At 51.6% G+C, this 111,911-nt stretch overlaps 1 protein-coding gene across 2 annotated transcripts; it reads left to right on the top strand.

The window, feature by feature from the left end:
* The first annotated feature begins 2,507 nt into the window (after positions 1-2,507).
* On the top strand, positions 2,508-95,253 carry Pde2a (phosphodiesterase 2A). Of its 2 annotated transcripts, none has more exons than XM_051149070.1 (31): positions 2,508-2,809; positions 33,440-33,509; positions 63,322-63,411; positions 66,300-66,388; positions 77,329-77,438; positions 78,294-78,349; positions 83,845-83,904; positions 84,421-84,565; positions 84,812-84,864; positions 85,067-85,141; positions 85,231-85,272; positions 85,909-85,977; positions 86,173-86,303; positions 86,970-87,081; positions 87,524-87,563; positions 87,665-87,728; positions 88,080-88,152; positions 88,277-88,454; positions 88,672-88,784; positions 89,590-89,667; positions 90,173-90,295; positions 90,945-91,015; positions 91,270-91,392; positions 91,700-91,787; positions 91,958-92,005; positions 92,951-93,025; positions 93,158-93,257; positions 93,523-93,635; positions 94,073-94,111; positions 94,268-94,374; positions 94,611-95,253. In XM_051149070.1, the coding sequence occupies exons 1-31, from the start codon at positions 2,739-2,741 to the stop codon at positions 94,819-94,821; spliced, it is 2,817 nt and encodes a 938-aa protein (XP_051005027.1). In that variant the 5' UTR covers positions 2,508-2,738; the 3' UTR covers positions 94,822-95,253. The 2 variants fall into 2 exon arrangements, with proteins under 2 accessions (XP_051005027.1, XP_051005028.1); XM_051149071.1 differs by lacking the exon at positions 2,508-2,809 and adding an exon at positions 43,448-43,509 and having other exon boundaries at positions 33,348-33,509.
* The last annotated feature ends 16,658 nt before the right edge of the window (positions 95,254-111,911 follow it).

The following is a 111,911-nucleotide window of genomic DNA, read 5'->3' on the forward strand; positions in this document are numbered from 1 at the left end:
ATCCATATTGTAGAGGCAAAGATAGGACGCGCCTGGGAGGGAGACAGAGGAGGGGCCGTCTGGAAGGTAGGAGGGAAACAGCGGCTCAGGAGGAGGCATGGTCTGTCTCTGAGAAGTCCTGGTCTTGGGCAAAGAGAAGATAGCTGGCATCGGGCATCCTGTAGTCCTGAGGAGGATAGGAGCAGCTGCCTGGAGGCCGATCCCAGAAAGACACCCTCCCATCACTTTCGGCAGCCACCCTGATTCCCACGAGCATCCTTCCTCCTCCCACGTGCTTCTACCTCGACCCAATTAGGAAAAACAAAAAACAAAAAAACGCTGTCAGCTGACCCTCGTGTGGAGGGTGGGGGTGGGGGGCTTACAACGCAGCAGGCTTGGCTCAGCACCCTGGAGAGCGGCGGTGTGTGGGGTCTTGGGTGGGCGGAGTCTTCAGCTAGCAGGAAGATCTAAGAGTTTGAGGGGAAAAGGTGAGATGAGGAGGAGAGCCTTGGATTGTTCCGAACCCTCACCCATTTCTGCACTTTCCCCATCCGGATACTGTCCTGCTGTAGGCCCTGGCTGGCATGCAGGACTATTACATTGTGGGTTCCATCCATCAATGTCTTCCTCTATGGGATAGGCAACTGTTTACTGGGAAAATTTTAAGAGTTGTCACTCCAAATTTTACAACCCCTCACCTTTGGAATCTGTGACCTTGTCTTTCATGTGAGAAGATGGAATTGGAGTTTAAAGAGGTGAAAGACTTCCTTAGGCACGTGGCAGAGCTGGGATTTGAATCCCATCTGAGTCGGAACCCGTTGTTCCGGATCCTGGCCTTGTTCCTACAGGACCCTGCTGCTGGGGAACTGTAAGGTGTGGGCTGGCATTCGGGTGAAGGGGAGAGCACCTCACTTGCGGTCCCAGGAGATTTCTCAACAGGAAACCACTACTACTGTTTCCAAGTGGGAGAGCAGAAAGGGGTCTGGAGGTGCCCACATTTGAACTCTTCTGGCCCAGTTTCACTGGCAAGCTCCTCAGGTTTGTGAGCAGGTTCTGGGTGCAACGGGGAGCTGTGAGAGACCAGCCATGGTCTAGGGCCTTGAGGAACATCTGTCCAGTTGACAGGCCTGGAGCAGGGAGGTTCCAGAAGTGTCAGGCTAAGTAGAAAGACAGCAGTTGTGAGCTGGCTCGGCTGGCTTTGAACCATCCTGGCCCTTGATCCAGCTGAGTGAGAAGCACTTTGTTCCAGAGCTTTTAGTGATTTTCAGGTCCACCATTGGGGCCCCAAAGGGGAAATAAAAAGTTCCTACAAATCTTCCCTGACATGTCAGTCTGAGGCTGTGGGCCTACCGTCTATACTCTGCCTGGATAGGCTGCCTGCATAAGCTGGCCTGTTCCTGTTCACCCACGCCCTTCAGCTTGAGTCAGGTTTCCATGAAGTCTCAGGGGCTTCTCTGCCCAGAGCCTAGTGGTGGGTGGTGAAGGGGGAGAGGTCTAGCACTCTCCCCATGACTTGAAGAGATAGGGTCACTGGTGAGACTCACTGCAGCATCTCCTTGGGTTAGCTCTCCCTTCTGCCTTTAAATACACAATTTAGAACCTCCTCTGGAAGTCTTGCCAGCTTCCCGTTTGGGTCAGGGTGGGCACAGGGACAAAAACCAGTTTGAGTCATAGCTGATGGGGCTGACCGATGGTAGATGTTTATAAATGGCTGGATAAATCAATGGTGGAGTCAGAATTCTTATTTTCTTACCCCAATGGCCTCCTACCCACCCCTATACCAGCTGCGTAGTGTGGGACTTCTCTCCCACACACAACAGATACTCTGCTGAGACAAGTGCCTACCTGTCCCTTTGCTAAATGCTCCCATTCTATTGGGTTAAAGCTTTGTCCTGAGGGAGTCCTCCCTGGGGACAGGAGAGAGAGAGAGAGGATGCAGTAGGTCTCCCCCATGCCTAGAGCCCGTGGCCACCGAAGTTGGGGGAGGGGCAGGCTGTAGCCTGGACACCCACAACTCCCAGTACTTCAAGCATCATCTCCCACAGTGGTCACCAAAAGTAGGCTCTGTGACAAGGCTGAGTCTGCTGTGTGACAGCTCACACTGGTATGCGCCCTAGGACGTGACACAAAGACAGTGAGGGTACCCAGAAGGGATGACAGCTAGTGCTGCATGAGGTTTTGTCATCCCAGATTCAGAGGACAGTGGCTTTTCCTCACCCTGTGGGACTCTGTGGTGGGGCCTCAGAGAGTCTGGGTTATAATCTCCTGTCCCTGGACCCCATCCCCCACCCCCCAGCCTCAACCCTGCTCTCACAGCTTTGTTTTTTTTTCTCTTGTGTGTTTCTGTGTGCCTTTCTGGTCTCTGTATTTCCATCCTAATCTCTCTGTGTGTGTCTGTGTATCTCTCAGTCTCTCCCTCGGTGTGTCTTTTCCCTCCTCCCTCCTCCTCTCCCTCTCTGTCTGGGCCTCTCTTGTTCCTCCTCCACGATCCCTCCCCTCCCTGTTCTGCATTATCAGACTTGCTCTAGCCTCCTCCCAGAGCCAGCCTAGCGGCAGAGACAGCGGCAGCCTGAGAGGCAGGCAGAGCAGCCCAGGCAGCAGAACTGGATCGGGTGCTGAGTACAGGCAGCCAAGAACCAGCCATTGCTCTTGGTTCCTGCACCTGCTCGGAGTGCCCCAAGCCAGAACTCTGGGCAGGAGGGGGTGGACAGGGCGAGGTGCCACCTTAGTCTGGCTGGGGAGGCAGATGATGAGGAGTGATGGGGCAGGCATGCGGCCACTCCATCCTCTGCAGGAGCCAGCAGTACCCGGCAGCGCGACCGGCTGAGCCGTGAGTACTAGCAAGGGGGTTTGGGGACTGGATAAGCAGCCGTGAGAGGCACCACAGATGGGGTTGGGGGAAGTCTCTTTAGGAACTGTGGTTGATAGGGAGCTCAGCCACGTGGGAGGATCGATCCTGCTGGGGACCTGGCTGCAGGATCACAACCTGGTCAGGGGTCTCTGTGTAGGGGAGGGATGTCTGGCATCCACTCAGGAGGTGATGAAGCCGGGGTCCTAAAGAAGAGCTCCTTGCTGGAGGGTGGGTGATGAGAAGCCCGAACTATTCATGGGGTGGGGTGAGGAATTTAGACAAGGAGTTTCCGTGAGCTCTGGTGGCTGAGATGGGATGGTTCAGCACCCTGGAGAGGGATAGTCTTTGCCAGGAGTGTATGTGCAAGAAAGAATAAAGATGTGTATTAGCAAGAGTGGTCCCAGAACAAGAGGGGATCAAGGGTAACGCATTCAATGAAATCAGGAATTAAGGGTTCAGGACATCACTTTATGCAACTTCACCCCAAAGCATCTGTCCCAGGATAGTATAGTACAGAGAGAGCCATGGAGTTCCAGTTTTGTGCTTGGCCACATGTAGGAACTACACGTGTAGATGAAGGAGGCACTGTGAGAAGTTCCAAGGTGGCAGGCAGATGATGGTGTGTTTGTGTGTGTGTGTGTGTGTGTGTGTGTGTGTGTGTACATGTGTACGTGCACACTCGTGCACACACCTGTGGTGTATAAGGGACATCTTGGGTGTAGAGAGGTCTTGAGAGTTCTGGGGTCTCCAGGATTGGGTGTGAAGCAGCTTGCACGGGTTTGTGAACACTAGTGTGTGGCTGTAGGGGGATAGTGAAGGCTGGCATGTATATAAAGAAGTATAAATGTCAGGTCGTTTGCTTATTGCCCTGTGTATTAATATGTGTTCTCTGTCAGATTGGCTCAATATGCATCTTGCTTGAGTGTGTCTTTGTACTTGTATGTTATTAGTGCTTGAATAACTATTTTTTTAAAAAATGTGTGTGTAGGTGGAACTTTGTGTTTGCCTAACTGTTCTGGTGTGGGTGTGTGATCACGGGGCTGGTGTGTGTGTGAATATGTGCATATATTGATCTTTGTGTAACTGGTGTGCATACGTGTGCCTATTTATGTCCATTTATGTGTGTGGGTTTCTTTTCTTTTGTGGTTGAATACACAGTTGGGACACTTGGGCCTACTCAGGCATGGAGGAGGTGGCTGAATGTGTGACCACCTCTGTGAGTCCAGGACAATTCATTCTATACCCTGTGGAGAGATGCAGAAAAGAAATAGGCAATCATGGCCCTGCCCTCTGGGGCCCCCTAAGCTTCACAGACACAAAATAGCTTGAAGATAACGAAGCAATAAAGAGCAGCATAAGCTAACAGGTGGTGCATCTTGGGAATGGCTTCAGCAAAGGCGGTGAGGTGGGTTTGGGCGGAAGAACAGGGAGGAAGCTGTACAGATATGTGATGGGAAATTGCTGCAGGGTCGGCAGGAGCCACATCATGCAGAACATTGAACTCCAGATGCTTTAGGCTTTGTCAGGGGGGTCCCAAGGGAGCCTTGGAAGGTTTTATGCTGGGGATGGATATGAGTATTTGGGCAGAGGAGAGATATGATTATATTTGGTTAGAAGCCTGGTTCACTGGCGCTGTCCAGGTTATTCAGAAAAAGACAGCAGGGGCTGGGCCATCCAAGGAGCCATGAGGTCTGGGGCCAAGTCGAGTCGGCGAAGTCAGCCAAGGGGCAGATGAGAGCAGAACTTTCTGCAGTAGATTTTCAGGGAGAGAGAGAGACAGACACACACACACACACACACACACACACACACAGAGAGAGAGAGAGAGACAGACAGACAGACAGACATACAGACAGACAGACACACACACACAGACAGACAGAGACAGAGACAGAGACAGAGACAGAGACAGAGAGTTCCTAGCTGAGGTGTATGGTGGCAGAGATCAGAGTCACCTCTTGCTAGCCTCTCTGGCTGGCAGGCTGGAGCTGGAGCTGGAGCCTCAGCCTCACTCAGCCTGGTCCTCAGCAGCCAGGCAGTCTTCTCCTTTGGGCTGACCTACAAGCTCCTGGGCCACTCTGGGCCAGCTCACTGGGAGTTAACAGCCCACGTTCCCTGCAGCTCCACCCCCAGCTCCCCTTGCCCACCGAGCAGCTCCTGCCATTCTTCCTGCTTCCCACTCCAGCTCTTGTCCCCAGAGACTGCTGATGGCTTGTCTGGGATCTGGCCAAATGGTGATGGGGGGGGGGCATGTACTCCCATCAGTCCCCCTCCCAGTCTTAATGGACTGGAGTCTCACTCTCAGCTATACTGCTGCCAGGCCTGCATTTCCCTGACTTCTGCTGCTTGGGCCTGTAAAATATATCTCCTCTGCTTTATCCACTCACTCACTCACTCACTCACTCACTCATTTGTTCATCAACAGGGACTCTCTAGAGCCTGCTTGGTACCCATGACCCGGTCACTAGAACACTGACCCAGTCCTCACAGTCAGAGCATGCTCAGTATGAGAGAGGCAAAGGTGGAAATTGATACCACACAGCATCACACAGCTATGCTGGAAAATATTCTGAGGAAGAGCTGTTTGGCTGGGCCCTGAAGGATGCTCCCAGGCAAGGAGCAACAGAAACAATGTGTAAAGATGGGAGGGTATGGACGGTTCAATGTAGTCAAGGGACAGAAAGAGGCAGACAGGACCAAAGGGGCCACCTTTTGTAAGGTCTCCAATGTCACCCTCAGGAAGCAGAGAGAGGGAAAGGTTTTTTGATAGATTGCCTATGGTAGGATACACTCATCGACTGGCTCTTCCCTCTGACACTATAACCCATGCTGCAGTTTTGATCCCTGGGGGGCCAGGATTGAGAATGTGGCTCAAATGTAGCCCCATGGTGTCTCCTGTATGTGAGTCCATTACCGCACAGCCCAGGAATTCCTCTGTGGCCGCCTCATCTTCCCAGCCTACTCTGCAAGGTCTTTTCTCCAAATCCTGGGTGTCACAGCCATCCTGTAGCAGTCGCTTACCCTCTTCATGCTGGGTCATTGTCCTTATCCTAAGCTGGTACATGCAGGGACATAAGTGGTCTAGACTGAGCAGCCCAGGCAGAGTGAGGAAAGGAGCAGCTTCCAGTGAAAGCACACAGTGATCTGGGTAGTGGGCCCTGACTTTAGAAACCATGATAAAGAAACAAGCATGGCCTGAAAGGGGAGTGAAGATAGACTGTAAGAAGAACTTCCTACCACCATAGAAGGGCTGTAGACTCTGCTGGCCAAATGCCTGGGCTGATGGAGGGGAAAGTGTCCCAGGATGGGAAAGAGTTGGAGGCCAGTCTTTATCCATCCTTGATCCTCCCATAGGTGACCAGAATGAGGCAGGGGTAAGGAGATGGAGGATCATTCCTCCATTCAGCAGCCTTTCCTGGTGCTGGGGATGGCAGGGATGGCAAGCATCTGAGTGGTGCAAAGTACCACTGGGAGTAAGGAATCAAGGCTAGAGTATAGGCAGCACTTCCAGCCATGAGGACGTCTCTGACTGACAGCTTGGACGTGTAAACGCCCTTGTAAATGTGCAACATTTTGGTTGCTTCTAGTGTCCTTGTTCTAGGCCTGCCAAAGGACCCCATGCTACTTGAGAATGGGTGTTCAGCGAAATAAAAAGAGACCCTAGAAACGAGGGCAAGGCAGTGTTTGAGGAACGTGAATCCTCCCAGAAAGCGGCATGCAAATGAATGCAAAGCAATATGCAAATCAGCCCGTTGAGCTTGGCAGGTTAGGCTCTGAGGACAAGACATCACCTACTTCCTTGCTGGCCTCTTGCTCCCTCCGCCCCAGGCCCAGGCAGCCAGGATGGCCTTATCTGCTGCTCCAAGTGCCCTGGCTTGTCTGACCCACAAGACTGTGGCCTCCAAGGGGTGGGGACCACGAGCTCCCTGCCAGTACCTCGATCCTCTTGGGATGTCGACATATTTAGTAACAGGGATCTTTCCACACATTTATCTCTCATTGTTCAGCTGCCCGCTCTCTGGGAAAGGCCGGTTCCCTAGTGATGTGACCCACTTCTTGAAGTCACCCTCTCCCTGCCCTTTTTGAGCTTGGTGCAACAGACAGAACCTGTGTCCAATGTCTGGAAAGACTTCCCAACAGTGTTGCTGAGATCAATGAACTTGGGACTTCTGGGATGTTCCTCGTGGTTCAGGAGAGGCTTTGATGATAGGGGAGGCAGGCATAGTGGCAAACAGATGTAGGTTGTTCCCAGAGCCACATGGTCCTGGGAAAGTTGCTCAAATTCACTCTGGACCTCAAACAAGTAGAGTGTGCCGTGGCAATTACCTTTCTGCCCTCACAGAATAGTTGTGAGGAATCTGCAGGCATAAACCACAGTGCTGGGAATGCAGCGAGTGCTCATATAGAGGCTAGCTGCTGAACACCCACACTCACCTACACTTTTAGACCACGGCTAGGAGCCCAGAGCGTCAGTGTGTGGGAAAGACAGGAGGCGGTGGGTGTGGTGAGAGGCACAGATGCTCTGTGGGCTGATGGAGGTGTCTGATGGACATATGACCACCTTGCTAGGCTGCACCTACCTAGCCTGGGAGACCATCCCCAGAGAGTTCAATGGAAGAAAGAGCTCGCCAAGGAAGGGGTTAAACCCATGGTCACACCCATGGCAGCCTCTGAGTCATTCTGGGAATTGTAGTTTGATGGGAATTTGCAGTAAGTACTCTTTGTCCAGCCTCCTTCCAGCCAAATCCGCACCGGCTCCAGAGGCTGGCTGTTGGCAGGCCCTAGTAGGGGAGGGGTGGGGGTTGGGGAGCTCATAGATGAGCTGATTCCTGTCAGCTTGCTCAGTGCTGGACTATGGAGGTAGGAGCAGGGATTGAAGGATTAAGTTATAAGGAGAACTCATTGCACATGCACAGGGAAGTTTACTTACAGCTGCCTGAGCCCGGTTTCCACAGCTATGATCTTCCTTAATCCCCTCCCAAAACCCAAGAGGCTGCTGTTTTCTGCCTGAGGGAGCAGAGAATTCAGGACTTGCCCACTGGGACGGGTAGGGCCAGCCTTGGAGCGCAGGGTCCCCCAAAGCTCCTGCTCTTTTCATTGAATTATTGGTCCAGATGGCAAAGTACTGGCCTTGAAGAACAGAAGAGATGCAAACGAACGAACGATTCAAGTTGGGGATGAGGCATCTCAGCAGAGGAACAAAAGCTACTGGGGCCGTGAACATAAGAGCAGCATTCTGTGGGACTTAAGGATGGGAGAGCTAACTAAAGACCTGATCTCAAGCTGAGAGTTTGGATGTGTGGCTATGACCCACCAGAACTCCCAGCCCAAGAGTTTTGAGTGAGGGTCAGACCTGGCCAATATTGGGCTCTGGGAAGATTGACTTTGAAGCCTTCACTGGATAGATCGAAGTGGACAGACCAAAGGCTGTCTAAAGCTCATGAACTCCATCCTTGGAGCACCTAGCACTTTGTTTCTCTTCCTCTTCTTCCTCTTTTCTGCCAGGGCTGGGGAATGATACAGAACATCACAGCCACGCTGTTATGTCACATGATCCCAACAAGGGTTGCCACATGCTCCATTCCAGCCCCGATCGATCGTGCATGTTGTATTGGTTTGGTTTGGTTTTTCGAGACAGGGTTTTTTCTGTGTAGCCTTGCCTGACCTAGACCCACATTGTAGACCAGGCTGGCCTCGAACTCACAGCCATCCACCTGCCTCTGCCTCCTGAGTGCTGGGATTAAAGGTGTGTGCCATCACCGCCCAGCTGATCGCGCATGTTGGAAGGTCCAGGTTGGAAGGTCCAGGTTGGAAGGTCCAGGTTGGAAGGTCCAGGTTGGAAGGTCCAGGAGGGAAGAGTGATCAAGGAGCTGGGTGATGGAGAGAGAGTAACACGATGCTCCTCGCCTCCTTTGAGCCTCATTGCACAGGGGAGTCAGGATGGGGAACAGTTGGTACCTCAAACAGTAGGGGACAGATGTACTGGAGGAATGAACCTCATAGATAAGGGCTTTCCCCTCACAGTTCTGGGACTGGCTAATTGGGAAATGGACTTAGGATCACCTTGTACTTAGGCTTAGGTTTTTATTTTATTTATTTTATATTGCTTGAAATTTGTCTGGTGCTGAAATATAGAATGTAGTGTGTGTGTGTGTGTGTGTGTGTGTGTGTGTACACACACCTGAGTGTGATTGTCTAGTCCTAGGTACTTATATACTGGTCAGAGAGGGGAAGAATGTGTGAACTTCTGTTTGTGAAAAAGTGTGTATAAATGTGTATGTGTGTATCGTGTATCATTCTTATGTCTGAATCTTGGTAGATGGTTATGTGTGCAAGTGTGGCTTGTATGTATGTGTGTACATGTGTAGAGTGTTTATTTGGTTTTGGTTTCGGGTTTTTTTTTGGAGACACGGTTTCTCTATGTAGCCCTGGCTGTCTTGGTCTCGCTTTATAGACCAGGCTGGCCTCGAACTCATAGAGATCCACCTGCCTCTGCCTCCCTGAGTGCTGGGATTAAAGCCGTGTGCCACCGCAACTGGCTACCTGTGTAGAGTGTTACTCACGTGTGTTCTAATGAAATTGTTGGTATCTGAGTGAAGGTCCTCAGGCCTGCACTGCTGACTCAGCAACACCTCACTGAGGTAAGGTCTGCCCCCTCATCACCCTCCCTCTTGGATCTCACCTGCCTGAGGGTAGAGAGGACTCTGGGAAGTTGGGCTTCAGTGGTCCTCCAGGTGCTCATGCCTAAGGGCTGGCCTCGGGGGACTCTCTGGGATCCTCTTCAGTCCACGACAGCCTTAAGGAATAGTGTTTATGTTCAGCTTGGATAGCTGGGGTGGGGTGGGGATGGCATTCTCCCCAGGATGACAGCACCCATGTCACACTCACAGGGCTGGAGGGCTCCCAGCCCAGAGAGGAACAGTGAAACCACCCAAAGAGATCAGGGTAAGAGACAGGGCTTGGAGAGGAGAGAGGAGGATGTGCCTGGCCTGCAAGGCAGTTGGGGCACCCTGAGGAGATCCAAGGCTGTGCTTGTGCCCCCCTTCTCACCTGCATGTCTCCACTCTTCTGGGCCTCTGACTTTGAAGTTTCTACCAGAGCTCCTGCATGCTGCGAGATGCCTTCCGGGGGCCTGTGAAGTCTGTCATCTCACAGAACATGGGGAATGGAGTTTTAGTGATAGGTGGGGGAGGGGGGGAGGGCTTCCCCTCCGAGCTTCAATTGTCTCATCTTTGAGAAAAGCCTTTATTTTAGGCTTCTACTCTTCCAACAGTTGCTGGCTTTTCTACAATCTCTCCAGGAAGAGATTGGGGTGCTGGGCTATGGGGAGGTCCAGAAGGTCAGCTCCAACCCAGGGCAGGATGCAGGACACAGCTGGCACAGGGGCTTCCTTGAGAAGAAGGCTCAGCTCCCTGCCCCTGGGAGAGGCTCTGTTGCACCTATGGCTACAAATGGGCTCCACCTGCCAAGAAGTTTGTTGTAAACTGAAGTGAATTTCCAGCAGTCGCTGTGTGGAGGGGGGCTGCAGGAAGATGTGTGGGGAGGTGTGGCTTGGCTGTGCTCCTTAGCAGCTGGGCTAGTGCAAGGATGTGAGGCTACTTGGCCTGAGGGAAGGCTGAAACAGGGAGGAAACCTTCCCTGGCACTAGAGAGAGCTCTGTGCTCCTGCAGCTTTGGGACTAGAAGTAGGCAGCCCAGGACAGTCAGGGGAGCTTAGGAAGACCGCAGAGGACCTGGGACTTGGAAGGATTCTGTTGCTGCACACTGCCTGGGAAGGGACAGACTGACAAGGGGAAGTCTTGGAATGGAGGGCAGTGTTGTGGAGGGGGATGCTCAACATAGGTTATGGCTGGGGTAGGAGACATGAGGAGCAGGCCGAAATACCATGCCCTTCCCATGCCGGAGAATCCAGAATTACTTTAAAGCTCTGAGTGGCAGCCCAGATGGAGAGAAGAAAAGTTTTAAAAGTTTCATTTCTTGCCGGGCGTGGTAGCGCACGCCTTTAGTCCCAGCGCTCGGGAGGCAGAGGCAGGCGGATCGCTGTGAGTTCGAGGCCAGCCTGGTCTACAAAGCGAGTCCAGGACAGCCAGTGCTACATGGAAACACCCTGTCTCAAAAACCAAAAAACAAAACAAAATTTTATTTATTTCTTTTCATTGTTTACTTTAAAATATTAATTTATACTTATTTTACTTTTGCTCTTTTGAGAAGAGTCTCATTGTAGCTCAGAGTAACTTGAAACTCACTAGGTAGCCAAGGATGCTTGTGGTCTTCCTGCCACTCGTTCTGGAGTGCTAAAAATTTTCCGCATGCGGCACAATAGCCTGCAGAGAGAAGAAATGTCACCAAAGTGTCCTTTATAAAGTCTTAGAAATTGCCTTGTTTAATCACCTCAACAAGTCTTCGAGGAGCCAGGGCCATTGTTCAGAGGAGAACAAAACAAGTGCCTCTCAGGCAGTTTCCCTGCAGGCTGGGATGAGTGAAGATCAGCCTCTGGGAGCACCTAGACTGGCAGTGGGAAGGGCTGGGGCAAGATGAACACGGGACCTGAGAGGCAGAATCTAGGCCTGGAGAAGGAGCTGCCCTGTGGGAGTGTGGCCACGACAGCCTGACAGTAGGAGTGAGGTGCTGAGGGCCAAACCCCTGAGCTCTCTTCCTTTTTACTTTCTACTCTCTTGCCAGCACCCAACCTACAGTAGCAGAACTCTTCTGGAAGTGGAGTGTGTGTGTGTGTGTGTCTGTAAGAAGCCGGGACAAAGCAGCCTCTAGAGGCCAGCCTTCCAGCAGGAAAGACTTGAACTTGAATCTGAAAGGACAAATGGATGATGGGAAGACAAAGCCCAGAGAGGGTAGAGACCGTGCCGACAGTCACACAGCTGGCTGATCTCAGAGTTAATACCAAAGCCAGGCCCAGGCTTCAAACACCTGCTCTCACATTGACTTTGGTCTGGTGGGCACCACCGTATGCACCGTATGCACCGTATGTACATAGTGGCTGCGGTCAGCCCTGCCTGTGGCTCCTCCTATCTCTGTGGGGTGGGGGTGGGAGCTGCTGAGGGCTCCTTAGTATCCACTTATGGGTTCTGTACCCTGCTATGCCACAAGCTCAGGCATCTCAGCCATCTTTGATCTACTCAACCTGTACTTATCACCTAAGCCATAGAGATGGACTAGATGGTCCTTGTCCAGCTCTGTTAAAGACAGATGTGCCCAGATGTGAGTATCAGAGTGGCTTACTAGGATGCTTCTGGAACAGTGATGCTGGAGTTGACCTCGGCCCACCAGAGGGATGGGGTGACAGGTACAGGGTTCTGGGGCAGGAGGAAGAACCTAGGGATAGAGAGGCAGCTGTGGAAGTAGAGGGAGGAATTCAGTGAGGTCAGGTTACGGTTCCTCTGGGGTTAGATGGGTCAGGGTGACAGAAGGGGGTGGTGTGCTGACCCAGAAATCCTACTGAGGGGTGGCTGAAGACATGTAAATTGCCTCAATAGGTCAGAGGGGCCATGTCAGCTCTACCCTGGCTCACATGTCCGAGTTGTGATCTTTTTTTTTTCCCCCTGATGCTTCCATCCTCCTTCAGGGTCAGCCTTCCCTTACCCATGGGGTCTGTCTGCAGGAGCAGCCCTTCCTGCCTCATGTTGCCTGCAGGGACAGCCACCACTGCTTCCTGCTGCTGGCGCTTTACATTCTTGTGGCACCCATCACTTTTACCCACAGGCCACACTCCCCAACTCTCTCCGCCCCTCCTCCAGAGCAAAGTTGCCTCACTGATCCTCATCCTCTGATTCCACCTGTGACCCCTGCGATGGCAACTCCACACCAACTTCTCTCTTGAAGAACTTCCTCTTGGCCTGAGGCCTCCATCCTCGTCGCTGTCCTGAGCCCTGGCTTTGGGCCTTTTTGGGAGATGAGTCAGGGAGGGTGGTTCCCTGGGGATGCTGAAGGGTTAGGGACACTGGCCCGGCCGCCTCACCACTGCCACGTACCAGTGGGAATTCCCTTTCAGCTTCCAGTGGGCCCTGAGCCTTGACTCACTATCAGTGATAATTGGCTACATTTGGCCCCACTCAGTGTTTGAAGATCAGCAGGCCTACTGTGGGCAGCTGGGTTGTCTAGCTGCAGGACCTCCTGCTCAGCCTGTTCCTCTGGCTCCAGCTGCCGGACCTGATGAACTAGGTATCATGGCCACAAACACACAAGGTCCTGAGGCTCAGACAACCCATACCTAGAAACACTAAGAGCAACACAGGTTGTCAGAGAGAAACAAATGCAGACAATTCAGATCTCCCTACATGAAGAAGCCACCGTGCACATGGCGGTCATAACTGTGCATTGGACAACAGACCCAGGCTCATCTGAGACTGACCTAGAAATGGGGAAGGGGAACAACTAGAAACAGCCATGCACATAGCACAGGCTCATTGATCCAAGCAGACAGCATGAGTGGCATTCAGGTCATGCTGTACCCCAGGAAATCACTTGCAATTGGCACGGAAATGGCTCTGCCACAGTTAGACCCAAGCACTTGGTCCCCATGGTGGCTCTCATCACTGGGAAATGGGTTGTTCCCATTAGGGGAAAATATTTCCTTGATGATCTTGTCCCCTTTCAGGGAACTTCCCCGATCCCAATACATCAATAGATATGTTGATAAAGATGTCCCATTTACGGCTAAGCAGTCACAGCTCCTTCTTTTTGGCACTTTGACCAGTTACGTGACTCAACATTGACCGCTGCCTACTGCAGAAAGAAGCTTCTCTGACCAAGGTTGAGAGCAGCACAAATCTACAGGTATGAACATAAATATTTAGAAGGCAGCTTGACAATATTCCCAGTTGACAAGACAACCATAGCAGGTTGTCCCCTATGGCCTCTGACCTCTGCAACCATAGGCTTTTGGCTAAGTTTAGACAGTGCCAGGCGTGAATGCCTTACTTTAGAGCAGGCCTCAATTCCAATCAGAAAGCAGTTGGTTACTCCGTAACAATCACGCCATTACACACCAGTGGCCACATCTTGCTGGGTAAGTTAGTGTTGTAGCATGCAGGGTCCCACCCTGATGTCTTCTCTCCCTCAGTAGCCTGTATAATGAATGCACTGTGGTACTATGAGATTTAATCAGCAGGGTAAAAGTGTTCAGGTCTGTTCTAAGTTAATTTTTCTATGTCCTGCAACCAAAATGTGTGGTATCTTCAATAATAGGATCTTAACATCTAGTTATGATAGATAGCCAAGAGCAATGGCAGTAGCCTGTAATGTTCTGGAGGCTTCTGGGACCTCCCTGACCAGTAAATCAAAGGCCCCATGCCTGGTATTGAGATTTTTAGCTTAGCTATTGCTGTCTTTTGGAGACAACATTGTTCCCCAATGCAGGTTGTCTCATTCAAAGCCCCTATCCTTCCTTTTGAGACCGACTCCTATTATGTAGCCCTGGCTGGTCTGGAACTAGCTATGAAGACTAGGCTGGCCTTGAACTCACAGAGATCTGCCTGCCTCTGTGTCTTGAGTGCTGTGATTAAAGGCGTGCAACATCATTCCTGGCTTCAAACTCCTTTAAAAAGAATAGGGGGCAGGAGAGATGGCTCAGCAGTTAAGAGCACTTGCTACTCTTGCAGAGGACTTGGGTTCTGTTCCCGGCACCCACACGGTGATTCATAACCATCTGTAATTCCAGTTCCAGAGCATCTGTTACTCTCTTCTGGCCTCTGTGAGCTTTAAGCAGGCACATTTACACATTCATACATGCCATCAAAACACTGATATACACATAAAATAAAAATGTTCCAAAGTTACATATTTTAATTAGCGTATAAAGCGCTGCTGGGTTTCTATCATGCTTTTTCATCCATCCTTAGTTTTGGTTAACTTAACCCCACCTACTCCCTACCCTCATTACCCAACTCCATACACTTAACCCTCTAGTCCCCAGTATTCCCCTCTTCTTCATTATGAAGTGTGTTTTTTTAACCCCTTCCTCCAGAAGGCCTGTTCCATGTGGCCTCTTTCTGGCCCGATAGGACCCTTTTTGTGACCCCTCCCCAACCTTGAGGATATCATTAACTATTTTCCACATAGCCTTTGTAAAATTTGGGGTGAGGGATTTTTTTGTTGTTGTTGTTGCTGTTGTGTTGTTTTCCTATACCCAGTGAGATAGTGACAGTGGGTGTGAACAGGCCATTAAACCAAGAACGGGGACAGAGGTTAATTTGAAGGGAATGAGTCACCCACAGCATCGAGGGACCCCTTGCTGCTCAGGGCCCAGATGACACCGAATTCTTGCAGACACTGTGGTTTCCTTTATGTTTTCCCCAGTTTGCCTAGCCCAGTTCCCTGCTTCCCAAGGCCGGCCTTGCCTCTCACCACTGCTCTGAACCTATACATGGTTGCTGTGTGGAGTGCGCCTGGGCTATACTCTCCTCTTGTCTCCTCTCCTCCTCCACCTCTCCTATCTCTTTTTCTCCTCCCTTCCCCTCCCCAACTACTCACGATTTTCTATTTTTGCTTTTACCTGTGGTTTGGGTCAGAGTCTTTCCATATAGCCCAGGCTGGCCATGAACCTCCAATTCTGTCTCCACCTCCCTCAGTTCTGGGATTACAGGAAGGTGTGTCTGCTTCAACTTCTAAGCCCAGTGAAACCGTGGGCTTGAGGGCATCTCCTCCACATGCATTTTTAAGCCGTGTAATTTAGAGCCATCAGGGGAAGCAGTGGGAGGTGCTTTTGAATAAAAGCCTGCCACATCCCAGTGGCAGGGCCTGTGAGTCCTGCCACCTTTTTTCCTGCATCTGTGGATGGGCATGAACTTGGCCCCCACCTCGTTAGAGCTGCTGTGAGGATGAAGTGAGACCACGTGTGTAATGTGCCTGGCACGCACTGGGGCTCTCTCATGGGCTGTGGAGAGTGGGAAACGAGCTAATGAGATTAAAAGTGTGCAGGTGCACACAGGAGATGCCTATTGACACCTTACTAATTGGCACTGAGCAAGCCAAACATCTGCACCGCGAGCACCTACTAAGAGCACACTAGTTACTCAGCTCTGCCTGAGTCTCAGGACAGCTGTTCCTGCCATGGGGGCCTGGAGGGTGGGGATGGGACTTTTCTCTTTAACTGTTTAAAAGTATGTGCTTTGTTGAGGTCTAACTTACATATAATAAAACCTCTAATTAAAGAGTATAATGAATTTTAATAAATCTGTAGTCAAGTAATTACCATTGAAATCAAGAAAGGAATTTTTAAAAAGATTTATTTTTGTTATGTGTATGAGTGCTTGCCTGCACATATGTTAAGTGCACCACATATGTGCCTGGTGCCTGCAGAGATCAAAAGACAGTTGTGAGTCCCCTGAAACTGGAGTTACAGATGGTTGTGAGCTGCTGTGTAGGTACTGGGATCCAAACTCAGGTCCTTTGCAAGAGCAGTAAGCACTCTTACAGAGCCATCTCACCATCTTATCATCCTCCTCAGAATGTTCTCTTGTGCCCTTTGTAGTGAATTGTGTGTGTATGTGTGTATACATGTCTATGTGTCTGTATATCAGCATGTCTTTGTATGTGTGTGCATCTGTGTGTGCCTGCATTTGTGTGTGTATTCATGTGTGTCTGTGTATGTGTGTGTGTCTCTGTGTATGTGTGTGCATCTGTATGTGTGCCCGTGTATGTGTGTGTGCCTGTATTTGTGTGTGTCTGTGTATGTGTGTGCATCTTCTGGAAGTGGTGTGTGTGTGTGTGTGTGTGTGTGTGTGTGTGTGTGTGTGTAGACTAGGGTTGACTTATTACAGGGCTGCGAGAGGTGGTATATTCTCCTTGCACTGAAGACTTAGTCACATATAGTAAACCTGCCTTGTATGTGCTGCCTGGACCCTCTCTGGGCCTTAATTTCTGCTGCTTGCCAAAGTGACGAGGCAATGCAGTGGATACTTAGAGTGTGGCTCATGATGGCGAGCCCTGGGTATGAGACTGGAGTGGTGTCTTCAGAAGGCACAGATTGGGGGACAGGGAGCAGAGGGTCTGGGACTTCCACAGGCCTGCTTCTCCAGGTGTTCTCTGGGGCTCTGGTGGCCATGTCTGGGCCCAGATTAGAGCAAGAGCCTGACCATGTTGAGTCCACTTTCCTCTAGCAGGGGCCACAGCCCCATTCTGTGGCTTGCCAATTCCCTGAAAAGAAGGGGGCCACTCTTGTTCCCCAGTTCTAGAACCAAATATTAAAGCAATTATGTAACTAGCAATAAATTACTTAAAGTAGTGACTCACTCCGCTTAATTAGAGCGAGAGCAGGGAGGGATTAAGGTATTTTTAGAGTGCACACCTCACTCCTGCATGCAAGGTAGGGGGAGGCCTCTGTGCAAGGTGGGGGTGGATTAAGGGCCAGGAGGCATGGAGGCATCCCAGGTGATGAGAGCGGATCCCACATCCTGCTGAGTCCCTTAAAGTCAGACCTGCAGCAGGAGGTATTCAGGTCAAATTCAGGCATCCTTTGCTGTGGGCTTGTTGGCTATAGGGCAGGGACCCTAGATTATAAGCTGTGATGGACAGGGAACTATCTCTGTGATTCTCTCTCCACTCAGGAGGTAGAAATATCTTGAGTTTAAGGCCTACCCTTTGATGGTCAGTAGCTTTGTGACCTCGGGCAAGTCCCTTTGTCACCCCAATGTTTTCCATTTCCAGTGTAAAATGGGCATACATTTTCTACTTATTGTAAGGGCAGAGAGAGAGAGAGAGAGAGAGAGCAGACCTCAGTGTTGACTCTCTTAGATCCAAGGCCCTGAAAAGCAGAATCAGATCTGTTTTGTTACTACTGTGTTCTGAACTTCATTATAGGATTGTACATCCTAGGGGCCCAATAAAAGCCTGTGTGATGCATTCGCTCTTTGTACCCACTCTTCTGATCCAAATACATTCCTTTTCCCAAGGTTTATTTATTTATTTGTGTTATTATTGCGTGCATGCAGTGGGGAGGGTGAGTGTGCCATAGTGGCCATGTGGAGGTTCGACGGTAACTTTGTAGCATCGGTTCTGTCTTCCACCTTCCATGGGGTTTCCAAGGGGAGAGCCTTTACCTGCTGAGCCATCTCCCTGGCCTCTTGCTGAGGTTTTGTGAATGCAAGAAGTAGAGGGCATTTGCGGTGCCTCGTGTGTGGGAGCCTGGCCTCACCCTCCCTGGGCTAAGGAGCTGATGCGCTCAGACAGGAAAAGGCAGACTTTTCAGTGAGGACAGGCTAGGAGGGTTCAGCACCATGGACAACTCTCATCCCGGGGCTGCCAGCGATCTTTTGGAGCCCCGCCCCCCAGTATCTGTGACCCGAACATCTTCCTACTATGTACTTTGCCACAGGTAGGAGAAAAAGAGACCCCTGTCCAACACCCTGTAATAGGGCACTAGACTTTCTCAAACTTAGGAGAGGCAGGAGTAGAGTAGATAGGTCATACCGAGGGCCTGAGAGTGTGGGTGTGGGTGTGGGTTGGGGTGTGGATAAGGATTCTCTGGGAGGATTCAGGCAGAAGAACAGCCAGGCTCCTGTAAAGGCTGGTAATAATTCTTTTTTTTTTTTTTTTTTTTTTTTTTTTTTTTTTTTTGAGACAGGATCTCTCTGTGTAGCCTTGGTTGTCCTAGACTCAATTTGTAGACCAAGCTGGCCTCGAACTCACAGCAATCCACCAGCCTCTGCCTCCCAAGTGCTGGGATTAAAGGCATGCGCCACCACGCCCAGCCAAGGGTGGTGATAATTCTTACTCTGCCTGTTCCCTGAACCAAATTAGTTACTTTCTAGTGGTCATCCATTGGTACCTGGGCATGACACACGGCCTTGCCATCTCTCTTCCCTTCTTTGGCCCCAGGCACATACTGAGTACATCTCCTCTGACTTGCTGTGTAGGTGCCCAATCATGGAGGCTGGGGCAGCAATATTTTCCACCACCACTTTCACTGAACTAAGTTGGACCGAGCTAGATACCACAGTAGACTGGGACATCTCACCCTGGATTCGCAGAGGGTGAGGGGAGGACACAGCTGGACTCTGGTGGAAGTTAAGCCATGCCCTCCCTCAAAGCCCAGTAGCTCTGATCGGCTCCAACCAGCATCCCTCACACCTTGCTGGCCTTGCAGAGTTCAGGTGATGAATCTGTGGTGACAGCATCCAGCATTGCTATGACGACTGTGTACTGATCTTAGCCTCCATTGATGTAGCAGCAGAGGCCAAAACCTCTGTTGACCCCACCCTGGGGCCTTCATATTTTTGTACTTGACAGAGGTTGGAGCCCAAGGCGTACCAGAGGAGGGGGATGGATCCTGGGCCTGTGCATGGGGTGACACTAGAGTTGATGCAAATCGTGAGAGCCAGAGGGGCCTACCTTCTTTCTTTGAGCCCCTGAACTAGATGCCTCTACCCTTTCTGCATGCTGGGGAGCTGAGTGAGATGGAGGGACAGGCACATCCTGTCTGAGAGCTCTGGAAAGGTGTGTGGTAGTCCAGAGGAGTGTCTAGTCTAGCTATCCCAGTAGCCTTGCTGGGAAGCATGTACTTCTGGCCCATCTTGAGGGAGGAGGGTTTCTGAGGGGAAAACCAAGATCTAGAGGTGAAACACGGGGGGGGGGAGCAGCCTGAAGGTAGGGTGTATAGTGGAGGGTCCAGGGGTGAGGGGCAGTGGAGGCGGGGGGTGGGGGGGGTAGTTGAGTCTGAGGATGGAGGCAGTTTGTAGCATGGAGAGGGACCGTGGAGGTTTTCATTGTTGCTTGCTTGACTTTTAAACGGGAGGGTTCATTTTAGAGATGGAAAGGTGATTCCCAGAGGCAGCAAGTGACTTGCCTTAGCTTGCTTAGGTTATTAGTGAGAGACAGAAAACCTTTAGACTCTGCTGGGCTCCAGCTAGGAGCTCTTGCCACAGTCTTTTTGGCCAGCATCCTCCCAGGTAACTGCTACCTCCTCAGGGCTGGCAGGACCCAGAGGACACTTTGCTCTTGATTTGAATGAAATTTGCATAGATTAGAGATTTGGGGTTTTGTTTTGTTTTGTTTTGTTTGTTGTTTGTTGTTTGTTGTTTTTCTTTTCCTGCCTGTGTCAGGCCACTGGCTGAGTGTGTAGATGGTGGCATCAGGGCATCCAGGGAAAGGCCTGGAAACCAAAGAAGCTTGAGAAGAGGCAGGAAAGAATGAGGGCCAGAAATGCATTCGGATTGGGTATTTGGAACCTGGTGTAGTGGTGCATCCTTTTGGTTCTAGCGCTTGGGAGGCAGAAGCAGGGGTGTAGGGTGGGGTGGGGGGAATGTCTCTGAGAGTTTGAGGCCATCCTGGCCTTTACAGGGAGTTCCTAAATAGCCAGGGCTACACAGAGAAACGCTGCCTCAAAACAAACAAACAAACAAACAAACAAACAAACAAGAAAATACCCAAAACCCCACTTTGGGTCTTTGGGCTCCCAGCTCAGGACCTATTGTCTCTTCTTCTTCCCCTGCTCCCAGGGATCTTTGACTAAACTGGTTACTTGTAGGAGTTAAAGGTGGCCCTGTACCCTTTACACTCTCCTCGGGGCTCTTTCTGGGCCCTGGCCTGATGTTGAAGCTGAGAGAGTAAAGAAAGAGTCTTTTGGCCCCGTTGTCCCTGATGAAGACACTGAGGTCTCAAGGCAACGATGACTCACTCAGGGTTACAGCATGTCAGGGACTGGGCTGGGCTGGGCTGCCTGGCCCTGGCGGCTTGTCTACACTTCCCCCATCTTACAGCTCCCTTTCCTCTCCCCCATCCTGCTGCGCAGCATTACTGGGCCTGCCAGCCTTGATAGATGGCCCTGCGACTCAGCTTCCCTCCCATTCCTCCCCGATGCTGGGCTGTGAGCCTCCTAATCCCTGGTCCTGCCTGGTGGCTGCTGAGCCATTCATCTCTTACAGCTTGCTTAGGACAGGTGTTTTTCCCTCCCCAGGGGGATGCACAGCAAGTTCTCCTTGTTTGTAGCTGAGCCCCAGTTTAGGGAGCCTGGTAGTAAGGACCATTGCCTATGCCCCTTTGCTAGGGTGCTAGAAGTCTTTCCTGGGCCTCTCAAGGACACCTATGCATGCATACTAACCCACAGATACAGTTACACTAATAAAAGTGTTTGTGTATCAAAAATAATACATGACAAATGTGGCTGAGAGCATGTGTGGTCTCATTCATCCAACTATTTGATATTATTGTTATCCTTTCTGTATAGATAAGAAAACTGAGGCTTAGACAGCCTAGGTGACATGGATAGCACACGTACGTAGGAAATGGAGGAGGTAGGATTTGAACCTAGACTTACACTGCTCACATCTTGTCTTCACAAATCCCACTCTACCAGCTTGCATGTGTACACACGTACGTCACCGTGTGCATATGTGAACATGATCTACCACATTGGCGATTACAGCATTCATCCACCCAGTCCAGATGCCAGAGTAGTGAGAATGCGTGTGTGTGTGTGTGTGTGTGTGTGTGTGTGTGTGTGTGTGTGTGTGTGTATGTAAGAAGCCACCTTCAAGGCAGCAAAAGAGGAGGCCAGACGACATCAATCATCCCTTCAGCATCGCCTTCCAGGAACTGGGCCCCAGGGGAGGATGGCGCCATGGGTCGATTTTCTGGATTGTGGCCCAGACCCAGTGTATAGTGTATGAGGTAAAGTTGGTGTGTAACAGTTCACCTTCTGCTGTCAGCCCACACCTTCCCCTGTCCTCCTGCTCTCCTATGTATCCCCACCCTCAACCCCCCACCCCACCCCACCACAGGAGGAAATAATCTCTCAGTTCCCAGGTACCTTTAACACCTGCTGTTCCACAGCTCATCCCACCTCCACGGTGGTTCTGGGGGACAGGGGCATGGGGGATGCCATGAGAGCTGCCTGATTGTGGTAACTGTGGAATGGGAGCTGTAAAGAGATGGGGCCAGCACAGACAGTGGCCTCCAGGGGACCTCTGTGGGCAACTTAATGAAATAAGAAATGTCAAGTGTTCCACACCACAGGGCACATAGTAGGCATTTAATTAGTCTTTATCTTGGTCCTCCTCCAGGAACCTGAAAAGAGGGAGGCTGGTAAGGCATATGGGTACCTTTGAGTGTACCATGCTCCCAGAGCAAGCTATCAGTGCTTCCACAGTGCTAATTAGAGAAACAATTACCACAGGTTTCGGGGAAGGCTAGCATCTAATAGGGTCTAGCTAATTACTGTCACATCCTGACATGGGGAGATGGGACTGTCTCCATGGAGGAGTAGTGGCCTCAAGTGGGGCTTGAGATCTTCCCTGGCCACTCCACATCCTTCCTGGGAGGCACCTTCAGCAGACTTGGGTCACCCCCTTCCTAGATGTCCCTACCTCCCACAACTTTGTCCAGGCCTGTCCACCCACATTGACTTCAAAGACTAGGGTTTATGACCTGGCTCAGTGCCTGTTGGCTACTGAGGAGGTTAGGGTAAATGGCTTCCCTCTAGCATATCAGTCTCCTGTACCTATATGCCAGGCACAAGGAGGATCAAATGAGATGCTGCCTGCCAGGTGCCTGCGACATCCCTGATCCCCAGAGGCTAAGCTGCTCTGCCCTCCCTGGCCACAGCCTGAGATGGGCGGCTGTGTTTGTTTCTCTACTAGCTGCCTGCCTTGTCCTCAGTCCCCAGTGAGTCCTCAGTGCCCTGACAGAGCCTGTTGTAGAGGAAGAAGGAATGAAACCTCCAGGGCAGGAGGTCTGTCTCTGTCTTAGGCTATGTCATCTTGTTCACAGTCTGTAGGGAGACAAATATGCCTTGTATGAAAAGCCTCCAGAGCCTCCACAGGCAGCCGGAGTGGGATGACAGAGACATGGTGGGGAGGAGCTTTGCTTTACATTCCGAAAGCCTGGCTATCCACTGTCTCTGACACTGCTTTGCTGTGTCCCCAGCAGGGATAGGACATATAAGCACCACAATCAGTCTCTGCTGAGGATGGTATCCCGATGACTCTGTGTTCAGGGCAGGATGACAGTGAAATGGCACAGTAAGAGGCTGTTGATGTCTATGTGACCTATGGGGAGATGGAGGAGGAAAAACCCAGGACTGGGGCCAGCTCAGGACTCTGGTGGCCTTAGTGCCCTTGTCCTCATAACTCTGCCATCTTGTCCCCACTGCCGTCTGCCCTGCCTCTCAGTCTGGTCCTCACTGCCTGGTTCACTCCCTCTGTCTCCAGTTCTTTCTTTTTTTTTATTACTATCACTATATTGCCTCCTGCCTCTGGCTTATCTCCTGTCATGAATCTATCCATCTCTGTCACTCCTCAGAGACTCTCCCTGACTCTCCAGCACCCAGGCCCAGAGCTAGGAGTAGGGTCTCTGAGAGAACTGATGCCACTCCACCACTGGCCTCCGGCTCTGCCTCTGTGTCTGACAGCTCATCTGCTTCTACCACCCCACACCTGCCTTCCTGATTGTGCCTCTGCCTTTTCGTCCCTGGATTCCCTTTGTTCAGCTCTGCACACTTCTCAGCTCTAATCTTCAGGTCTCGTCTCTCAGGTCCTGTGTAGACTTAACCTCTCTGTTGCCTTCCTCCCTTGGATGAGCCCTGCGCAGTGGCAGGTCCAAGCCTCCAGCCTGAGAGTAGATGTAGTCTGCTCTTTTGCTGGCTGCCTCCAAAGCCCCCCGACAATGCCCTCCGCCTCACATCATGCCTTGTTGCTAGGCCTTGGGCTGGCAGCACCTGGCTTCCATAGCGACGGGTGCTTAGAAACCGAATGCCACATCTCCTGGTCCCAGTATGGGAGTCTGCCGATCGAGTGGCTTTGGATCAATCAGGAAGTGTGGTTGCTTCCAGTCCAGAAAGCAAAAGAAGAAAAGATCATGGTCTTTGCCTCCTGGATCCTGGGGACCACTGGGGTAGGAGACGGAGGCTGTCAGGAGGAGAGGCCCCTATCTCCACTCCAGGAACCCAGTCTGCTGTGAGGAACAAGAGCTTGGGGACTGGAAGCAGCTGGTTTTATCTGGTTGGCCCACCATTCCTAGCTGTGTGACTTTAGACAGTGACTGCAAGCCCACCAATCGTAGCATGGCACCGATATCATAAGGATAAAACAAGGGCAGGGTGGGCCTATGGTCACTGGTTTTCCTCACCACCCCCTTTAACTGGCAAAGAAGAGTGAATTCCAAGCATGGGGAATGGTGCAAAGAGGAGAGGGTTGGAGGCCTCACACATGCAGGGTGATCAGGAGGAACCAACCAGAAGCTGTATCTATCTAGGGATAGTTCTGCCATGGGGGTACCACAAAGGAGGGACTTGGTCTCCTGGTGGTGATGGTGAAGGTCTTGCAGGTACAAAGGTTAAGCTTGAACAAACTCTCTTCAGCCCGCAAGGCTCCCAAAGTGGATAACCAAATGGGGTCCCTTAGTCTCTTCCCAGCCGCTCCTGGGCTCCAGGAACAGCAATTGACTATTTCTTCCTGACAAGGTCCTTTTACAGAGGCCACTATGGCCACATAGCCTAAATCCCGGCCTATAAAATTTGAGTGTCAGAGTGAGAGAGATTCCATTGGTCCTGGTCTCATTTTTTAAGGAACCATGGGACGGGCAGAGAGAAGACAGGATGGGATTTGGGGAAGCCAAGGCCAGCAGTAACATGCCACATGGGCATTGGGTTAAATGTCTGGAGCCTAAACCATGCACACTGATCCTGCCAGGGAACTGTCAGGCCTGCTGGCGGGTGAGGAACAGCAAATGTTGTCTTTTCCTGGGCTCCTGTGCACGCCTGGCTCTGTGCTGCTGCTTATGAGTTCTTTCATTTGTCCATCATAGCCGGAGGAAGGCCAGCTGAACCCCCAGCTGAGAAATGAGAGTGCTGGTGCTTGTTAGGATGGTGGCATTGGACTGAGTCACTCTCACTGGCCTAGTTCCTTCCCCGTCCTCACAGTCTGGGGCTCCCCATGACTCTTAACACACTGCCTAGGAGACAAGTGTTATTTCTGAGGGCCTTTCCAGTTGTCTCCTTCCCTGATACTCAGAGGTTCGAGTCCGTAGACCATTAAGCTCCAAAGGCCACGGAAACCCAGATGTGAGCGTTTTGCCTATGTTAGAGTCGTGAGATCTTGCACTCTGAGGACTCAAGGGCTTTGAATTCATGGAATGCGAGCAGTACAGACTTTTGAGATTTTTCTGAGAACATGAGGCTGAACAAATTCTAGGAGCCTTGAAGGCCAGGGAGAAAGGCCTCCCTGGAAGAAGCTTTCCGAGTTGGATGTGTATGGGGCTTTGGATCCCTGTGGCTTCTATTGCTTTGCCTCAGGTTCCCAAACAAACCCTGTTTTGAAATGCACAGGGAGGGATGTGTGTCCAGGAGGGAAAAGTTAGTGACTAGTTGTAGCTCAAGACACCCTGGGAGCAGATCCAGCATAGGAACAGCAGCCATTTAGGTGGGACTGTATAGGGCTGTGAGTAGGCACCCCAGCTGAGGGTCAAGCTCATCCATCCGACATTCTTGCAGCTTAGTATCAGGAGGCCATATCTTATATGGTCCTCTCCTGGGGAGGGAGTCAGAAAAGTCCCCTCCCCTGTTCCTGTAGGAGATGTCAAGAGGGGAGGAACTCGGGGGTCAGGAGAAGGGAAGGTCTTTATCTGAATAGATAAGAAAGTAGGTGTCAGCTTGGCGGGGCTCAGTGATGGGCAAGAGAGTCGATGAAGGGGACTCAGTGATGACTGGTTAGGTCAGAAGGCAATGAAGTCCAGGAGAGATTGACCAAGGACTGGTCCATGCTCTCTCTATACTTTGGTCAGGCTGCTGAGATGATGGGCGGAGCTGGGTATCTGAGCACCTTGAACTCACTTCATTGACCTGAGATAGGCCAAAGCTGAGGGCTCCTTCTTGCCATGACTGCCCAAGGGTGTCCAGAAGATAGCCAGCACTGCTCACAGAAGGCATCTGCCTCTTCACCTGCCTGGCTACTTCCTGCTTCCTGTGGGCAGCTGGACCTCAGGAGAGTCAGGCTGACAGCATGACGCTGTAAGGGAGGGGAGAGAAGGAGCCAGCTGGGAAGAGGTACGCTTCCTGTCTCTGGGAGTGTGAAAGAAGGGATGGGTGGCTAGGAAGAATGACTTTAGAAAGGGGTTCTGATAGGAGAAGGCAGCCTAGAGGCTCTTTCCTGGGGCAGTTGGATTTTGGGTCTGTTTGTTTGTTTGTTTGTTTGTTTCAAGCATCCACATCTTCCAGACGTGCCTGAATCTCTCTGTCCAGCCTGTGCTTGGGCATGAGTCTTTGTAGCTACTGCAGACCCAATCTCTGGCCTTAGGGAGCTGAATCTGGCAGGGGAAGCACATGGGAGAAATGTACAGTTAAGCAAGTCCCATTGAGGAAGGCTGAACAGGCTGGAAAATCCTACCCAATTCCTGGATGTAACTTTGAGCAATACTAGGCCAAGCCTTGTTGTGGAAGCTGAGGTCCACTGTAATGAGCAAATGCTGCCCCCTATCACAGGAGCAGACAGTACAGTGGGAATGGGGGTGGGGTGGAGTGCCTCTAGACCGTTAAAGGAGTGTTAGAAAGCAGTGGGCACCACCGCAGAGAACTTCACCTGGGCTTAAGGGCTTGGCAGGGATTCTAGCTCAAACGTAGGGTATCCCCTGTGTCCTATGGGTGTCAGGAACTTGTGTAGGCATGAGTGGGACCAAGGCTGAGCTGGGTAGGAGAGATGACCACAGTAGGAGTGGGCATTGGGCAGAGTGACTGACTACCTGCAGGTGTGTGTGTGTGTGTGTGTGTGTGTGTGTGTGTGTGTGTGTGTGTGTGCAGGAGCTCTGAAAATGTGTACATGTTTCTGTGAGAAAGCCAATAGTGCGTAGGAGTTTTGAGTGTAAATGTGTCAGACCTGAGGCAACTTTGTGTCGAGGAAGGATCATGTGGTTTGTGGACGATGGAGAGAAGATGTTAAGGATTCAGGGCTTTCCTCAACTGGGATGATGTAAGCCAGCAGATTTTGGATTAACCTCATGGGTTCTCTTCCTCCTGGAGGGTCACTGCCCTGACCACCTGCTGCATACAAAACAAACGTGGATGCAAATGACGTGGAAATGGATGAAACTTGTGGCTGACCCACCCCAAGCTTCAAACACACGTCCCTAGCAGATCCCCTTTCTGCAAGGGCCCCGCCCCCTGCCTGCCTACATCTGCAGCAAGAGCCAGTGGACACACAGACGCGAACATGGAATAGTTGTCATAAGTAGCACTTCTGTGAGGCATGAACTCACGCATACACACACACACACACACACACACACACACACACACGTACACACATTTGTATATACATGCCTTCAACATACACTTGTATATCTACAGAAATGCACACATGCAGGCGTGTATACATACATGCTTGTACACAGATATGTATTTTTATGCACACATACTCCTGTAGATAACACACGCATATGCTGATGTATAAACAGAGGCTTATGTATATACAGTGGAAGTAACAACTCTTTGCTATAGTCTCCCGCTTTCATACACACCATGATCACACGTCTGGGTGCAGAGCCTTGCATATATATGTGCACACACACGTGCGCGCGTGCGCGCAAACACACACACACACACACACACACACACACACACACACACACACACACCATCTGGATGGCTAGGAAAGAAAATACTAACATTTTAGATGTCCTCTAAAAAGGGTCCTGGAGTCCCTTTTAGTTCAAGGCTTCTGCCCAGGTCATGGCAAGACCCGGTTTCTCTTCTGAGGAGCCTCCCGGGGCAGAAGCTGATTCTTGTGTACTGCACTTGGCCTGGCATGCCTCGTCAGGACCTTCCTGTTCAGGAAAGCTTTTTCTCCACAGCTTGATCTGCCTGGGTCCTACCTTCATCCACCTCAGCCTCCTGAGCCCTCAAGAGATCCAGGCCAACTTTGTTGTCCCTAATAAGTCTGAGGCCAGAGAGGGTCTGAGCCCTTTCTGAGGTTACCCAGGGAGGTATTTGAACCTGGGCCTTCATAGTCTGACCATAGTTCACTGCATGCTTGGCAGCAAACGGGTTCATCAAGAAGCTCATGGTGCTGAGGAGAGGAGCAGATACGGGCTCTATAGAAGGTCTGCGGGATCAATTGCAGGAGGCGGAGAGATGTTGGGATGAAAACCATTTTCTGGCTTAACTAGTCTCCTCTGAGAACCCCAGTGCATGCCACAGGCCTGTGGAGACACAGGGCAGGATCCAGCAATCCTTGCTCTCACTGCGGGAAGACTGAGGAGGCGTAAGGAAAGACGTGGGTGGCATCCACTTGGGTCATCTTAGTGGAGCAGTTTCTCAATGGATGGGAGCTGTCTGCCTGTGGCTAGGGAGAACTGCTCCCCCCAACACACACACACACACACACACACACACACACACACACACACACACACACACACACACACCCCAAGACATGGTTTCTCTGTGTAATGGTGTTGGCTGTTCTGGACTCACTCTGTAGATGAGGCCAGAGATCTGTCTACCTCTACCTCCCGGGTAATGACATGTGCCAACATGCCCGGCTGAGAACTGCCTTTTTGAAAACATCCGTATTCTCTGTACCTGGTATGGAAAAAAGTTCCCAACCAATGTTTGGCCCTAAGTAAGTGAAGAAACTTGTCATTTTGATGGGCAACTTGGCCTTGGAAAGGGCCGTGGACACAGATGGGGAAGAGGTTGGGCGAAGACCAAAAGTTCAAGAAGCCACAAGCTCTGGATGGGGTGAGGGGGTGAGCCTTGGAAGCCATCTTGGGTTGTGAAAGCCTAGGCTAAGGGTATGTGTGGGCACGGCTAGAGCAGCTGCGCTTGGGCCCTTGTTCTGCATCACCAATGCTCATTCCAAATGGTAAGAACACAGAATTCGCAGTCCAGGTAGCTGTTTGAACCCAGGCAACGGCTATGTGTAAAAAAATAAAATAGGTTATAATTTGGGAGTTCTAATAACGGGCCTTTTCTAATTACCTGTTCTAGCCTCCCAATAATTAGATGGAGACCTATCATGTTTATTCAATGAGCTTTAAGCACTAGAGCTTGGCAGGTATTGATCTGTTCTAATCCATTTATACTAGTCTGGTTAGTTTTTTTAAAAAAAGATTTATTTATTTATTATTTATTGTATATGAGCATTTTATCTGTAGAAGAAGGTATCAGATCACACTATAGATGGTTGTGAGCCACCATGTGATTGCTGGGAATTGAACTCAGGACCTCCGGAAGAGCAGGCAGTGCTCTAAACCACTGAGCCATCTCTCCTAGTCTGGCTAGTTTAAACACCCCAGATCACTTGCCATATTGGTCCTGCCTAGGCTGCTTCGGCTCCATAGGTCAGTCCTCAGGCCTCTTTCTCCCCCATCCTCCTTGTTCTCCTCTAGCCTTGTGGGCCCTACCTGAGGGAGACTCCTTGACGGGGAAATGGAAGCACTGCTTCCTGTTCTCTCTCGCCCAGCTATAGGCTGAAGAGCTTCCTTACCAGCCAATCAGAGGTTTGGGGATCATTCTTTATACAACATTAATACCGGGGATTATTCAATAATCATTACGAAGCCCATGCCTGGACTGTATTCAAGTCTTGGGACACAGAACACACAGCACACCAGACCAACCCCCAATGCCTATGGATTTGGGAGCTCCTTTTTGTTTGTTTGTTTTTTGAGACGAGGTTTTTCTGTGTAACCTTGGCTATCCTGAAACTCACTCTATAGACCAGGCTGGCCTCAGATTCACAGAGATCTGCCTGCCTCTGCCTCCTGAGTGCTGAAATTAAAGGTGTGTGCCACCATGCCTAGCTCTATTTTTAAAATGTCCAACATGAGGTAAATCAATACATTAGATGTAGGTCCTGAGAGATCTCCAGGATCTATAGGGAGGATCTATAGGCCTCTGTAGGGAGGCCAGAGGAACCAGACTTAATTAACCCTTGGAGTGGCATCACTTCCTAGCCATGAGAGTTTGGCAAAGGTCCTGGCTAGGTGCCGTCACTACTGTAGACACAAGGCAGTGCAGGTCCTATGAGAGGCTGGAGGTCAGGTGGGCCCAGTACCCAGGGTGACAGGCTCTCAGTGGAGTCACCTTTTCCTTAAATATCCTGTCTAGGACAGGGTTTTGGAGGAGCACTTAATATGGGCCAAGAAGAGGCCTAGAGAGACTGTGGAAGCCATCTAGGGATGGGTGTCCTGGTGTCAGAGATGAGCAGAGGGTGAAGGGACCGGGAGAATAAGATCTTAGTCACTGCGTTGTTGGGGATAAAAGAGTCTATCTGCAAAGTCCATTTTTTTTAAACTGCCTTTCCTTAAGCTTCAGGCATGAACTTGAGGTACAGATGGTAGGCAGCCTAGGTTTGCATTCTGGCCCCACTGTTTTCTAGCTGTGTGACCAAGGACAGTTTACTTAGTTTCTCTGTGCCTTCGTTTTTCTTATCTGTACACTATGGCTAATAGGACTGGGGAGATAGTACAGCCAGTAACATGTTAGCCTCACCAGCACTAGGACCTCAGTCTGGTCCCTAGAACATGTGTGAAAATGCTGGTTGTGTGGTGTTCTTGTGATCCCAGCACTGGGGAGGCAAGGGATTGGAGAATTCTGGGGCTTTGCTGGCCAGCCAGGAATCTAGCCCAATTGATGAGCTCCAGGCCGGTGAGGGAAACTAATCTCAAAGGAGTGGACAACATTCTCAAGGATGACCCTTGAGGCTGCCCTCCAGCTTCTACAGGCAAGCAAGCACTCACCCGTGTACCCTCATATACACACAAAATGTACACATGCATACACACGTGCATGCACACACATTAGTTATACTTTATGAGAGAGAGAGAGAGAGAGAGAGAGAGAGAGAGAGAGAGAGAGAGAGAGAGAGAGAGAACTTGTTAGGTGTTGAAGCATCAGTCCTGACTCTTACCTTCATGGAACAGGGATTAGCCAGAATCTAATTCTGCGCTTTTAGGCCAGGAAGTAATTTCAAACCACGAGGGAGAGCCAGGCATAGTGTGGATCACACATTATAGAGATAGGGAGCCCTGGGATCTATAGGGAGGCCAGAGGAAGCAGACTAATCCTTGGCATCACTGCCTAACCACGAGGGTTTGGCAAGCTCCTTCCCTTTGCAATTTGGCAGAGCCTTGCTTGCCCCTACTGTGAGGGGGCTGGCCGAGGAACTTTAAGGACTTCACATGAAGGCAACGCCTACCACATGCTCTAAGAGGATTCTATATTGAATCTCGATTTGGTAGCATTTCACAGATGGGACAGTGGAGGCTCATAAAAATACACTGGCCACAGTCATGCAGCAAGCAGCAAGCCTAGGACCCAGTGAGCACTCACTCGGTGGCCCTTGATGAATGCTTAAACCAGAGCAACTAACACAAATAATTGAGGGAGGAGACAGAATACATTCTGGGACTCCAGACACCAAAGCAGGAGAGACTCAGGAACAACTCCTCAGGAGGCAAGTGGTATGAGGTCCCACTAAAGATGGGGGGCGTCTCTTGACTGCAGGTCCCTTGCAGAATCAGTAGCTAGGGCCAGTAACTAGGCTGACACCTCCTCGGTACCTCTGTCCCACCAGGCTGTCTAAAAGCCCAGAGCCAAGTCAGTGACACGTGACCAGGATTACCCAAAGGTTTGTGTACTGGACCCAGGGAGCGGTCATCCTATTGGCCATCCCTGCCCATTTACACAGGAGGAAACTGAGGCCAGAAAAGAGAAGGGAGGCCCTTCAGGGGAGTAGGCATGGTCTTTAAACATCTTAGCCCGTGTCATGTTCTACACAGTGTTAATATGTAGGACAAAATGCCCTGTTATGAAGAGGCAATATAACACATTGTCTCAGCCTAGGTCCTGCCCTCAGCTCCCCAGACCTGACTCCCAGGAAGGACACAAAAGGGCTCCCCTAGACCACTGAGGTGGCACCCAGAGACAGGCCCCTGGGGCAGATGGCCTTAAGCTGCTCCTGAGTGGTGACCAGGGCATAGGGTGGCACCAGGACAGACCAGAAGGTGAGAATGAGGCAATTGCTGTCTGAATGAAAAGGGCTGTGTAAAAGCAAGGGACGGAGGTTGTCAGGGCTGGCTGGCAAGTCAGGGGTGGGCTGCAGAAGGCCTATAATGTCAAGTGAGGGGTTCGGGTTTTATGGTGTTGGTGGTAGGGAGCCTAAGGGTGTTGGAATACATGACGAAGCATGCTCAGAGCCGTGCCTCAGCAAGGAGGGGGAAAATCCTTGTGTAGAAGATCACCCCTTGAGTTATTGGTACAGCCAGGACACTTCTAAGCCTGTGCCAGGTGCCAGGACCGTGTCCAGCACTGGGCTTAGTGACTCAACATTGAGGAAATTGCTCCCCAGAGGGAGAGGGCCCAGATGAATCACAGGTATGAGGTGGGGAGTCTGGGGGCTCACTGAGTCATCTCCCAAGGGCTGGGGGAGAGGGAGGTATAGAAAGAGGGGCAGTAGTGCAGAAAGAAGGACCAGGGAAGGTCACAGTGAGGGCTGTCAGGAGACTCTGTCTGTCTCACCATCATTCCACATTTGCGTCTTCTGGCAGTCCTGTGGGACAACGGAGGCCAAATGGAAGGGGATCGGGCTAACGTCATACCGGGCAAAATCCAGGAAGACCCAAATTCACCCTTCAATATAGACATGTCTCATGCCTTAGGCCATCTTTATGGCAATCAGAGGCTAGAAAGCAGGTTGGTCCAGGCAAGGACTTTTGATCCAAGTTGCATGCTAATTATGTCCGTCCCCTCGTCCCTCCAGCCAACTGCAGCTGGGGTCGGGGTGCACAGTCGCGATTGGACACCAGGGGGCGCAGGAGCGTCACGGCTTTCGCAAGCGCCTGAGCACAGAGGCCGCTCTGCGGAGAAATGCGCTCCCAGCTCTCGGGGTCCCAACCGCGGAACTGCGGACTACGTGGTCTTGGGGTTTGCACCCTCTTCACCCTTCCGGAAAGCTGAGGCAGACCTACTTGGTAGCCTTAGAGGCCCAGTGCCCTCACCCCACACTTGGGAATGGTGCGCCTGTTTATGTCAGAGAGCACGTGTCTCCTTCACAGATCGGCTACCGCTTCAGGGCTCGTCCCATTTTGGAGCGACCTCTAAATTTCTCCCTCACTTTCCTCTACCTTCTGCCATGGAAGGAGAGAAGGGACCTCAGAGCTCCCGGACTGTGGCCGCGGTCCCTCTCCCCGCACTGCGCTGGATTTGTCCTCGAGGCTCTGGCCGGGCGACTGAAGTCCAAGTGATGGGGAGAGAATGTGGTGCGACAGTGCGCGGGACTCTGGGAGGGGCCCTGTCACATAGGAGGAGTAGCAGCAAAGGCTGAGAGGCGACTGAAGGGAGGGGATCCCCATAGCCGACCCGCTGGAGGAGTCTTGGGAGGGTGAAGGCCTGGCAGGGGGAGAGCCGGCCGGAATCTGGTGGGGTCGGATATTTAGTAAGCATTGAGGTGCTATCCTTGGTAGCAGGGACGTAGGCGGGGCCTGGAGGCCTGGGGCGGGGCGGGGGCGGGGGCGGGGCGGGACCGGGGCGGACCCTCGCGCGGACCGGAGAAGCTGTTGCGGACGCGCTGACCGAGCGCAGCGGGCCGGGCTGGCGGGGCGGGCGGGCGGCCGCGAGCATGGTCCTCGTGTTGCACCACATCCTCATCGCTGTTGTCCAATTCCTCAGGCGGGGCCAGCAGGTCTTCCTCAAGCCGGACGAGCCACCGCCGCCGCAGCCATGCGCCGACAGCCTGCAGGTAGGGGGGCCCCCCATCCTGGGTAACAGGGAGAACCGGGTGCCCGGGGAGAGCCCGGCCAGGGCCCAGTCCTCTGAAGAGCTTGCAGTCGTTTGACCCACTGTTCACCCTCTGCTGAACCTTCCTCTAAGAGGGAACCCTTTCCTTAGTTCTGAACCGTCTTGTACCGAATGGGACTGCAGCCCATACCCAGAGGGGGTCCTTGATTCTCCAGCTCACCGCTCAAACGTCACGCTAGCTTCTGACTCCTCTTCGCATCTGGAACTCCTGCATCCCAAGCCCCAAACTCTCAATCCACAGTGGGAGCCCTCAGCCCACACTGACAGCTCTGTAAGAACCTGGAGTTCCCTCCTTCCAGGTTAACCCGACCCCCTTCCCAAACCTCTGGCCCTCTGTCTTACAGATCAGATTCCAGGCACACCCATATCCCCTAACCCCCTAGCAGCAGGGAGCTCTATCTCATAAGTAGGACCTCACCCCCCCAAATCTCTAGCTTCTGTTCTTCTATAGCTTCACTCCCCCCCCCCACCCCCGTTACTAACCATCTAGACTCTAGTCCTCATCTTCCGCCCAACCCAAGGGTCCAAATTCCCTTTCCACTCCAGCTACTTTTTCCTCTTCTGCCAGACTGGCCCCCTCCCACTCTCACCTCTCTCTAACACAGACCTCCTGTCTCCTCCTGCTGCCTCCCTATGTCTAGCTTTTCTTGAGGTGTGATGGTCCCACATTATTCTCCCAAATTCTTGAGCTCACCATCCTTCTACCCTTCTGCTTTTCTCTCTCGTTTAGTGTGCTGCTCCAGGTTGCCCTCTCTTTCGGTCTGTTCAGCCCTTCAATTTCTATAGGTACCCCCATCTTTATTCTAGGGTGTTTCTGTGACCATGCCTTCACTATGTATCTACCTCTACTTTGGGTTGCAGGTAGCAGGCTTAGAGGACAGGGTTGGAATGCCTAGGACCTCTGCCCCTGCCTGTGTTCTCAGGCATGGCATGGGATGGACTCAAGTCCAAGGGCTTAAACGTGGAGAATATTACCCTCAGGGGTGCCCAAAATATGAGGTGGGTAAGGATCATGAGGTGGCACATTGGCATTTGTAACTCATAACCCCCTTATCTTTGTCCTGGTGGTGACTGGGGCAGCTGGGTTTGGGGATGAGGAAAGGGGTAAATCATGGGCTAATGCCCTTCACCTCTAGTGAGGGATGGATGAGTCTGAGGTGTGTGTGCTCGTGTGAGTGTTCCTGGGTGTGTAGCATTGTTGGGTGTGCCTTTTGTGTAATCATGTGTTGTGCTATGTATAATCACATCATTTGAGTGAGATTCGTCAGAGGGATATTACGGTACGGAGATTTGGGTGTTACATGCTGTATGTGTGGGTACAGAGGCAGGATTGTGGGGAGGAGTTGTAGCCCAGTGAGTGACTCTTGTGTGTGCATGCGGTTGTGTCTGTCACAGCAGTGTGATGTTGTTGCAGGGACAGCTTGCATGTTGAAGACTGACTATGTGGCTATGCATGCTAGTTGTCTGCAGACTGTAACCAGGAAGAGTCCTTGTATGGCTCTGTTAGTTTTGAATGGATGTCTTGTGAGAGAGGCTTGTGTCTGAGTGTGTTTGCAGCCTCCTTAGTAGCTTTGGGTCACTATGGTCCATCCTGGGTTTGTTTGGGAGTCAATATTTGGACCTGTGTGTTGGTGTTTGCATGCCATGTGTCTATGGTGACTGTTGGAGCAACTGTGGACAAGAAAGGATGCAGCCAAGACCATGGGTCCAGTTAACCAAGGAGCTGGTTGACCAAGTTCGGAGGGTGGGCAGCAGGAGGCAGTTTGCAGGCTGAGGACTTTGTGTGCCGACCAATGGGTGATATTTTGGTGTGACATTAAGCATGCAAATTATGCAGAGTATGTTTGCATGTGCTTATATGTCTGAGCAATGTGGGGTGTGTGTGTGTGTGTGTGTGTGTGTGTGTGTGTAATTGCATGCATGCATCTATGGCTAGGGAGGTGAGTGTGAGGTGTGTGAAGTGCATGGTGGGAGCTGGAGTCTGAGTGTGGTGTGTGTGGGTGTGTGTGAGCCCTGTGACTTTTCAGTGTGAGGTGTGGGCTCTGTGATCTTTTCTCTCTGTGAGCTGTTTGCTTGTGATGAGGAGAGTGTGAGGCATATACAGTGAGTTAGGGTGGATTGGGGATGCCTTGGGCTGGGGCTGAGGTCAGGGTAATGAAGTGTGTGCATGAGGCGTGTGGTGTGAGGAAAGAGGTATATTATGTTTGGCCATGTGTGAATACAGCAGGTGCCCCATAAATGTTTGTGGATTGACGTATGTGTGCAAGGAGGGCTTGGCTGCCTTCCTGTCCTTGCTTTCCTCCTAATCAGGTCCCTGGAGATGCCCTTGCCTGCCCTCCCAATTCAGGCTGCCCCTACCCTTTGCCCTTCACCCTCCTCACTTTGACCAAAGCCTTTGTCTTGAGTTTCCTGCCGAGCAGGCGCTGGACAGGCAGGCGGCGGGTGGTGGTGTGGTCAGGGAACCTTTGTTCTTTTCCTCTTAGCTTGTCCTGTGTTTGGGGCCAGGGTTTGGAGGATAGGAAGAGGATACACGTGTCAGCAGGTCTACTGTGTTTACTACAACCTCGGCAGAAGGGAGGGTCTAGAGCTGGCCAAGAGGTTGGGGTGGTGTCTGTGGAGGTGCCAGGGCAGCCCAGGCTGGGCTCGGAGCTGACTAAGCCTGCCAATCAGATACTATTTGAATCGGTATGGTTAGGTTGTCTTTCTGGGTCATTATCACCGAGTAACCAAAGCCCCCCTTCTCCTTGCTCACCTCTTCTCCTTCCTTCTCTGTGTCACCAGGCAGGGAGAGACAACCAGAAAGAGACCTCAGTCTCTGTCTGCCTTTGTTTACCCTCACATCAAATGGAGAAATAGGCACTGTTCTCACAGAGACCGTTACCAGAAAGGGTTGACCTGGTCAAACTTTTAGGGATCCTTTAGTCTGAAGGCAGCAGTCCCAGGCAATAGAGACAACACCACAGTCTCCAGAGGATGCTCTGGGAAAGCCCTTCTGGGCATTATCAGCTGGTGTTAAAGAGCACTCGGGACTCCTAAGGTTGAAGGCACGGAGCTGTCCTGATTAGCCAGAAAGAGGCTATGGCTTGTAAGTCAGCATTACCTTCTAGAAGAGTCTTCAAGTGAGTTGTGTGTAAGCTGGGCCTAGAAGCAATGCAAGGTGGGCGTGGAACTGCGGTGGGAAGAAACAGTTTCCGCCCAGCTGCAACAGTAGCGCTGCCTGGCTTTGGGCAGCCATCCCTGGTCTCCAGCTTCTCGCTCCCTTTTTTCTGTCCATGTCCTTGGCTGAGTCACTGTCATAATTGTTGTTGTCATCATCACCATTTAGCTAGTTCCTTCTCATTTCTGGGGTCCTTTGATGATGTCTTTCCTAACCACTTAACTCGTGCAACTTAACTGCCTATAAGCACGGATGGAGGCCCTATTCTGTGCCAAACTGCCCTGGAGGGTTGGCAGCCCAAGCTGTCAGCTAGAGAAACTGAGGCCCTGAGCAGGGAGTTCCTCCCCAGACCCTCAGCCCTCTAAGATTCTCAGGGAGGAAGAGAGATGAGATGTCTGGGCTAGGGCTCATAGCATGTGGCAGGGCTGATACCTCTGTCCAGCTCGCCTGGCCACCAGGCTGGGCTCTGGCCCCAGCACCGTGCTGTTCTTTGGCTGGCCTCTGTGCTGCCTGTGGCGGGGAAATGATTATTAATGACCCCCCTGGCAAAGAGACAGGAAATGCTTCCCAGCCACAGCTGGGGCACTCTTGCCTGCCAGCCTACCAGCCATGCCCGCCTTGGTCACGGTGCGAGCATCATACTACGCCCATCCCTCCCTGCCATCTTCGTCCCTCCAGCCTCTCTCACTTCCCTGGCTTTGACCTCCTAGGGATACAGAACAAGCAGAGCCGGAGTTCTTTCCCATGTCCCCTCCTTGCTCCTTCCTCCCAAACTCTTATTTCTAATGTCTTCCTTGTCTCAAACAGGAAGCCTTCCCTGAATGTTCAGCTAGTTCCTCTGGTACCGGTTCCCATGAGCTTGAGAACACTATGTCTCCAGCATGGAAGATTCTGTCCTTACTCTCATGGCTGCTCTGGTGGCTCTAGCACTGGCCTGAATACTTTCTGTCGCCTGTCCTCTCCTCCTGCAAGTCTTTAGCCCAGCCTCCTAGGGTTCTCACACCCCTTGCCCGCCTGTCATAACCTGTATACTGCTAGGCCTTCCAGGTGGGTGCTATGCCAATAGAAAGGTGAGTCAAATGAGCCAGAGATTGGTCGTTAAGGTTCTCCATACCTTCCCTGAATCTGAGCAGTACTGATCACCTAGCCCTGTGGCAGGTGGCTCAGACTTGGGTACCAGGGCTGAGGAGGGAGGGAGCTCAGACAAAGGCTAATAATGTATGTGACTCAGGCAAAGCCAACTGGGGTCCTCATTCATCCCAGAGTTAGAGGAAGGGCAAGTTGGGAAGCCGTCAGAAAGAAACAAATCTGAAGGCTGAGGGATGAGCCTGCTGGGCAGAAAGGAGGATGCTAACTGTGACGGCTTGTTGATGGCAGACAGCGGGAAGAAGGCTGGCACTCCCAAGTCCCACGGTTGTGCTTATGGAGCTGGATCCTGGACAGCCAAGGTGGGCATGTTGAATTCCAGATGGGCGGAGGGAAGGGACACCAAGAGGCAGGAGATGTGGCTGGTGAGGCTGGCAGGGACCAAAACTTTCAGGACCTACAAACCACTTTGAGGACTCTGGATGTTTTCCGGGGAGCCAACATGCCAGGGAGGAGTGGAAAGGGGGATGCAATATGAGGCCTGGGTGATGTACACAGCTCCCTGGAGTGGAGACTGAGGCTTAGGCTGCTGTGGTCCAGGATGAGGCCTGGACAGGGAAAGGACGGAAGGGAGAGGGTGACATGGTGGAAGAGAGGGACCAGCAACAGAGGTGACAGGGGAGAAGGGGCTGCTGGAGTTGACTGGGTATGTTCTGTGAGCTCGGGAGAGGAGACTGTGTGGGGATGAAAGCTTGGGCCTTTGCTTCGTGGAGCACCAGCCATGAGGCTAAAGGATGGGCCTGGATCCTACTCGGGGCTGCTGTGTTCTTACCCAGTATGTATGTGGGCAACTGGGGTTCCACCCTGGGCAGGGTGCTCAGAACTGGGAAAAAAAAAAAAAAAAAAAAAACAAAAAACAAAAAACCAAGCTGGATAAATTAGTAGAATTCAAATCTAAAAATGTATGAGTAGAAATGCAAATTTATGAAAATGAGAAATGTACACGATCCTTCTCATGTAAATTGTGAACTGCTGCGTCCCTGGACTTTGGCTCAGGCTCCTGTGAACTGTCTCTGATGTGGCCACCCCCTAGGGCCCCCGGTCTTCCTGTTTTGAGGAGCCTGCCCTTCCTTTCCAGCTGGTGCCTGGGGTGAGGGAAGACATTTTGCTTTTCCTGTTCCTTGCCCTGAGGGAATTAGCCCTGTGCTACCCCATTCACAGTGGGTACACCACAGTGGACAATGGAGGAGACAGGCTGAGGGTATTGAAAGAAAAAGAAAGAGATAAGGCTGAAAGGAGGAGACACGGGAGAGGTGGGGAGGCAAGCAGCAGCTGACCCAGCACAAACATAGGAACCTCAGAATTTGAAAGGTGCCCAGTTGTCAGAAGAGCCAAGCTACACAGGTCCAGCCTTGCAATCTTGAGCTTGTGCACTGCCGAGTTCCTTGTTTTGTGGTACTCTTGCACCATTTTCTGAGCTGTATTTTCTCACTCACTCATAAAACAAGGAAGTTGGAGGCCCATACATAGCTCTGAGGGCTGGGTGAGTACCAGCTCCTGGGGTGTGATTTGAAAATCTGGGCTTGTCAGCTTGGAGCGCTCACTGGGATGAGCTCCCCATGACTCTCAGCTCTCAGCCCGGGGCCAGGATGGGTGTGTTGGTTGTGTGGATTCCGACATTCTGTGACTTTAAGATGCTGGGAGCCCAAGATGCGGACATTCTGTGCATGCAGGATTCTAGAATTTGATGATTTGATGATTCAATGATGCTAAATGGGGCTGCTGGGAAGAGCTGCAGCCACCTGCCTTGTTAATGTCAATGTTCACTTATTAAAAACATAACAAGATGCAATGGAGACAGATAGCTTGGTGTGGGATGGCAGCCTCACCCCCAAGTGAAGGAGGGGAAGAAGGGTGCCTTGACATCACAGGAGATGGGAGACCCTGTCAGCCTGGCCACATGGGCTGTCTCCTGCTACAGCAGACTTGGTGCATGCTCCTATGAGGCACATGCCACTTTCTAAGCTTGTATGTCATGGGAGTCAGTCCCATCACCCACTGCCTCTGTCTCCCAGCCATGTTAGACTATGGCCAAAGAGCGCCCTTCTTCCCAGCCCTCAAGGTGTCTTCACAGAGCTGTAGATAGTAGGAAGGAGGGGCCTGCTCACCCCCTTTCTCAACAGCTGCCTGAGGGGAAAACAGGACATGACTACTTCCTGGACACGGGTGTGGAGATGCAGGAACCTTTGTCAGTGAGGGCTGGGAACCCAGAGACTGGAGGATATTATCTGCCTTGACTCTTAGGTGGCCGGAGGATGAGGGGAGAGGGGGGAGGGGGAGGAGAAGGGGGGCTGCTAAGGAGAGCTGATAGAGCCTGGCTTGAGTCTCATGCACACTGTTGTCTGGAATCTCACTGCTTCTTGGGTCCTGCTTGTGCCTCAGGACCCAGGTCAGAGTTGGAATGGAACCCCGGCTCAAGCTTGGTGGCCCCCTCAGAAGCCTGTCAAGGCTGCGTGTCCAGAATTCTCCAGCTTAGTGGGAGGCCACATCAGAACTAGTCCAGGTCTGAAACAGAGCTTCCTGATTCCCTGGGTATGCCTCCTTGCTCCCCCCTCCCCACACCCCCTCCAACTCCAGCCCCATGGGGCAGGAGTGGAGGTAGAACTCAAGTTCAAGGGCAGAGTCCCTGTCTGTCACCCTCCAGCTTTCTCCTCCCACAAGCTAGAGAGCAGGTGGGGTGGGACAGCTGTTCCTTGTCATCCACAAGGCTCCATTGTGTGTGCTACCTCCCTGGTCTCAAGAGTAGGGTGTCCTGCAGGGAACTCTTTGCAGCTGACCGGTGCTTAGAGAGCCTTCCTGTGGCTCCCCAGTGGGGCTTTCCTCTCTCTGCTCACCCACCCTTCTATTCCCTCACACTCTCTCATGGCCACCTGCCCCAGGCTCGCTCCCATCCGGTAGGTCTCCATTTCTGGCTATACAAGTGTGACTATCTCAAAAACTATCTAGGAAACGTCCTAGAAGAACAAGTTGGCTCCCTTTCTCCTGATGAAGAGGGGGAGAGGTCCTGACTAAAATTACACAGTAGGCTGAGGCAAAGCAGTGCTGTGCCACTTCTCTTCTGGGTCATGGGCACACCCTGCCCTTGGCCTCAGGTGTCCAGGGTTTGAGAACTGACCATGATAGACACAACACAGAATACACAGGAACCTCCTGAAGCACAGCTCTCTTCTCTTAGCCCTACTCCACAGCCCTAAACTGCTGTTCCTCTTCTTTGCTCAGACTCCCTCCTGTCTTCAGCACTGTCTCTGATGTCTAGGTGACTATTCCATTTGGCAAACCCTGACCTTGGGACTCAGCTCAGACCTCCATGGGCACCTATGTATACAGACACACAGATATGTGTGAAGGTGCCCCAAGCACAAACAAATCCCATCCCAGGTGAAAATTTGACCAGACAGATAGGCGGTCACTCTGGATGCTACTGTCTTCTCTTAGCTGTAAGTCCCCCATGCATATCACGTGAAGGCCCTTCAGGGGCCTGCAGATGGTCTCTACCTCACTAATTCCTTAGTGACAGCTGGGGGCCATGAGTCTCTATTCCTTTCCATGCCCCCCTGCCCCCTCCAGTCATGAGATCCCTCCCTCCTGTCTCCAGGAACAACTCAGCTTCCTGTGGCTGGCTGGGGAGAGCCATGGAGGATCCCCAGAGGATAGTGAGACAATGTGGAGGAACTAACAGATGAGACTTTGCATCTTCTCAAAACAGGCCCCGCCCTACCCTGACCTCTCTACCTGGCATCTTGGGCAGAGTCCTATCCTGTTTCCCTTTAGTGCCAGGGTTTGGTGTGCCCTCTGGCAGGTAGGTCAGAGAATCAGGAGCCTTGGTGCATGTGTGATGTATGGTAGTTTTTTTGACTGAATCCTGAGAGGTCAGATTCTTAGGTTACTGACAACACATTGGGGCAGGGGACTGTGTGCCCTAGCCGTGTTGGGTAAGCAGGGAGGTGATCACTGTCCCAACTGGGGAAGGCCCAACTGAAACTCTCCCCCCCCCCTTGATCTAGTTCCCCATACTTGGGGCCCAGTAGAGGGGATCAGAAAGGAGGGAGGGATGAGGTGCCTGAACAGCAGCAGAGCTCTCTAGGAGTCTCTGGGGGTGGTGGAGGCTCACTACCAGTAGCTGTATTTCCCTGGGAGAGGAGGGCATTCAGGACTGTAGGGAGGCAAATGGTTTGTGCACACAAGGGATGTCCCCTAGGGTCAGACACTTATCTCAGCCGTCGTCACTTCCTCTGCAGAACAAGGCAAGGTTAGTGGGGTCATCGCACAGAGGGAAGGGACTGGCTGAAGCCAACATATGCCAGGCCCTATAGCAGCCAGCACTGGTAATCTCGTCATGCCCTGGGGTGTAATCAGCCCCCTGAAGAGGTCTAGCCACTCAGCCACAGTCGTCCCAGGAGACTAGGCACTGCTAGGCCATCACTCTACACATAGACACTTGAAGTGACACTCCTGACTAGCTGCGTATGTAGCAAAGCAGGAAACCCCACAGGACATAGAGGACATGTGAGACACCTGACACAGTCACTCCACACACCAGGTGCAGCTACTGTCACCTCCCCCATACCCTCTGAGGGCCCGAGACTCCTGTTGCCATCGGCCGGTGTCCAGTGCCTGGGTGGCAAGAGGGGGATACCAGTCAGGGAATTTAGCTCTTCCCCACTCCAGACTGTGTCTCCCCGATCCCGCTGAGTGCCTGAGGCTGTTTATTTCCTCTCAGGGATGGGTGTCTTGTCCCCCTCCCCCCTCCCCACCCTGTCCCCACCACACGCTTCCGAAGCTGCCAAATCAAATCAGTCCCTGCACCCGCGCCAGGCTGGCATGGAGGCCAGCAGCTGACGGGAGCGAAGCCAGGCTCAGAATATCCCACCGCCTGTCCGATACTGGGACGTGCTTGGGGATGGGGGTGGGGAGGGGCAGGAGCCTGCAGCTGGCCCAGGACAGTGCTTGTCAGAAAAGCTGGGCTTCTCCAAGTTGCCTGGGTGGGAGACCGCTAGAAACAAGCAAGCAGGTCCCCAGTGTGTCTATCAGGCCAGTGGCACACTGTTAGCAGCTCTCTGGGAACAGTGGATATGGTACTGGGAGAGTTGGGTGGAGGTCCACTTGAGACCTCGGGGACTCAGTGCCAGGCTGGGGGTAGGAGCTTGTGCATAGGACACATTATCTCAAGATTTTTTGGTATCTCTGGGCTTTGAGAGCCAAGGCCCAAGCCCACTCTGGAGAGTCACTGACTACTTCAGGTGGCTGTTCTGGTCTCAATTTACAGATAAGTAAACTGAGGTTAGGAAGTGCTAAGGAGATTTCCTGGAACAAAGCAGAAGTGGAGGGACCTCAGGATGAGCAGAAACTGTTCATTTCTTTGTCTTGGGAGAACTCGGCCGAAAGGCAAAATGTGTCTCTGTTCTCAGAGTTGAGGAAAAGCAGAGATATACTACAGCGAGAGCATGAGGCAAACAGGCAGGGCTACCTACAGGAGAATGCTACCTGTGGGCTTGCTGGGGGCTGATGGGAGGGCAGGCTGGGAGAAGGGGAGGAGGCCTGGTAGGCCTCATCCCTTGGCCTTCTTGTCTCTGCAGCCAGCCAGGACCCCCTTGCACAGGAGCCAGAACTCCCAGGGAGTAGAGACGACCGACTGGAGGTGAGAGCTCAGTGGAGGGAAGAGTGGGTGGGCTTTGGGGGTGGGGTGCAAGATTTAGAGGCTGGGGCTACACCCCTGGCCCCCCTTCCAGCCTAAGAACACACACACACACACACACACACACACACACACACACACACACACACACACACACACACCAATACCCCTCTTCTCACTCACCCCAGCCTGGAGGGCTCCCTGTTCTCTGCTCACCTGGAAGCCATTTTCGGCTCCTCTCCTGTTCCCTGCATCCTTTGTATTTCCTGCCCATGGCTGAGTTCCTCTCCCAGCTCCACTCCTGCCCTGGCCATCCCCCTGAGACTCATTGGCATCCCTATCTTTCCTATGCTTGCCAGACAGCCCTTACAAACACCCAAATTTGAACTTGCCGTTCGACTCACAAATCTCCCGTGTTCCCATCCCCTTCACCCTCTGAAGCTCCAGCCTACCACAGTCTCCCTCATCCACCTGCTGCTGCTGACATCCTGAATACTTCTGGGCTCTGCAGTAGCTTCCCTCTTCCTGAATGGCCTCCTCCCACTCCCCATCAGCTCCAGCCCCAGCCAGCTCACTCACATTCCCTCCTCTGAGCTCTCCCACCTGGCAGTTGGGTGCTAGGGCATGCTGCTGTCTTTTACCCACTGTGTGTGTGTCATATGGACCCTATTTTCTTCATCCTGTGACTGTGTGTGTGTCTGGCTTGTCCCCTGGCACTATGAGCTCCCTAGGCCTAGGAACTGTTTCTCTCAGTCCATTCCTCCACTGCTGGTAGGGCTACCGGCCCAGTTCTGACCATGCCTTTGGGGGGTGCCTTATAGCAACCTTCAGTGTTCAATACGTAACAAAAATGGGGGTAAACTGTGGGCACTGAAGGCTGAAACAGTGGTGTGTGTTTGCTGCCTATGTGTGTGCGTGCATGTTCATGCATGTGCACGGGTTCCCGTGTCTGCCAGTATGCCCAAGTGAACTGAGAGGAAGTCGTTGCCTGTGTCAGCCCCTTTGGTGCTAAGCACTTTGGGCACATACTCATGTTCAGCTCTTAACATAGCCTAAGGACTGCTGTGTTTGTGGGAAGCCAAGACTCAGAGCAGGGCTTGGGGGTGGACCAGGGTCGAGCTGGAGTGCCCACTTCTAAGATGAGAAAGAGATGCCCACCAGGGCCTGGGGTGGGGATTCAATGTGGCAGCATGAGGCCAAGGCTGAAAATGTCCTGGGTCTCGGTGCTAGGAGCCAGCCAAGGGGAGGGGGAGGGGCTGGAGAGTCATTATTAATTTATTTAATGCCATGGCATTCCCCACGGGTGGGAGCTTTCCCCCCCACCTCCCCGCGAGCTGGGACAGATGGTGTTCCTGGGAGCCTGCAGTGGCTCAGCAGCCTCGGCCACCCGCCAGAAAAGACTGCATTTGTCACCAACCCAGGAAGCCACAAGGGGGAGGGATTTGGAGAAGCTGAGACCCTCTAGGGCTGTGGGGGCTGAAGGAGCCTGGCTCTAGGTTCTGTGTCTCTGTGCGCAGACTCTGTACCTCACCCACTGACCCTACAGTCTGCATGTTCACGTGCGGCGCCTTCCCTGTTCCACCAGCCTCATCTCTCCGTGATGCCTCCCTAGATCAAGCCTTTGTTCTCCTCGTTCTCTCCCTTTCCTGTTTGGGTGCTGTTGCCTTCTCACTCTTCTCAAAGGATGACCATCATCAGCTTTGCCTTTTGGGGGGCGGCTGCTCTGGTCTAGGTCTGCCACTCCCCAGTGTGTGACCAGGGGTCAATCATGTAGCCATCTTGAGCCCATCCTCCTTACCTGCAAGCGAAGATAAGCCCTTCCAATGGCTGCAGCCAGGTTAGCAGAGCGCTTGCTTAGCATGGACAAGGCCACGGGTTTGCATAAGTCAGGCACAGTGGTCAGCTTGGAATACAAAATACTTTAAAAAAAGCAAAATAGCATAAAACAGGCAGGCAATAACAAACAGCCCAAACAAGGGGGAAAATCCCCCATCTTTACTGGGCCTGAAGCACACTGTTATTACCATTAGCGCCCAGAGCAGCTAGGAGAAGCTGCAGGGCCCATGTGAGGAACAGGCCTGGGAAGAGCTTTCTTGCTCAGTGATCCTTAGAATCAGGACTAAATTGCAGACACACACACACACACACACACACACACACACACACACACACACACATGACAGTGCTTGCAGTAGGGCTGAGATGAGGCTTGCAGCGTTTTGTGGGCATGGGCCATTCTTCTGGCATTGGCTAGGCAGCAGCAATGGAACCCAGTTGTCAGCACCCCTCCCCACCCAGCAGGCACCTGTTCAGAATACTCTTTAGGGATGGATCCCTGGCCTTTGCCAGCTGGAGGAGGGGGCCTTTCTGGCTCATCCTGGGATCCAGACCCTGGCATCCTCACTCTGTGGGGACAGTTCAAATTGGCGAGCTGAGCACACCAAGCTAATACCTCGGAGCTGGGACCAGGGACCAGGGACCAGGGACCAGGTGGGGTCCTGAGAGCTCCATCAGGGATGAAGGCTTCAACAGGTGTTGAGATAGAGGCAGGCATGGAACAAAGGCACAGATGTCTATACCAAGCCCCCCAACACCATTGTGCCTCCATGTCTGCCTTTGGAGAAGACGAAAATGACACACCTTGGCATGGCACTGTTCCCCGTGCCCACTGGGTTCTCTCGCGTCCACTTCTTGTTCTTGAACAGTCAGCAATCCAGTCTGGTAGCTTTGCTCGATCTTTAGCACAAATGAGCTCTTCCCTGCCCCCACCCCACACTTGATCATACTGACCCCTCATGTGTGAAGTTTCTCATCTCAGGTGGGGGTCAGTCTTCTCCCCTCCCTGGGCACTCACAGCTCTCAGTCTTGCTGCGTGTACCGTTGGGCAGCTTGTCACACCACACAGTTACTGGGCTGTACATCTCCTCCCAAGTGGACTGGAAATACCTCTTGGGTTCATTTGGGCCTGGCATACTGTGGCTGCTTAATAAAGGGTTCTTACATGAAAGAGCGTAGCTGTGCACAGGGTTGGAGTGGCTCTAAGAAGGAGGCTCAGTTGGTGGATTAGGGAAGTCATGGAGGTTTCCAGGAGACACCCTTAGAGCTATTAAGGACAGAGAGCATCAAGGCCAGTGATGGCCTGGCCTGTCAGAATCCATGTGGTTGGTTCCTGACAGAACCAATGAAGGTTGGCAAGGACCAAGAACCCCCAAATGAAGAGTATAAAACTCAGTCCTAAGGAGGAGACCCCCAGGAGGTGGGAAGGTGTGATTTGAGAGCCAGGGAGCAAGGCTGAGGCTCCATGGTGGACAAGGGGACCATGCACTGGTTAGCAACATGCAGAGCTGGGAGCCATGCAAATCAAGGTTGCTGCTGTGGAGGAGAACGGCTCGTGTGAGCACAGGCTGGCAACGGGGAGAGTTCCACATATCAGTGAGGCGCAGGTCCTTGGCCAGGGAGCAGTGGGGTGAGGCCAGAAGGGCCACAGTGGAAGCCGTTTTCCAGGCTGAGTTGACCCTTTCTGATCAAGCCCTCCTTCCAGCTGTTCCTACTTCCTCCCGAATTCTCACATCAATAGCAAGTGGCCTCGGTGCTGCCCTGCGGCTCCTGAGGGAGCTGCTGCCAACAAGTCGGCTGTAGCATCTGGCATCCATGGGGGCCCTGAGGCCCTGCCATCTGTTTGTGCCCACCTGTCAGGCTGCACAGGCCTGGGGCATGTAGGGCCTTGGGACCAGAGAAGCAGTTTCAGCTGTCACCCTAGCTTGTCTCTCGGTCCGCCTTATTCATCTGTCCATACGCCGGCTGTGAGAGAACAGTGGAAATGGCATCACAGACAGGCCCTCCCATCAGAAAAGCGTAGTGAGAAGGGAGAAATGTCAGAGAAGATAAAAAGCTGGGGCAAGGCTAGGCTGTGGGCAAGCTCAGAGAAATCCAAGCTCCTTGAGAACAGAGTCAGCTTAGAGAAACGTCAGGGACTAGCTGAGAGCTGCACAGCAGGTCCACAGTGGTGTTGGGACAGATGCTGGGGGCCCAGGCGTGAGCATGAGAGATGAACACCCTCCCCGCTCCTTGTCCCGCTTGGCCCTTGGCTGTAAACACTCAGAGAGCAAGTTCCGTTTCCCGGGAAATATTTATCTCAGGCCATGTGGGGAGCGTGTATGTTGGCCTCCTCATGTCCTTCCTGCAGGTTGGCCCGGGCAAGAGGTGAGGGGCCTTGGCAGCCAGAGGAAAAGCCAGGAAGGATGGGGGCATACCCTGAGTTCCCCTGATTGGAGCCTGAAGTCAGAACCCTGCTGGCTTGGGAGGGAGAAACCTGTTTTCTCTAAATTCCACAGAATGACCTCTGCTCTCTCATCCTGTCTTCATCCTTGTCAGCCCTGGCTTTGCCGGGTTCCCGTCTCTGAGACAGTTTGCTCCTGTCTGGTTCCTCTAAGCCTTTCTTTCTCTTCCTCCATATTTCCCGGCTCTCAGGGGCTGCCTTAGGGGTGGCTTCCTGTGGGACAGCTTTTCTAACTCTCTGACCTTCTGACCTTTTGTCATCTACCCTCCTTCTCCTTCCTCTGTCACGCTTCCAGACTGAGGCCTGCTGGTCTTGTCCGAAGTTGGTCAGATAGTGTTTGCCGTGGCTTACCAGGAGTCTCACTAGGAAGCCTGGGGCTAGGCACTCTATCAGTGGTGCCTATGTGGTACCCAGTGGGCATCTCTGGTGCCCATTTCATGGGACCAGCCCAAGCTGAGGCATTTGGGTAATTTGGGTATATTGAGGGGAGACCATGAAATGCCCCATTCTCATCCAGAGTTTTTGCTGACCGGCTACAGGCTGTATGCCTCAGCCAGGGCCCGGCCCGACTGGACCCTCACAACAGGAAGCCTCTGAGGAACAAGCATCAGCTGAGGCCTGTGAGCACAACAACAGGAAACCGTGCTGACACGAAGCAGCAGCTCTGTGACTATGCCCTACAAAGGGGTGGGTGTGGGTGCAGCTTCGGGTGACAGTGAGACGTTGATTGTGGGACAATGGGTGTTCTAAGGGGCGTGTAGTATTGAGCCTGTGACATATGATACTACTAAGTATGTGATAGTGATCATGGGACACTGCACAGAGAGCAAATGAGTCACTGAATACTGGTTGTGCGGTACTCTGAGACACTAAGTGTGTGAGACAGTAGGTACATTGTGTGTGCCTCTGAGGGTAATGATGGGTACATAACAGGTGTGATGTCATGAGACTCAGATACATAAACATGGGGAGATGACACTATGGTAACAGGAGTGGTCCTGAGCTTGTGGCTCCAGTGTCTTGCTTGACGTTGAACTGTGAGGCTCAGTGTGTGCCCCAAGGACGTGATACAGTAAAGGATGTGACATGAAGTGACACTGGGCGTGTGAAAATAGTTATGATGCTTGCAGCCCTCCAGCCTGGCACTGCACATGGGATGCGTAATGGTCATGACAAAGTGAAATGTGAACACAGTGTGGAGTGTGACAGTGTTATGGGTAGACAGTGATGACTCGAGGCAGGGGAAGAAACAGGGTACAAAAGACAATTGGCTCTGAGTGCTGTGTGTGGCATGGTGGGTAGGGTGGCATGGTGCGGAGATAGTCAGACCCTTTGGAGGCTCCTGGGAACTGAACCAGCCTTTGAGAGGGTTGGGGGGTGGGGGTGGAAATGATTGAACTTGTTGATGGCTTTGAAGGTGAGAGGGAAAGAAGAGCCGGTGGTGCCATCCTGTGGGTGCGAGAGGCTAATTAGAACCCCTGAAATGGGCTGACAGATAGTTTCGCTGGTGAAGTGCTTTCCAAGTATGAGGATACAAACGTCATTTTCCTACAATAAAACAACAACTAAACACAGTGTCTTACACCTCCTGGGGAGGCAGGGACAGGAGAAACCCTGGGCTTGCCCCACCAGCCAGCCAGCTGAATGAGGTCCACATTCACTAAGAAACCCTGTCGAAAAAGCTAATGGGGAGAGTGGTTGATGAAGACACCTGAAGTTAACCTCTGGCTCCCATACACATCTGAACACCACACACACACACACACACACACACACACACACACACACACACACACGCACACACACACGCACACACACACAGGAGGAAACTGTCTCAATGACTGGCAAGTGGGCCTAGAAGCCAAGGCAGCATGGTGATGTGGATGCAGACACGAGCATACAGAGGAGAGACAGGGTTGATGGACAAGGTGGGGGGGGGGGGTCAAGGAAGATGAAACACTTCTATTGTGGAACTCTTTATTTTATTTTATCTTGAGGTAGGGTCTCATTGTGTAGCCCTGGCTGGCCTGGAACTCACTGTGTAGACAAGGCTGGCCTCAAGCTTACCTAGATCTGCCTGCCTCTGCCTCCTGAGTACTGGGACTGAGTGTTTTCTCCACTATACCGGGCTCCAGATAAGAAGAGTCTGAGGACACTGCCACAAGGGAGAATACAATAAGCTGCCGTATCACCCAGACTCAACAGTTGTCAAGCTTTGGTTGCGAGTATTTCACGTTTTGCCATATTAACTGTGTGGTTCCTCTTCATTTTTCTCTCCAGCTTTCTTTGGTTAAGTTGGAAAAAAAAACTATTTAATTATGCTAAAATATACACAGGAGAGTTTTCTGTCCTTAAATATGTTCGCCAAGCTCCAAATGCTTTTCATCTCCAAACAAAATCTACCTCTGAGGAGGCCTCCTGCCCGCCCAGCCCCTGGCAACCTCCTTCCCACTTTGTAGTCTCTAGGGGTTGCCTCTAACGGGAATCATGCAGGACTGGCTTTTTACGTCACTGATCATATTATTCTAGAGTTGTCCATCTGTGTTGGAGTGTAGACAGGATTTTCTTCCTTTGATGGCCGAGTGATACACCAGTGTACATATTTTTGCTGATCTTTTGGCCACTAACGGACACTCCTGCCATTTCCACTGTTTAGCTGCTGTGGATATTGGGCCTGTGAAAATGGGTGTGTAAAAATCCCTTCAAGACTGCTTTCAGTGATCTTGGGTATATCTTGATAATTACTCTTGCTGGACCATATGGTATAAGGTATAACCTACATTTGATTTTCATGTTTTTCTTTCTTTCTTTCTTTCTTCTTCTTCTTCTTCTTCTTCTTCTTCTTCTTCTTCTTCTTCTTCTTCTTCTTCTTCTTCTTCTTCTTCTTCTTCTTCTTTGTATTTTGTGTTCTGTGGTTTCTAGAGACATAGTCTCTCTGTGTTAGCCTTGGCTGTCCTGGACTTGCTTTGTAGACCAGGCTGGCCTTAAACTCACAATAATCCACCTGCTTCTGCCTTCCAAGTGCTGGGATTAAAGGCGTGTGCCACCACACCTGGCTTTTTTTCTTCGTCTTCTTCTTAAAAAAATGTAAATACTTTCTATTTAGTGTGTGTGCAACTGCACATGTGCTTGCATGTGTGTATGCACCGTGGTACATATGTGGAGGTCAGAAGACAATTCGCAGGAGTCAGTTCTCCCCTCTGCCATGTGGGTGGCAGGAATCCCCCTCAGGGTTGGTGGCAAGCCATTGAGTGGGCCTGTTTGTTTTGCCGTTTATCCCACAAAAACCTGGATCTCATGATCTTCTTGTCATGGCTCACTGAATCCTGGAGTTACAGGTGTACACTAGCACTCTTGCCTGTGGTTCAGGACTGACTTGTTTTAGAAGAGTCCATCCCGTGTCTGGCAGCATCAGTGTGTAAGGGTTTCTGTCTCTCCACGCTTCAGCCAGCCCCCGCTGTTTTCTGGATTTCTTGGCCAACAGCCTTCCTAATGCGTGTGCCATGGCCTCTTGCTGTGGTTTTGATTTTCTTTTTCTTTTTCTTTTTTCCTTAAATGACCAGAGATGCTGAGCACCCTTCCACATGGCCATCTTCTCTGGGGAAATGTCTGCTCAAGCCCTTTGCTCATACTCTAGGCTGGATTGTTTGCTTTCTGTTGCTGTTGGGCTATAGGAACTCCTTATGTATTAAGCCTTTATTATATGCAAGATTTTCAAGTGTTTTTTTCCTCATTCTGTAGATCATTTTGCTGATTTTTTTCCTGAAATATTTTTATTTCACTTAATTTAGCAGGTTTCCTTATGTCGTTTTCACTTGCACTTAGTTCCTGTTGACTCTCCTCACCACGCCCTTCCACTTCCTTATGTCCTTGATACTCTCATCCCCTCTTCAACCTTTCTACCCAGTAGTCCACCTGCTACCTTAAAATCCCATTTATTCCTTTATTTATTTATATTGGAGGCTGAGAGGTTCTGGGGTGGCATCGAAATGAAACAGTGTTGACACAGAGCCTGCACGGAAGCCTTACCTAGTGCTGTGAAAGGGTGAGACACTGCCCGATGCGATGTGTGATTCAGAGAATGTGAGACATCCTGAGTGAGGGTGACAGTAATGAGTCTCTGTGTGACAGCTAATGTGGGACACTGTGGACATTGGAGCGACCCTATGTCACTGAGTATGTGGGGCCTGCTATGAGAAGGTGACAGGGATTGCGCCCTCGTGTGATATCTTGGGGGTGATGTGTGTGACACAGAGCATAGCACCGTGTGGGGGTGAGAGGGACTGAAGATGTTTTGTGGGTGATTGTATCTGGGGCCAGCCCCTGTCGTACTTGCTGACCACCAAAGGGGAGATGAGCACTGTAGTGCGGATAAGAGAAAGTTTTAGCTGGCATGTGCTGATGTGAGGAGTCCTTCCTGTGCTAGATACCCAGGAAGGATTGCAGGTGAGGCTGCCTCATCCCAGTAGACGTCTTCGGAGGCTGACCAAGCTGACCAAGAGCACTGCTGTAGATTCCGACTGAAGCTCACCATTTTATTTTTTGAGCCTCAGTTTCCTCAAGTACCACGTAAGGCTGTTGGTAACATCATGGGAAACACTCCCCCATGCTGGGTGAAGGTTCTGCCTCTCGGGGTGCTTCCCTCTCAACTCTGGAACTCTGGGCATTTATCTGAGAGGACCACCCATGGGAGGGAGGGATGTGCCCTCATGGCCTCAGCCCTCTTTTCTCTCCCTGTTCATGTTCTGTCCCTGCTCAGCGTTGTGGTGACACTTCTGTTTGTTCCTGCATTCCTTTCTCTCAGAACCCCGCTGGACTCACCAGCCCATGAGGCTCGAGCACAGGTTCCTCATTCAATTAAGACCGATGCAATTTGCTCATGGAAAAAAACCCATAATTTGGTTAATCACACCAGTAGGGGATCTGGGTTTGATGGGGGAAACAGGGGCTGGTAGGAGGCTCGTACTGACAGCTGAGGACATAGGTGTCTGCTGCCTGTCCCAGGACCCTAACCACTCCCTCAGGCTCTCTCAAGAATAATCAAGGTCCAAAGCATGGGTCACTCCAAACTCAGCTAGAGGCTGTTATACTGGAGACTGCCCCCCAGCCCCAGTTTTCTTGGTTGGGTACCCACCTGTTTCCTAGTACAACCATGAGAGTTGGTTATGGGGAGGGGTGTCTCATTGCTGCCATGCTGAGCTAGCTGGGCCCAGCATCTCAGCTATGGGACATTCTCCTGGAAAGGAGGGGCTCAGGGTGGGTCAAGGGGTTAGAGTCCTAGAAGGGGACTTAGGAAGGGGTGGGTCATCCTGCAAGCCTCATCTGAAATGTGACATTCTAGTTCCAGAGTCAGAGTCCCTCTAGTCCCAGGGTGTGCTGGAGGCAGAACAGGCCTTATTATCTATAAGGCGGGTGCATCTTAACCATGCATTTTATCTCTTGGACAAGGACTCCAGGGGAGCTGAGTGAGACTGGAATTAGGCCCTCTCTCCTCACTGAGATTTGCTTTTCTCAACTTGTTCAAAGGTAGTCCCAGTCACCTGCAGTCAGCTGAGGCAAAATTTGCCTGATTCTAGCTCTGGGGAAGGTACTATTTGCAGAGCAGACCTCTGAGACCAGGGAGGGTTTTTGTTTGCTTGCTTGCTGTTTGTTTTGTTTTGTTTTTAAGATTTGTTGGATGTGTGTGGCATGTGCAGGAGCAGAGAGGTGGGTCTTGACCTCAGGAAGGTGATGGAGGAGGTGAGTGGTGCATGGTGGGAGAGAATCTGACTCTGGAGATGCCAACACTGAGCCTCAGACACATTTGCTCATTCAGATGGAAGACCAGCCACCAGGCTATTCATGGTTTCCCAGATAGACACACACGCACAGCACACACACCCCAGTCTCATGTCAACCTTAATGACCTTATTCATACCTACCTGGACACAGGGAGTGAAGGCCACCCATAAATACAGATGGCCACATGGCTACAGAAGTTACATAAATGCGTTCACTTTGCTCTTCCACGGAAGTACAGGCCACATACTTTCACACCGCAGATGTTTCTGTCTCATGACCCAAGGGACATATTCAGCTATGGTCATGTGATATTCCTTAGGGACACACCATTATGGATGGCATGTGCTTAGGTCACCAGTAAAGTGAGAGCTCCCAGCTCCCCACAGAGAAAGAAAAAAAAAAAGCCAATCCTGATGAATGTACACAGAGTTTTGCAATGAGAAAACCCTCTCACATGCTGCTAAAAATCTCCTTTGCAAAATAACATTTGTTCTGAATCTCACAGAGGGTCTGAGGTTCTGGGAGGAGGGCATTGTCTTTCAGAGATCCCTGGCTCACAGTTACCCAGCCCTGGTGTGCGAGGAACTGTCCGTGTGTGTGTGTGTGTGTGTGTGTGTGTGTGTGTGTGTGTGTGTGTGTGTGTGTGTGCGCGCGCACGTGCGCGTGTGTGCGTGCACAAGCACACATGTATATACTAGTCCCAGCTTCCGGGCCCTAGAGGAATGAGGGAGGGAGAGTAGGAGAAATTCTGCAGAATCCGGATGTTTGTTCTCTGGTTTCTGGGCCCTCCAAAGGCAAATAAATAGCTTTGGATGCCAGCCTGCCTGTGGGGTGGGGCTGGGTGAGCGTGTGAAGTGCCTGCTTCTGTCCCTGGAGCTCCACCAGCTGGGACCCTGTACATCAATGCGCAGTGACAGAGGTCTTGGCCAGCCTCTGCTGCACCTCTCTCTGGGGATTGGTTCTCTCAGCTGAAGAAATGGAGGTAGGGAGGAGGTGAGATTGGATGAGCTTCTCTTGGAGACTGCGATGGACAGTGACACTTGGGATCTAGTACAAACAAGAAAAGGCTGGGAGGAGCCATGGAGGGGCTGATGAGAGTCCATTCTCAAAACACGGGGCCCCAAAGCCTACAAGATCTCCCCATCAACTCTCTGGTTCACCGGAGGGTGTGCTAGGACCCTGAGGCCTCACTCCTGCTCTGTTACATATGAGGGAGCAGGGAGAGAGGAGCCGGGGAACAGGACTGGGCTCCTAGAGGACCAGGCTAAGGCTGGGCCTGAAAGGTCAGAAGAGAAGGGAGGATACCGGGGCATAAGAAATGGGGAACAAGGGTACCAATGGGAGAGGGGGAAAGAGGGTCAAGTGTGGAAGGCACCCATTGAGCAAAGGCCTGAGTTTGAAGACACTGGGTAGGAAAGAAACATAAATGGCCATGTCCTCTGATCCCGCTGCCCCTCTGGAGGTGGCCACAGGGACTTTGCCAACAGCTCCACACAGCCTAGAAACCCAGAGCCCATTGGGGGTCTGAGGAGACAAGGACATTCCACGGAGCGGGGCGGGGCGGGGGGACTCCTGGGTCACACTTATGTTTTAGCAAAGTGCTGTACAGGGTGAGGGAGCCCAAAGAGGAACACAAAGGCAGGGGCATGCCTGGGATGAACCCTGTCCAGAAGATTCCTCACTCGAGTCCCCAGTAAAGAAGGGCTATTCTTAGGAACAATAAAAGTGCTCACACATTCCACCAGGGGCAGGGAGAGGGAAAGGAGGGGCAGGAATCTGAGGCGCAGAGGGGGGAAACCTCTCCTCTCCTGGGTCTCTGGCTGTGCCTTCAAGGGTTTCCGTAGGTGGTGCTGGGGCTCTTCCCTGGTTGGTCCTGCCTCTCCAGTCCTGTCTCCAGAGTCCCCTCCTGGCTCTCCCTGTTTCTAAGTTAGTCTCTTTCCCTGTATTTCTCATACTTCCATACTCCTGGGATTTGGGGGAACAGCTGGGATGGGCCAAATTGTGAGGATGAAGCCAAAGACAGTCCGTCACAGGAGGAAGCAGTGTGAGGCTGTGGGACCGACACACACGAGGTCCCTCGGGAGGTACTGGGAGGATCTGGAGACAGAGTCAGAACCAACCCCCAAGCAGGTACCATGGGGCAGCCAGTTCCCGGCCTGGTCCCAGGTCAGCCCAGTGTTGCACCCAGCACTCCAGTCAGCCCTTCCTTCTTGATGTCTGCAGGCCGTACTTGACCCTGTGTCAAGCCAGTGCCGTTCAGCATTTATCATCTATTGTGGGCACGGCAGGGAAGGGGAAGCTGGGAAAGCAAGAGACAAGAGACTCCAACCAGGGCTAGAGAGAGAGAGGCACCCAGTGCTGTTCCCACATTGGAGGGATGACCAGTCTATTCCTTGGCCAAAGCAGCGCTTGAGAGGCCCAGAGCCACAGGAGAGAGGGGCCTGCCCATGTCTCTAGAGGCGAACCTGGCTAGACCTTTTTGTTTTCTCTGGCCTTCCATATACCCCATATCAAACTGGGGATCCAATGCCAAGAACCTGAGGCCTATAGGCTCTGGTCCCATAGAAATTCTAGAAGGGCTGGGGTGGAGACAGGTGTCCCTGGGTAGGAAGACTTCCTTAAATAGGAAATGCTGCTCTGTCTGTTCTTGCTGAGGAGCCCTCCGATCCCCAGGGCCTAGGCGTTTTCCCACTGGGAGATGATCCTGAAGAGCAACAGAAAGTCTCCTGGTTTTCCAAGATACCTTGAAAATGCTGACAGAAGTTCTCGGCGAGAAACACCCTCTCATTCCATAGGCTCTTCCTCTAGGACTTTCATCATTGCCAGACTTGGGATGCTTCCAGGACATCTACCTTTCTGCCAAGAGTTCAGGGGCCTCCAACATTTCTAGGCTCTTGTTGGGGGCCAAGTGATGCTAAGAGTCAGAAGAGCTATGAGGCAACCAGGATGCCATTATCTTCCACCCAAAACTCCTGCTCTGATGGGGGTAGCCAGATGGGAGAGAGTGAGAAGGCAATGACACACAGTGCTGTAAGGAGTAGCCATCGTGTTGTGAGGGTCCTAGGAGAAAGGACCACTCACTAGCTCTCTCAGTCACTCTTGCCCAATCATTCCTCTGGCCATCATTTCCTTTGGCACGTGTTCCTTTCTGACACTGGTCGACATGGTCACTCAGCATCCCTTTCTCCTTATGTCTGGCTTTTGGAGGCTTCTCGACTTGCTGTGTCAAGCGCTTGACCTTCCTTCAAGGCCATGTGAGGGCTGGGGCCACAGATATGCAGCCTCTTGGAACCTGGAGCTGGAGGCCAGCCAGTTCACCGAGGCCCTTTCTCAAGACACCGATTCCCTTGGGTCCCTTCTTTCTTGTACACCCTGGTGGGGGGGGACAGTGGACTCAGCTTCCTTGCTGCCTAGACATCTCCCCAGGCACAACTCTGAGTCACCAGATGCTTATGCCAGCCTCCACCAACTGTCCCACTGTGCTCAGTTCAGCTCTCATGGTCAAGGAGACAAGAGAGAGATGACTGGAAGCCAAAAGGAGAAGGTGAGAGTGGTGAGGACATGGTGGTGATGGGCTTGGCAGCTGGGCTTTGCCAGCGAGAAACCTGGGGGCTAGGGAAAAGAGCAGTCCTACTGGGTAGAGGAGGCAGCTGAAGGCGGGGAGGGTGAGGAGAGACCAGAGCCTGACCTATCTCAACATGATATTAAATCTTGCAGGCAGGGCCATCACTCTCTTCCCCATACTCAGCGTTTGCCTTGCTCCTCTTTCCATATCCCTTATTTTTCTCATTCAGACTGCCGTACCTCCCAACTTCTTCTTCCCACTGTTTAACACCTTGCCCTGGATGGCTCTAAAGGGGCCCTGGACAGTGGTGGGACCTGGGATAGAAGTTCAGGCCTGGCTGGGACAGAGTGGGATGTCCAGGAGAGACTGGCTATGGGTGTGGGATGAGAGTAGCCAACGGTAGGGCCAAGTGCCTCCCTCAAGGAGTGGGGATTCTCTTGGGAGGCGCCAGGACAGGCGCAGGTGTATTCTACAGTGCACGTGTCTCCAGTGTGGCTCAGAGGCTGGGGACGCGGCCCTGTTGGAGTAACAACTGAAGCCAGAGTCTACGAAGGATGGTGTGCCAAGGGAGAAGAGGGCATGGTGGGGCAGAAGAAAGGGGCATATGGAGGAGAAAGAGAGGAGGAGCACAAGAGAGGCCCTTTCTGTAGTGCTGGGCTCTTGAGCTGCAAGTGGTCCCTTCCCAGGGCTCCTTTGTCACCCAACTGACCCATGGCCATAGCTCATTTTTCCCTTTCTCACTCTTACGTCCCCCTCCTTGGGATCTTTCTTGTGGAGTCTCTTCATGTGGGGGTCGTATCCAGTTGTCATCTGGTCTGCCTTCACTGGAGCAAGGATCCACCTTCCCCCCACCCTGGTCCTTATCCTCACCTGCCTCTCTAAAGTGGGGTGAACGAAAGGCACTTCTCAGGGCCAGCAGCAGCTAGGAATTGGGGGTGGGGAGTGATGCAGATTCTTGGACCTCTTCCTAGACCAGCTGAGTCAGAAACTTCTGGGGGTGGGGCCAGCACTTTGTCTTTCAACAGCTCTCCAGGTGACTCTGGGGCATGACAAAGTTGGGAACCACTGAAAGACATCTTAAACCACAATCAGTCCTTGAGAAAGGCATCTTTCCTTCCCCATAGCCAGAGTCACTCATGGCATTGACATCCAAGCCAGCTCACCTGTCACCTGAGTTGCCCCACATCACCTAGCCTTTTCCCTTTCTTCTGCCTCTGGCCCAGCTCAGCCTTGTCATGGGGAGGTCTCCGGATGCTAGTGTTAGCGCACACAGGCAGCTCTTGTAATAGTTCAGGCACCAGGTCTGCTAGGCAGCTCTTTGGGCAGGTGGCAGGCGTGGGCGGGTGGGGAGGAGGGAAGGGAGCCACCTTTGTCCTGCTTCCTGTTTTCTGCCTTGGTGGCTGGGCAGCTGTGAGGAGCCAAAGAATAAACCTGGGGTTCTGGGATTGGGCATGGGCCAGGGGCTTCCTCTAGTCTGAGTTCCAAGGAGTTCTTCTAGGTAGTTCTGAGGGCCCTATCTGAGCCTTGGCACTGGTTAGCAGCAGGCAGGCACTGGACTCAGAGATGAGTACACCCCCACCCCCATTCTCCGAGGAAGATTAGGAAATGTGTGTATTGCTCACTAGAACGGGAGGCTGGTGACAAAAAGGGACAGGTGGTGTCTGCTCCAGACTTCTGGTTTTCCCTACCGTGACCACTTTCTGGAGCCTCTATTCATGGCTGCACTCCTTTTGTCAGGCGTTTTTCTCTCCGTGTTCTCAAGACAATTTCTTGGAGATCTGGGGGAGGAGTGGGCAGGGAAGACAGGAGTGGTGGGGGTGGGGAGCATGCAGGAAGGAGAAGCCATCCAGGATGTGGAGGTGGAGACGACGTGGCAAGAAAGGAGAGCAGCATGTGACAGATGGACATCAACAAGGGAATGATGGGGAGAGGCAGAGAAGCACTTAGAGGGACCAGAAGAGCCTGGCCCAGAGGGACCAAAAGAAGCAGGAGGGCAGAGGAGCTCCAGCATCCTGGGTAATCTCCCTTTGGAGGAGGATGTCAGAATCCAGTCTGTGAGGACATTCCCTAACCACAGTCCCAGAAGAGACCCAGAGGTTAGCAAGACTAGACAGATCTGCGGAGATGCTCCCGGGCTATAGCTTGGGTCTTACTCATGAGTTCGATGTTATTACTCTCGGCGCTGGCAGTGGGGAGAACAGATGGTGGGTTTGTGAAGCGGGAAAGACACGGGGTGGTGGTGGTGGTGAAATAAGAGCATCTCCTGCCAGTGACCCTTGACTCAAGGCCATCTGTCCCTGTGGGTGGCTCCAAAGGGGAGAAGACCCAAGTTTCTGGTTTCATATAATCTTGGGCTTTATGAAGGAGCTAGAAGCAAGTCAGTCTGGACCCTCTGCTCTCCCCAACTGAGCTCACAAATGCTGATGCAGGCCCAGGTTTCAGAAAACTAGCAACCTCCCTGGTTTCAGAGAAACCCTGCCTTTCATCAGCCTCCCCTTTCTTGGTACCTGGAGAGAAAGTAGGTACATGAGAATGGCGCTGTCTGCGGTGCTGATGACAGCGTCAGCCCACAGCAGCAGGTAAGGGGGCTGGAGAGAGTGAAAAGGCTGCCTCCTATGGTCCACAAACTGCCACCAACCATCCACCCATTTCCCCCACTCGCTCACCCACCTATCTACCCATCCATCTATCCACCATCCACGCGCTCACATCTTTTCCTAAGCACTCATTCATCTACCCATCCACCCATCCCATTTTTCCATCCGTCCACCACTCACCTATTTTTTTCCCAACCAACTCACTTACCCTCATCAAATTAAACCATAGCACCACAGAACTAGACCTAGCAGAGTGGAAAGACCCTTTTTACATTAAGGAGGACACCACGGTTCAGAAGAGGAAAGGGGTGTGTGTGTTCAAGGCCACACGGAGCTTCTTTCGTCAATCTGGGACAAGGCTGGAAATCACTGCTCTTGTCTGTATACCACAGGTTCTCCCCTGGGGTCTGGAAAATTGCCTGGTTGTTATGTTGGCATTTACACTTTATTTGTTCACAAAAGCTGAAAGGACAAGAAATGTGACTGCTTCCACCCACCCTGAGCTAGGGCTCTTGTGTATGTGCACATGTGCTATGTGCACTTGTGGGGTAGTGTGTGTGTGTGTGTGTGTGTGTGTGTGTGTGTGTGTGTGTGTGCGTGCTTAGTCCTGTACGCACTGGATGTGTAGCTGCATTTCTCTGTGTGTGCATATATGAAGCATCTACATGCATCTTCAGGTGAAGGTGTATACATGGCAGCATGTATGTGTGGCACACAGGTGCATGTGGTCAGAAATGGCTGCTTTTCCCTCTGCCTTCTTTTGGGAGTCCTGGGGCACTAACCCTGTTTGAGGCTGGCTCCCTACTGTGCCTCCATTTCAGGAATTGCCCCATTTCCCTCCTCCAAGGCTGCAGCTCTGTAGTATGCCCAGGCAGGCTTTGAACTTGACTCCTCTCCCCCAGCTGGTGTAGTGGAGGTTAAGTTTTACTCTCAGACCTGGTGGGTGTTGGGGGGATTGTAGGAGGGGTGAGGATGGCAGGAGGTGTGGATTCACTGGTGCAAGTGGCATCTGAGCAAGCTGTGAAGGCCCCTCTGAGGGCCAGGTCTGAAGTGGCCTGTTTCCCCCAGCGATTCCTACAGCTAACACCTCACTCCTGGGCAGGTCAGACTCCAGAGCAGATGGAGAGATGGCTGCCAGGCCTAGAGCCTCAACAACCCTATCTGCATCCTACTTAATCAGCCAAGGATGGAGAACCCCTCCTTGCTGGTGCCCCAACTCTCCCCAAGTTTTCTTACCTCACCACCACCATTTTCCTGCTCTTGGCCTAAAAAGGTCACAGAAAACGGATCAGTCAGAATAAAGGCCAGACAGGCAGCAACCAAATGGAGTAAAGGACAGCTCAAGGCATCCACCAATCAAAGCAAAGGGCAGGTTGAGGAGCTGGCCAATCAGAACAAAGGACACACTGATTTCTCTAAGCCCCAGGGGTGGGAGATGGAAGTTGGGTAATGAATATGCACATACAGGGGTAGAAGATCTGGAGGGATTGGTGATCTCTGGCCCACCACAGATGGGTTTTTGTTTCTCTTTGAGCCTCAGTTTCCACATCTCTCAAATAGGGAGCCGGTTATCTACAGCCTGTGGTTTTGGAAGTTTCTCTTGCATATAAGGCTCACCCCGTTGCTTTGTCTGCACACCACCCCAATTCTTGCTTTCCTAGCACACACATGGCAGGTATCACCAAAGTCAGACCCTCTCTGGCCTCCTCTTGGCAATCCTCCTGCCTCCAGGCAGGAAGAGGTCTACATGAGTACCACCACACAGAGCCCTGTCCTTGAAGCCCCAGTCTGGAGAGTATGGGCCAAGAAAATTGTTTTGAGATTGTTTTGGGTACAGGATCACCTCTTTGGGGTCTTCAGCCTTGGCCTCAGAAACATTCAGTAGCCTGGCACAGATGCTGTGTTAGCAGCTGATACGGGCATCTCTGGCATGTGCTACATGAGGAAGTAGTAGCTGGTCCCATGAGAACCTGGAAGAGTCTGATATCATGCTGGGTATCTTCAAGGATGTAGGGTGCTATGGAAGGGCAGCACTGAGGCTGTGCAAGCTGTTCCTGAGGGTCACAAGAGCAGATTTAGGATGTGTCATGTGGAATCAACTGCTACCAGGGCCCAAGACTATATACACATCAAACATAACCAAGACGTGGTTCACTCTTAGCAGTAGGAGAGATCAAAGCAAGGCCTGAGCAGGCAAGGCAATGCCAGCTGTTGCCCCTCCCACTGGGAGGTGTGTGTGTGTGTGTGTGTGTGTGTGTGTGTGTGTGTGTGTGTGTGTGTATGTGTGTCCACAGCCAAGGAGACTTGGCAGTGGCATTTGGAGCTGACACCTGGAGGGACCCCTGGCTTCATTCAGACCTCATCTCAGGACAACCTTTCTGTCAGGCCACACTTGGTTTATTCTTGACAACCCTTGGAGATGGGGAGCCAGAGTGCCCCCCTCACCTGACAGCCTCAGCCTTGGCAGTGTGTCTGTGTCAGAAAGAGGATGCTGCATCCCACTGGATGGTGCCAGCTTCCTGTGGGAGCCTTTGGGTCCCCTGGCCATTCAGTGGCCACAGAGCTCACTTCTCCCCACTCTGGGGTATCTGAACCTTCCTGAGCTATCCAGTCTTAGCCACATGCTGGGTCCTAACTCCCACCTTGAAAGGGTCATAGCATTTGGACAAATTTCTTCTTGTTCTTATCTGGGACGCTAGAAATTGAGGATGGTTTAACCACATGACAGAAGCGAGGAATTAGCGCCTGCCTATTAGGGCTAACAACTTTCTATGAACGTAACTCTGATTATTTCCGCATTTTAATTTTTTATCAGCTATGTGCATGCCATGGGGTCCACTAAGACCCTCAACTTGACATCATTTTCACAGCAATGGGGTCCAAACAAGCCATGCCTCCTCCATCCCATAGTTACTCACTTTAAGTTCTAAACACAGACCTAGAGGGAAGACACCAGGAAGGACTTCCAAGTGCTGGGGAGAGGAGCGTATGGCTGAGTGGATGGTGTGAGTCACCATTCTGCCTTGGCCTCGCTCCCCTGTTCCGTTACCTTCTCTTTGATCCCCTGTGGCTCCGGCCAAATTAATAGAGCGAGAAGAAGAGACCTTTGTTGTCTGGGTTCCGGCTCTCCAAGGACAAGGCCTGTTCCTGGGAGGGGGGAAGGCTAGGAGGCAATCAAGGCTGACTTTGCCTCCCCTGCCTGTAGTGGCCTAACTCTGTTATGCCTACCTTTGGTTGCTCCTCAGCCTTCAGCCCCCATGCTTGCTGCTTTCCATCCAGCTGAAACTGGAATATGGCCAAAATTCCTCCAACATACAGATCCCAGAGCAGTCCCTTTCCTAAAGGCAGAAAACTTGTGGTGACTCCACATAACTTGCCGTGAGGCCTTAGGGTAGGCCTCTGGACTATCTCTAAGCCCCAGGTTCCCCATATGCAAGGTGAAGGGACTTGGTCACTCTTTGGCCTTAATGCTGATGGAGTCTGATGCTCTAAACTCCAGCATCTTAGCCTCAGGGCTCGCCCCACAGTTCCTGGGTCCAGGACTCTGCCTAGGTTCCCAGGCAGAATCATTCGTGTTCTTTCTTATCTTCCAGGATGCTTTGCTGAGCCTGGGCGCTGTTATCGACATCGCCGGCCTGCGGCAGGCTGCCAAGGATGCCCTCTCAGCCGTGCTTCCGAGAGTGGTAGGTGTCTTCCCTTCCCGCCCTCCTCCTTTCAGCCTCTGTCCAGCTGTAAGCTGCATCCCAACCTGCCAGACTGTCATTTGGGTTTGGGAGTATGTGTAGCAGGAGAAGTTGAGGGTAGACATGAAGAAGAACTTCCTGGATATCAGGTCTTGGAGGTCCTAGAGGACTCACTCTTGATGTGTAGAGGATCTGGGATTGGGTAAAAACAGGAGACTGGAGAGTTGGTATTCTTTAAGCTCCTCTGTGTCCCATCACATCACCATGCATGGGATGGTAGGTTGAGAGAGGTGACCAGGGTCACCTGAACCCTGAGTGCCTTGTTAGAGGCGTTGAGCCTCCCGTCTGCAGGCTTTGTCACTTCTGGCTCCAATGGCCATTGCTCATTCTTTAAGCAGGAGGCTGATGAACCAGCTCCCTGGAGTCACAAAGCAGGGTCACAGCTGTGCATGCTGGAGGGATACAGAGGGCTTTGGAGAATAGGTTTTGAATCAGCATAAGACTTCTTGGAGAAGGATATGTCTAAACTAAGTCCCTCCTGAACATCCTCTCCCTAGTCTACACACTGGCCCAGGCAACTTTGGCTTCAGGAAACACGACCAACTCGGGATGCAGCTTTCCCACCCCCATTAGAGCCTATTGTCCCTGGCTCTGAGTGATGGATGACCCTCCAAAGGCCCAGAGAGGGAGGGTACTTCACCAAGGACACACAGCATGGCAGGGACAAATGGGGCTTGGCATCTATGCACCCTTATTCCCTGTCCTCAGCTCTGTCTTCCCCAAACCTCCTAGAAGTTCAGCGCCCAGGAGGAGGGCTAATGACTGAGCTTTATTGAGCGTGAAATTGGTAGGAAGTGGGTGGTGTGTTGGCGCCCAAAAATAAATCCTTTGGGAGAGGGTTGTGACTGAGACAACATCTGCCCTGGGGTGGAGGAACATCTGGATGGTGAGGGTGGGGGGAAGCTGGCAGGTCAGTGATTGTGGGCTTGCCCAGCAAGCCTTGAGGCTGGTGGAAGAGAGGGAGGAGGGCGGGGGGGGGGGGAGGGGAGGAGGAATAACTGGCTTGGTGCCCAGCTAACTACAGCCTAAAGCTGGGGCTGAGATGACAGCTGAGGTCCAAGAGGCAGTAAGATGTTACTCAAGAGGCCAGTGATGGGCTGGGGGTGCCCAGACTTGGGGGAGCCTCTGCTGGGCCCTGGGAGGTGGGGGTTGGGAGAAGAGGAGGAGAGCTGCAGCACCTGGCTTCCTCATCAGCACCCATTGTGGTAAGCAGCCTGAGTGCAGATGGGGCTGATGTGTACAAAGCGAAAAGCAACCCTCCTACCCAGTAAACTCAGCTAAATTTAACCAGGATGGCTGAGCATGAGCGTGGAAGGCGCGGACACACGGAAGTGAAGGGTGGCTCCTACCCACCCACCTCCTCCGCCCCCATGGCTGCCCACCTTTCTCTGTGGGGAGGATGGACTCGTGGACACTGGGTGCTCTGGTAGGCTCTGAACTTGTCTGAGCAAAACAAAAAAACAAAAGCAAGCAAGCAAACAAACAATCAACCCTCCAGAGCTTCTGTTCCCTCTCTGAAGGAGGAGGAGGCCGGGCAGAGCTGAGGGATGGTGGCGCTCTCCAAGTGGCTCTTTTGTCCCTGGATTCTGCTTGCCCAGAATCCGGCATGGTGGCTCACACTTGTGATCCCAGCACTTGGGAGACCAAAGCAGGACTGCCACAAGGCCTCAGGCAGCTTTAACTACACAGTGACTCTGAGGTCGGCCTGAGCAACATGAGAGCGCTTGTCTCAAAAACAAAAGCCAAACACATCAAACAAAACTCCCAATTTGAGCCTAGACCCCCATCACTCTCATCAAGGGAAAGCTGAACCTTTCCAGAGTCTGCTTTTACCCTCCATCTCCTGGGTCCTGTAACCCCTATCTCATTTCAGGACAACTAAACCCAGCTCAGTGTCACAAGAAGTCATGGTAGGGAATCCCCTGTGGACTATCCAAGAGCCACAAGAGCAGCTGGCAGGGTTGTGCCTTCTCACAGTCGGCTGAGGATGCCATACTTCCTGAGCGAGAGCCTTCAACAGCCCTCCCAAGGCCCTCTGTATCACCCTCAGCAGAGAGGGTTCCCCAGCCTCCCAAAGAGAGAGTGTTCCCAACAGGCATGGGGACTGGCCAGTCCCTTTAACTGGCTACATGTGAGGAAGTAGATCTTTCTCTGTGAGATGACCGCTTCTGCCTGGATGAGGCTGGCAGTCAAGGCTGGTCTGTCCTAGGGAGGGAGAATTGCTGAACCAGAGACCTGACAAGCTTCCACCCAGTGCTTCCAACCTACCCTGACCTAAAATGCAAACTTGCTCAGCCTCTGCTCCCACCTGTCCCTAAGGCCCTTCAGCCTCAGCCCTGCTCACTCGCAGTCAGGTACCCCCTCATAGCCCTTCACCCCATCGTGAGTTCTGACGTGCTCCTTACTCTCTGCACCACTTGCCCACCTGTGTGGGTTAGTTCTGAACTGCACCCCAAGTGGGGCCAGTTGCAGCTAAAAGGCTGCTTCTTCTGGGAAGCCTTCCAGGGCCACAGAGTCCAGGCACAGTGGCCTGGCTTGGATCATGGGGGGTGTTGGAAGAGAAAAACATCCTGAGCCAGTGTAGCCCACATGCCATACCAAGTATGGTTTGCCAGATGCCTGAGGCTGGAGTCCAAGGTGGGGGTGATTGGCTCACACCTTGGATTTGCGGTGACCAGTAAGAAAAGCAGCAGATTCATGGACCTCTGCCTGCCCAGAACCCTTTCATAAACCACCAGGCTCTGGCCCCAGGGCCCCGTGACTTTGCCATGCACAGACTAGGGTTGGGCAGCCTCTCTGAAGAGTCTCATGAGGGCTTTTGGTCCTAGGAGACTGTCTACACCTACCTGCTGGATGGGGAGTCCAGGCTGGTGTGTGAGGACCCCCCTCATGAGCTGCCACAGGAAGGAAAAGTCCGGTAAGTCATTCTCTGCCTGTCCTCTGCCCTCTGGCACTGCCAAGAGGTTTCAGGGAGGAGGCTTTTAAATATGAAATATAAGCCACACAACAGATATGATATGGAGAAGTTTATTTATAAAAAGCATGGGAGAGCTTGAAAGTGGGTGGGGCACCCCAAGGGGAGAGAAAGACAAAGAGAGGGGGAGGGAGAGGAGGTGGGGTTGTCTTTTGTTTGTTTGTTTGTTTTTGTTTTTGTTTTTCGAGACAAGGTTTCTCTGTGTAACAGCTCTGAATGTCCTGGGAACTCACTCTGTAGACCAGGCTGGCCTCGAACTCACAGAGATCCACCTGCCTCTGCCTCCTAAGTGCTGGCATTAAAGGCATGCGTCAGCACTGGCCAGCAGGGTTGTCCTTTTATAGACTCCTGGGCAGGGGCACACTGAATGGCGGGTAGGTAATGACATCATAGGCTGCTAGGCAGACTGGGCTGTATGCTAACAGAGGCACCTATTAAGATCATCTCGTCCACCCCAGGGTGGGTCCCCAGTTCAGAAGATTGAAGTAATATCTCCTATGTTGGAGAAATAGTGAGTGGGGTGGGTTCTCCATAGTCTTTTTCATAGAGTGTTTTCTGGTGTTTTTTTTTTGTTTGTTTGTTTGTTTGTTTAATACAAAGTTTCACAGTGTAGCCCAGGCTGGTGTTGAACTTATAGTGATCCTCTTGCTTCAGCCTCCTAAGTGCTGGAATTACAATTGGGATGCATCATCTCCAGCTCTCGCAGAGTTCTTGTGGATTGTCAGGGCTGCTCAGGGTGGAGTTGAGGGCGGTAGGTGTGAGGGCGCTCCAGCGTCTCTCAGTTCCAACCCCAGCATGCCATGAGCACTGCCCTTGAGCCTTAGGCTCAGGATCCCAGTATGCCTTGCCTGCAGGAACACACAGTGACAGCTTCCTGTACCTAAGATCAGAGCAAACGATCTGCAGAAGTTTCTGGAGCGCCACTCCCTAAGTTCAAATCCCATCTCCCTGTGTAATCAGATATCCTTTATTGTGTGGTTCTATTTTCCTCTGCTTGTTGGTGACACAGTGATGACAGCAGTGCTTATAAGATTGTTGGGAGGACTAAATGGCTGTCAGAGCTCAGCACCCTATGGTCCCTGATACCTTTGACCAATGAAGTCAGTTGCTTCATTTTCCCAGTAGGGTAACATTGAGAGACATGCTCAAGACCACAAGCCAGGTGTGAGGCCAAGCTGGGCCTAAGACATGTTTCTCAGTGGGGGTGGGAGGTCACAGCCTCTGGACGACTCATCCTTGTTATCTGAAGACTGTGGGAGCACGGGGTCAAGAGCAGAGGGCACCGTGGGCATGAGATGGGGCTGCTTCCAGAAAGCTGTGCTGTTTGGGCCCAGCTTGCAGCTCTGTTGGTCATGTTAGGGCTGCTACCATGACCACTCTTAGTCACAGAAGTCCTGGGAGAATTCTGTCTGGAGATGTCAGCCTCATGGGTTCTCTCTGGTTCCTGATACCCTGGGTTCTTGGATGGTGGCCTGTCTCAGTGAGTTCTCCTGATGGGCAGAAGGAGCTAGCCCCACCCCTATTCCACAGCAGAATTCCCAGCCCCTCATTTTGCCAGAGGTCTCGGGGTGGGTGAGGGCTGGTACTTTTTCCTTCAGTTTCTGCTCACATCTTCTCCCTTGGAGGACTGCAGTAAACAAACCCACAGTGTCCTCCAGGCTGTGCCCTATCTAGAGGTTTTTGCCTTGGACATAGTGACATTAGTGGTACTTGCATCCTCATTTGGAGGCTGAAACGCTTCCTACATTTTAGCGGTATCGGTGGCAGTTGAACCCAGGGCCTCATGCACGCTGGGCAGATACTCTATTGGGGTGTATCCCCCACCCCCCCATCCACATGATTATACTTTTTATTTTGTGTCAGGGTCTCACTAAGTTGTCTAGGCTATCCTGGAATTCACTCTGTAGTCCAAGCTATCCTCACACTTTTCTTCTCCTGCTTCAGCCTCCTAAGGAGCTATACTACCATTAGGCCAGTTCTTCTGAATCTATGCACTTTTAATCCCAGCACTCCAGAGGCAGGCAGATCTCTGTGAGTTCGAGGCCAGCCTGGTCTACAGAAGGAATTCTAGAACAGCCAGGGCTATGCAGAGAAACCCTGTCTCAAAAGACAAAAACAAAAACAACTAACGAATCAAAAAGCTGTAATGCCCCTTTTCTCCTCTGAGCCAGTCCCTCCCACCCATAAGTCTTCATCTGATATTAGCTCACCTCCCCCAGGAAGTCTCCCAGCAGTCTGGAAAGGCATTTACGGGAGTTTGGAAGAGGTGTACAGAATGGCAGGTTCAGGGGACAGGAGGGAGCCTCCTGTGGAGCTTGCTCTGTCTGATGTTCCAGGCCAAGCTCCCTTGGGGAGTCAGTGGTATCTGCAGTGTGGGGGGTGGGGGTGGGGTGCAGGGAACCTGGCAACTTGGACGGGCTCTGACCTTCTGCGTTAGTGGCCTGTTGAGCCTCCTCCCCACTATGACTGCATGTCCAGTATAGCCTTTGGATAAGACAGTTAAAAGGGAATGTTCTAATGCAATTATCCCAGAACTCCATGGAGATGGGAGGCTAGTGCCTACTGGGACAGGAAACCGTCCTGGGATTCTAGAAGGCAGAAAGGGCAAGATGGGGCAGGGGTGGGGTTGGGTGGGGGGCGGGGAGTGGCATCTCAAGGCATAGAATGTAGCATGCAATCAGGCCAGTAAGTACTAGGGGCAGAGATTTGGGCCAGAATCTGTTCTGCCTACCCACACCTGTGTCTAGTGTATGGGGCCTGAGTGAGCTCATGTCTCACCAGTGGGGCTGATAAGTTCAAGGGTGACTTGGGCCTGTTACCAAGTTTTCCTAGCAGAATGAAGCTTGAGACCCAGACATGTAGAAAGCAGATAGGCCTGGATTCTAGCCTAGCCGCATGCCTGCCTCCACATCTTCCATCCGAAGTGCTTCCCGCTTCAGATAGCGGATGACAGGTGCATAGCAGCTAACTGCCTTCTGCTCCCCAGCTCAAATGAAGACTAACCTTGGTTGACCTTGAGAGAATGAGTTTCCTTTTGGCCTCAGTCTCTCTTTCTGTGAAATGGGTGTGATTTGGTATAAGTGTAACCACTGAGACATAGCAGAGTGGGAGAGGAGTGCTCCTGCAGGAAACGGGGCTTTTGGCTGCTGGAGGCTGCTGGCTGGCAAACAGCAGCAGGTGTGACTGGAGGCTGGATTATAAAGACAGATAAGGCTGGGGTGATGGACAGAAAATGAGCCAAGGTGGTGTTAGTGAGAGGCAGGGTAGAGCTCCACCTCTGCCCTGTCTGCCGCCTCTCACAGCATGCTCAGCTTAGGACCTCAAATGTAGCTTGCCTTTAAAACAATTGTTGGGTTTTTTTGTTTTTGTTTTTGTTTTTTGTTTTTTGTTTTTTTTGCCTGCATATGCAGGCCAGGAGAGGGCACCATATCTCATTATAGATGGTTGTGAGCCACCATGTGGTTGCTGGGAATTGAACTCAGGGCCTCTGGAAGAGCAGACAGTGCTCTAAACCTCGGAGCCATCTCTCCAGCATTGGCTGGCCTTTTGTGTCTTCCCATGCTTGCTTATCCTCTTTGGTCCCCCGAATAATCTTTCCCTGTCTCCAGTGGTCAGCACAGACCCACTTCATGAGACATGTGCAAGGGATTCACGGGATTCCCTGCCAATGAGAAAGAGCCAGTCTTCCCAAAGGGGGCCGGCCACCATGGGAAAGTCTGTCCACAGAGGAGTCCTGGGGTAGAAAGCAGGAGGCTGGGCTCCAGGGTAGTGCCGCTGTGATGATAGCCCCATTGCTTTCTCCCTGGGCCTTCATTTTCTCCCCTGTAAAGTGATGTGGTTGATCCAGCCCTGAATTCTACTGGCTTCAATGGGAATTCTGGACCAGAAAAGAGAGGACCCCTTTAGGCTCCCCACCCTAATCTCCTAGCCTGTTTTAGACCCCAAGAAGACATCCTCTTGGCACCCCCAAGGCCCAGATTCCCCACTGCCAAGTGCACAAGCTTCAGGCCTTCCAGACGCCACTTGGGCATAACCTTGGCTACCATTTGCAGGGCACGTACTCGAGGCCAACAGTCTCTTCTCATGGCAGAATCTAATTGTCCATCTGGTTTGTCTTGGAGGGCACGGTGACTGTCTGTTCCCATTTCTAGAGACTCATATTCTGGAGGAGGACAGCCAGGTGCTGGCCTAGATCATTTGAGAGAGAGAGAGAGAGAGAGAGAGAGAGAGAGAGAGAGAGAGAGAGAGAGAGAGAGAGAGAGAGAGAAGAGGAAAGATCAGAGAAATCAATGCTCAGTGAGAGTGCATGGCTCAGTGAGGGTGGAGGGAATGGGGCTCCATGAAAGGATGGGGTTCAGTGAGAGGATGGGGTTCGGTGAAGGGGTGAGTTTCAGTGAGAGGGTCAAGGTCCACCATGGCAGGGAAGGCGTGACAGCAGGAACAGGAGGCAGGTGGTCGCACTGCATCCACCGTCATGAAGCAGAGAAGAGCGAATACTTAGACTAGGCTTTCTTTATATTCTGTCTGAGATCCCAGCCCACGGAATGTGCTACCCACATTTAGGATGAGTCTTCCTACACTAATTAGCCCAATCTAGAAAATACCTCACACTAATGCCCAGAGGTTTGTCTCCAAGGTGATTCCAGACCCTGTCAAGCTGACAATCATTGTAACCAGTCACAGAGGCTGAGTGAGGGGGCGGGGATGGAACTGAATGAGGGGGCCGGGGCTCAGCGGGTGGTGGGGGGGGGGGAGGGGAGGAGGATGGAAATTGAGGAGTGGGGCGGTTCAATGGGGATGAGGATCAGTAAGGGAGTTGAATGGGTGGGGGAGAAGTTGGAGATTGTGGGAAGGGTCTCATTGAGAGTGGGCCCAGTATGAGGCCTGGGTGCCTGGTTAGTGCTGGGGCTTAGTGGGCTTGTAAAGGATGCTGCTCAGCAGGTATGGGCAGATCTTAGTAAAAGAGACCAGAGAAGGATGCAGGAGCTCCCGGAGGTGGAAAGGGCCTGGACACGTGGCCCTTTCTAGGCTATTGACTTTACCAACACACAGCTTTACCCTCTATTCTCTCTCCATTAAACAAATAGTTGTTAAAGGAACGGAGCTGTCATAAAGTCCACGCCCGTTCCTCTCTGCCCTCCGTGCCCATCTGTCCTTTCCCTTCAGTGGGGCAGGCCGTGACCACTCTGGCACCGGGACTGAGTCACTGGTGTTCAGATTGGGCAGCTGGGCTTCGGGGTTGAGTCCCCTGAGCCCAGCCCTCGGCCTCAGCCTGGAAATGGCAGGGGGGGGGGGGGGGGGAGGGGGGGTGAGAGGAGGCAGGAGGCTCTGATGGAAGGGGTGGAAAAGAGTTCTGAGGGCTAGCCACAGTCACGTTTCTCCCAGGTAGTGGGGAGCTCCCATCTCAGCACCCTTATTTCCAGTCTGTGGGCATTTGTGGTCAAATTCTGGTAAGGATGTGACCAAGGAAATGGCGCCCATGGGAGTGTGTGTAACATGCCCCTATCTGAGGCTGTGTGCTGTGTCAGGACCAGAGAAGACAGAATTCAGAGCAAGGTGCCTCAGGATTTGAGGAGGCCCTGGTGCTTGCTGAGGGTCTGAGGCCAGTCAAGGCTGCTCTGCCTCAAGCCTGCCTCCCCTCTTTGGTCCCAAGGCCATTGAGACTAGATTCCCAGTGTCAGATAGTCTTTCTCTAGTGCGAGTTTCACTCAGGTGAGCAGCTTGAAGGATCTGAAATCAAACTCAACCCTGTCTCTTTTTTTGCTCAAATTCCTGTCAGAGTTTCCTCTGCCTCAGGATCAAACCCAGCCTCCCATGGCCCTGGGTTCCCTCCGGCCTCGCCTTCCCCTGTCCAGCCATACCTACCTTCTTGTGGTTGTACTTTCCAGGAGGCGTGTGTGTATGTGTGTGTGTGTGTGTGTGTGTGTGTCCCCTTTGAGTCTTCATGCATTCTCTTCCCCTCTGCCTTGCTCATCTAACCCTCTGTCTGTCTGGCCTCTGTGTGTCCTTCAGGATCCAGGCATGTCCTAAACTCAGGAAACCTTTTCTGACCCCACTCCCATGCCATCAGAGGGCGGACTGGGCATGCTATTCATTCCTTTGTCTTAACTCTGGCACCTGCCTCCATTGTGGCTCTCCGTGTCTGTCTTTACATGATGCTGGGATCCCTGGTCAGTCACCAGTCCACGCCTTGTCAGCTCCCACTGCTGAAGCTGACCCAGAAGGCCATGGAGGAGGCTACAGTGTGTGCCCAGGAAGTGAATGCTTGTTCTACTAGGGAGGACTGTTAGAAACCCAAGTAGGAGGCCAGCAACTGGAGCAGAGGGCTTCCACTGAGTCTGGGCAGAGAGCATGGTACAGTTGTGAGTGGCACATGGGGAGCAACACATCAGTAACTGAAGGGAGCTGGGGAAAGAGAGGCCACCAGGACAGTCTACAGATGAGTCACAGGAGTTACGTATGCTGTTTCGACAGGGAAGGAGCTAGAGACCATACATCCAGGGTACCTCGGGGACATCCAGAGTGTGCCTGGTACCTCCAGGTGGCCTTAGAGTTTCCCAGACCCAGAGACTCACAAGGCCATGTGCACAGGATCCTGTGTGGGTTCAACTGGGTAGGAGTAAGGAAGTTGGGTAGTCTGGGCCAGTGGGTGAGGTTTCAGAGTCTGCTGACCAGCAATGCAGGGACCATCACCCCATTGTAGCTTCCGGCATGTCCGAGGCCAACTAGCAGGGTGGAGTTTAAGACTCCCCCAAAAGCTCCAGCCTTCATCACTTTGGTCAACAGGAAATATGGCTCCCATTGTCCTCCTGCCATCCTGATTTGAAGCAGTTGGAACGACCCAGAATGGGAGCCCATCACTCAGGGGCCTCGAAGGCTCTGGGTGTGAAGGACGGCAGATGGGAGACACGGCTGGTTCTTGTAGGTTCTGAATTGGTCAGAAAGGCCAGGAGGGCATAACAACTGTGTGGTTCAAAATACCGTGTGACCTTGAAAGGCATGCTCAACCTCTTTGGTACTTGATTCCTCCAGCAGCTGTGACCTCCTAACTTGGTGACTTGCAGGTCATCCCCTCCCTTCTCCTCATCTGTCTGTGCTGTATCCCTCTAATGACCCCGATTGCATGCTTCAGAGTCCCAACTTCTCTTCGCTCCAGGCCAGGCAGTTCTTATAAACACAATAAGTGGAAGTAGCACGAGAGATGAGGAACCTAGGGCAATTAATCATCAGGGAGTGACGTTTGGTGAAAAATCGGGTGCTTAATTAAGCAGGAAGAGCCAGAGGCCTGGGGGAAGACGGTGCACGTGGAGGGCAGAGAGAGATCTCTTCTTCCCACAACCAACCTCTCTCGCCTCAGTGCCTATCCCCCACATACGCCAGGGCCCTGCTTGAGGCTCACTCTCCACATGCCTTTGGATTGTCCAAACATAATGATTAAATCTAAATCTGGTCCTAGCTGCTTGAGTTCAGAGCTTCACTCAGCCACTTATTAGCTTTGTGACCGCAGATAGGTCGCTTAACCTGTCTGTGCGTTAAGCTTCTCTACTTCAAAACGAAGGTGATAGTAATTTTTAGACCCTAGAGATGTTAGGGATTCTGAGTCAGTATGCGATGGTTAATTTTCATTGCCATATTGTTTGGAGTTGGAATCACTTAGAAACACTAGTTGGGTGTGTCTGTGTGGGTGTTTCCAGACAAGTTTAGCAGGGAGCAAAGACCTGCTCTGAACGTGGGTACTACCATCCTATGGGATGAAATCCTTCACTATCCATATGTATGTGTGATATACATATATATATTTAAAAGATGTCTTGATTTTTTTATATATAATTTTATTTTTCCTTTATGTGCATTTGTGTTTTGCCTGCATGTATGCCTGTGTGAGTGTATCAGATTTTGGAGTTACAGACAGTTGTGAGCTGCCGCATGGGTGCTGGGAATTGAACCCGGGTCCTTTGGAAGAGCAGTCAGTGCTCTTACCCACTAAGCCATCTCTCTAACCCCGCGTATTATATATTAATGAGAAAGAGAACTGAGATCCAGCATTCATCTTTCTCCGCTCCCTGACTATGGATACAATGTGATCATGTACCTCACATTGCTGCTGTAACAAATAGAGCTGCTTTCACCACCACCCCTGCCCCCTACCACAATCGCTGTGCCACCAAATTGTGTGTCCAAACAGACCCTTCCTTCTTTAGGTTGTTCTTGATGCCATTTTGTCACAGAAAGGAAAAAAGTTAACATAGGAATTGGTACCGGGAGTGGGGTCATTGCTGTAATAAACCTGACCGTGTGGTTTGTAGCTCCTTAGAACTGCCTTGTGGGGAGGACTGTGGTATTTTGGAGCTGGAGGCTAGAGAAACTCTAGAATGTTATAAAAGGAGCTTAGTGGACTATTCTGGTGCAAGTGTGGAAGACCAGAATTCCAGTAGGAATGTCATCGGTGAAGTTCTATCTCACAAGATGGTGGCACATACCTTTAATCCCAGCACTCGGGAGGCAGAGACAGTTGGATCTCTGTGAGTTCAAGGCCGGCCTGGTCTACAAAGCAAGTCCAGGCAGCCAAGGCTACACAGAGAAACCCTGTCTTGAAAAACCAAAAAAAAAAAAAAAAAAAAAAAAAAGATTTTTTTTTTCCAAATAAGAATAAGGAGTCTATTGGGAACTGGACAAGAGGGCGTTTGTTTTATATCCTGCAAATAACCTAGAAACATTCAGGCTGCGACATAGTTATCGCTTGCTGCATTTATAGAGGTTTATAACGAAAATTCAAAGCAGAAATATGTGAAAATGTGCAATTGATCAAGGAAAGAAATGTGAACCACGGCTAAAGCTATAGACATAGGGGATGCTGACAGGTGTCTACAAGTTTAAGAGCTTTGCACCATTAAACAAAAACACTGTGCCTTGCACTGAGCCAATAGGAAATGTGGTCCGAGGGCTAAACCATGTCTATTGAAAGCTCCAGCTTTTAAAAATGACTGAACTGAAAGCGCCACTGATGGGGTTCTCCACTCAAAACCAACGGAATAGGGAGCCATCTTCCTAGTAAAGCCACTAAAGGTTGTTACTACAGCTGTGGTGGAGTGGGCCAGACTGCGTCATCAGCTGATAGCTGAACTTCAAAGTGGCATCCATATCGTGTCAAATAGAAGAGTCATAGGACCATGTAGGCTTGAGCCAAGGATCCAGAAAGCCTCTGAGCTCAGGAAATGCTTTTCGGGGTCAGAGTCCAGGCAACGAGGCCCCTAGAAGCTACTGCAAGGATGCTGAAAGTAAAGCTCGTGTTTTCAGCATGTTGAAAAAAATGTGAGGAATATCTATCTTAAAAAAAAAAAAAAAAAAAAAAAAAGCACCAGGTATGAAGTTGATCCAGTGCAAGAAAGAGGATACAAATGCTACAGGTGGCAGGACTGAAGGGCTGGGGCAACCAGCTAGAACCACCAAGAACCTTAGATGCTGCGGCTTTGAGATCTGGTCCTTGCTCTGATGCAGATTCAATCTCACTTTGGTCTGACCTTTCCTTGCTATGCCCCTAGTCCTTCTTTTTGGAATGGGAAGGCTCATTCTTGCCCTGTATATTGGAAGTATGTGGCTTGCTTTTTTTTTTATTTTACAGTGGGTTACGGTTCAGAGATTGCCTCGAACCTCAGATGAGACCTCAGATGTTTGAGCTTTTGAGTAATATTGGGATGGTTAGAATTTTTGAGGACTCGTACATATAAACTACCTACATTTTCCATTGTGAGGTGGCCTTTGAGGGGCAGAGGAAGAATGATGGGACTTAAAGTGACGTGTTTGGGTGGCAGGTGGGCTAATCTTCATTGTCAGCCTAGCTGGATTTGGCATTAGCTGGGAGACACAACTCTGATGTGTCTGTGAGGGGATTAATTAAAGAGGGAAGACCCACCCAGAATGCGGACTGCGCCACCTGTGGGCTAGGGTCGGGGTGAATTTAAAGAGGGGCCAAAGGGGAAGAAGGCAAGCTTTTATCTATCTCTGCTTCATGACTCTGGATGCAACGTGACCAACTAACTGCCTCGTGCTTCTAAGGCCACACCTAGAGCCACTGTCACCGCGTGCCACCCCTTCCCCCCCTTTTCACATGGACGGGACCCTTAAACTGAACCAAAACAAACCCTTCCTTACTTTTGGATACTTGCTTTTGTCACGTATTTTGTTACAGAGTAACTCATATGTCACTATGTAAGTTGCATGGTGCAATCTGCCTGTGATGGTGCAGGGAACAGCCCGGTACTGTAGCCAGGGAGGTTCCTGCTGAGATACTTCGTTCACCTAAGGTCAAGTAGCAAGGGCAGGATTTAACTTGACAGCCCTAGATGAGAGCCCTGCTGTGCCCCTGCTCTCTATTACCAGAGAGAGGGACTACCCTGGGCTCTGAGCAGACACCTTTCCCACACCTATCCGGAAGAGGCACAGGAAGGCTAGGCTGTGACTGCCTGCCTTTCCGCATGGGGTAGGGGCGGGGCAGGGGCCCACTCTTATTTTGACCTTCCTCATGTCTACCCTGAGACAAATCACCTAGATCAGCAGTTCTCCACCTTCCTACTGCCGTGACCCATTGATACAGTTCCTCCTGTTGTGGTGACCGCCTCCCCCTCAAACCATAATTTTGTTGCTACTCCGTAGCTGCAATTTTGCTACTGTTATGAATTGCAATGTAAACATCTGTGTTTGCCGATGGTCTTAGGTGACTCCTGAGAAAAGGTCATTTGAGCACCCAAAGGGCTTGCTCTCATCTAGAATCTTGCACATGTACAGGGAGGGTTCAGCCTGTCTGTACGCTCCAGGCTGATGGGGGTGGGTCCAACTCCTCTTTGATCCAGGGCCTGAGAGGTGAGACCATGTCTTATTTTCAGGGAGGCTGTGATCTCCCGGAAGCGGCTGAACTGCAATGGGCTGGGCCCCTCGGATCTACTAGGAAAGCCCTTGGCCAGGCTGCTGGCTCCACTGGCTCCTGACACCCAAGGTAAGGAAGGGCTGGAGACTAGGCAGGGGGTGGGGAGCCTGTGGTTCTGCTCCCAGGTCACGTTTGCTTTCTAGCCACGCCTCCCTTCCCCTTCCGTCTCCCTTCGCTCTGTGTCTCCAGCTATCCCTCCTCTAATTTTCTCTCAAACATGCTACTAATCTCCCTAAAGCCTCAATTTCCTGACTGTAATACGGGACAACAGCGCCTTTCTTCAGGGGATGTTTTTGAGGCACAAATGAGACGGCATGTGTTAAGGGCCTGGTACCTACGCGGTCTCAGTGACTGATGGCTGCGGTTACTGTGTGCTCATGCCTGTTGCCAGACAGGGCTGTAGTTGTCATACTCTCTGTCATCGTCTGTGTCTCTTTCTTGCCCTCTCCATGCCCCCTGTCCGCCATGTCTCTCTGCCTCGTGTCTCAGTCTCTCTAGGTCTCTGTCCTCTGTGTCGATGTGGAAAGTGCACAAGACTGGGAGTCAGGAGACCTGACTTGCTGGGTGATCTTGGGCAAGTCACTTCCCCTTTCTGGACCTCAGCGCCCGCCCCCCCCCCCCCCCAACCTGTAGAACCAGGATGCTCAGCTTTACCTGCCTCCCTCCATCCCTCGCAGGGTTTCTGGGAGAATCACAAGAAAGTTGTCAAGTGAGGGGATTTCCTTCTATGTAGGGGCTGTCGCTGTGGTTGTTTCTCTCACTGACTCGGGTCCACTCTGTCTCACTGGGGCTCTGGGGCTCTCTGTGTCTTTGTCCCTCCTTCTCTGTCTGCATCGTTGTCTCCCTGCCTGGGTCCTTCCTTACTCAGTAGCTCCGGGCCTCACTGGGCCTGCAGGACCACCTCATTGCCCTCTCCCCCCTCAGTGCTGATCATACCCCTGGTGGACAAGGAGGCTGGAACAGTGGCAGCCGTCATCTTGGTAAGACACTACCCAAGTGGTTGGGTTGTGGGTAGGATGGGGGAGAGGAAAGCAAGGGAATACGCTGTGCCTGGAGCCTGCCTGCCTCTGTGTGTGTGTGTGTGTGTGTGTGTGTGTGTGTGTGTGTGTGTGTGTATCTGTCTGTCTCTGTGTGTGTGTGTGTGTGTGTGTCTATCTGTCTACATATCTGTCTGTCTCTGTGTGTCTCTCTATGTGTGTCTGTATGTCTGTGTGTATGTGTGTGTATATTTGTGTGTGTATATTTGTGTGTGTATCTATCTGTCTGTCTGTCTCTCTGTGTATCTTTCTATCTGTCTATCTGTCTGTCTGTCTCTGTGTGTCTCTCTGTATGTGTCTGTATGTCTTGAGTGTCTCTCTCTCTCTCTCTCTCTCTCTCTCTCTCTCTCTCTCTGACTCTGTGTGTGTGTGTGTGTGTGTGTGTGTGTGTGTGTGTGTGTGTGTGTGTGTGTGTGTTTAGGGGGAGGATGTTTGGAGGTGCAAGGCCACTAGGATAGATTGGATGCTGGGCCTCACCCTAGCAGGAAGAAACCACTGATCCACTGGGTAACCCAAGCTCCACCTGGACTCAGCCCTCATCAGTTTCCTCCTGGGAAACCCTGGAGGAGTTACAAGTGGTATCCAGGAGAACGGGGATATGGTGAGATGATTGTGACTGACAGACACTGAAAGGGTACAGCTGGACTGAGATTGCCACCACTAGAGACACTTGGGCAGTTTGGGTATCAGAACTGCTGGAGCTAGGGGCTTAAGGAGAGGTAGGTTTCTACAGAAGAGCTGCCTGGGTAGCAAGCAAAAACCAAGATGCTTCTTGAAGCTGTGAACCAGAGGGAAGAGAAGGGGCCGCCATCAGAAGTGGAGGATGCATAGGAGCTCAAGATGTTTTCGCTGGGCTCCTGGATGCTCTCTGCTGCCTCTCATGGAGTCTCCCAGGCTTCTGCTTCACAGCTCTGTGGAGAGGTGGCTGAGCCTCACCAGCAAAAGGTTCTATTATTCTTCTAATCCCTTTTCCCATATGGAGATGCAAGTCAAAATCCTTGTCCTGTCACAAGAAAAGGCTCACACCTCAAGTCACAGTTACTGGTGATCTGCCAGCATCAGATTTGCACTGCCCTGACAAATACACCAGGCACCAGAGGACTGCTCTTGAGCTCATTAAAAGGGAATTAAAGGCCTGACCTTTCTTGAGCTGCAAGGCAGGCAGTAGGGGAGGAGGGGCAGCCACCAGCTGGGATGGGGTACCTGGCTTGACTCCCTGACACCAGGCTCTATATTCCTGAGGGAGGGAGCCCAGACTGGCCCCTACTGATCCCCAGTGCCAGTTTATGTTCCTCTGGTGAGAAGATCTGCTGTGGGCTGAACTCTCGTACCCCACTTCTTACCACATTTCTTGGGTAGTGTGTCCTGGAGTTGGTGGGCAGAGGACAAGCAGGGACCGGTGTAGAAGTTGGGGTGGGGAGACAGTGGCTTCAGGCTACCTTCTCTGTAGACAGAACAGGATCTAGATGTGCCAGAATCCTTGTAAGCCAGTCCTCACTTTGAGACAGGGAAGACTAGTGGGAAGGAAAGCATTTCCCCCAAGGTGAAGATGTTTGGGAAGTTGTTCATCTTGGCAACAGGAGGATGGCTGCCTCGTTCACCTTAGCTACTGCTAAGCTAGGAGTCTGGACTTTAGCTTTCTGGTGAGAGGAAACCCCAGTGTCATCTTAGCTAAGCCAGCCATCATCTGGGTGCTGGGACAAACCATTTCTACTTTTTGGAGCCTTCAGTCTGGGGACAGACAGGGACACCTTCAGGCCACCAGAAAAGCCAAATGAAATAATTGCTGCCAGCGGGTGCTCTGGTGGCAGAAGCTGAGACAGCAAGGCATGCCCCACAGAGAGCATGTGAGCGAGCCTTTAGGGTGTAGGTAGGAGGTGGGAAGGCTGAGAAGGAAAAGGGTAGAGGGAACAGCATGAGCAAAGGCAATGGGAGAGGAGGTGAGGCTGGGGGGAGGAGTGTGATGCCAGCGCGGGAAAGTGTGAGATGTGTAGTACCAAGGAGGATGTTACCTGGGTCCTGAAGTTTCTGGCCAGCATTATGTCATCTCCTCAAATACCCTGAGTGAGAGGAGCTCTTGAAGGGGGAGGGGGTGAGAGCATGTCACTGTCCAGGTCTCTTCCAAGCCTGAGGATTCCCCATCAGGTAGAAACACACTTCTTGGGATGCCTGCTCCCTAGGGCACACACATCTGACAGCTGCTTCCTGGGTCATAGGATCTTTCATCCTTCCAGAGGCAATACAGGCAGCCATGGGGTACCCAGCCACTACTCAATTCTGAGAGTAGAGAGGACAGAAGAAGAAGGATGAAGAAGGACAGTCGCAAGTCATCAGGTCCTTCCTTGATAACTCTAACTTTTTTTTTAATATTTATTTATTTATTATGTGTACAGTGCTCTATCTGCATGTATACCTGCAAGCCAGAAGGGATTGTCAAGTCACATTATAGGTGGTTGTGAGCCACCACGTGGTTGTTGGGAATTGAACAGAGGACCTTTGGAGGAGCAGTCAATGCCCTTAGCCTCTGAGCCATCTCTCCAGCCCGATAAACTCTAACTTTTATCTGGGTCTCCGCTATTGGTGTTCATCATCTACACACACACACACACACACACACACACACACACCCATCCATCCACTATCTCTTTCTGCTAGGAATCAAGCACTGTGGGCTATGTTCTGAGAACACAGAAATGACCAAGATACAAATCCCCAATTCCTACCTTCAGAACATAAAGTCTGGAGGGCATGAAACAAGAGACAAAAGCAAGATGAGGATCGCAAACGCTCGCAAGCTCTAGCCAGGAGACAAGGGAGTCCTGTGAAGAGTATTGGAGTTTGATGGGGCGACAGTGAGCAGGGGACCTGATAAGAAATGTACAGCCCAGGTGCACGGCTGTGCGCCCGAGTTCTGAGCTTTTACAGCTCAGTTCAAGGCACCTTGATTGCAGATTCTCTGTGTGGAAAGCCTCTGACTCTCTTTCAGTGCTGGGGTAATAAATCCCTTTGAGGAGTAGTCGGCTCTTGGTCTCTGGCATATGATGCATGATTCATGCCTGTGCCCCCTTCCCTAGTGGTGCCTCTTAGCTCCTGCCATTAGTCATGTTGAACCGTGAGGAGGGTGGGCTTGGTAGCCCGGCCAGGTTTTTAATCCTTTCTAAACACCTGTGCTCACTGGTCAGCATTTCCCACTGAAGCCCAGACAGCCACCTAAACATTAACATTTACCCTTGTAAATGTTACCACGTCCAAGTGTCTTATGGAGATTAACTGATTTAGGTTACAGGATGTTGGAAGTATGGGTGTGGCTCTTGGGTGCATAAAGTAATTTCTTGTGTGCTGTATGGATGTGCACATGTGGGTGGTGTAGGCACTGGAGGGGTGTGTGTGTGTGTGTGTGTGTGTGTGTGTGTGTGTGTGTGTGTGTGTGTGTTTCCATGGGAGAATGTGTGCAAGTGTGTGCATGTGAAGGGGCCTGCAGTTCAAGTGAGTACCTGTGTGTGTCTGAGCACATGCTGAGTGGGCGGACTGAGGCAGCCCAGTGGTACATGCTGGGATGAGGGAATATCACAGTTTCTTTTTTTCCCTCTGGCATTTTCAGCCTCCCAGCTCTGCATCTGAGTCCAGGCCTTTGGAAAGCCAAGGAGCTGGTTTTCCCTCAAGCTCTAGAGGGAAATTGCCCCTCTTCCTGAGAGACTGGTCCCAGATAGAAGGAGCGAAAAGGGTCCTCTCCTCTACATACTCACCATCAAAGGCAGCATAGTTATGTAAACAACTTGCAGCTGGCATCAGATGCCCTCAAGCACCTCACTCCTAGCTTAAGCTTCCAACACAGAAAGCATCCTGGATACCATCCCCCTCAGAGATTCACAGCCCAGGCTGTCTGTGCACCCCCAACTCCCCGCAGGTCTAAGGTTTCACACCCCCTCCCAAGTGCATCCCGACTCATCCTGCTCCTGGCCAGACTGAGCCTTGGCCCCCAGGTCTCCTCCTGGTCTCCCTGACTCTGGTCTTGTTTCCTGTCATTTACCCTTCATCCCCATAGATGACAGCTATCAGATGCTAAGGCAGCCTAAATCCTAAATTCAAAGCCCTTCCTTCTGTGGCTCCATGGATTCCACTCCCTACCCAGGGGGGCCTCATTTTCCCATATGGCACCTACCACTTGGCACTTAACCAGGACAGCCTGCTGTCTACAGCCCCTTTCCCTCTCTCCTTTCTCTCCTATCTTGCTTCTACTTCCAACACAGAAAGCATCCCGGATACCATCCCCCTCAGAGATTCACAGCCCAGGCTGTCTGTGCACCCCCAACTCCCCGCAGGTCTAAGGTTTCACACCCCCTCCCAAGTGCATCCCGACTCATCCTGCTCCTGGCCAGACTGAGCTTCCTGGGAACCTGCTGGTCTCCCCTAAGCCATCTGTTCCTGGTAGGGGACCCATAGCAGAAAGGCAGGCAGGGGCTGCTGAGGTGAGGGAAGCAGGATGAAGCCCCCCCCACCCCTGCTGCATGTTCTGTGGGAGCCCCACAGGTGGTGAGCAGCTTCCAGTGAGCTGAGGAAGTTGAGAAGGCAGGTGTGGAGCTTTGCTGGCAGGCCACAGTGGGTCCCTAGACTGCCATCTCTTCCTTCTTTCCATCTCTATCTCGGCACATTTTCCTCTTTAAACACCCAAGCAGGGTGGAGGAAGAGGGTTGACAGGAGCCCTGGTGACTGGCACAGAGGACACAGGATGGGGCAGGGGAGTGGGGGATAATGGGAGTGGTAAGAATGCATCGAGGGAGTGCAAGTGTAGGCATGAAGGGGAGGGAGTGAATAGAGCTGTCCTAACCTTGCCACTTCCTGCTTGGTAGCTTTGGGCAAGTCCCTCATCCCTTCTGGGTCCTGGCTCATCTGCCAGGGGGGAGGACATCACCTCACAGCAGTGAGTATCACATGTAAGGCAAAAAGCACTCACTGTCTAAGTCCGTTCATCTCAGCTGCACATCTTCCCTGGCAGATGTCATGCTGGGCTCCTTTCCGGGCAGCTCAGACCCCACTCAGAAAGGATGGAGCTGAAGGCTGAAGCCGGCTTCCATAAATCCTCTAAACGAGGCCTGAAGCATTCCATGTGTGGAAGATGGAGAAGGGTCTAAGGTCCCCCTTCCTGACACTGCACGCCTGGACTGTACCATCTATGGGACAGTGTGCTCTAGGAATGGGACAGTAAGCTTGGAAAGAGATGGGACAGAAACAGAAAAGTTCCACACTTTGCACCTGCCCTAGACATCTATCTTCCTTGGGACAGTGACTCCCAGAGCTAGCTACTGGCCTGAAGGATGGGCTTATATGGAGGTCATAGACTGTGTTGGTGGAGACTGGTATGTACTGGCCATGGGAGGGCAGGCTAGCAAAGACAGCCTGGGGAAGGTCATGGCTGGTCTCTTCTCCCTTCCCTCCAGGTGCACTGTGGCCAGCTGAGTGAGAGTGAGGAGCGGAGCCTGCAGGCAGTGGAGAAGCATGTGAGTGGGGGTAGGACCATGGTAACAGGGCCAGCTGAGGACCCTTACCAGAGCTGGTGGGCAGACGGCTTGCCAGCTTTACCACCTTGGCCAAGTCATGTAACCCCTATGAGCCTAAATTTCACATCTGAAGATAGGTAAAGATAGTGCTGAATTACCTAGGTTAGCAATGAATCAAATCCCCAGTGCATAACTGAGGTGCCTCTCTGCCTAAGACTTCAGGAATAATCTGTGACCTCAATTGGGATGGTGTTAGAAAAATCTGACCCTCTTTTGGAAGAATCTGTGAGCAAGGGGTGGAGACAACTGTACTTGCCAATGGAGGGAGGGAAGCTGTAAGGGCAGAGGGAACTCCTAGGAGGTGGAGGGCCCAATGGCTTGAATTATTTGGGAGCAGAACAGAGGCGTGCAATGGGCACTGTGGGGCTCCAGGAGGAGGGATCTGCTTGAGTGAAGGAGAGGGGTCGGGTAGTGGTGCCAGCAGCAAGGGTGTGCTTACCACTCTGCCTGCCGCAGACTCTGGTGGCCCTGCGGAGGGTGCAGGCCCTGGGGCGGCAGCGTGGGCACAAAGCTGTTCAGAACACCTCGGTGGATGCCTCTGAGGAGCAAAAGGATGAGCGGGGGTACACCGACCATGACCGGAAGATCCTGCAGCTGTGTGGTGAGCGCCAAACTTAAACAGGGACCTGACAGGGGTTGGGAGGTTGCGGGGTGGGGGGTGGATTCTGGAGGGGAAGGTCTCCATCTATGGTGTGGGTGGGACCTGAGAGGTGAGGGTACCAGAAGGTAGAACACAAGGTGGGGCTCCTGGGTGGTCCTGTGGGGCATGAGGAGAGGCAGGGGTGGAGCCTGGAAGCAGCCCCCAGGCAAGGCAGAGCCCTCTCTGATTTGAGCTCTGCCCTTGCAGGGGAGCTCTATGACTTGGAGGCCACTTCCCTGCAGCTCAAAGTCCTTCACTATGTGAGTCCCTGAACGTCTTCTCTCCCACCCCATCCCTCTCCAAAGACCAACAGACCCTAGACCCCCCATCTCAGTTCAGATTGGGGACATCTCATCTTCTCTCCTCTTCCAAAATCCTGAACTCCTATCCCCAGCTCTCCCCCGCCCCCAGATTGGCTAGAGGGTGGCCCAGCCCACACTCAGCCTGCCTGTCCCTTTGCAGCTTCAGCAGGAGACACAGGCATCTCACTGCTGCCTCCTGCTGGTGTCAGAGGACAACCTGCAGCTTTCCTGCAAGGTGAGGGTGGTCCAAGTCCCCCTGGGAGGTGAGAGGACCTGTGTCCACCCTTCCTTCCACTAATCTGTCTCCATTACTGACTCCCACAGGTCATTGGAGATAAAGTGCTGGGAGAAGAGATCAGTTTTCCCGTGAGTTCCTCCTCCACCCTCTGCACGGGGACCTGCGGGCTCTGTGAAGTCCTGGCAGGACTGGGGCCCCCCTGCTAGAATCTCATGGTGGAACTAGTCCAGATCTTGAGGTCTATTAGAAGCTTTACAAAGGAGTGCTCTCTCGAGATCAGGCTCTAGTGGGAATAATCTCTTGGAGTAGAAGAAGCCGTACATGGGACCAGCTCACTTCCGCTGGAGTGTTTCTAGACACGAGTCAGTTAGAATCCCTGGAGATCAGTGAGAGTCCTTGGAGTCTGCTTATCACTCTCTAGTTAGGGAAAGCCTTCAAGTCCACTATTGGGACAGGACAGGGAGAGGCAGGGCTGGGTCTGTGAAGTGGACCTGAGAAGTGAGGTATACCAGAAGGCAGAACCCAGGCACATGGAAAGAAGATGGATCTTCTTGGTGGTCCTATGGGGCCTGAGGAGAAGCAGGGCTGGAGCCTAGAAGTGTAGAGATAGAAGCGTAGGGACAGCCCTCCCTATGCCCCTATCCTCTGCTCCTCAGTACCAGCTCCATCCAACTCTCTGAACGGCTCAAAGAGTTTGTTGGAACTTCCAGACTTGGAAGGCAAGGATGGGTTGAGATCAGCTGGGTCTCTTTTTCACTCTCCAGTTGACCATGGGACGCTTGGGCCAGGTGGTGGAAGACAAGAAGTGTATCCGGTTGAAGGACTTAACCTCTGTAAGCCATGGCCATGCCGAGCCCGGGGAAGGGGAGAGGGACACACCCTGCTCAGGCTCCAAGGTCTTTGGGATGGATGAGGAGACAAGACCCAGAGGCTTTGTGGCATCTCATCCTCATGCCACAGCGGATTGCAGAATGCGATGAGGGCTGAGAGAGGAGGCCCCCTCCTTACTGTCCCTTGCATTGCTGCAGGATGACGTGCAACAGCTACAAACCATGTTGGGCTGTGAGCTGCAGGCTATGCTATGCGTCCCTGTCATCAGTCGTGCCACTGATCAGGTGGTGGCTCTGGCTTGCGCCTTCAACAAGTTTGGAGGAGAATTGTGAGTTTCGGGGTGGGTGGTGTCAACAAGGAATTGGAGCTGAGAAACAGGTCAGGGCCAAAGTGTGAGTCGGGGCTAGGCAGGGGCGTTACCCCCAGAAACTAAGGCAAGATTGCTGACTCTCCATCATCTGGTGTTGTTTTTGTTTTTGCCACTCCCCCTGTGTGAGGCTGCAGAGGGGGTTGGGGGCATCATGGAGGAGTGGGAAGACAGCCAGCTCTAGTCTTGGCAAGTCTCTAATCTCAGGGAGGAGACTCGCCTTGATCTGAGTGACTCCAATCAGAAAAGGGAGATGTGGCTTTTCTTTCAAGGAGCCACAGCTCTCTCGATGTAGTGTCATGTCAGTAGCCCGGCTTTTAGGGGATCTGAAGGTGCCTAGCAGTTCCAGGCCAGCCTGAGCACCATGTTTATAAGCCTGCTTCAAGCAAAGAAAACCAAAGCAGGAGCCCAAGGTGGAGCTCACAGTTTGGAGAACAAATAGAGCTTTCTCTTGCCGGAAGTAGGAGGCAGGGAGTGAAAGTCATCCCAACCCCCCCCCACCCCCACAAACGACGGGATTTCCATTAGCGGGTTTACACCGGTTTCCTGGCAGCACGGAGGAAAGGAGAAAAGGGCCGAGAAGCTGTCTTTCTCCCCATCTCGGGTGACCCCCAGCCCTTCTTCCAGGTTCACAGAGGAGGATGAGCATGTGATCCAGCATTGCTTCCATTACACAGGCACGGTGCTCACCAGCACCTTGGCCTTCCAGAAGGAGCAGAAGCTCAAGTGTGAGTGTCAGGTGAGTGCCTGCCCTGAACGCTTCCTGGGGACCAGCTCTATCCCCGGGAGGCTTGCCAGAAGGGCGATGCAGTGCCTATGTTATCCAGGCCAATGGCAGTACCACAGCTAGGTAACCTAGTGACCTGGAAGTCTCTTAGAGAGGGAGGTCAATAGTTGCCTAGGCTCCAGGCATTGTGTGTGATTGCCCTCTAGTGTCTAACACGGGCACTATCACACCTCTGGTCAGCAAGTGGCCAACCAAGGTGGTAAGCAGACCCTCTGAGACCCAAGGACTTCACTGGGCTATATACCCCTATGTCTTCACTTACTAGCCAATGGTTTTGATGAGATACATCAGCTTCCAGCCTGTTCTGGGAGCCGTGGGGGGGCCTGGGGGGGGGAAGGAATGAGGATATCCTGGGGCCGTTGGCACTTTATGAGCTTTACTTCCTCCTCCCCAGGCTCTTCTCCAAGTGGCAAAGAACCTCTTCACCCACCTGGGTGAGTGACTGTCTCCCACACAGGCTGTTTGGGGAGGAGACATGGGCTTGCTTGGCATTCCCCAGGTCTCATGGTGCTTCTGCTCTCCTCTCCCCCTCCAGATGATGTCTCTGTCCTGCTACAGGAGATCATCACGGAGGCCAGAAACCTCAGCAATGCAGAGATGTGAGCAGAAGTGGCATGGTGTGGGGAGGAAGAGTGAAGCCTCAGTCCTCACCACCTCTGTCCCCTCCCTGCCTTCTTATCTGGCGTTCCCTTATGACTACATCCTTATTTCAGGCGGGACAGCACTAGCTTTGCTTGCCATGGGTTTCTATGACACATAGTAAGAACTAAATACAATACAATACAACACAATACACATAAAAAGCAAATGAATGAAGGCTTGGAAATAGCCAGCCCCGAGGAGAGTGTCGCACTTCAGGACACTCTCCAGGACCTCAGAAATCGCTGCTCTAGTCATACATGGTTGGAGGGACGTCAGGACCCCACAAAACCAACCACTTTACTCCACAGCTGCTCCGTGTTCTTGCTGGATCAGAATGAGCTGGTGGCCAAGGTGTTTGATGGCGGTGTAGTGGATGATGAGGTGAGGAAGTACGGAGGGTGTCCGGGAGTATGCAAGGGGCCCCGGGGAGCAAGCCACATTTGAAGGTTGTCTACAGCCAGACTTAATTAAGTTCTTGCTTTCTGCTCCATCCCTGTCTGGGCAGAGCTATGAGATCCGCATCCCGGCGGACCAGGGCATCGCGGGCCACGTGGCCACCACGGGCCAGATCCTGAACATCCCAGATGCATACGCCCATCCGCTCTTCTATCGCGGTGTAGACGACAGCACCGGCTTCCGCACTCGCAACATTCTCTGCTTCCCCATCAAGAACGAGAACCAAGGTGCTGACTAGTTGCCGCCAGGGGACCAGGAGGGAGCCTGGAGGGGCGGGGACGGGGCGGGGCGTAGCGGAAGGTGCTCTTAGTCTCCTTCAGATCAACTAGGGTCCGGGAGCTGAGATTGGGATTGCTTGAGCCATTACTTGCAGGGGTTGTTAGGAGAAGGCAGGTCCCACTGGATCCCAGTCACCAGCGGTTCCTGTCTTCTCTTTCTTCCCAGAGGTCATCGGTGTGGCTGAGCTGGTCAACAAGATCAATGGACCGTGGTTCAGCAAGTTTGATGAAGACCTGGCCACAGCCTTCTCCATCTACTGTGGCATCAGCATCGCCCACGTGAGGGAGCATGGCTGGGGCAGGGAGGGTGCCCTTTTTATTCCCCACATTGGCTCTGGTTGTTCTGGCCTGTCCATGCCCAGGGCTCAGATCCCAGTGAGTGATGTGCTGTGCAGCCTACCTCACATGCTGGCCACCCTGGCTGGCTCCTTCAGCTGGAAAGCTGGGCATACTATTTCCGGTACTGTCCACACAGCTTCTGAGGATCACGAAAAAGAAAGGAAAAGAAACAAAACCAAACCTCACCTAGTTCTGCTGGGCTGGTGGTATGGGTCTATAATCTCAGAGCTTGAGAGGGAACAGCAAGAGGATCAGGAGTTCAAAACCTTGGCTACATAGCAATTGGAGGCCAGCCTGAGCTACCACAAACCAAAAAACCCAACAGACACATACAAAACCCTGTTGCTAAGAGTCCAACCCCACTACCCCACCCCAGCAATTCCAACCCAATCTACTAGTCAGTGTCTTTTTGGCAACTGTTGGGGATTTCTAGCCATGAACACGGCAGCTCTAGCCTGCACCATGAACACGGCAGCTCTAGCCTGCAAATCCAGTTAGGTTCCTGAATTAACCCCTCCTTTCTGATCTCCTCTAAGGGCTACCATGTTCAGGAGCTGGCCAGTGAGAGAGCTGGGACAAGAGTGGGGGTGGAGCCTGAAGACTGGGCTGTTGCTAATGGTTTATATTGGGCCTCCAATGTGACAGGAAAGAGAACTACAGTCTGACCCGTTTGTGCCAGTTCTGGGCATCTGAGAATGTCACAGCCTCCACCTCCAGCCCCATCTTTTTAACTTTCTCCCTTCAGTCTCTCCTATACAAAAAGGTGAATGAGGCGCAGTACCGCAGCCACCTGGCCAACGAGATGATGATGTACCACATGAAGGTGAGGCTTGCTTGGAGCTTCTGTTCTTCTTAGGGTCTTGGGGTCAACTGCTCCACACTTCTTCCCTGACTCCCAGAATCCTCTGCAACCTGGGTCCAGGCTGAGCTTTCCTGTTGCTCACTCTTGACGATATGAAAACAAAACAAAACAAAACAAAAAACCAAAAACACCAATACCAATACTTGGCCTCCTGCTCTGCCTAAGGGGCCTCACCAGCTTTCTCCCACCCCTCTCCTGAGCCTGTTTCTCAGCCCAGTCTGGAGGCAGCCAGCGGGCTTTCACTCGGGGGAAATTTTGGTTCAGACGGCTGCCCTCACCCCATGTCCAGAGAGTACACCCCACTTGGGGAATGTCTGAAGGCTGAGGACCTTGTTCAGGACTTTCCCTTACAACTCTCTGGCTGCAAAGGTCGTGCATCCCTGCATGGCCCTAGTTGCCGATGCTCCAGTCTCATTCCAGGCCTTAGCGTAGAGCATATGACAGTCACTGTTCACCTGTGTCCTAGGTCTCTGATGATGAGTACACCAAACTTCTCCACGACGGTATCCAACCCGTGGCTGCCATTGACTCTAACTTTGCCAACTTCACCTATACTCCTCGCTCCTTGCCTGAGGACGACACTTCTATGGTGAGGTGGCCCTTCTCAGCCTAGCTGGGGGTGGGGATGGAGGATTATGAAGTATAGATGTCAGTTAGATGTACCTAAGAACTTCCAGGTAAGGCTGGAGCTCCAAGAAGGCTATGGAGGCTCCTTCAGAGATAGGCTGGGCATGCTGTTTGCTGTCATGGGGGCCATGGGACTGCTTAGAGGACAGCAATGGGCTAGATGGTGGCCCAAAGCTGCCCTAGGTGTGTGGCCTTGAGGCTTGTGACACTGTGCCTGCTCTTGTAAGATTAGATTATGTGTGAGCTTGCTTCCAAGAAGTCTTTGCTTAAGCGAGGCATGGTGGTGCACATCTCTAATCCCAGCACTCAGGGAGGCAGGGATAAGGTGGACTGCTGTGAGTTCGAGGCCAGCCTGGTCTACAAAGTGAGTCCAGGACAGGCAAGGCTACACAGAGAAACTCTGTCTGAGGAAAACAAAACAAAAGAAAAAAGAAGTCTTAGCTCTTGGATCTCTTACATTTCGGACAGCTCATGGTTCGATGCACATGGCTGTCCATCTATTTAATTGGCCTTCAGTTTACGTTTTTGAGTATGAGGCTTCAAGGGGTGGTGACAGGAGCCCCATGTGGATAGTGACAGCTCCTCTGACACTTCCTGTCTCTGCGTTCCAGGCCATCCTGAGCATGCTGCAAGATATGAATTTCATCAATAACTACAAAATCGACTGCCCTACTCTGGCCCGGTATGTGCCCCAGCACTTCCCACTGTCCTCCAATGTCATATCTAGTGTGTTCTTAGAGGGAAGACAGCTGTATTTGTGGGAGAGGGGAGGGATCTGCGAATGAGAAGCCATTCTCAGACACTGGAGCATGAATAAATGAAAGGCAAGAAAATGGAACGGGCAGAGTCTGGAGGGCTTCCCGGAGGAGGCTGAGGAGGAGGAGGAGGAGGGGGAGGAGAGGCTGAGGCCCCTCTGCTGCCTTGGCTCCTCCCCAGGTTCTGCCTGATGGTGAAAAAAGGCTACCGGGATCCACCCTACCACAACTGGATGCACGCCTTTTCTGTCTCTCACTTTTGCTACCTGCTGTACAAGAATCTGGAGCTCTCCAACTACCTCGAGTGAGTGGCTGTCCTTCCAGTAACGAAGCCCCACTGTGTAGCCCGCCCTTTACGCAGCCACTCATCCTGTCCTCTTTGTGGGGGACGGAGGAATACTGAACAGCCCCGCCCCCTTCCACAAGGGATCTGCTCAGTGGCAGAGGATGATGGGCCTGATTCCCCCCAGGGCTGCCACACTCCAAAGGAGAGCTGCTTTCCGGAACCTTCTGACTGGGTGGCCTCTGGGCATCTCATCCAGCTGTCTCTTCTCTGAGGCACCCGGGGAGGAAGCTGTGGGTGACATTTCTCTTTTCTGCTTCCCACCTAGGGACATCGAGATCTTTGCCTTGTTTATTTCCTGCATGTGTCATGACCTGGACCACAGAGGCACAAACAACTCCTTCCAGGTGGCCTCGGTGAGAGCCTGCCTTCTTCTCAATGGGGACCCTCTGCCTTGCCCTTCTCTGCCTGAGGAGAAATGGCAGTGAGAGGAATAGCTGGGGCGAGAGGAAGGAGCTCCCCAGTGAGAGGTGTTCACACTCATTCAGATGGGAGGGGTAACGGGAGCTTTTATGGACTTTTCCAGAAATCTGTGCTGGCTGCCCTCTACAGCTCGGAAGGCTCTGTCATGGAGGTAAGTGGCCATCTTGTCCAGCCCCTGTTCTGGATCCCCAAGGGCCAGCGACTTGCCAGTATACTGTTCTCAAGTCATGTTCTGCAGCTAGGTTGTGGGAGTTGTGCCTCGTGGGCCTCACTTTCCTAAAACAGGAATAGGTTGGGGTGAGAATACTGCCAAAACTAGGGTCACTGGGTCAGCCTGAGCCAGATTTGCAAAACCAGTAGGAACAGAGCAGCTTCACCCCTCAAACCTGCCTCACCCCTTCAGGCCTGGGCCAGTTTAGCCTTAGATTGTGGGAGGGGAGTGGTGGAGGTCGGGCCACCAGTCTGCTTGCCATCAGCATCTTTGGTCAGGAACAAGATCTGAGCTGTCTGAGCTGGTGCAGGTCTTGATTCAGGGTGGGAGCCACATTTCGAAGGTCACCTTGCCCCAGGCTGCCGCCCAGAGCACCCTCAGGAGGAGGCCCGCTGTTTGCACACCCATAGAGATATGTGTGCTCACTGTCTCCCAGGCTGCCTTGGTGGCAGCTCTGGTTCTGCCCTCGTCCCCTGGGATGAGCCTGCTCCTCCTCCCAAATGACAACCCTTCACTATCAGGAGACAGGGCCTTGCCCTCGCCTTCCCTTGTCAGAAAACAAATATTTTCCTGCATAAATTAGTGTCCAGGACATCAGGAAATCATTTCAGAATTGTCTTCCAGGCTGTGAGCCCCTCTGAGCATATACCTTATCAAATTCCTTCAGGTGACAGCTGTTGGCTTTGAGTCATGGAGCTGGCTAGGGACTTGCCCAGGGCCATAGAGGGTTCAAATAGAGCGCTCAAGAAGGGAATGAGGACCCTAACTCTGCTTTCTACCTGCTCTGCTGAGCTGGGGTGGGTACACCCTACTAAGGCTCTCTGGGAGCCTCTGGTGAGGGGGACACTTTTGACCCAGTGGGACGTGTCTCTCCTCTCCCCACAGAGGCATCACTTCGCCCAGGCCATTGCCATCCTTAACACCCACGGCTGCAACATCTTTGACCACTTTTCCCGGAAGGTGATGGGGCTGTGTGGGGATGTGCTTGGTGGAAGCTGGGGACTGGCTAGACAGAGGGAAGCTCACCCCGCTTGGAGTGGATGGGAGTGTGTGCAGCAGGGGTCATGATGGCCCTCTCCTGACACTCTCCAGGACTATCAGCGCATGCTGGACCTGATGAGGGACATCATCCTGGCCACAGACCTGGCACACCACCTCCGCATCTTCAAGGACCTGCAAAAGATGGCTGAAGGTACCATACCTCGCTGCTGGGTGGTTTAGCATGGAGCTCTGCCCACCTGAACATCTGCAGTGGTCCTGTCCCATCTTTAATGCATTCCTGGCTATGGTGTCCCTCCGGGCAGACCCAGTACTGGCTTTCTGGCTTCCATTAGTTGTGCTTGCTCTCCATGGGACCCTCCAGACACACTTTGGCACAGACCATAGGGCCTTTGTTCTCAGGAGGGACAAGGGGCCTGGAGACCCTTCTGCTTGACTCCATTGTCCCCCCCAAACAGTGGGCTATGACAGAACCAACAAGCAGCATCACAGGCTTCTCCTGTGCCTCCTCATGACCTCCTGTGACCTCTCTGACCAGACAAAGGGCTGGAAGACCACCAGAAAGATTGCGGTAAGGACCCGCCCTCCGACCTCAGGAAGCACAAGCTATATGCCTTCTGCCCAGCGCTGTATGCACACCCCCCGACCCCCCCCCACCCCACAGGAACCTGAATACCTTTCTGTGCTGAATTTAGCCTGATTGTATTTTGGGGAGTCAGAAACACAGACTGCCTCAGGGCAACAGATGGAATGACTGACAGAAGTGCACTGGCTTACTGAGGGTCACATAAGAAATTAGTGGCTGGTGGGAAATGCACAGGAACCAGTCACTGTGCTTGGCCATCTACTGAGTGCGACAGAGACATTGGGCCTTGGTTTGCCCTGCCCCCTGCCCCTCCTCCCATGAGGATGGGCCTTGGTTTGCCCCAGCCCCGCCCCTCCCCCCATGGGGATGGGCTTTGGTGGACAGATGCCACTTACAGAAGGTGATGAGGTCATTGCCTTTAGGAGCTGATCTACAAAGAGTTCTTCTCCCAGGGAGACTTGGTATGTGTCAGGGGACCTCAAGATGCCCAGGGTGGTGGTGGTGGTGGTGTGTGTTTGGTGGGTAGGTTGTTCCTGGCCAGTGAGGCTGGGAGGGCTTGGGTTAGCTGGCCCTACCTGGTCGCTGAGGGGGCGGGCCTCATGACCTGGTGCCTTCAGGAGAAGGCCATGGGCAACAGGCCAATGGAGATGATGGACCGGGAGAAGGCCTACATCCCTGAGCTGCAGATCAGCTTCATGGAGCACATCGCCATGCCCATCTACAAGTGAGCTTGCCGGCCGGGGTGGGGTGGGGTGCAGGGATGAGAGGGGCGGGCACAGCGGGAACCGTGTGTAGAGAGGGCAGGGCAGCCCGGATCTACCTCAGTCTTCCTCCTCAGACCCCTGTGGAGAGGGGTCTTCACACTGTATGGAAGTGCCATCTGTGGCCTAGCCCTCATTTTTCTTGCTGTCCGTGCTCTGTTTTCTGACCTCTGACCCCATCCCCTGCACCCACCCCCAGGCTGTTACAAGACCTGTTCCCCAAGGCAGCGGAGCTGTATGAGCGCGTGGCCTCCAACCGTGAGCACTGGACCAAGGTGTCCCACAAGTTCACCATTCGAGGTCTCCCCAGTAACAACTCGCTGGATTTCCTGGATGAGGAATATGAGGTGCCCGATTTGGATGGCACTAGGGCTCCAGTCAATGGCTGCTGCAGCCTCGAGGCTGAGTGATTCCCCTCTGAGGACCCTCCCTGCCCTGCCCTCCTTCCGCAAATCTCTACCAGTCTGTCTGACGCATTGGGAACCAGAGCCATGGGTCCTGGGTTCTAGGCCAGGATGCCCCCTGTGACCTGGCATACACTACCCTTCTTGGACCTCAGCTTTCTCATCTGTAGAAGGGAAGCAAGATTCCCAGTCTCACACAGACTTGGCCATTTGTTCTACAAGAGCACAGTGGTGACCAGGGGCAATGGATGCTGTTCTGCACCTCTGACTATCCCAGGCCCAGTCTTGCCCAAACCACTCCACTTCTGAGCAACGTCAGGGCTCCTTCTGTGACCCCGTTATAACCCTCTAGGTCAGTCCCCTTGTTTTCCTGGAGGAATCCCTGCTCCCTGGGGACTCCAAGAGCCTCATGGAAGAAGACGAGATTGCTGAGTGGGCAGAGGGTGTCACCAGCTAGAAATAGCCATAGGGTGAAGGTACCCTGAGGACACCTCTGTGCTTCTAGTAGGATTGAGACCCTTGCAGGGAGCAGATAGCCAGGTAGCTCAGTACTCTGGGGGAGAACACACTCCAGCAGAAAAGACACGAATGATGGGCAGGAAGGATCCTCACACTGGGAGACAGCCCCTTACGTGTCCTTCAGGTGGTATGACCTGAAGCAAGTTCCTTTCCCTAGCTAGGCAAGACAGGATCACTAGACAGCCTGTTCTTAGGTCAAAGTCTCCATAGTTCTGTGGAGTCCATGAGTGGTTGTGGTATGCTCTGCCACCCTAAGGCACAGAGAACCTAACCCTTTTTTCTTCTGAGTGTACCCCATTGGCCTGAGCTCCTCTCCCATTCCTGCTACCAGGGAGGGGCCTGGCCTCACCCCGCAGGGCTTCTCTCCTCTTCAAGGCCATATCCACATTGTGCCCCGGGGGCTCAGGAGACTCCCCCCCCCCCCAGGGCTGGGCCTCTTGGGTGAGTGGTCACTGGCTTCTCTTCTGTTTTGTTCTGTGTGTGTTGTGGGTGGGGGAGGGGCCACCTGCCTTACCTACTCTGAGTTGCCTTTAGAGAGATGCGTTTTTTCTAGGACTCTGTGCACCTGTTGTATGTGGTCCCATGGGCTGAGTGCTTTGTACATGAGAATAAATCTATTTCTTTCTACCAACCCTCCCCCAGGAGGCTGTCTGTGGACTCTGTCTGTATATTAGGTGGAGGGAAAATGCTGACACACAAGCAAGTGTCCCTAGAAACTGCAAACCAAAGCCTCTACTCCTAGTGCCTAATCCCTCTTCTGGGGCACCCCTATTTGGGGGGGTGGTGGTGCCATAGACCTATTGAGATAATTCCTGAGCCAGAGATGAGGTCTAGGGGTTGTTGACACACAGCAGGCTCAGGTATGAAATGGCGAGAGAGTGCATCAGTTGGCAAATTGTGGGCGGGAGAGGAAGACCTGAGAGTCAGAAGCAACCAGGGAAGCTGCTTGGAGGAGGTGATCTTCCACACCTCTGCATGCTGGTCTACCCTGGTCATAATGCCCATTCAGCCAGCACCTGGATCTCAGAGCCTCTTTAGCTGTGGGGTTGTCTGGGTAACCATCAATTCCACATCCCAGCTTCTCTGAGTGTTGTGGAAGGGGTCCCCATGTGTGTGAATCTCCATGCCAGATTTGACACTGGTTGGTGTCTGTGTCGTCCTTGCTTGCCCACCTGTGTGGGCATTTGCTGCTGCACAAAGAGCAGTGAGCTCTGTGCCAGGAACTGTGAGAAGGCTCCTCCCCTCAATTTGCCTAGCCCCTCCTACCCACCTCCCTGCTCACCACATCCTCTCAACCAACAATGATCAGTGGAGCCTAGACATTGGCCTGGAGGAGACCCCTAAGGCTTGTCCTATGACAACAGCAATGTCCTGGGATGCCAGCCTCACCTCTGGGAACACAGAGCCTAAGTGCTGCCTCCACTCACAGCTGGGAGGTTTGGAATCAACTGTCAAGGCTGAGCCTCAGGATGGCCAGCCTGGTCCCTGGCCTCCAGATGTAGGTTTCATGTGACCTCTGCCCAGTCCTGCTTTGAGCTCCCCTAGGCTTTCTGTCTTCTCAGAGACATGGGCTCTCAAGCTAGGCTAGGGGTCAGTGCTTGGTCCAAGACTGGAAGGGATGGTTAGCTTAGTGGTGCTAGGCTGACACTAGGGTCAGTGCAGGTGGATGCAACTGTTCTACATGTGACCCTCAGTGCTGAGCACGTACCCAGAACTCCTCCATAAGCCTTTATACACAGAGGAAAACACCTGACTGTAAAACCAAGGGGGCTTTGCTGGGGCACGGCAAGGCCTAGGCTGTGATATCCCCCCTTGGCCAGCAAATTAGGCCAACAGCCTGAATATCATTTTCTGTGCATGCAGAACTCTGGGTCAGGGTGTGTGCTAACCTGCCCTTTCTTTGTGGCCTGAACGGTCTCACAGCTAGATGGAGGAGACAGATCCAACTTAGCCACAGGTTCCTGGGTGCTAGGTCCAGGTGTGCCGGGAGGGCTTCCGAGAGCCTGGGAACCACAGTGGCCCTGTAGGATGAGCAGATGCCCTAGAGGTAGAAGAGGGGGGCCCTGTGGTAGAAGAACTGCCCCCACGAAGGCACAGATGAAGGACAGTTGACTTGGGAAGGAGTATAGAGACAAGGGGGTAAGGCTAGCCCAGAAAGGTCCTAGAGGCCAACCTGTGGTGCCATCTACTGTGGGTGTAGGCTGGACCTTGGTGGGTGAGGAGTGGACTTGTAAGATGCTGGCTTGAAGGACAGTGGACTGTGGTTGGAGAGAGAGAGAGGGGGGGGGGGGCTGGAAAACACACTGGGAGCTGGGGTCCCTGTACCCCATGGAAGCCCTAGATGTTATTCATCCCCATGTTACCCCTGTGTTGGGGGGAGGAGCTCTGACTGAACTGTTTGCCAGGGTGGTCAGGGCAGCTGCCTGGGGATGTCAGGGATGAAGACTAGGAGCAGAGACAAGGCTGGGTGGGGGAAAGGGCAACCTCTACATAGAGCCTGCAGTCAGCCCTTCTAAGGTCGCACAACACAAAGCCAACCCCGTTGGCCTCTTGTAACTGTCCTGCCTTCCAGACTTAATGGTTCCAGTTGGCATTTCATTTAAACATCACAAGATCTTGTGGCAAAGATACCACTGACCCATTATGTAGCTGAGTGGTCTGAGGTTTGGAGAGGTGCTTTGCCAGGACTAGGCTGTGAGCCAGCCCAGCATGTCTGGCTCCTCTCCAAAGCCTCTCCTTCTATCGGATAGAAGCCTATCCTGGAGGGCAGGGGCTCCATCTGCAGTTTGGACAGTACTGTTGTACTGTTGTAGAGCATGTGGGTGACAAGCAAGTGGGTTGAGCCCAAAGAAGGAGCTAGTAAGCTAGTATGTGCACATGGACCTAGTTAAGGGATTGCGGGGGGGGGGGGGGGGGGGGGGGGTGAGGTGGCAGGTAGTGTTGCCAAGGCCACCAGGTGGCGCCACCACTGCAACCCCAGAGGTCAGGGAAAGGTTCCTGTGTGTGTGTTATGGGCTTAATTAACTCCCCTCCTGTTCACCTATATAAGCCCCTCTCACACTCAATCGCAAAGCAGCATTCCCATACCAACAGAGAGAGAGAGAGAGAGAGAGAGAGACAGACAGACAGACAGAGAGACAGAGAGAGAGAGAGAGAGAGACAGAGACAGAGAGAGAGAGAGAGACAGAGAGAGAGAGAGAGAGAGAGAGAGAGAGAGAGAGAGAGAGAGAGAGAGCGCCCTATGTCCATTCTGTTACACATAGTCATCACCACATGCAGACCTTACATAGCCAACACTCTAAACACAGCATCCCCTAAGGCTGTTGTCTGAACAGGAAGGAGGTCTATGAGTTCCACCTGCGTGCTATCCCATATCCCTGGGAGTGGGGAGGGGAGGGGGCTGCCTGCTGAGTGGTCTCTCTCTGGGGCCCTTGAGGAAGGCAGGACAGGCTTTGTGGTCAAGTGTGGGGAGAACTGATATCTCCCTTCCTCTGCGTGTGAAAGAATGGCCCGAGACTGCTGTAAGAGAGCACTGAAGGCAGCCCTCAAGAGGCAGGAGGAGCCTAGGCGCAAGGGTGAATTGAAGTGAGGTGGGAGGGCAGGCAGGGAGGGTGAGGAGGTTGTGGACAGGCTTGAAGGGCAGGCTGGGAGGTGGGGAGTAGTGGGGGCTTCTTTGAAGCCTCAGCCCCTCATCACTGCTGACCCTCCCCTCTCAGTGCTCAGTCTCTTTAAGAAGGGGATTAGGGTGAGTGTGGGATCCTGGATGGGTGAACCAAGGATGGTATGAGATGGTCAAATAGGGTAAAGGGAATTGAGAGGGGGCAGGAAAAGGCTGTTTTACATCCATGTTGCAATGTTCTGGTGGTGGCAGGTGCCAGATTTAGGGAAGTAAAGGAATAAGAGGAACTGGGTCCCTGGGAGATAGGGCAGCCACTGCCCCAGAGGCCAGGCTCTCAGCAGCAACTGGCGGGCAGGGAGAAACTTTAGAAATAAGTGAGAAGTGAAGGAGTCTAGGACCCAAGGACAGCAGCCGGGGTGCCCTGGGCACGAGGAGGGAACAAAGTGAGAAGCTGGGATGGGGGAAAGCACCCCAGGCTGCCTGCAGAATTCCTGCCTATCCTAACGGCTGTGCACATCCCAAGAGAGGTCCTCTCATGGTCCAGCTTGGAGCCTCCAGTCAGGAAACCCACAGCATCCTACTGTGGCTGTGGGATGCTTGGGTTCACCCCTTTGCCTTAAAGTCAAGACTTCAACACACATGGGCCCATCTGTAGCTCATCCCCCAGGGCTCTTTACCTCCAAGGGTGCCTCCAAGACTAATACTGGCTCACTGGTTAAAAGAAAGATGGAGAACCAGGCAGCACAGAGAAATGTGAGGCAGACTTGCTGGAACAGATGGGCCCTGCTCTAAAATAAATGCTTTAAATTTACTTAAGGAGATAAGAGAAGATAATAGCAACACGGAGCTAGAGCAAGAAATCATTATGAAAGAGCCGAGTAGAAGCGCCAGGCATGAAAAACCAATGGGTGGAATGGAGAGGGCCGTGGTGGGCGCTGCTGGAGAGAGAGGGAAATTTGACATCAGCTAGCCCAGCTCTTGACAAAGGCAGCGAGTGGAGAGGGACCAGGAGTTAGTGTGACAGTGACTGTAAGAGTTGTACAAGATGGAAGTGTCTGCGTCCAGATACCAAGTGGTTTGGATAAGAGAGAGGAAATGTGTGTAGATAGTCAGGGTTTGAGCCAGGCTTTGGGACCCATGCCTGCCATCCCAGAACCTGGATCACCAAGGTGGAGGGCCGTGAGCTCAAGGCAAACCTAGGTTACAAAATAAATTCCGGGCCAATTTGTCTTTAAAAATGAGTCAAAAAGAATGGATGCAAATGTAAAAAAGGGGGAGTGGAAGACCTAAGATGAAAAGCATCAGAGTGTATCCATTGCAGAATGTGGAGGGGAAAACTGAACAATCAGATACATTAGTTCAGGAATTTCAGGTCACTAATACAAAGAATATCCAGAAATTTTCCAGAAGCAAGACTGAATCAGGTTGTCAAAATTCTCAACAGCATTTGCTGCAGGCTGGAATGCAAAATGGCTGCGCACATCCTCAGCACTCACTAGGGAACCCACCATCTTCCTGCACACACAGAATATCTGAGAAACAGACCAACTGGGGAGCCACACAGCAGCCTACAAAGGATCCATAGGCCACAATGTTTTCTGATCATAAGATAATAAATATAAACATTAATGGGTATTGATAATAAAAAATGAATGAATAAATTTCTGTAGGTTTGGGAGCTAAATAGCCTGTTATTAAATTTCTTCTGAGTTAAAATAAATGCATAAAGAAGCCAGGCATGGTGGTACACTTCGGGAGGCAGAGGCAGGCAGGCTGTGAGTTTGAGGCCAGCCTGGTCTACAAAGCGAGTCCAGGACAGCCAAGGCTACACAGAGAAACTCTGTCTCAAAAAACAAAACAAACAAACAGACTGTAAAAAGAATATTTTTGTTCTTTATACTGTAACATTGTAATATTAGATTGTAAAAGCCCTTCACATTGTAAAATGGCTGAAGCAGTGAAATTTACATCTTTAAAGTCATTTATTAGGAAAGAAAAACAATTAAAAAAAAAACGGTGAAATAAATGTGCTAAGGATTCAACTCTAGAGGCAGAGCCAAAAGAAAGTAAGTAAATACTGGGTAGAAAACATCAAAAGTAACAGAGAAGATTGTCAAAGCCACCAGCTTGTTTCTTTGAGAAGATTAGTAAGACTGATCTCTGGTAAGAATAACAAAAAAATGCCTCCCCCCGCTCCCCCTGCCGCCCTCCCCCGCCGCTGGAGAGATGGCTGGGGCGGGGGGAGGGGCCAGGGGCGCAGAAAACCACTAGTTGCTCCTCCAGAGGACCCAAGTTTGGCTTCCAGTATCCATGTGGCTTGAGACTCAACAGCTTTCAGTTGCAACTTCAGGCTGCAACTTCAGGGGGCTATGATGCCCCCTTCTGGCCTCTGCGGGCACTGCATGCATGTGGTGCAAAGACATACATACAGGCAAAACACCCATATATATATATATAAAATAAAAATAATTGAATCTTAGAAGAAAGAAAGATGAAAATATACTAAGTATAGAAAAGAGCCAGGAAAACATTTACAGATACCAAAGGATCAAAAATCATAATAAAAGATGGTTACAACCATAATTTCGGATCCTGACAGAGACAGGGCTCTTTCTCTTGCTATACTTTTGATTTCACAAGGTATCATTTGCTTATTGTTGGCCTTATTTCCTGGTGGCCTGAAATCTTTTCAGAAAGTTTGCACTTATGCCATTATCTTGAACTCTTTCTCTTTTAAGTATTTCATGGTTTTTTGTTTTGTTTTGTTGTTGTTTTTTTTTTTTTTTTTTTTTTTTTTTTTTTCTTTCCTTTGGGTGGGGAGGGGCAGGGCTTCACCATATAGCCCTGGTAAGCCTCAAATTCACTATATAGTCCAGGCTGCCCCTAAAGTCATAGAGATATGCCTGCCTCTTCCTCCTGAGTGCTGAGACTAGAGACATGTGCTGCCACACAGCTTCCTGTTCCAGGTGAATTCTTTGGTCCATTTGGCACTGGCATTTATGCATGGTGAGAGATGAGGGCCTAGATATATTTATTGATTTGCGTCTGTTAAACTATGCATTCACTTCTGGAATAAAGACAACTTGATTGTGGTTTAAAACAAAACCTAAACAGAGTGAATGCACCTTCTAGACGGATATAGAACTCACAGAAAGCATCATTGAAATAGATAAATATGCATTAAGGGGGTGAAATTATAATGTATAACGTCCTCTCAGAACCTCCTCTGAGGGAGGGGCTCATGCGGCTCCGCCTCTCCATGAGGAAAGTTTGGCAATTAATGGTTTCCAGGCGAGGGGAGTAATTTTCTTTATTGCTGCAGCTACTGATAGCTACACTCCAGCAGATAGCCTCCTGTGCATGCATATACACATAACCTTAACTAAACTCCCTGAGTGTCTCTCTCCTCTCTCTCTCTCTCTCTCTCTCTCTCTCTCTCTCTCTCTCTCTCTCTCTCTTTTTCTGTGTGTGTGTGTGTGTGTGTGTGTGTGTGTGTGTGTGTCTGCTGTCTATCTGTCTTCCCCGCCCCCAATACACACACACAAAGGAAGGTAGGAAGAGGATTGACTGGGAGATGGAGGAGTCAGCATGGGTGGGAAGGGGGAAGGGGAGGGGTGAATAAGAGCACAACACATCACACATTATGAAACTGTTACAAACAAAACAAAACAAAACAAAACAAAAACCCACTCCTCTCCAGTTAGCTTTATAGAAGAAGTCACTGCCACTTAAAAGAATGGTTAGTTTCTAATTCATAAAAAAATTCCTGAAAAATGCTACAGGTCACTTATGAAACTGGCCTGTTCTTGATTTCCAAACGAGATAGTCCTAATGCAAGAGATGACAATAGATATGAACCAGGAAGAAAGAACACAGAGAGCGTCAACAGCGACACATGGATGTCACCTCACTTTTGCCTACGAACTGCCAAACTTCTATGTAAAATGTAGATGCAATGGAATATTTTAAAATGCATCATAAACAGATGGAAAATTTTACCCTAAAGGATGAAAGAATGTTTTCACCCCAGAAAACCCATAAATGTAATTCACCATATCAACAGGACTTATTGAGAAAAATCATGGTTACTTCAATCAGAACAGAAAACTGTGTTTGCTATAGATGATGCCCATTTGTGATTGAAACGGCTTCAACAAAGTGGGATTAGATGGAAAACTGACTTGGAAAAGATAACATTTCAAAAGTCTTCAGCAATCATTTGAGTCATTTTCAGTTTGCATTCTCTTTGTGGAAGAGAGAGAGAGAGAGAGAGAGAGAGAGAGAGAGAGAGAGAGAGAGAGAGGTGCCTACCATCACTGTTGTGGCTGATCTTGTCAACTTGACACACATTTGGGAAGATGGAACCTAAATTGAAGGACTGCTCCCATCATGCGTGCCTGTGGAACATCGGCTTCATTAGTGACTGATGTGGGTCCTGGGATGCGTTAGAAAGCTGACTCAGCACCGGAAGAAGCAAGGCAGGGAGCAGTGTGTTTCCATGGTTTCTGCTTCAAGCTCCTGTCTCGAGTGCCTGCCGTGGCTCCTATCTTAGTTCCTGTTCTATGGCTGTGCTGAGAGACTACGATCAAGGCAACTTAGAGAGGAAAGTGTTTAATGGGAGCTGGCAGTTTCGGAAAGCGAGTCCATCACCATCATGAAAAGGAGTATGGCAGCAGGCAGGCATGGTGCTGAAGCAGTAGCTGAGAGCTCACATCTGATAGGGAGAGGGGGAGAGGGAGGGAGAGAAGGAGGGGGAGAGGGAAGGAGGAAGGAAGGAAGGGAGGGAGGGGGAGAGAGCACTACCGGGCAATGGTGTGGACTTTTGAAACCCCAAAGCCCACCCTCAGGCATACACCTCCTCCAGCAAGGCCACACCTCCTCCAGCAAGGCCACACCTCCTCCAGCAAAGCCACACCTCCTCCAGCAAGGCCACACCTCCTCCAACAAGGGCGCGCCTCCCAATTCTTCCCAAATAGTTCCACCAACTGGTAGCCAAGCACTCAGACATTCTAGCCTGTAATGTCCATTTTTATTCAAACCACCACAGCTTCTCTCAATAACAGGCTGTGACCTGTAAGCTAAACAAACTCCTTTCTTCCTCCAAGGTGATTTTGGTCACGGTGTTTAATCACAGCCCCAGAAATGCAGACTAGAACAGTTAGAGATACTGTTCAACTCAGAAAGCCTGGTTGATGCTGTAATTTGGAGCATGGGGGGAACTGGTTTTTCTTAGGTGACAGTACTAGTTAGCTAGAAAGCAAACCAGTCAATAGATGAGTGCTAGGACGAAAAGCTCACCAGTATTTCTTTGCTAGCCCCTCCATAGCAACAACATGAATGTGAGAGCCCAGCACTGTGGTACACCCTTATAATCTCAGCACGCAGGAAACTGAGGCAGGAAGATCATGCATTCGAGGCTAGCCTGGGCAGCACAATGAGATCCAATACAAAGTGTTTCTCTCCCTCTCTCCCTCCCCCGTCTCTCTCCCTCCCCCTCTCCTCCCTCCCTCCCCCTCCCACCTCTCCCCCTCTCTCCCCTCTTCCCATTCTCTCCGTGTGTGGGTGCTCAGGGTGCCTGGAGATGCTAAGGACGACGACTTGGACGGATATATATCTGAAGAAGAAGCTCAGCCACAGAGTGCTTGTCTACCACACGAGGGGAGCTGGGTTTTATGCCCTGAACTATAAAAAGAAATAGCCAATATGGCCAGGGAGGTCATAGGCTCTAGTGGGGAAGCCTCTGCTGTTGTTTTGCTAAATGGGCATGATGTGCCCATCAAATTGCCTTCTAGATAACTGTGTTTATGTCCACAGTGCCGCTGTCAGCTTTAGCCAGAGAAGCTTCGTTTTGCTGTGGGCAGCCGTAACTGCAGAAGCTCGTAACTGGTGAGAGCAATGCGAATAAATGCTGGTTGACTGCTCAGCAGTAAATGGGACATCTATATCATCTCTGATGCTCCAGGAACATCACAGGAGAGGGAGCGGAAAGAGGAAGGGAGGGCACACGAGGAAAGCTGACTTCTGGCATGACATGGCCATTGTACTCTGGAGCTTGTAGTAGCTGTTGTTACCTGCATGAGACTGAACCCATTAACAGTCTGTTATGTAGGCAGGGCCTCTCAAGGCCCTACCCCACCCTGAGGACATATGCAATGTTCCTGGTTGCTCAATGAAGAAAGGGCATTTTCTGCATGGGATAGCCACTGGAAGATGCCCATGTGCCTGTAAACAGCTCCTCCTTGTGCTCCTCTGGACGAGTCTAATGAAGCTCACTGGTCACTTAAAAATAAAGTAGAAGGGGGCTAGGAAGAGAAAGAGGATCAGCTGGATTGGGAGTGGTACAAGGGAGAGCAATGGGTGGTGATTATGGTTGATACACATCACATTCATGTATGCAAATGTCACGATGCAATCTATTGTGTATAATTAACGAATATTTATAAAATGATGAAAAATAAAAAAGCAAAGTCCATGAATACAAAAATAAGCTTGAAAGATCAAAGCAAAGAGAGATTATCATTTTAAATGGTGTCGATGCAAGAAAAACTCTTGGGCCAATAGAGCAGAAACAGGGTGCTCAGAGGAGAGTGTGTAACAATTATGAACTCCACAGTGCTACCCAGCGAAACAGGAACCAACATCTAGGGGAAAGTGTGATTGTTGGGGAAACTCACTTGTGATTCAGAGAAAGAGAACTCTGGATCCCAACATACTGCCATATGCACAGGAGGATGCTGGGTAAATTAGACTAAATGTGAAAGGTGAACTATAGTGTACCAGGAGAGGAGGTGGCCAGGCTTGGTGGTACATGTCCATAATCCCAGTGATGGGGAAATAGAAGCAGAAAGATTAGGCATTCAAGGCCAGCCTTGGCTACATAGTGAGTTCTTGTCTAGCCTGCGTGTATGAGGAGCTATCTGAAAAGAAGCAAGCCAAAAATAAACAGAAGAAAATTCAGAATAGTTTTGTGTGCACAGAGGACAAATCCATAAGCAAAACCATTGAAAATCCAATTACTCAGGAACTGTGGGTTTCAGATTTCTGGTTGGTGCCATCTATCCCAGACAAAATTAATAGAGAGCTGATGGAATAGGAGACGTTATTTGCAATGTTTAAGACTGACAAGGTGCTAATATCTGGGACACATAAGAAATTCTTGCAAGAAAACATCAACCTCAGTAGAAAAAAATAAAAAAGAGAAATTCCTAGAACAAGATATTTATGGAAAAAGCAACTCAAAGTATTTGGAAAGTCTGTTCAAGCTCGTTGGTTACCAGAGAAACAGAAAGGGCAGCAACAAGCCATTTTATACCTGGTAGACTGGCAGAAACCAGACAGCCAGATGATGACATCACCTGCAGGTGGGAAGTAGGAAGGTGGAGATTTGAGACTGTCCATAGGGGTGGGGGCTGATGTTTTTCTAGACACCAATCTGGCAGCTGTTATTCAAGTGAGGCACATGTATATGCGTGCGTGTATATGCATGCCCTATGACCTTCAGGACCACTTCATAGTCCTCAGCTGTTGGAACAAGGATGTTGGTGTTGACTGAGTGTATAGTGCGTTGATGGGAAGGCAGGTGTATATACACCAAGAAATGCTATTTAGTAGCTAAGGATAACATACAGCACCATGATTTAAAAAAAAAAAAAAACCATGAGATTAGGATCTATCATATAGTTTAACATAAATTTAAGTCCAAGCATTCACAATTGCAGAATTCATTTCTTAATAATTCCTATGAATGGGCTGGAGAGATGGCTCAGTGGTTAAGAGCACTGGCTGCTCTTCCAGAGGACCCAGGCTCAATCCCCAGCACCCACATGGCAGTTCACAAAACTGTATGTAGGTCGAATTCCAAAGGACCCAACATCCTCACACAGACATACATGCAGGAAAAACACCAACACACACAAAATAGAAAATTTTTCTCATGAACAAACAGCTAGACATTAGGTCCATGGTTGCTCTTGAAGGAGACGGGAGAACAGTAAGGAAGAACAGGGAGGAAAAAGGAAATGTCTGAAATCAGAGCAGGGCCTTGGGGGTGACAAAGCAGGTGAAGACACTTGTGGCCAAGGCTTACGACCTTGATTCCCAGGCCCCAACATGTCCTCTGGCCTCCCTCCATACCTGTGATGCAGCACATGCATGCCTCCTTCCCAAAGCAACACACACACACACACACACACACACACACACACACACACACACACACACACACACGGCTTTTTGATGAGCAATGATGTGTTAATGTTGTGAGCTGGGGATGTGATTAGCTCCGTCCTCGGCACCTGAGCTCCAAAGGAACAAAAACTAGGCATCTATCCAGCCAGCCCTCCCCCCAGTTCCTTAACTGTTCTTGTTGAGGCTTTAGGTGTTTGAGGGAGGAAGATTCCCTCTTCCCTGCCCTCGCCCCAATTCCTGGCCTGCAGAAGGCCTCCATACAAGCGAAGGGAGGAAGTGGGCGGGTGGGCAGATGAATAGCACTTGAAGGGGAAATCAGCAGAGTGATTGAAGTAGTAAGTTCATGGGTGAATGAATCAGTGAGGCACCAAGTGAATGAGCATCAGAATGAGGGAGTGAATGAATAGAGAGGCTAATGAGTTGCTGGCTTGGGTGAGTCCACATGAATGAATAGATGAATACATTTGTGGGTAGGGAATAAGGGAGGTTGGCCCAGTTGCCCAATCCTTAGAGAGAGAGAGAGATCATCTGACAGGCAGGCTCAGTTGAAATGGTTGCCTGTCTGTCTGCTCCAGGCTCTCGAGGGTCCCAAGGATGATTGCTTGCCCCCTTGCGAGATATGCCTCCTTGCAGAAGTTGACAAGGACAGAAGCTCATGGGAGACATTAGTCTGTCTTGACAAAGCTTGCACGGAAGCTCCAAGGCAGGTCTGCCGAAGGTGTTAACAGCATCCCAAATCTGATGACTGATTTCTGGTCCAGATGGCTGGGGATACCCTGGTCCTGTTGGGTGGAGGTCCACATTCTCCCAAACTCAACGTGAAGAATGGCCACCCCCTGGGGGTGCCTATGGTTCCCGCAGCAGCCCCTTATCCTTGCTTCAGGGTCAGATAGAAATGCAGGGCCTTGAGGGAGAAGGACCTCATGTTGATGGCTGCTGAGGGGTCCACTTGCCTGCAAGCCTAGGGTCAGCTCAAGCTCTGGTGTTGGGTGATGGCTGGGAGCCAGCCCTGGGACTGCACTCTGGCCTGGGGTGGGTTTTAGAGTGTAGGAAGGGAAAAAGGACAGGAGAGGAAGGGCGAGTTTCCAATACAAGTGTCCCAAGGCCTCCTGAGCCATCTCCCAGGACTCCTGCAGCCTCTGGAGATGCCATCAAAGGTGTCTGGAGCCAGGGTCATAGCAAAACATTCGAGTTTGGGGTAGGAAAGAGGGAGGGGCTCTCACCAAGCAACCTGCATCTAAAGCTACGATGGGCATCTTCCTGCATTTGTCTCATTTATTACCAGTAATTTCCTTATATGGATCAGGAAGCAGATGTGCAGATTGGTCATGTGGCCAACCTAGGGCCTCCCCATCAAGGATTGATGAGGCCTGGATTCCCACTCCAAAGCTGTGCATCCATTCCCTACACAAAACCTATGCCTAGTTCCCACCTGGTAACAGGTGGGGAAAGTGTGTTCAGGCTAGGAGGGTGTGTTGAAGGAGAGGTGTCTGTGATGGCTACAGCCATCGGGGGACAAGGAAGAAGACACAGGGGCATCTAAGGTCTTGCTCAGCTCTTCTTGGCACTGACTGTAGGAAAAAGCTTTCTCTTTTATGGGAGACTCTCCAAAAGATTGTCCCCTTTGTCACAAGAAAAATGGAAGCCTAGACTCTGAGCCAGCAGGAACCTTCCTCAGAATACAGGGTGCTTAAAGAACACCCGTATGGTAAGATGGGGAGACTGAGGCACAGAAAGGGGCAGGGACTTTGAAATGCAAACAGAACCCAAAGGCAGACTAAGAATAGGTTTTTCTTCTTGTTCCAGAAATACCAGGCCTCTTTCTTCTTCCTCTTCTTCTTCTTCTTCTTCTTCTTCTTCTTCTTCTTCTTCTTCTTCTTCTTCTCCTTCTCCTTCTCTCTCTCTCTCTCTCTCTCTCTCTCTCTCTCTCTCTCTCTCTCTCTCTCTCTTCCCCCCACCTCTCTCTCCAGAATTTTTCTATGTAGCCCCTGGCTGTCCTAGAACTCGCTCTGTAGACCAGGCTCGCCTCAAATTCAGAGTCTCCTGCCTCTGCCTCCCAATTGCTGAGAGTAAAAGCATGTGCCACCTCCACCCCGCCAAATTTTGTCTCCAGAGTCATTAATTTCAGGTCCCAACTTGAGGTTTCAAGATTCAAATGAAATTTCCCAAACTGCCCTATCTTGGGTTTCCTGTGTGGCCTAGGTTCTCCCAAGAAGCATATCATGGGCACTGAGGGCTGGACTGGGTGGGTAGAATCATTGAGAACACAGCTGTGATGGCATCTGAGCACACTCATGGAGGAGGTTCTAATACCTAGCACCTCAAGTTATAGGTGGCAGAATAGTGATGCCATTTCCACTAGAGTTCCAGCGGTCCCTGGTCCTACTGAGCAATGAGTGTGCAGGGACACTGAGCCTCTCTCTGTCTTCTTCATCTCGTGTGTTGTGCACAGCTCAGAATGCTCGCTGATGATGTTCCCTGGGAGCACGGAGCCCCTTGTAGTCAACTGTTCCTCCAGTCCAGCCTGAGCTGCTTGAGGGGGAGACTAAGGCTTGTTTCTTTCTCCGTCCTTATCGCCCACACAGAACATGAGACAGCATGTGCTCAGCCAAGTCACTGATGTTGAAATGAAATATAGTCACTATTATTAAAAATCTGATCTGAGTGACTGTATCTCCTGGGGGAGCTGGACTGGCTCCATATATCTTTGGGAATATCTCAGTGGTGATTGTGGCCATGCAGGAGTCACTTCATTCAGCACAAGATAATAGTCTGCTTGGCAAACTTGTGTCGGATGATGAACACTCAGCCGCTCGGCAGAGGAAATCATGTTGATGGCAGAGTCAGGTCTGCGTGATCAGCTCTAGCGTGAATCAAAACAAACCAGCTCCCAGGACAACACAAGCTCCAGGATACCAAATCATTTTTACCAAAAGTGGGGCATATAGATATGAGATAAGAAGCTAACCAGATTAATAGTATATTGTCATCAAGTCTGTTTGAAATTATCACAAATGGAAAACTCCTCCTGAACAAAAATTGCCCTTAGGCATCTATTTTAATCTACTCAGGTGATCTGTGATATTTTTTTTCTCCCCATGACTTCTACTAGTTACAAAACAAAAATCAACCAACCAACAAATAACAACAACAAAACCCAAACAGGCACTCAGAACGGCAAGATGGCTAAGTGGTTAAAGGTGCCTACTGCCAAGCCTGATGGTTTGAGTTTGATTCCCAGAACCTGCATGACGGATGGAGACAGCTGCCTCCTATAAGTTGTCCTTCGACTTCTGCATGCATGCTAGACCACACGTGCACCCTCCCCTCACTAAGTAAGCAAACAAATAAATGTAAAACAAACCAGGCTCCTAATTTAGTGTCCTTTCTTATTCTTTCCAAAGTTTCCCTGACGTTTTTTTGAGATGAGTTTCCTGTGAGTCCTCCTGATGGCTGGGGAGAATGCTGTGTGGACCCTGGTGTCTAGCGGATCCGATTCAGACCCCTGCTTTGCTATTTCTTTGCTTGGTTTGGGTCTTGATCTCCTCCTTTACAAATAGGAGTAATTCTAAGCATCTGGAGGCAGGACAGCTCCACCAGTACAGGGCTTGTTCTGTAAGAAGAAGGAACTGAGTTTGAGTCTCATAACATTTTTTTAAGCCGACTGTGGTTGTGCATGCTTTTAATCCTAGCAGTGGGCAAGTGGAGACAGGTGAATTCCCAGAGCTCCCTAACATACACAATCTCTTTCTTTCTCCGCCCCCCCCCAATCTCTCCTCAAATAAAAAGTGGATGGTGACTAAAGAACACCACCAAAGGTTGTCTTCTGACCTCCACATACATGCTCACATATGTGTATGCATACATACACAGGTGCAACTGTGCATACATGCATACATGTATGTATGAGCCTTGTGCAGGCTAGTGTTGATTGGCTGAAGGAAGAGGTGTGAGAGACTTCACTGTCAGAGCGGCTGCTGTCGGAAGCTCAGGGTTTCCTGAAGAGGCATTTCTGGGAACCCAAGCAAGGTTAGAGGGTCTGACGGGAGCTTCCAGGCTGGCTTGGGCTTTAGACTCATCCAGGGGAGGAGAGTTTTGAGTTCTTGTGGCATCAGGTTGGAGGGCATCTGCTGTGGGCTAGAGATGAAGTGTCCCTCTGTGGCGTTTTGGGTAGGTGTGGTCCCATAGACTCATGTGCTTGAATGCTTGGCATTGCCACCATTAGGAGGTGTGGCCTCTCGCCTGTCTTGGACAGCACCATCCTGGGGCTGGGGTACTGGACAGCAGGAAAGTGAGTTCAGCCCCAGCATCCCTGTGTCCTGCCTGGAGACATCATGTGATTTCTGCTGCCTGTTCCTGCCTCACGCCTTCCTTGATGCGATGGACTGAACCCTTGAGCTGTGAGCCAAAAAGAATTCTTCCTTCGAAGGATAGCAGGCTACCAAGAAGAGACTTGATATCCTATGAGTGTATACAAGGGGAGGAGGTCCCCCTCAGTCACAGTTATAGAGGAGGGAAGTAAGGGGAAAATGGGAGGGAGGGAGGAATGGGAGGATACAAGAGATGGAATAACCATTGAGATGTAATAAGAATAAATTAATAATAAAAAAAAAAAAGAATTCTTCCTTCCTTAAATTGTTTTTGTCAGGGATCTTGCCAGAGAATCTTCAGGCATTCTGCCAAGGCAGGAGGAAGTGGACCAAGACATACATGGAGGAAGCAAGGAATGGTCCTCTTCTCGGGCCTCCAGGGAGAGCAGGATGCCCCTCAT

This window comes from Acomys russatus, chromosome 7, assembly GCF_903995435.1.
Source record: "Acomys russatus chromosome 7, mAcoRus1.1, whole genome shotgun sequence".
In the NCBI taxonomy this organism is placed as follows: Eukaryota; Metazoa; Chordata; class Mammalia; order Rodentia; family Muridae; genus Acomys; species Acomys russatus.

Excerpts from the sequence above, each read along its gene's own strand:
- Pde2a (XM_051149070.1), top strand. The coding sequence starts at position 2,739 with ATGGGGCAGGCATGCGGCCACTCCATCCTCTGCAGGAGCCAGCAGTAC. Across the intron at positions 83,905-84,420 it reads TGCAGGCAGTGGAGAAGCAT|ACTCTGGTGGCCCTGCGGAG; the intron begins GTGAGTGGGGGT and ends TGCCTGCCGCAG. Across the intron at positions 93,258-93,522 it reads CCTGCAAAAGATGGCTGAAG|TGGGCTATGACAGAACCAAC; the intron begins GTACCATACCTC and ends CCCCCCAAACAG.